General features: G+C 42.7%; 2 protein-coding genes across 4 annotated transcripts; one reads left to right on the top strand and one right to left on the bottom strand.

Moving 5' to 3' along the window:
* The first annotated feature begins 56,344 nt into the window (after window positions 1-56,344).
* LOC141112231 (uncharacterized) lies at window positions 56,345-96,627 on the top strand. Of its 2 annotated transcripts, none has more exons than XM_073604853.1 (5): window positions 56,345-56,855; window positions 69,944-70,293; window positions 82,410-82,512; window positions 84,585-84,756; window positions 94,538-96,627. In XM_073604853.1, the coding sequence occupies exons 1-5, from the start codon at window positions 56,745-56,747 to the stop codon at window positions 94,663-94,665; spliced, it is 864 nt and encodes a 287-aa protein (XP_073460954.1). In that variant the 5' UTR covers window positions 56,345-56,744; the 3' UTR covers window positions 94,666-96,627. The 2 variants fall into 2 exon arrangements, with proteins under 2 accessions (XP_073460954.1, XP_073460953.1); XM_073604852.1 differs by having other exon boundaries at window positions 56,346-56,855; window positions 94,535-96,627.
* A 5,224-nt stretch (window positions 96,628-101,851) lies between these two features.
* GATD1 (glutamine amidotransferase class 1 domain containing 1) lies at window positions 101,852-132,051 on the bottom strand. 2 transcript variants are annotated; one of them, XM_073604851.1, is made up of 9 exons: window positions 131,899-131,928; window positions 124,683-124,759; window positions 123,564-123,717; window positions 113,256-113,361; window positions 111,959-112,066; window positions 107,251-107,345; window positions 106,328-106,421; window positions 104,991-105,102; window positions 101,852-102,714 (listed from the first exon to the last, which is right to left on the bottom strand). In XM_073604851.1, the coding sequence occupies exons 3-9, from the start codon at window positions 123,579-123,581 to the stop codon at window positions 102,708-102,710; spliced, it is 540 nt and encodes a 179-aa protein (XP_073460952.1). In that variant the 5' UTR covers window positions 123,582-123,717; window positions 124,683-124,759; window positions 131,899-131,928; the 3' UTR covers window positions 101,852-102,707. The 2 variants fall into 2 exon arrangements, with proteins under 2 accessions (XP_073460952.1, XP_073460951.1); XM_073604850.1 differs by lacking the exon at window positions 123,564-123,717 and having other exon boundaries at window positions 131,899-132,051.
* Between the last annotated feature and the right edge of the window lie 12,128 nt (window positions 132,052-144,179).

Below are 144,179 nucleotides of genomic sequence, written 5' to 3'. Positions count from 1 at the left end.
CCTCCCTCCTGTTGAGTGCCCCCATAGCAAGCAGCTTCCTATAGGGGCACCTGAGCCAAGCCACAGCTCCCTGTGTCCATTCAGACACGGAGCCGCTGCCCAGCCCCGTCCCTTTTCTCTCCTCATTGGCTGACTGACTTTGACAGCAGGGGGAGCCAATGGCGCAGCGCTGCTGTCACAGCCAATGAGAAGGGGAGTCCCAGGCAGCCGGAGACACTCCTACAACATTGCTGGATCTAGATGGACCTCAGGTAAGTATTAGGGGGGCTGAGGGAGGCTGCTGCACACAGAAGGTTTTATAAAAAACCTTCTGCCTTTACAACCACTTTAAATGTTGTCTATTTTTGTATTTGTATCACTTATATGTAAGTTATACAGAATATGTGGACTAAAAAAGAATTTTAATTTAGTACCACTGTGTAAGGCTCGATTCACACCTATGCATGTTGCTTTTGAGCGTTTTTGGAGGTTTTTTTTTTCATGCTTGCCACGTTTTTGAGCAGCGTTTTTGCGGCATTTTTGCTGCGTTTTTGCCGCGATTTGCGTTTTGCGTTTTTTTTTTTTTTTTTTACAGTTTTTTTTTACAGTCTAAAAAAAAAAATTAAAAAAAAATTTTAAAAAAATTAAAAAAAACCGGCAAAAACGCATCAAAAACGCATCAAAAACGCTGCAAAAACGGTGCACTTGCGTTTTTGATGCTTGTCCATTGAATTCTTTTACATGCAAAACGCTGCATTTTGCATGAAAAAAAGTCCCTGACCCTTTCCAAAAATGCAGAGAAACAAAAAGGCATTGATGTGAACATGTTCCATAGGAACCCATGTTAAAAAATTCCCGTGCATTTCTGCAAAATGCAAAATGCATCAAAAAACGCGCTAGTGTGAATGGAGCCTTAGTCTTTCTCAGGCTCCATTAACACATATGCTGCAGCCACAGTTCACAGCATGGGGTCCGGTGCCTCCCTGTTCACTGATTCAGGTGCAGATCAGGTCCGAATTTTAGCCTGAATTCGCACCTGAATCAGAACCAAAGACGCACAGGACCCATTGAGAGATGGTCACACTCTCCTGTCATGCATATGTGTGAACCTGGCCTCAACCTTTTTACCTTGGAGGAGCCCTTGAAATAAATTTCAGGTCTACCTAATTATCAAGCATAGTGATAAAAATACACCTTACATTGGTGATCAGTGAGAGATCTGCTCCCCATACAGTCATAATCAGAATGTCATCCTTACAGACAGCTGAAAAGATCATTGGTGTCATGCCATTGGCCAGAACCTTTAAATGAGAGGTCAGTGAGCCACAGCTCAAATAACCCCTAGAAACAACTGAAGGAAATCTAGAGGACCATGGAACCCTGGTTGAGAATGGTTGTACTATGTCCATTAGGTTGGCCATACATTATACAGTTTTCCTTTAGGTTTACCAAAAGCATATATTATAAGGTCAAACCTAAACACTTTTAATTTGTATGCAATCTGTCAGGTGCTTGCACTACATACAACCCCTGGCAAAAATTATGGAATCACCAGTCCCTGAGTATGTTCCTTCAGTTGTTTATTGTTGTAGAAAAAAAGCAGATCACAGACATGGCCAAAAACTAAAGGCATTTCAAATGGCAACTTTCTGGCTTTAAGAAACACTAAAAGAAATCAAGAAAAATAATTGTGGTGGCCAGTAACAGTTAGATTTATAGAACAAGCACAGGGAATAAATTATGGAATCACCCAATTCTGAGGAAAAAATTATGGAATCACCCTGTAAATTTTCATTACAAACACTAACACCTGCATCAGATTAAATCTGCTTGTTAGTATGTAGGTAAAAAGGAGTGATCACACTTACCTGACCCCTCGAAAGTCCCGCGCTCCTGACATCCATTTCGCCGCTCAGCCTGGCCGCTGATTGGCTACAGTGGATGGATTGAAAGCAGCGCAGCCATTGGCTCGCGCTGCTGTCAATCGCATCCAATGATGTGGCGCGCCGGGGGCGGGGCCGAGTGATACAGCGAGCGGCTATAGCTGCCGGCTGTATCACGGGAGCGCGCCCACAAGAACTAACCACCATGTGAGGGAGCTCGCATTAAGGTGGTGAGTACTTGCGGGGAGGAGCTAAAACAGCCGCCGAGGGACCCCAGAAGACCAGGTTCGGGGCCACTCTGCAAAACGAGCTGCACAGTGAAGGTAAGTATAACATGTTTGTTATTTAAAAAAAAAAAAAAAAAAAATTACCTTTACAACCCCTTTAAAGAGGGTAAATCATCACGCAGTGTTGCACAAGATGTTGGTTGTTCACAGTCGGCTGTGTCTAAAACATGGACCAAATACAAACAACATGAGAAGGTGGTTAAAGGCAAGCATACTGGTAAACCAAAGAAGACATCAAAGCGTCAAGACAGAAAACTTAAAGCAATATGCCTTGAAAACAGAAAATGTACAACAAAACAAATGAGGAACAAATGGGAGGAAACTGGAGTCAACATCTGTGACCGAACTGTAAGAAACCGCCTAAAGGAAATGGGATTTACATACAGAAAAGCTAAAAGAAAGCCATCTCTAACAGATTGGATTTCTGTCTTGACGCTTTGATGCTTCCTTGGTCTACCAGTATGCTTGCCTTTAACTACCTTCCCATGTTGTTTGTATTTGGTCCATGTTTTAGACACAGCCGACTGTGAACAACCAACATCTTGTGCAACACTGCGTGATGATTTACCCTCTTTAAGGAGTTTGATAATCCTCTCCTTTTTTTCAATTGACATCTCTGGTGTTGGAGCCATGCTTCATGTCAGTCCACTTGTTGCAACAGGTGTGATCACTCCTTTTTACCTACATACTAACAAGCAGATTTAATCTGATGCAGGTGTATAATGCCCCGTACACATGGTCGGATTTTCCGATGGAAAATGTGTGATAGGACCTTGTTGTCGGAAATTCCCACCGTGTGTAGGCTCCATCACACATTTTCCATCGGATTTTCCGACACACAAAGTTTGAGAGCAGGATATAAAATTTTCTGACAACAAAATCCGTTGTCGGAAATTCCGATCGTGTGTACACAAATCCGACGGACAAAGTGCCACGCATGCTCAGAATAAATAAAGAGATGAAAGCTATTGGCCACTGCCCCCGTTTATAGTCCCGACGTACGTGTTTTACGTCACCGCGTTTAGAACGATCGGATTTTCCGAAAACTTTGTGTGACCGTGTGTATGCAAGACAAGTTTGAGCCAACATCAGTCGGAAAAAATCTTAGGATTTTGTTGTCGGAATGTCCGAACAAAGTCCGACCGTGTGTACAGGGCATTAGTGTTTGTAATGAAAATTTACAGGGTGATTCCATACATTTTTCCTCAGAATTGAGTGATTCCATAATTTATTCCCTGTGCTTGTTCTATAAATCTAACTGTTACTGGCCACCACAATTGTTTTTCTTGATTTCTTTTAGTGTTTCTTAAAGCCAGAAAGTTGCCATTTGAAATGCCTCTAGTTTTTGGCCATGTCTGTGATCTGCTTTTTTTCTACAACAATAAACAACTGAAGGAACATCCTCAGGGACTAGTGATTCCATAATTTTTGCCAGGGGTTGTAGTTGAAGGTAAATCTAAAGGAAATTAAATAAGAAAGTTGTATAATGTATGGGCAGCTTTTATACATAAATAATCTGATGTTTCAGTATTTGGTAGATATAGGAGGATTCACCTAGCAGGTGTTTATATGTCTCAAGAATGCTCCATCTGGTATGACCATTATTAGAGTATCTTTCCTTGTTGGATTTATTTCTTTATTTTTTGTTTTTGAAAATTCAAAAGAATGTGCAAAACATTCAAAGATGGAGACTCTAGCTGTAACTAATGCCGCGTACACACGACCGGACTTTACGGCAGACTTTGTCCGGCGGACTTTTCGACGGACTTTGTCCGCTAGGAGTGCCGGACTTCAAAACGGACGGACTTGGACACACATGATTTTTTAGGAAAAAAACACATATTAATAATGTTCGACTGCTGTTGTTCAAGAATGTTTTTGTGTAATCTGATATCAAAGTTATGTTTAAAAGTACTTATCTTATTTTTTTTCTTGTTTCACTCCACAGTTTCCTTCGAGTACACAGGAATGGCAGACTGTGGCCTCCCAGTTCGCTGACCGTTGGGACTTTCCCAACTGTCTTGGGGCGATTGATGGGAAGCATGTTCGCATTCAGGGTCTTATTTCTACAACTATAAGGGGTTCTATAGTGTAGTTTTGATGGCGGTGGTCTCGGCACATTTGGAATTTATGTTCGTGGACGTGGGGAAGAACGGCCGGATGTCTGACGGAGGAGTCTTTGCACAGACCGAGCTGTGCCAGCGTCTCCAGACTGGTGGCCTGGGATTGCCACCTGATGACCAGAATGTGGATGGACTCCTCTCAATTTTTATCGCCGATGAAGCGTTTGCTCTCGGCGAGCACTTGATGAGGCCGTTCCCCCAAAGGACACTCACACCTGAGAGGAGGGTATTTAATTACCGGCTGGCCAGAGTAAGAAGAGTTGTGGAGAATGCCTTTGGAATTCTGGCCAGCCGGTTCTGTTTGTACCTCTCAGCCATAAATCTGGCAGAATATAAAATAAATCATGTAATAATGGCTTGCTGCATTCTCCATAATTATTTGAGAAGACATTCTGCTACATATATGACCTCTGTTGGGCCTGAGGCCGGACTTGTAGTTGAACAACCACTCACAGGCCTGGAAAGTGGCCGTATTGGCTTGGCCCCCCAAACCGCATGACAAGTGCGTGACCGATATGTTAATTATTTTAATGGTCGGGGGCCATTGCAATGCAACAAGAGCTATAATTTTTTCAAAAAATAAAGAAAATACATTTTTGTAAAAATATCTTGTTTTTAGTCTTGTTTGCATTTAGTTTTGTCTGTCTCCTAGTGCACTTGTAGTGGCAAGTCCATTTCCCTTTACTTAATAAGGCCCTTTGTCACTGTAACTACACAAAAATTAACTAAAAATATTATTGATAAATAATCAGCCACACACATTGTAACAGTAAAAACATTTTACTGTGTGCACATTGAAGGGTGCATTTTTTGGAAACGTGTTTTTTTTTTGGTTTTTTATTGTTTTTTTTTATTTTTTTATAAAAAAATATTTTTTTTTTTTGGTATTTTAGGCATATTTCAACAAAAATAGACCTTGTTTACAAAATTTAAATTAACAACAGGGTTTGTAAAAACATACAAAACAAAAAATGAACTTACAAAGTTCAACATGTTAATAACGGTGCTGGTGATGTCACCCTTGTAAAGCCAAAAATTTGCAGATGCTCAAAATTGTGGATTAAAAAAGGTTCTAGTCAACATGTGCTATCTCCCATCATGGGGGAGCAATGTACGTGTGTTGTGTGTGCAATCCCTTTGTTCCTCTCACAAACTAACATTTTGATGATGAAGGGGTTGCAAACACAAAACAAGTACATTGATATCCCCTGATGGAAGATAGCACATGATGACACACTGTGTGCATCTGCAAATTGTTTGAATTATTTTTTTAAAATGTAAAAAATTTAAGAAAAAACTAACTTGACAATGAAATGAAGAACATGATCGATGTTTTTAGTCAAAAAGTTATTAGATTCTGCCCAAAACATCAATCATGTTCTTCATTTCCTGTTGCATGGTGTCCAGCCGATTCCTCATGCTGTCAATTTGGCCATTCCACACCATTATCTGGCCAATGAGTCTTTGTGCACTGTCTGTGCTAAATGGCTCTGCCGCTTGGCCTTCCACAACCAGAACATCACCTAAAAAATGTGTGGATAAAAAAATTGTTTAAAATATGCACACCTAAATAGATTACCTTAAGCTGGGGTGTCAGTCACTCACTTGCTGGGGTTGAAATCTTGCACACTTCCTCCACCTCTCCTTCCTCTAGCTCGTCGGGTGGGCGTGGTCTTGGGCTGGGGCTTGGTGTTTCTTCAGCATCAGTCTGGTGACTTGGGGGGGTCCTGGGATCCTTGGACTGTTGTCTGAGTCTTTTCTCCCCTATGATAATTAAACAAAAGTTATAGTTAAAACACAGTGATATTTCTTTTTGCCAAAAATAATATGAAACGTTGGTTAGGAGTTGGGGACAATTGTCATTTTTTGGCCACAAAAATTTAGAAGACAGGATGAAAATTCCCTCTGAACAAAAATTATAAACAATACACATTTTCATGCAAGTTTCACAGATGCAGACACCTCAGTGATCTCCTATGTGTATTACCCCTCAAAAATTTCTTTAGGGTCACATAGTACACTAGTGCTCGTGAGTCCAGATGTGGAAACAGCTGCTGTGTCCTGTCCTTACATTACACTGAATCATTTTTGAAGAAGCATTATATTTACAAAAACATCTACACAACATCACCCCATTTTTGGAATACGACAAATTCTCAAGACCTAAATGTATGTCCAACCCTGTACCATCGTTTGTTGCGAAAAAAAAACGTCATTTTCTTAGTATCATATGTATTTTACAAAGAACGGTCTTTACGAACGATGCTGTATAAACGAAAAACATATGGATCAGCATGCAAGTTAAGTATCTCAATAGGAACACAAAACAAGTACTTACTTTTTTTAAGCAGCTTCTTTATTCGCCAATATTGTTCAGGCTCCCTACTTTTGAGGTCAGACCACCGCTTCCTCAATTGATCTTTAGCCCGTTTAGTGCCAAATTTTTCTTCTAGAGCAGTGACAACTGAGGCCATTATTTTGTCCTTCCGCATATTGGGTTGGGTGTACGGTCCTTTTTTCCCATCGTAGTCCTCCCTTCTCAATATGGACACCATCTCCACCATCTCTTCAAAAGCCATGTTGGTGGCCTTATATCTCCTCCTGGATGTGGATGGTTGTGGCTCCGGGCTTTCCTCCGCGCTAGTTGCAGAGAATCTCTCCGCCATTTTTCTCTGTATACTCCCACTGCGCAATGAAGAGTGAAGGGGCGGGGACAAATCGCACTAAAGAACGTCAGGGGCGGGCGACTCAGGCGGAGCATGACACATGCGCAGTGTATATAAAGCTATTACAATGGCCTACGTATGTCCGTGCAGAAGTAGCGAGCGTCAGAAACGTGAGATGAAACGTGGGTGTGTGTGTGTGTGTTTGGTGAATGTGTTTTGTGTGTGTATGTGTGTCCCCTAGATTCTGCCAAAAATAATCCTGGGAGTTCTGACTGACATTACAGTTTTTATCTTGTGTCTTGTCTTTCAGCAAAAATGAATCCCTTTAAGGAGGCTGAATTTTTGTCAAGATTCATTGATTTGTATCAGGAAAACAAAAACCTGTGGGAGGTCAAACACCCATTATATTCCAATAGAGATGTAAGGAAGGCAACACTGGGCACACTTTTGGAATTTGTGAAGACATGAGTCCCCCAGGCAGACCTCAAGTTTGTGGACAAGAAAATTGGTATCTTGCGCAATATGTACAAGCGGGAACACAATAAGATTGGAGACAGGAGTTGCTCAGATCCGGAGCAGCAGCAGACCAGGTTTATGTACCCAGGCTGTGGTACTACCAAAAAATGCAATTTCTGGATGACCAGACAGAAGCAAGGCAAACACTTTTGACCCTTCCCCCCACCCTTCCCTCCAGCCTTCCCTCCACCTCCACCCCAGCTGAGGAGTCCCAGGAAGAAGGAGAGGAGGAGGCCTTGCCCAGTGGGAGACAGGAGGAGGCCTTGCCCAGTGGGAGACAGGAGGAGGCCTTGCCCAGTGGGAGAGAGGAGGAGGCTGTGGCTGGGCCCAGTAGAAGCCGCACGGAGTGTCAGGTGCCTCCCCTCCGCATTACCACCAAAAGGCCCAGCAAAATGACCCAAACTGAGGAGGAATCACTAGCCCTCATTCGTGAAGCCAGCCAAATCCTCAGCACACCACCCAATGCAGAAGAGGCGTATGGGACATATATGGCCACCAGATTGCTGGAACTCGAAAAAGGGCAACGCCTCCTCTGTGAGTGTCTGATTTTTCAGGCGTATCAGAAGGGCTTGAAAGGGGAGCTTACTGCTAAAACATATCTAGCAGATGAAGCCACTCCTCCTCCTCCTCCTGCCCCAAGTACACCATCAGAGGCACAGCCTCCAAGGAAGGCTGCAGAGAAGCGTGGAGGGAAGGCTGCAGAGAAGCCTGCAGGGAAGGCTCCACGGAAGAGTCGAAAGTGATTGCCTGGCTTCTGTCTGGTCTGACTGTGCTCCCTAGTCGCAAGATACCAATTTTCTTGTCCTAAAACTTTATGTGTGTCCTGGGGGACGAAAGGCTTCACAGATTCCAAAAGTGTCTCCAGTGTTGCCTTCCTCATTTTGTTTTTTTCAAAAATAAATGGATATTTTCTTGACCTTACATTATTGACTATGTGTTTTGATTCAAAAACAACATTTAGTTTGGGAGTAGGCAGGTACAGGTCAAAAAGACTATGTGGGGTTTTTCCAAAAGGCTAAATCATTTAGAAAATCAAGTGCAAAGTAATAGTGAAAAGTGCACTTTAGAAATTGCACTGCAAGTGCACTTGTTGGAAGTGCAGTCGCTGTAAATCTGAGGGGAAGATCTGAAATGAGGGGAAGCTCTGCTGATTTTATCATACAATCATGTGCAAGAGAAAGGTTGTTTTTTTTTTTTTTTTTTGTGGTTCCTTGCATTTGCCCCTCGGATCCACAGCGAATGCACTTCCAAATGCTCTTTCTGTGCAATTCCAAGTACAATTTGCACTTGTAGTGAAAAATGAATTTGCCTTTGGAAAATAAACCCCCCTGTGTCTAATTAACAAGGGACAACAACCTCATTAAGGCTCATTAAAACAACACAAAATATTAAGGTTATCGTGGTAACTTGAAACTCCAAAACTAAAAAAAAAAAAATATATACATTTTGTATAATTTAGCACACATTGTAAAATAGATAGTGTTTAAATCTAAAAAAAAAGAAAGATGAGTCAAAAATCTAATTTAATACTTTATTTATGGAGATCTGGCTTTTGCAAAATATCAAATTAGTCATGGCATGAAGATAAATCATGAAGAAAGTAGTTTGTGAGAACTCTGTATGACTATAAAGCAGCAAAACAACTTCATTCCTCTCGCATTATAAAGAAAAAAAAAGCGCTGTATTAAAAGATCACAGAAGACGAATGTGCTAGCTTCAATACGAAGGCTAGTTTTACCAGACCGAGCGCTTCCGTCTTGTACTTACTTCAGAGCATGTGTGAGTTTTGGTCCGTCGGACTAGCACACAGACGACCGGTTTGTACGCTAGAAAGCAGAGTCCGTCGGATAGATTTGAAACACGTTTCAAATCTAAGTCTGTCAAACTTTTGGGGAAAAAAAGTCCGCTGAAGCCCACACACGATCGAATTGTCCGCCGGACTCCGGTACGCTGGACCAAGTTTGCCAGAAAGTCCGCTCGTGTGCACGCGGCATAAATATCACTTTTGGGTGGACTGTACACACGGTCGGACATTGATCGGACATTCCGACAACAAAATCCATGGATTTTTTCCGACGGATGTTGGCTCAAACTTGTCTTGCATACAGACGGTCACACAAAGTTGTCGGAAAATCCGATCTTTCTAAACGCGGTGACGTAAAACATGTACGTCGGGACTATAAACAGGGCAGTAGCCAATAGCTTTCGTCTCTTAATTTATTCTGAGCATGCGTGGCACTTTGTGCATCGGATTTGTGCACACGATCGTAATTTCCGACAATGGATTTTGTTGTCGGAAAATTTTATAGCAAGCTCTCAAACTTTGTGTGTCGGAAATTCCAATGGAAAATGTGTGATGGAGCCTACACATGGTCGGAATTTCCGACAACAAGGTCCTATCACACATTTTCCATCGGAAAATCCGACCGTGTGTACAGGGCATAAGAAGAGGGTTAAAAAAACCTATTATTGTGTTTGAATTTTTTTCTGCTGTCCACTACTGATTTCTCTGATAACATTGCCATTAATTGTCTGCAAACTCTTTGCAAAGCACATGCACACTTGGGGGACTCAAACATGTATGTTCATTCCTAATTGGTCTACTGTATGTCCAGCGACCATTTTATAGATTGCTTTCGGCACAGAAAGTTTCTGATTTTACATGGTACATGCAAGTTTGTTTGGTTTTTTAAGAAAACCTGTAGTAATAGTAAATATGATTTGTTAAATTTCATATAAGAATTAGAATACTTTTTTTGTAAACAAAATATAATATATTGCAGCTTACCAGTCCTTATATGTGGTGGCTGCATTAGTTTTCTTTTTTCACCTGGTGATCCTGTCAGTAACCCGTATTCACAGCATTGTTACTGTGAGGTTTATTTACTAAGGCTGGTGGAAAATAAGGCTCACTTCTGCATTAAAACCAATTTGCTTCAAATTTGTATTGCCAAAATTCCCTTGCAACATAAACAGTCTATTTATAAAGAAAAAATCACTGCGCTCAGAATAAATGATTATAAAGAAAAAAATCACTGTGCTCAGAATAAATGATTATAAAGAAAAAAATCACTGTGCTCAGAATACATGAATAAACAGAGCTTCTAGCACTAGGAGTCCAGATACAACAACTCCAATATAAATATACAGAAAAAAGTGCAGCGCTACAAACTCAGTGAATAAAAAAGAGATATAAACTTATATAACTGAAAAACATTAGTAATAACAAGTGATATATAAAAGACTGTAGTCCAAAAATACATTTATGAATTTAAAAAGTCCAACATAAACAGAAAGGATAATCTGCTTCATGCTCATTGGTGTTAAAAATCCTTGATGACTAGTAGTAACAAATAATTTGCAGTGATCCCCCACCAGAAAGTGTATTGCAGCTGCTTATCGTGTTACATAGGGGGTTAACATCTCCCTCCGACCATTCCATCCCCAAGTACCTCCAAAAATGTTCAGTAGCAAAACACAAGAAGCACTTTCCTAGTGTAGTAATATACCTAAAAACTTTAATAGAAGGAATAACATATTGCACTCACACAGTAGCAGAGTAAAAGCGGCTTTACAGTCATGTATAATGCTGAATGGCATACCTATGGGCTCACTCCGGGCACAAATCTGACCATCCAATTAGATCAGACAAGCATGGTGATATCACCGTTTCTAAACCCCACTCTACACGTTTCGTCATAGATGACATCGTCTGGGCGGCGTTAGGGTCTGCATACTCCTTTGAGCAAGAATGCTGATTGTTTTGTCTGACATGAAGTTAAAGTGATTGTAAAGTCTCGTTTTCGTTCTTTTTTCTATAAAAATAACAAACATGTTATATTTCCTCCTCTGTGCAGTTGGTTTTTCACGGGGCAGCCCTGATCCTCTTCTTCTCGGGTCCCTCTTCAGTGCTCCTAGCCTCTCCCTCCTGTTGAGTGCACCCACAGCAAGCAGCTTGCTATGGGGCACCCGAGCCGAGCTGCAGCTCCGTGTGTCCATTCAGACACAGAGCCGCGGTTCGGCCTTGCCCCCTCTCTCCTCATTGGCTAACTGACTTTGATTGGACGCAGCAGGAGCCAATGGCGCCGCTGCTGTGTCTTAGCCATACAGGAGGGAGAGTCCTGGGTGGCCGAGGCACTTGTGGACATCACTGGATCGAGAGGGGGTTCAGGTAAGTATTAGGGGGGCTGCTGCACACAGAAGGCTTTTTATCTTAATGCATAGAATGCATTAAGATAAAAAACCTTCTGCCCAGGGGCGGATTGACCACTCGGGTGCTGCCCGAGGGCCTGGCCAGCAGGGGGCCCCACAGGGAGCTTGGAGCGGGATCAGCACACTGCAGCCACGGTCCATTTTGAAAGTGACTAGGAGAAGCAGGTCTTACAGATTTGGCTGTTATGAAGGAAATCTGAACTAGCATTGGATTGGCACAAGAAGATGAACTCAAAGGATCGGGTGTGGTGAGCTGCAGATGACTCCTTACACAGGCTTGTGTCTAAACAGTCAGTTTATACATCTCCTCCAGACTCTGCTCCTCTTATCTGTGCACTGCTATCTCTGGCCAGCCACAGTTTGCTCCCAGTACACTGATCTATTTAACCCTTGATACACCAACCAGTTTTACAGTACTGTGTTAACTTAAGGCTCCATGCACACACACATTTTTTTAAGCTCCTAGAAACTGTTATTATCAAGCTAAATAGTGCTATTCTATGTGTCCATGCACACTACTTTAGGCTATTAGCATTTTTGAGCTTCAGCGTCTAGGAGCAGAGAAAACATTGTTTTTGTAGAGTTTCTTGGAATGCTTTTCCAGCAGAGATGTTCCTAAACACTTCTACTAGCGATTTTTGAATTTTTTTCCCTTTTTTTAAGGAAACTGCAAAAACGCTAATAACATGCCAACGCTCCTAAATGCTGCTAAAGCTACTAAAATGCTACTACAAAAAGCTATTATCAGCGTTTTTTATCCAGCCTTTTTTTCAGCCTTTTTTTTAGCTTAAAAAAAATGCTAGTGTGCATGGAGCCTGATATAGTTTTGTCTTTTACATTTAGTAAGACTTTTGTACTGTTATGTTTGTGTCTGCTAATAATGATTGTATTATATTTTTAGTGAAAATATCAGTATTTTCTGGGGTGGGAAGGGGCTATCAGGAAGGCTGTACAGGGCCTTGTGATTTCCAACAGCTGCCCTGGGGCTCCCTGAGAGGCTCCTCGTACCTTTGTACTTTTATTTATTATTTTAAGTCCCTGGCTCTCTGGGCACTCGGCCTGCTCATCCCCACCCCTTCCTTCTCAGCCTATCACAAATCACACAGTTTTGGTCCCTCGGATGACCTGCCTGTGCAGTGCATGCTGGGAGAGGGCAATATGGCGGCGCCCATAGACTGTCTATGAGGAGAGGCGGCAGAGTATCTGGGGCAAGATGGAGCACCAGAGCCCGGTCTTAGCAGGACTCCAAGCTCAGTGACTGGAGCCTACTGGCTGCTTTCATGATCAAGAGACACACTGAGAAGATGGAGGGCTGCAAATCCCTTGCCCAGAGCTGGAGGATGAAGGATTGGGTGATAGAGACACCGGGGACACCACTTGTGGGAGGGTGAGAGAAACCAAGGGTAGGGGAAACTAGGGAGACCTGGCGGAGGAGGGGACAAATGCAATATGTAGGTGGGGCTATGTGTGAGTGTGGTTTGAGCATGGACGGAGACACAGGGGCCATGATCTCCTATTGCCCAGGGGCCCCATGAGTTGTCAGTCCGCCCCTGCCTCTGCCTTTATAAGCACTTTAAATTCCCTTCATATCTGTAAATTAAATAATAAGAACATTAACACATAATGAACATGCAAAACAGAATTTATTACTAATGTTTTAAAATAAATGATATTAACAGTACGAATTTAATGTATAACTAAAGGCAAACCTTTCATTAATGTTGAATAGAATGAGTGGAGAGGAGAGGAAGTTACAGCGTCTACAAACTTTTTTTTTTTTAATACTACTTATGGCAGTGAACAGCGACTTATAGTGGGACTGCGATAGTGTGGCGGCCAATCTGATACTAACTAACTAGCGCGTGGGGGAGGGGGGGGGATTGACTGCCTGCTACTGACATCCCCAGTGACTCTTAGGCTGGGTTCACACAGAGCGGATTCATTGGACGGACTCCGCTAGCTCAGCAGGGGATTGTTCTGTTGATCCCCACTGAGCAGGCGGATGACAGGTCTGTCTCCACTCACTGTGCAGGGATGGACCTGTCAGAGCCCCGCTGTTCTCTATGGGGAGATCGGATGAAAACAGACAGCCTGTCCACTTTCACCTGATCCGATCCGCTGGACAGTTGGCGAACATATCGCCATCCATCTGTTTTGAGCGGATCTTGTCGGGTCGGATGACAGGCGGGTGTCAGTGAACACATCCCCGCTGACACCCGCCTGCCCATAGAAGTCAATGGGTGGCCCGCTCGGATCTGCTTTAAATGGACAGGCGGATCAGAGCGGGCCGATTGTGTGAAAGGGGCCTTACAGTGATCAGTGCTAATAGAATACACTGTCACTGCAATAATGACACTGGCTGGGAAGGGGTTAACACCTGGGGCAATTAAGGGGTTAAATGTGTGCCTAACAATGTGTAATGTGTGTAAAATATGCTGCTTTTTACTAAAGATTTTTTTGTTTCTTACCCCTGATTTGCAGGGATAAGAAACAGAGAGATTGTTCCCTCTGTACAGAGTTGACAATTAACACAGGGCTCTGGGCTGTGATTGGACAGAGCCGATAAGCAAGTCCCAGCCCTAAACCCAGAAACGGACAGTGATGTACCAGTACATTGTTTTGCCTGTACGGGCCACCCATCCACAGTATGTTGCGGGGGCGGGAGGGCAGTCATTAAGTGGTTAACATATAGTCATCCAAATATTTTGTTTAGCATAGTGAAGTGAAATGACTTATACAATGGTGGCATTTACTTTGATTAGATGCCATATGAAGTCTTTTTGTTATAAGACGCCTGTATTTTGTCTAAGCACAAGGGGTTGTTTACGATGCGCAGCTTGTGTCTGTTTTATGTCCTCTTCCTTTCAATGAAGTTTCTCATCTCCAAGATTAATTTGTTTTATGTCACGAGCCCAGAAGGTTACATACAAGAGGCTGTTCCTACTAACTCTTCTTGCGTTATAAGATCCGACACTTATTCATAATAAACAGCATGCAGACAATAGTTGGAGCAATGCTTTCTACAATGTTCTACATGATTAAATATATGTTCAACATTTCATTAAATATGCGCTGCACTTTATTTTAATATGAACAGGATGAAGAAGAGTCAGAAAATAAATGGTGAAGCTGATACATTAAAAAAAACACGAAATATTGCAGTTATGTATTTATTAACCTGTTGCCGTCTGCATTACACATGGGTGGCCATTAACACTGACATGCTGTACATGTGTCACTGGTCAGTGGATGTTTCTGTGCTGAGAGTGCCCTCCCAGTACAAAGACTGAGCTGTCAACGACAGGACCAGCTCCCAATCATGTGACCATTGTGACAGCCAATTGCAGCGGTAACATAATCACTGAACCTTCCTGTCCCCTGTTGAAGGGACATCGGAGTTGAGTGGGAAGGGGTTACATTTATTTTAAATGTGACTAATGCAAATACCCAAGTATTACTTGATATCACTCTCCTGTAAACACTGTACTGCAGTAATTTGGGATGGTCAGACTGTATTATACTGAAAAGGAACATGCTGATAGTAGGAGAGAGCAGAGGGATGACTCATCCATCTGCTTCTACTTCTTAGTGGTCCAATCACACACTGGGGTTAGGAGGCTCTCCAAGCTGTATTGCTTGGGCTGGTGTAAGGTTTTTTGACACCCCAGGCGAAGCCTCATTTTGCCTCCCCCCCCGGCTCCACCCCTGACTTTACCCTCTTTGCCCTGCTCATGTATATCCCACCTTTTTAATTAAGGGCCCACCAAATGCAGCCTCACCAGCGCCTATCAAATGCAGCCTCACCAGCACCCATCAAATGCAGCCTACCAGTGCCCAACGATGAATGTTTGCTTGCTTCTATGCATTCTGGAGTCAGGACACAGACACAGTCCTCCACCACCTCTGACACTATGTGCGAATGGAGTGGTGCCTGCCTGCTGATGCTGAGAGTTAGTTGCTTGCTGCAGAGAGAAGAGAGAAGGAACATCAGTGGCTGGGTGCCCTAGGCAGCAGTATGACCTAGGCGGCTGCCTAGTTTGCCTAGTGGTAGTACCGTCCCTGGTCACCAGGCTGGTGGTGCTGTCTGGCAGGACTCTGTTAATCCCTGGACTGGCCGGGCAAAATTACAAATGCTTTGGCAGATAAAACAACAACTCCTATATATGAATTTGATCTAATTATTTAGCTGTTTTTTACATTCAACGTGGTGCTTTATTGAAAAAGGTAATTTACATACAGATAATCTACATCCATGGTACAGTAGACTAATAGTCAAGTTACAACTGAGAATAAGTTGGGCCACATACACAAAGGCAAAGAAAAGAGAATATAAACGTAAAAAAAAAAAAAAAAAAAGATACGGAACAGTCATCAGATAATGGTGCATTACATCACATCTATATGACACGGAAGGTAGGCCATGCATTCCCGTACCCTCCCACATCGAACCACCACACAAGCCATGGTATGAAGAGGTGGTGGCGTTTTCCAGCCAGGCATCCCATACTTTGCCGTACTTGGTAGGGCAACCCCTGTGGGCATAGATTTCCTTTTTGTACGGAAGAACATTGTTAATGTTGGATATCCATTCGTGAAGTGTGGGAGGAGTAATTTGCAACCATTTCCTGGCTATTAGTAGTCTAGCTATGAATAATGACTCTTGGAGAAATATCTTATGATATTTATCTGAGTCAGGGTCCGGGAATATTCCTAGTAAGCATTGTTTGGGGCATAATGAGAGTGGGGATCCCATTTCATCATGGATAAACTTAACTATCTGAGACCAGTAATCCAGTATCACTGGACACAGCCAAAGGAGATGGAAGAAGGTACTAGATGGACTGTCACAGTAGGGGCAGTTAGGATTATGGTCAGGTTTGTATTTGGCTATACGATGAGGGGTCAAATATGACCTATGTAGAATGTACAAGTGTGTGAGGCGGTCTGACAGCTTGGTAGAGACTTTTTTGCAAGTTTCCAGGGCATGTTCCCATTCATCATCCTCCAGCTCCCCCACGTCCCCCGCCCAGACGTCTTTTAATTTATATGCAATTGAGACCACTGCGGGTCTTAGCAGAGAGTTGTAGAATTCTGAAATGAGTTTGCGATGTTCGGAACCTACCATAATGTGTAAGACATCTGCACGTTCTACATCAGGAGGGGTCCCACTGAATTGGGCATAAAGGGCATGACGGAGCTGGATATAACGAAAGAGCATATTATTTGGGAGGTTGAAATTTGTTTTAAGTTGTTGGAATGATTGTGGGATGTTGTCATGGTAGACATCTGACAAAAATCCTACACCATAACGAAGCCATATTTCTGGATTTGGCACCTTGTGGAGTTCTCCTAATTCAGGATTATCCCACAGGGGCATATGAGAGTGCGTGGGTGGCAATTTAAGTTTGTGTTTTACCACCTCCCAAACCCTACAGTAATTGTATAACATTCCTTTCCTATTATCTATTTTATTGGGGCCTAAAAAAAGAATCTGGAAAGGGTGTGAAACTCAACGTCCCCGTGAAGCACAGAGCAGGGATAAACAACAATTTTTGTCATGTTTATCTAGGTGGAAAAAGTGAGACAGTTGCGCTGCCAGGTAGTAGAGATTAAAATCCGGCAGGGCCGCACCTCCCAATTCTGTCGGGTTTTTCGACGTCTGCCAGGATAGTTTGTGACGACCCGATCCCCAAACAAATGAATTAAGAATGGCCTCAATGGATTTAAATATACGCAAAGGTAAGTAGATCGGAGCATGCCACAACACATATAAAAATTTAGGAAGGAGAACCATTTTAATTAGGTTAACTCGACCCATCACCCCCAGGGGTAGTTTGGCCCAGGTCTGTGTTTTGCGTTTCAATATTGCTATTAGGGGTTCTAAGTTAAGGCGGACATAGTCTTCTGGTGATCGGGTTATCACTATCCCTAGGTATGTCATCTCACTGACCCTGAGAAGTGAGGAGTTAGATTGTTCTCTGGTAGGCACACTGACGTCTATTGGGAGGATCTGGGATTTATCCCAATTCATTTTCAATCCTGAATATCTGCCGAAATTTTGAATTACTTCTAGGGCCAACTGTAAAGACGTGCCTGAGTCTGCAAGGTATAATAGCATGTCATCAGCATATAAGCTTATCTTTTCCAGCAGGTTTCCGCGAGCAAGTCCTATAACGCCTGGGTGTGTTCTAAGGGATGCGGCGAGAGGCTCCACCGCTAGTGCATACAACAGGGGAGAGAGTGGACACCCCTGCCGAGTGCCCCTTGAGAGAGGAAACGATTCAGAGACCCTTCCGTTGACCAAGATCCTGGCGCATGGACACTGATATAGTAGTCGAATCCATTTGATAAAGCGGGGTCCGAAGCCAAATTTAGTGAGGCACTCCCACAAGTACGTCCACACAACAGAGTCGAACGCTTTTGCGGCGTCTAATGACACCACCACCCTAGAGCCCATGATGTCATGTTCAGCTTGGACGTTCATGTACAGCCTACGTAGATTATATGCCGTGTTTTTTGCTGGCATAAAACCGGTTTGGTCCAGATGGATTAGTGAAAGGATCACCGCATTTAAGCGGAGCGCCAGGATCTTGGCCAGTATCTTTACATCTAGTTGGAGAAGGAATATCGGGCGATAAGACTCCGGGAGTTCTGGGTTTTTCCCTGGTTTGGGTATCAGCACTATGTTGGCTTCGTGCATAGATGGGGGGAGAGTCTCGGATTTGAATATGTGAGAAAATAGTTCACATAGTTTGGGAGTCAACACCTCTCTATACGTTTTATAAAACTCCAGAGGCAATCCGTCAGACCCAGGCGCCTTTGAAGTATTAAGCAAAGAGATTGCCTTAGATATTTCACTTTCAATAATGGGGGCCTCTAGTTGATCTATCTGGAGTTGAGTAAGATGGGGGAGCTCTATGTTGGATAGCAGTAGCGTTATTTCCTCTACAGAAGTGTCCGCAGTAGATGAGTATAAGGATGTGTAGAATGTGCGGAACTCCCCGGCTACTTCATCAGGATCAGTCAACATCCCACCGGCCGCAGCCCAAAGTGCTACCACCGTGGGAGGTCTGTGGTCCAGATGTGCTAAATATGCCAGGAGTCGACCCGCCCTCTCTCCACATTCATAGTGCCTTTGATTACTATAAAAGATTTTTCTGTCAGCTTTTTCAAAAAATAAATTGTTCACTATTCTGGCTTGTAGTTTTAATTGGTCTGCTGTTAGTGCAGAAGGGTCGTCTGTGAAGTTGTTTTCTGCCTCCACCAGGGATTGTTCTGCCTGTTTAAGAATCTGGGAGGAAGTCTTGCGGTACCGGGAGATATGTTGCGATAAAATCATTCGGGCATGTGCTTTGAAAGTATCCCATATGATCTCAGGGGATGCTGTGCCCTTGTTTGCGTGAAAGAAAAATTCCCATTCATCGGCCGCCTCCCCCAGGTCAGGGACAACCGTCAGCCAAAACGGATTTAGCTTCCAGCTGTATGTTCGGGGAGGAGCGTCAATTCTAAGCATGATCCAATATGGAGCATGATCTGACAGGATGCGTGGGTTAAATCCTACCTTTTTAAGTAAGGGGGCGAGGGTGCCAGAGATAAAAATGAGGTCAATACGTGACATGGTGTTATGGGATGCGGAGAAGCAGGAATATGCCCTTTCCGATGGATTATAGTGTCGCCACGTGTCTATAAGGGCCAGATCTGTTATTATCTTACTAAACCTAGTATGTGGCTGGGCGATACCATCTTGGGGTGCCATTGATATGCGGTCTAAGTCTCTATTCATTATGTTGTTGAAATTACCCAGCCACAATACAGGAACCGTAGGGTACTGAGACATGTACCCTATCCCCTCGTGTATAACACTTAGTTGAAATGGAGGTGGTACATAAAATGCCATGATTAACATTTCTAGCCCATTCACCTTAGCGTGTAGAAATAAGAACCTACCCTGCGGGTCAGATCTGAGAGCAAGAAGCACAAATTGTACCGTTTTGGCCACAAGTATGGCTACACCTCTGGAGTTGGCGGAATATGGGGCCTGGTATAGCCATCCCACCCAGGGTTTCTTGAGTGTCGTTTGAAGTTGTCCCGTGAGATGAGTCTCAACGAGCACCGCAATATCCACATGTTGGGACTTGAGATATGCCAATACTGCGTTGCGCTTGGGTTTGGCCCTGAGACCTCTCACGTTCCAGGTCAAACATTTAATATCCAACATGGTCTCATTGTTGTATATTTACATGCCAGATAATCATTAACTATGACTTTAACAACTTTCCCATATGTAAAGATATCCCCATTCTCCCTCCCCCCTCTCAGTTCTAAACATATAGGGCCAAGTAGTTGGGAGATACCGACTTTGTGCACATGAAAACCTTTGATGTATTGCTTAGGTTGCATGGACGTTATAGCAGGAAGTGGACACCACAATCTATTACTTTTCAATATGAAACAGTTAAACCGAACATTAGCCCAAACAGAGCAACCTGATATACATGCAGTTTGCTGATGCCGGGCATGCCAGGGAAACTTCACTTGTGCCCTAAGGCAACCGTTGCTAAGAAAAAACCAAAAAAAAGAACACGCGGGGTCCAAACGGATACCCGCGGCTAGGGGAGCGATAATTCGCTGTAAGGCAAGCAAGAGCGCCAGGAGCCAGTGCACCAGGCTGGGGGACAATTCTATATTCCCCAATGCGAGTGTCTTACCAGATAACCGCTTGCCACTGGTAGTAAAGCTTGTGAGGTATACTACATGTGTCTCTGGTGAATTCCTGACCAGGCCCTTACGTATAAAAACTCACACAAGTCCTGTGGGCCTATTCAATGGCAGAATTGCCCATATGGCACAAAAGGTTCGTCTTGGCAGTATCCACAGGTTCCAGAAAACAGATAGTCCCCATGTTGGGAGAGTGTGAGTGTAACTGGGCCAAATACAGGGGCGGTATTGTAGCTTTCATGTGTGTTTATAATAGTACCTGTATGATGATAGAGATGCAGGGTTCAGGGAGATATGCAGTTGTTGCAGATCCTATTCCTTCCTCTGATGGAAATCAAGCAGGAGTGTCAGGCAGGTTCACGACGCGGGGCTTCCTTATTTTCAAGCCATGTAAAAACAGCTTCAGGCGTGTCAAAGAAGTGTGCCCTGTCTTCGCCAACAACTCGCAGCCGCGCCGGAAAAAGCATTGCATAGGAGTAGTGCCGAATCCGTAGCTGGCGTTTCACTTCTGTGAACGTGGCCCTCTTCTTCTGGACCTCCGCCGAGAAGTCCGGGAATACTTTAATCTCCACATTTTTGAAGGGTATATTACCCTTTGTTCTGGTCAGCCGAAGTACAGCGTCCCAGTCACGAAAGTTGAGCAGTTTATCAATAAATGTCCTTGGCGGAGCGCCCTGAGGGGGAGGTTTAGCCGCAAGCCTGTGTGCCCTCTCAACTACAAAGGAAGTGGAGAACTCAGCTCTCCCGAATGTGTCGATCAGCAATTTCTCTAGAAATGAGGGGGGATCAGAACCTTCTGACCCCTCAGGCAGGCCTACAAATCGCAAGTTACACCTTCTAAGGCGGTTTTCCATGTCGTCCTGTTTGACCAGCACCATGTTAAGTTGGTGCTGCAGGCGTTCAGTATGAACTTGCAATGGCGGTACTTCGTCCTCCACGCGGCTGATGCGGGTTTCAGTCTCTGTGACTCTTTCTCTCAATTTTTGCAGATCTTGGCATATTAGCTATACATCCACCTTAACCTCCTCAATCTTACTGGTTAGGGTGCTCTTACAATCTGATATTGCTTCCAGCACTCGCGCCGTGTCTTCCGCCGCTGAATCTGCATGAGGAGAGGAGCCAGCGCCATTTTCTCCCCCAGCTTCCCTGTCCGTGTTCCTGTATTTGGCTAGCTTTGCGGCCGGATCTGTTTTCTGTTTCGGCGGCGACATGTTCCCCGGGAGACAGGAGAGTCAGGGTGTCCACTCGTGGGTAGTAGTGTGGCAGTATTACCTCCAGGATCTTAAAACACGGATAGTGGGCAAGCGGAGCTCTCGTTTCTAGCTCCCTACGCCATGCCGGTCCAGGCCACGCCCCCAATTATTTAGCTGTTTAATTCAGATTCAACTTTAAAGTAGTAATCTGGACAGCAGTGTGAAAAAAAGGGAGAGAAGTGGGCAGAAAAGGAACGGCCTCCATTTTTTTTTTTACACAGCAGTACATGGGTGTGACAGTAGGTGCTGGTACATATGCTTTGAATATGGAGTCAAACGGTAACTTGGATAACAAGAGGGTGGTGATATGTGTGAATTGAGTGGGACTGCAGGGTACGTGTATTGCCATGCATTGCCGTAATGCAATATATAGGTGTGAATGAACCTTAAAGTAAACCTTTACTGAGAGAACAAAGGGCATCATTTTTCTGGCCTCTCCCCCTAAAATGCTAGCTGTCTGGCTTTTATGCTGATCCAATGGCTTTAATATTTGTAAGTCCCTGACTCAAACCCAATATACAGAGGGACTTCACTTGCTGTTTGCTTGTACCAGGGTAGTGATCAGGGGCAGACTGACCATTCGGGCTCTCGGCCAGTGCCCGAGGGCCCCTGTGGTGGGGCCCGGCTCAGTTTGCCCCTGGAGGTGCCCGCAGCTTATCATGCAGAAATAAGAAGACTATACCCCTGAGGAAGCAGTGAATCAATAAATCACGGTTGATGCGGGCATGCGGCTATATGAGAGGCTCAGAGGAGCAAGCTGGCCGGGATGAATCATCAGAGAGCAATCAGAGCTGTCAGCCATGCGGGGATGATTTCAGAGACAGGCGTTCGGCCACCTCTCCCCCTGGGGAATTCAGCTGAGAGGTGGGGCCATACGTCACTGCTGCGGGGAACAGTCGGTAAAGGAGCTGGAGGCTGTAGAGTGCACACAGAGCGGACAGCGGAGCGGAGTCATCTTAGAATTTTCACAGGCACCCACATTGACCTGTCAGCAGCAGCAGGTCAGTGTGATAATGACAGCACAGCAGTTAGTGTGTGTCTCTGTTGTTATAAGAACGAGCCATGCTGAGTGATCCTTCCTTCTTGCCCTGTGCTGTGCCTATTTACCAGGTGGCAGGTGCTATTCACTAGTGCACACTGATATCTGGTACATCGAATGCCACTCAGTGCACTCAGCGTATAGATATCAGTGTTATATATAGGGAATAGCACTTAGCCCTGGTTCACATTGGAGCAATTTGGCATGTGATTTGACATGTCAAATCGCATGGCAAATCAACGGCAACTGCCGGCAGTGGCACTACCCGAATTGGTGCAATGCCGCATTTGTAGCACCACACTGATTCCCAAAAGTAGTTTCTGTACAACTTTTGGTGACTTCTGGGTGCGATTTCTATAGACATCTGTGCAGCAACCTGCACAGATGTCTCTGAAATCGCTGCCGAACTCGCACTGACATGCGGGTATGAAATCGGGCGAGTTTAGCTGAACTCGCACAATTTCATTTCCGCTGCCAGTGTGAACCTGGGCTAAGTGAGTGTTATTCACTAATATATATATATATATATATATATATATATATATATATATATATATACAGTGGGGGAAAAAAGTATTTAGTCAGCCAACAATTGTGCAAGTTCTCCCACTTAAAAAGATGAGAGAGGCCTGTAATTGTCATCATAGGTATACCTCAACTATGAGAGACAAAATGTGGAGACAAATCCGGACAATCACATTGTCTGATTTTTGAAAGAATTTATTTGCAAATTATGGTGGAAAATAAGTATTTGGTCAATATCAAAAGTTCATTTCAATACTTTGTTATATATCCTTTGTTGGCAATGACAGAGGTCAAACGTTTTCTGTAAGTCTTCACAAGGTTGTGACACACTGTTGCTGGTATGTTGGCCCATTCCTCCATGCAGATCTCCTCTAGAGCAGTGATGTTTTGGGGCTGTCGCTGGGCAACACGGACTTTCAACTCCCTCCAAAGGTTTTCTATGGGGTTGGGATCTGGAGACTGGCTAGGCCACTCCAGGACCTTGAAATGCTTCTTACAAAGCCACTTCTTTGTTGCCCGGACATTGTGTTTGGGATCATTGTCATGCTGAAAGACCCAGCCACATTTCATCTTCAGTGCCCTTGCTGATGGGAGGAGGTTTGCACTCAAAATCTCACGATACATGGCCCCATTCGATCAGTCGTCCTGTTCCCTTTGCAGAGAAACAGCCCCAAAGCATGATGTTGCCACCCCCATGCTTCACAGTAAGTATGGTGTTCTTTGGTTGCAACTCAGCATTCTTTCTCCTCCAAACACGATGAGTTGTTTTTCTACCAAACAGTTCTACTTTAGTTTCATCTGACCATATGACATTCTCCCAGTCCTCTTCTGGATCATCCAAATGCTGTCTAGCAAACCTCAGATGGGCCTGGACATGTACTGGCTTAAGCAGGGGGACACATCTGGCACTGCAGGATCTGAGTCCCTGGTGGCGTAGTGTTTTACTGATGGTAGCCTTTGTTATGTTGGTCCCAGCTCTCAGCAGGTCATTCACTAGGTCCCTCCGTGTGGTTCTGGGATCATTTTGACCCCACGGTGTGAGATCGTGTGTGGAGCCCCAGATCGAGGGAGATTATCAGTGGTCTTGTATGTCTTCCATTTTCTAATTATTGCTCCCACCATTGATTTCTTCACACCAAGCTGCTTGTCTATTGCAGATTCAGTCTTCCCAGCCTGGTGCAGGTCTACAATTTTGTTTCTGGTGTCCTTCGACAGCTCTTTGGTCTTCACCATAGTGGAGTTTGGAGTGTGACTGTTTGAGGTTGTGGACAGGTGTCTTTTATACTGATAACAAGTTCAAATGGGTGCCATTAATACAGGTAATGAGTGGAGGACAGAGGTGCCTCTTAAAGAAGAAGATACAGGTCTGTAAAAGCCAGAAATCTTGCTTGTTTGTAGGTGACCAAATACTTATTTTCCACCATAATGTGCAAATAAATTCTTTCAAAAATCAGACAATGTGATTGTCTGGATTTGTTTCCACATTTTGTCTCTCATAGTTGAGGTATACCTATGATGACAATTACAGGCCTCTCTCATCTTTTTAAGTGGGAGAACTTGCACAATTGATGGCTGACTAAATACTTTTTTGCCCCACTGTATATATGAAATGTATACACTGAGTGCTTTTACCTAACACTGTCATCTGTACACTAAGAATGTTCCTTACATTGGTGGTCAGTAAGAAGAATGTCCCTTACATTGGTGGTCAGTGGGAAGAATGATCCTTACATTGGTGGTCAGCAGAAAGAATGTTCCTTACATTGGTGGTCAGTAAGAAGAATGTTCCTTACATTGGTGGTCAGCATAAAGAATGTTCCTTACATTGGTGGTCAGTAAGAAGAATGTTCCTTACATTGGTGGTCAGTAAGAAGAATGTTCTTTACATTGGTCAGCAGAAAGAATGTTCCCTACATTGGTGGTCAGCGGGAAGAATGTTCCTTACATTGGTGGTCAGCAGAATGAATGTTCCTTACATTGGTGGTCAGCAGAATGAATGTTCCTTACATTGGTGGTCAGCAGAAAGAATGTTCTTTACATTGGTGGTCAGCAGAAAGATTGTTCCTTATATTGGTGGTCAGTGAGAATAATGTTCCTTACATTGGTGTTCACCAGAAAGAATGTTACTTACATTAGTGGTCAGCGGAAAGAATTCCTTACATTGGTGGTCAGCAGAAAGAATTTTCCTTACATTGGTGGTCAGTGAGAAGAATGTTCCTTACATTGGTGATCAGTGGGAAGAATGTCCCTTACATTGGCGATCAGTGGGAAGAATGTTCCTTACATTGGTGATCAGTGAGAAGAATGTTCCTTACATTGGTGGTCAGTGAGAAGAATGCTCCTTACATTGGTGATCAGTGAGAAGAATGGAAGAATGTCCTTACATTGGTGGTCAGTGAGAAGAATGTTCCTTACATTGGTGGTCAGTGAGAAGAATGCTCCTTACATTGGTGATCAGTGGGAAGAATGTCCCTTACATTGGTGATCAGTGGGAAGAATGTTCCTTACATTGGTGATCAGTGAGAAGAATGTCCCTTACATTGGTGATCAGCGGAAAGAATATTCCTTACATTGGTGATCAGTGAAAATTATATAAAGTAAATAAAAATAATAAAAAAAAATGTAAAGCACACCCATGACCCCCGCACATGTTCTATATGAAAAGCTTTATGTAGGACGAGCATATTTATGTAAACATGTGTCTATAGATGCAAATGCTGGACTCGGGAGCCTGGGGGGTTATCTGATGAGCCGCGAGAGCCACCGGGGGACCCCAGAAGAGGATGATCGGGGCCACTCTGTGCAAAACTAGCTGCACAGTGGAGGTAAGTATGACAAGTTTGTTATTTAAAAAAAAACGAGCCTTTACAATCACTTTAATTTTGGAAATGTACCATTTTTGCACTTTCTTTAATGTAAGTTTATTATTCTTTGTATTCTATAATAAACATTTATTTTGAACATAGTGCAGGGAAATTCTGTGACGAACGCATGTAGTGTGGGCAGTGCAATATGTAGGTGGGGATTTGTGTGGCTGTGGCATGATTGTGGGTGGGAACACATGGGTGGGGACAGGGGGCCCCAGGATCTCCTATTGCCCGGGAGCCCCATGAGTTGTCAGTCCGCCCCTGGTAGTGATCAAACTATTGAAGTCAGATACAACCAGGCAATTAGTCATAAAAACTGAGAATTTTCACTGTCTTGATTGCCAAACCAATCTATTAACCTTCTATGAGGAGGTGAGCTGCCATCTAGATAAAGGAAGGGCTGTAGACGTGGTGTATGTGGATTTTGCAAAGGCATTCCATACAGTTCCACATAAACGATTACTGTACAAACTAAGGTCTGTCGGCATATACCAAAGGGTGAGTACATGGATTGAAAACTGGCTACAGGGGTGAGTCCAGGGGGTGGTGATAAATGGGGAGTACTCAGAATGGTCTGGTGTGAAAAGAGGGGTTCCCCAGGGTTCTGTCCTGGGACCAATCCTATTTAATTTCTTCATAAACAATCGGGAGGATGGGATAGACAGCTCAATCTCAGTATTTACGAACGATACAAGCCTAAGCAGAGCAATAACTTCTCCGCAGGATGTGGAAATCTTGCAAGAAGATCTGAACAAATTAATGGGGTGGGCAACTACAGTACATGCCAAATGAGACTTAAAATGTAAAAGAATGCATTTGGGTACCAAAAATAACGGTAATTCTCCCACTATACAAGACTCTGGTCCGGCTGCACCTGGAGTATGCCATCCAGGTCTGGGCACCAGTCCTCAGGAGGGATGTGCTGGAACTGGAGAGGGTCCAGAGAAGGGCAACAAAGCTAATAAAGGGACTGGAGGATCTCAGCTATGAGGAAAGACTGCAAGCATTGCACTTATTCTCCCTGGAGTAGAGACACTTGAGAGGGGATATGATTTCAGTGTACTAATACCGTACTGGTGACCCCACAATAGGGATAATACTTTTCCGCGCAAGGGAATTTAAAAAGACACGTGGTCATTCACTAACATTAGAAGAGAAGCAGTTTAACCTTAAACTGCGTAGAGGGTTCTTTACTGTAAGAGCGGTAAGGATGTGGAATTTTCTTTCACAAGCAGTGGTTTCAGCGGGGAGCATCGATAATTTCAAAAAACTATTAGATAAGCACCTAAACGACCACAACATACAGGGATATACAATGTACTATTAACATAAAAGCACACACACAGGTTGGACTTGATGGACGTGTGTCTTTTTTCAACCTTACCAACTATGTATGTAACTATGTGTTGAATAGGGCTGCCTTAATGAAATGCATGTTATCATGAAACATGATGCACAATGAAGTGACCCTGTCACCACAGGGTCACTTTTATCCAATAGTCCACCTGTAAAAACCTGGATGTGGTCAAACAGGAGATGGCAAGATTGAACATTGATATCTTCAGAATTAGTGAACTAAAATGGACTGGAATGGGCAAATTCAACTCAGATGACTACTATATCTACAACTGTGGACAAGGATCTCTCAGAAGAAATGGTGTAGCCCTCATAGTCAACAAAAGAGTGAGAACAGCAGTACTGGGGTACAATCCCAAAAAGGACAGGATGATCTCAGTCCGTATCCAAGGCAAACCACTCAACATCACAATAATCTAAGTTTATGCCGCAACCTCTGATGCTGAAGAAGCTGACGTTGACCGCTTTTATGAAGATCTACAACACCTTTTAGAACTAACTCCAAAAAAAAGATATCCTTCTCATAATGGGAGATTGGAATGCTAAAGTAGGAAGTCAAAGCATATCTGGAATAATAGGTAAATATGGCCTTGGAGTGCAAAATGAAGCAGGACAAGGGCTAATAGAGTTTTGTCAAGAGAACACACTAGTAATAACAAACATACTTTTCCAATACAGAAATGATATTGATTATATTCTCTGCAGCCAAAGATGGAGAAGCTATATACAGTCCGTCAAAACAAGACTGTGGCTCAGTTCATGAGCTTCTTATGGCAAAATTCAGGCTTAAATTGAAGAAAGTGGGAAAAATCAGATCAGATCAGATATGATCAAAATCTGATCTCTTGTGAGTACTCAGTGGAGGTGACAAACAGATTTAAAGGATTAGATCTGATAGACAGAGAAGCTATGGAAGTAAGTATGTAACATCGTACAAAACGCAGCAATGAAAATGATCCCAACAAAGAAAAAATGCAAGAAAGCAAAGTGGCTATCTGATGAGGCCATACAAATAGCTGAACAAGGAAGGAAGGCAAAGGGCAATCGAAAAAAGGGAAAATAAACCCAACTGAAGGCAGACTTCTAGAGGATAGCAAGAAGAGACAAAAGACCTTCTTAAACAATGAATGCAAAGAATTAGAGGAAAACAACAGAATGGGAAAGACTAGAGAGCTTTTCAAGAAAATTGGAGATATCAAGGGAAAGTTTTGTGCAAAGATGGGCACGATAATAGACAAAAATGGCAAGGACCTGACAGAAGCAGAAGAGATAAAGAAGAAATGGCAAGAATACACAAAAGAACTATACAAGAATGATCTGAATGTCCCATATAGCCACAATGATGCACTCACTGTGGGCCTAAGAAAGCATTGCTAATAACAAAGCTAGCGGAAGTGATGGTATCCCAGCTGAGTTATTTAAAATCCTAAAAGATGATGCTGTTAAAGTGCTGCACTTAACATGCCAACAAATTTGGAAAGCTCAACAATGGCCACAGGACTGGAAGAGGTCTGTTTACATTCTGATACCAAAGAAAGGCAGCACCAAAGAATGTTCAAACTACCGTAAAATCGCACTCATCTCACACACTAGCAAGGTTATTCTGAAAATCCTACAAGCTAGGCTTCAGCAGCATGTGAACAAGAGCTACCACAAGTACAAGTTGGATTTCGACTAGGCAGAGGAACCAGAGATCAAATTGCCAACGTTTGCTGGATCATGGAGAAAGCAAGGGAGTTCCAGAAGAATGTCTACTTCTGCTTTATTGACTACAGTAAAGCCTTTGATCGTGTGGATCACAACAAGATGTGGCAAATACTGAAAGAAATGGGAATACCAGACCACCTCACCTGTCTTCTGAAAAACATGTATGCAAGTCAAGAAGCAACAGTTAGAACAGGACATGGAACAACTGACCGGTTCAAAATTGAGAAAGAAGTTCGGCAAGGATGTATCACCCTACTTATTTAACTTATATGCAGAGTACATCATTCGAAATGCCAGGATCGACTAATCACAAGCCGAAATTAAGATTGCAGGAAGAAATATCAACAACCTGAGAGTTGTGGACAATACCACACTAATGGCAGGAAGTGAAGAAGAACTAAAGAGCCTCTTAATGGAGGTGAAAGAGGAGAGCACAAAAGCTGGCCTGAAATTGAACATTAAGAAAACTAAGATCATGGAAAACGGTCCTATCACTCTTTGGCAAATAGAAGAAGAAATGGAAACAGCGACAGATTTTAACTTCCTAGGCTCCAAGATCACAGCAGACAAAAAACACATAAAACTGGCGCTCAGAATTGCTGATAAGACAACAAACAGGCAATTTAGACTGTACAAAAATCAAGGATTATGTAAAGGAAAAAATAAAGTCCATTAATATAAGTCCAATAAGTACTGGTGATGAATGATTTGCTAGTTGGGAAAGTAAATGTAACACTGTCAACGAAGGGCAGCTCTTCTCGGGAGTGAAGCCGACTCAGGATCATCAAGAAAAAAACAAAAGGAAGATAGGAGCACCTCTAAGTAAAAATGCTTTATTCCATGTAGTAAAAGAAAATATAGTAATGTATCCAAACTTACACGTTCTGACCGCTATACCCTTTGTGGTAAATTCAAGAAATTAGAAAGGCTCATACACTCCGCCAATACTCAATGGTGGGATGAATTCTTTCTCAAGAAATATCTAAAAGAAAAAATTTCCCCCAGAGGCCTGAGATTCCTCAAGACCTGTTCATTTTTAGACACCTTCCACAACACCCAATGGGAAGGGATAGCTGAATTTTGTACCGCCAAGTGGTTAGAGGTCCTTGTCAATCAGAGAAATATCAAATACAATGAATTAGTTCATCACATACAGATGCTTTTGTTAGAAATTATTGCTCATCAACAGAAAATTCCACCCACCTGGCTAGACACACTTAAAAAGAATACGAAAGCTAAAGAGATTACTCTCATTGAAACCAAACTTAACAAGTTTCATAGGGACCTAGATGACTACTCCAAAGGAAATATCTTTTCTTGGAAGAAAAATAATTCCATACCGGCCCTCATGAATGTTTTACCTTTTTCCAGGGTACCCAAAAAAATGCTCTCTACCAAACGCAAGGTATCCCCTCCCGTAAGCACACATAATACTGGTTCTTTCTCCTCTTCTAAAAAACCTACTGTGGATATCAATCCACAGAGAGCTAGTCCTCTGCCCCAAAGAGCTTTGCCCACACATGGACCCAAGATTAGACGTAGACCCCAAGGTCCCTTGAATAAAGATTTATCTATCACGAACCAAGCCACTATTTCTGTCTAATCCAACAGTATCTTACCCCCAGCCAGTGAACTTTTGGACATATCTTCCACTACATCTTCTACACACCCCATATCTCACACACCCCTCAATTTTGCTCCATCCCGCTCCATTACTTCCTCATCCATTACTTCTCCCCCTATTCGCTGCACTATCCCCCTACCCAATACCTCTGATATTGCACCGTCTATTGGTTGCAATAATGACACCAATAACTCACCTCCCCTTCCTTCCTTTGATCTCCTGCTGGGTGACTTTCAGAATGGTGAAATACCTCTACATTCTGCTTCCTTGTCCTTTTCTCCTTTTTTTAGACAGGGGCTTCCATTCCAAACGTCGACAAAAAAGAAAATACATAGACAAGGATGCAGGGGAGGATGTAGAAAACAAAAACAGAAACAGAAACACCAGCGCCAAACTACAAAAACTATAAAATTGTTTAATTTATCATCTTACATATTAACAAATGATGATATTTCCCTGTTAAGTAGAGACCTTACTTTTTCTCCCACCACACAACCCAATTCCTTTCAGTTGTTTAAAGATCTTAATAGATTTATAAGAAACCTTACACTTGAAAGATTCTTTCATATACAATCACAAAAAGACCAAACAGTTTTGTTAGATGCCTCTGCCTTACCCAGCTCAGCTCCAACAGAAGCAGATCCTGAAAATTCTAGTGATATTAGTATTCATGATTCTGACATTTATTTGGAAGACCCTGCCACTATGGATTTCAACTATGAACTATTTACCCAACATTTTCGAATTTTTCGCCCCCAGTCGTTCATACCCAATTACAACCCAGATCATCTTTTTACCCTAGCAAGACAAAGGGGCCATATCTGGAGACCTTTTATAGAATGGTATTTTGCTGACTTTCAAAAACTATGCCAGCAATCAGCTAACAATAAAAAGTACAGTCATCATAATCTCACCCCTGGAGAAAAAAACCTCCCTTAAACTCTTTTTAGACAACCCAGATCTTGTTATCAGGCAAGCGGATAAAGGGGGTGGGATCGTCATTCAGGACAGAACCTCTTATGTTACTGAGGCAATGAGGCTACTCTCTGACACCAAGACTTATCAAAGATTGCCCAGTGACCCCCTGCCCTCTTTTTGCATGGAAACTGAGACCCTAATTGAAAATGCTGTCAATGACCATATCATTGACAAGAAGGAGGCAGCTTTCATGCGCAAGGAGTTCTACAGTACACCTTACTTTTACCACTTGCCTAAAGTGCACAAAGACGCACTACACCCGCCTGGTAGGCCGATTGTGGCATCTATGAATAGTGTCACCAGTGGTTTTTCACTATATGTAGACTCCTTCTTGCAACCTCTGGCCCAGGGCCTCTAGTCCTATATACGTGATTCCACGCACCTTATGGAACTCTTGTCACCTTATGCTTGGACCGATGGGTATTCTTGGCTATCTCTTGACGTGAACTCCTTATATACGTCAATCCCACACAACATAGGGTTACTAGCAGTACAACATTTTTTGCTATTGGATCCTATGCTTGATACAAGACAGGCCTCCTTTATTTTGGACGCTACTACTTTTTGTTTAACCCATAATTATTTTCTTTTTGAAGGACAGTTCTACCTGCAGACCCATGGTACAGCCATGGGAGTTAATTTTGCTCCCTCCTATGCTAATTTGACCATGGGCCTGTGGGAGAACCAGTTCATTTGGAACAATAATCCCTTTGCCCAACATGTTATATTCTTTGGTTGTTACATCGATGACATTGTCATCATCTGGGACAGTTCTCCGTCCCAGGTTGATTACTTTGTCGCTTATTGCAATAACAATGATTTAGGTCTCTCTTTCACTTCTGTTTGGAGCAAGGACAGTCTATCCTTCCTCAACCTTGAGCTTAATCATGAAGACGATAGAATTTTCTCCTGTAATTTTACTACGGCAACTGCAGGCAACTCCTACCTGCATTATGACAGCTGCCATCACCCTCTATGGGTGAACAACATCTCGAAAGGACAGTTTTGCAGGCTCAGGCAGAACTGCACTAGAGACTGCGATTACATTTCTCAAAGTTCACATCTTAAGGATAAGTTTGCCGATAAGGGCTACCCCCCTAAACTGATAAAAGAAGATTATAACTCCTTCCTTCCAGGAAAGAAACCCAGGGCCATTAAACCTCCAGAAGGCCGGTGGTACGTTTCATTACAGGGTTCCATGATCAATACAAGAAAATGGAACGTATTCTCAGTAAACACTGGAACATCCTAAAGCAGGATCCTCACTTGAACAATACTTTACCTCATAAACCTAAGGTCACCTACAAGAGGGCCCCTACACTTAAAAATAAAATATCTCCCAGTAAGCTAAGATCTATAAAGAAAGATGATCCTTTTTGCTTTATTCTCCTCAAAGGGATGTATAGATGCAATAAGACCCAATGTAAGACCTGTCAGTTTGTCAATCATTGACAAAAGAGCTTCACTCACAAGGGTAGGCTCTTTTTGTTTGATCATTTTCATAACTGTTCCAGTAGTTTATTTCCTCATATGTCCCTGCAAGATGTTATATGTCGGTCGCACCATTCTTCCGTTAAGGCGGCAGTTCGGTAGGCACCGCCGCCTGGTGGAATTGGGATGTGACAAACATAGCATGCCACGCCATTTTTCGGAACACCATGTTCGGTCCACGGTGGGCCTTCGGGTTTGGGTTATTAAGTCCATACCCAGGGGCTCATCTGAAGCGGTCATTCACTTGTGGAGAGCTTCATTTTTTACTGATATGTAAGTGGCTACATTTTCTTTTACTACATGGAATAAAGCATTTTTACTTAGAGGCGCTCCTCTCTTCCTTTTGTTTTTCTCTTGAAGTTCACAGCAGACGGTGACTGTAGCCATGAAATTAAGAGACGCTTGCTTCTTGTGAGGAAAGCAATGGCAAACCTAGACAACATTATAAAAAGCAGAGACATCACCCTACCGAAAAAGTCCAGTATAGTCAAAGCTATTATGTTGGACCATAAGGAAGGCTGAACGCCAAAGTATTGATGCTTTTGAAATATGGTGTTGGATAAGACTCTTGAAAGTCTCTTGGACGGCAAGAAGATCAATCCAGTCAATCCCGAAGGAAATCAACCCTGAATATTCACTGGAAGGACAGATCCTGAAGTTCAAACTCAAATACTTTAGCCACCTAATGCGAAGAGAGGACTCATTGGAAAATACCCTGATGCTGGGAAACATTGAAGGAAAAAAAGAGAAGAGGACGACAGAAAACAAGATGAATAGATAGCATCATCGAAACAATGAACATGAAAATAAGCAAGCTTTGGGAGGCAGTGGAGGACAGAAAAACCTGGCGCGCTATGATCCATGAGGTTATGAAGAGTCGGACACACCTAAATGACTAAACAACAACAGATATTCATGAAAATTTACTATTCAACTACTAAAAGAACTATTCTGCACTAAACCTTTAGCGGGGAACTGGTTAACGAGCATTCATTCATACAGAGAAGGGGAAAAGTGTGAATGAGGCTTAATATTTTATGTTGTGCCAATAAATGTCAAAGAACTATACAATGTAACAACATAACAATCATAGTAGTTTGTAAAGTATAACAATATGTTTATTTAGTTTACATATAATAAAGCAACATATTACGATATATTTTGTTGTTTTGAAACATAAATCCCCCAATACTGAGCTGACCTTGTACACACAATTATTAGTAATGTCTTTCCACAATACTTTGTCCCTGCCCCCACTCTCATTGCCTGACCTATCTGTATCTGTCATCATTCTCCAAACAGTTTGCATTATAAGATACAGACTAGATTTAACACTTTCTTTCGATCTTGTTGAGTCTGTGTTCTAAGAATATATTTTTTAGATGTCTAGATAAATATCAAATGATTTATAAATGATCTTCAAACACTTTGTGCATTTTCTTGGACCAGAAGGCCTACAGACGTCCCCCAACTTTGAGAAGTGGTGACACCCCACGACTGTGAGTAGGCCTTGGTGCCAGAATTAGCTGACCTGGAGGGCCGTCTAAAAAGACAGAGTGGTGATTATGAGAGCAGGACAGCCTGCCAGGAGCCACTCTGTCTCCTTCAGAGAAGAAGGGGGCGGTAGGAAGAGACTGCCTGACCCGCATTTCTATGCGTGAGGGACTGTTGGAGTATGCAGCTCAACACTGAAATTGCAACATGGACTGCTTTGAGGATTGCAGACTGTGTTTCTTCTGGAGCGATACTCAGAAGAGAGGAAGTGATGTGCAGGAGGAGCATGGAGCGATACTCAGAAGATAGGAAGCGATGTGCAGCAAGAGTATGGAGCGATGCTCAGAAGAGAAGAAGCGATGTGGGAGCAGTATGGAGCGATACTCAGAAGAGATGAAGCGATGTGCAGTAGGAGTATGGAGTGATACTCAGAAGATAGGAACGATGTGCAGGCGGGGTATGGAGCAATACTCAGAAGACAGGAAGCGATGTACAGGAGAAGTATGGAGTGATACTCAGAAGATAGGAAGTGATGTGCAGGAGTATGGAGCGATACTCAGAAAAGAAGAAGCAATGTGCAGGAGGAGTATGGAGCAATACCCAGAAGAGAGGAAGCGATGTACATGAGTATGGAGCGATACTGAGAAGAAACTAAGTGATGTGCAGGAGGAGAAATGGAGTGATGTATATACAGGATGTATATAGAGTCCCAAGGTCCAATGTTTGATCACCTGGGCATCTCATGAGTCCCCATCCCTATCCAAGTTCCCCTCAATAAAACAAACAATAACAAAATGCAAGGACTGCTTTATTGTCTCTGAGGAATGAAAAAAGTGTGTGGCTGGCTGGGCAGGGTGACAGATGGACCATCATACTTAGCAGCCTGTACAAGGGTACTGCTATACAATTTAAGCCACGCCCACATTTGGCAGCGGCTGTATCATGTCCGAACACTCTCTGACCAACTCCTGTATCATGTCCGCACACTCTCTGCCCAACTCCTGTATCATGTCCGCACACTCTCTGACCAAGTCTTGTATCATGTCCGCACACTCTCTGACCAAGTTTTATATCATGTCCGCACACTCTCTGACCAACTCCTGTATCATATCCGCACACTCTCTGATCAACTCCTGTATCATGTTGGTGGATATGGGATATGACAGGGTGGAGATGTTTGGGTCATGATTAGACAGCTATGATTTGGGTAAAAGGTGGGGATGGGAAGAGACATTGTGGTGTAGGCTGGAGACTGGAGAGGATTTACTTCTTTATTATTGTACAAGAAAATATAGATTTGGTGTGAGCAGTCAGGTGACACGAGTAGGGAATTGGTGGGAGCAGTCAGGTGACATGTGTAGGGACTTGGTAGGAGCAGTCAGGTGACACGAGTAGGGACTTTGTAGGAGCAGTCAGGTGACACAGGTATGGATTTGGTGGGAGCAGTCAGGTGACAGGAGTAGGGACTTGGTGGGAGCAGTCAGGTGACACGGGTAGGAATTTGGAAGGAGCAGTCAGGTGATGTGTAGGGACTTGGTAGGAGCAGTCAGGTGACACGAGTAGGGACTTGGTGGGAGCAGTCAGGTGACACGAGTAGGGACTTGGTGGGAGCAGTCAGGTGACATGGGTAGGGACTTGGTAGGAGCAGTCAGGTGACACAATTAGGGACTTGGTAGGAGCAGTCAGGTGACATGGGTAGTGACTTGGTAGGAGCAGTCAGGTGACATGAGTAGGGACTTGGCAGGAGCAGTCAGGTGACACGAGAAGGGACTTGGTAGAAGCAGTCAGGTGACACGAGTAGGGACTTGGTAGGCGCAGTCAGGTGACATGGGTAGGGACTGGGTAGGAGCAGTCAGGTGACACGGGTAGGGACTTGGTGGGAGCAGTCAGGTGACATGGGTAGGCTGTAAGCTTTGAGCTCATTCAGCCTTACTGGGTGTAATTATGAAAAGTGAGACATCCACCCCTCCCCCACATAAAACATCCTGGTAATCAAAAGGAATGTTGCAACTGTGATAAGGTGACCTCACACACACACACACACTGCACCATAACAATCATCAGATCACTGGAGCTTCTCCTCTGCCAAGCTCTGACTAGATACATATACCCTAAATCAGATCACTTGTCTGTGTATCTTCTGCTGGCCGTCCTGTGAGTTCACTAAACTTCCTCCTCTCACGCGGATCTGTGGATCACACCCCATTATGAGAAACATCCAGTCAAAACCCAGAAAAGGCAGACAATCCTGGGAGAGCTGGAGAAGAAAGAGGGGAGGGGAGAAGGAGGGGGATGTGAATTGTGAACTTAGTATACAAAATGCCTGTCTCGGGCTCCTGCATGAGATATGTAAATCATCTGTCACTCACAGCTCCAGAAAAGGACTTTCTCTGTCCAGTTTATCTCACTGAAAAAAGATAAGAGGACTGCTCAGAGCAGGGGCGGATCCAGGGGGGGGCAACGGGGCAATTGCTCCCCCCGAGAAAATACGAGCGGGTGAGCAAACGGATGGGCAGGCTGGTGAGCAGGCCGGTGAGTGAGTAATCATGCCCGCCGGCCCTGGCGGGCGGCTGGCGTGTGACTGAGGCTTTGCGAGCAGGCAGGTGTTGAAGCCGCTGCCTTTCAGAATATGTGACTGAAGGGATGTTGCGTCGCGGCCATCTTGGTACTCCCGCACTCGTCCACAGTAAGCCTAGTTTTATAAGTCGGCAAGTGGACATCTTTATACACCCACCAGAGTCTTGCTTTTCACAGTTATTTTTAACAGTAAACTCACTCAACTTATATTTCACTAAATAAGCTGAGTTTACTGTTAAAGATAACTGTGAAAAGCAAGATTACGGTGGGTGTATAAAGATGTCTGCTTGCCGACTTCTAACTCTAGTCTTACTGCTGACAAGTGAAGGTGTACCAAGATGGCCGCAATGCAACATCACTTTGCTTGCATATTCTGATGTGTTACATGAGGTAATGAGTTACATTATCTCTCACTGCCCGCCCTCACTCTGGGACACAGCCACTGGCAAGTGACAATCCGCATCTTGTGGCAGGCGACATTGGCAAGTGACAATCCGCATCTTGTGGCAGGTGACATTGGCAAGTGACAATCCGCATCTTGTGGCAGGTGACAATGGCAAGTGACAATCCACATCTTGAGGCAGGCGACATTGGCAAGTGACAATCCACATCTGGTGGGAGAGGATGTGGCAAGTGACAATCCGCATTTGGTGGCAGCCGACAGTGGCAAGTGACACGCTGTATCTGGTGGCAGGCGACGGTAGCAAGTGACACGCTCGGGGCTCCCACTGATTCTGCATTATGGTGAGTTGAACGATTTCATTTTACATTACAATGTAATAATAGAAATAATGCGCTTCAATCCTCCTGACACCATATCAACCGTGGCGCTGTAATTATTAAAGCGCCAACAACAGCCATTTCCCCGACAAATTGCCTGTAAAATTTTCTGGCAGTGCCCCTCCCGAGACTAGGCTCTGGATCCGCCCCTGGCTCAGAGCTGAATTAACTCTTTGTGGCAATACTGGGCACAGATGACATGAAATCCTATACTGTATAAGATTCAAGTCTTAATTAAAAACAAAAATTGGATTTACATCCACTTTAACTCTTTAAGGAGCCTTATAGTCCAGGGAGGAGCCCCTCCCACCAGGAACTCCAAAAAGATCATTTCTTGTGCTTTGTTTTTTTCCTGTTTGTTTCTGTCAGCAGGATAATGCCCCCCTCCTGACAGAACAAAATTTTAAAAAATGTTTTGAAATGATGCATGTGGTTTTGACGTTATTACATAGTTACATAGTTAGTCAGGTTGAAAAAAGTCCATCTAGTTCAACCAAATAAATAAATAAAAAATAATATCATACAATCCCATATACACAATCCTTCACCCACAGTTGATCCAGAGGAAGGTGAAAAATCCCAGCAAAGCATGATCTAATTTGCTACAGAAGGGGAAAAAATTCCTTCCTGATCCCTGAGATTTTCCATGGATCAACTTTACCTATAAATGTTAGTACCCAGTTATATTATGTACAATTAAGAAAGAATTCAGGCCAGAACCACCTCTGGAGGGAGTCTATTCTACATCATCTAGACGTAAAGAATGCCCCTTGTCCTCTGTGTTGACCGTAAAGTGAATAACTCAACATTAAGTTCACTATATGGACCCCTTAAATATTTGTACATGTTGATCATATCGCCCCTTAATCTCCTCCTCTCAGAGAGAATAAATTTAGTTCCTCTAATCTTTTATCAAAGCTGCGCTCCTCCATGCCTCTTATCAGTTTGGTTGCCCTTCTCTGCACTTTCTCCAGTTCCCTGATATCCTTTTTGTGAATTGGTGCGGTCTTTTAGCCAGTTTTCTATCCATTTACAAACTGATATTTCCAAGCCTGTAGACTTTACCTTACACATTAGCCGTGTGTGGGGAACTGTATCGACTGTATTTTGCAAAATCCAAGTATACCACGTCCACAGCCACCCCTCTGTCCAAGGTTTCACTTACCTCTTCATAAAAAGAAATCAGATTTGTTTGACAACTTCTGTCTTTCATGAATCCATGCTGTCTGTTGATTAAAATATTTTTTTCCAGCAAGAACTCATCTATGTGGTCTTTTATTAAACTCTCCAGTATCTTCCCAACTATAGATGTTAAACTAACAGGTCTATAGTTACTTGGTAAAGACTTTGTTCCCTTTTTAAATATAGGCACCACATTGGCCCTACGCTCATCCAGTGGTACTATTCCCGTCAATAATTAGTCCCCAAAAATGAGATACAATAGTTTTGAAATGACAGAGCTCAATTCTTTTAGGATCCGTGGGTGGATGCCATCTGGTCCAGGTGCTTTATCCACCTTTATTCTGTCTAAATATTTCTGGACCATATCACTTTTGAGCCATTGTGGATCATTTTGGGCTGTGTCACTACCGCCCCAATTATGGACATGAGCTCCCCCATACTCCTTTGTATACACAGAACAGAAGAATGTATTTAATAAACTTGCCTTCTCTTTGTCCCCAGTCACCCACTCTAGATTATTTTGTAGAGGGCCTACATGCTCAGACCTGACCTTTTTACTATTAATATATTTATATATATATATATATATATATATATATATATATATTGGGGGTTTGTCCTACTATCTTTTGCAATCTGTCGTTTGTTTTGAATTTTTGCTTCCTTGATTTCCTTTTTATATGTTCTGTTATGTTCTTTGTAACAGTGTTCTTTCAATTTTATATTTTTATTGTTATTGTTTCTGTCAGCAGGAAAATGACCCCCTCCTGACAGAAATTATGTACAGATGAATGTGATATAGTATCCAGTGCTCCAAAACGAAATCCACAGTGACTTGTGACAGTATTTACAGATGGTTTGAATAAGTTTGAAACCTATATAGGTATCCAAAAATCCATACGTAATTTAAATGTTAAAAAAAAAATGTGCAAAATCCAGTGGAACGAGTGGCAACAGAAGGTTATCACACTGGATTAACCGCTTGGCATCCGCGCTATAGCCGAATGACGGCTACAGCGCGGACCTGAATTCCCGGGAGGCCGTCATATGACGGCCTCCCCTGTGCACATGCCCTGCGCGCGCCCTGCAGGGCGCGCGTGGAGCGCGCTGTGATCACCGAGTCACTGAGACTCGGGTGATCACCGATCTGTGTAAGGGGCCGGTCCCGGCCCCTTACCATGTGATCAGCTGTCAGCCAATGACAGCTGATCACATGATCAAAACAAAAGCTCTGTGATCGTTTTTTTTTTCTCCTCGCGCTGACAGTGCGAGGAGAAAAAAAAGCTATCACCGGCTCAGCAGCAAGGGACATCGGTCCCGAAGAGGAGGAGGCAATAATGCCTCATATGTGCCTCAATTGTGCCAACAGTACCCACTGACAGTGCAACCTGACATTGCCACATCACAGTGCCCACAGTGCCCACCAGTGCCACGTATCAATGCCCATAAGTGCCACCTATCAATGCCAACAAGTGCCACCTATCAATGCCTACAAGTGCCACCTAACAATGCCCACCAGTGGTGCCAATCAGTGCCACCTAGCAGTGTACAAGATCAGTGCCCATTATTGCCACCAATCAGTGCCCATCACTGCCACCCATCAGTGCCCATCACTGCCACCTATCAGTGCCCATTGGTGCCGCCTCATCAGTGTACATAAATGAAGGAGAAAAATTACCCTTTTAAAAAATTTTATAACAAAATATAAAAAAAAATAATTTTTTTTTTTTTTAAATTCGGTCTTTTTAAATTTTTTTAACAAAAAATAAAAACCGCAGAGGTGATCAAATGCCACCAAAAGAAAGCTATATTTGTGGGGAAAAAATGATAAAAATTTCATTTGGGTACAGTGTTGCATGACCGCGCAATTGTCATTCAAAGTGCGACAGCGCTGAAAGCTGAAAATTGGTCTGGATAGGAGGGGGGGTTTAAGTGCCCGGTAAGCAAGTGGTTAAAAAACAACTCAGAATTCAACCCCAAAATAGTTACCAACAAATATGCGGACATGTTTAAAAGATTAGTCACAGCTGATTTGGAAAAACTACCGATAAAAAAAGTGTTTGAGCACAAGGATATCAAAAAGGGTATTGAATTATTAGAAAAAAGAAAATATATTGTTATTCGGCCAAAGGGATTGTCATATTATCTACAGAACAGTACAAGCATGAAATGAACAATATTCTTGATGATAGGGAGACATATAAATGAATAAACTCAAACCCCATTAAACAATATAAGCAGGAATTAGAGTCAGTAATACAGTATGGGGTAAGAAAGGGTATTCTTAATAAACATTAGGAATAGTATCTAGTTCCCACATCCTGTAGAACCCCTGTCATATACCATATTCCAAAGAACCACAAGGATAAAATCAATCCCTCAGGCAGGCCCATAGTTAGTGGGATTGAATTTCTAACGGCCAGATTGGGGGAGTATATAGATCTCCAGTTGCAACCTCTAGTACGTGATACGGCAGCATTCCTCAAGGACACAAAACACATTTTACAACGTTGAGCACCTGTGAATTGGGTGCCAATACGGTGTTAGCTACAGCAGATGTCTCTTCGCTTTACACCAACATTGACCACCGGAGGGCTATCAAGGCAGTTAGATGGGCTAATAAAAAGAGCCACAATTTTGAACGTATGCACCGTAGATTTGTTTTAAAACGTTTGGATTTTTGTTTACATCACAATTATTTTTGGTACAATAATAAATATTATTTACAGATAAAAGGCGTTGCGATGGGTGCAAAATTCGCCAACCTATACATGGCTAAATGGGAGGAGGAGGGTGTTTTGTCGTGTCCAGATCCAAGAATTGTGCTGTACAAATGATTTATAAATGATTTGTTAATCGTCTGGAATGGAGCCATAAGCTATGTGGAAAATGTATTCCTGTCGTTGAATCATGATGACCGGAATATTCGTCTCACATGGGAAGCCAATGAAAATCGAATACATTTCTTGATTTGGAGATAAATAACACTATACATGGTTTGGAAACAAAAACCTATTTTAAAGATACGGATCGTAACTCGTACATTCCCACAACGAATTGCCATCACAAACCATGGATAGTTAACATCTCGAGAGGGCAGTATATGAGGATTAAAAGAAATTGTGCTAGGGTTGCTGATCTTGACAAACAAATGGATAAATTAACAAATATGTTTAAGGATAAGGGTTATCAGGATGAGTTTTTGGAAAAAGAAAGAACAAAGATTCGGGATATGGACAGAGAAAGTTTATTAGATAATACTAGGAATCGAGCGAATAATGTGGATACAGGTACATGCATAGTATTGGATTATAATTTACAGACCAGAGATGTGTAAAAAATTATTTCCAAATACTGGCAGATACTTAAACAAGACATAACCTCACGGATAAACCACAAATAATTTACAAAAGAGCTCCCAATTGAAGGGATAAGCTAGTACATAATGTGGTAGAACCACCGGAACCCAGACCACGGATGTTTTGGGACATCAAAGGTTTACTTGGATGTGGGCGATGTTACAGTTGTGTAAAAATTCCAAAAAACACCAGGAAGTTAAAATCTTTCAGCAATCCCAGAAATGACCACGTATACATGATTAGAGATTTCATCTCTTGTGACACTATAGGGGTTGTTCATGCCATTAAATGTCCATGTAATTAAATTTATATAGGAAGAACAAAGATAGCGCATAATTTTTCCATCCATTTTAGGGTCGAACATTTATTATGTTTACAAGGTTTACAATTCTGGGGAATAGAGGCACCTAAGCATCACTGGAGAGGATGTAATTAAATCAGGGAGATTAGCAAAAGGGAATCATGGTGAATTCATCAGATGGGGTCACTTGTCCCGGGAGGGTTGAATAAGGAGTTTGACCTCAAATGTTTTTTAAGTAACTGCTAAGGGATTTATGTCACTCCTCATTGGGGTATTAATTTATTGTTCTCTTGGTTATGTAGGGGTCAGTGTCGGCTGGTGCTCAAAATTTTTTTGGGGGGGCGCAAACAAACTGAAAAATTCTGAAGAAAAACCCCATCAATTGCAGCCTCACTGTACCATCAATCACAGCCACTGTGCCATCAAACACAGCCACTGTGCCATCAAACGCAGCCACTGTGCCCATCAAATGCTGCCACTGTGCCATCAAACACAGCCACTGTGCCATCAAACGCAGCCACTGTGCCCATCAAATGCTGCCACTGTACCATCAAACACAGCCACTGTGCCATCAAACGCAGCCACTGTGCCCATCAATTGCTGCCACTGTGCCATCAAATGCAGCCAGTGTGCCATCAAACGCAGGCACTGTGCCCATCAATTGATGCCACTGTACCATAAAACACAGCCACTGTGTCATCAAACACAGCCACTGTGCTCGTCAAATTCTGCCACTGCCTTTAAATGCAGCCACTGTGTCCATAAAACGCAGACACTGTGCCCATCAAACACAGCCACTGTGCCCATCAAACACAGCCACTGTGCCATATGAAATGCTCCCACTGTGCCATCAAATGCTGTCACTGTGCCCCATCAAATACAGCTACTGTGCCCATCTTATGCAACCTCACTGTGCCCAAAAAATGCAGCCTCACTGTGCCCCATCAAATGCATCCTCACTGTGCCCATCAAATGCATCCTCACTGTGCCCATCAAATGCAGCCAATCACAGCGCCTATCGTTTCAGCCAATCAGGTGACGGGTAACAGATCCGAGCACCTGATTGGCGGAGAGGCGGTTTAGTGTTAGGAAAGCATATATTCATTCGCTTTTCTAACACAGCTAAGTGACCTGCGAGTGCCCAGCATGGCGCTCGCAGGTCACCTTTTATGACGCCTATTAGAGCCTATGGCTCTAATCAGGTGCTTGAAAATCCCTTTCCACTGTAATTCAGGCGCCCAGTGCCCGAAAAGGGGCCAGGCGCCTGAATAGGGGGTGGCAGCAGCGGCCATAGATAGATTCATGCAGTGCATGAATCTATCCATTGGCGCTAGAGGGGTGGCTGGAGAGAAGAGGCAGTGCCCGTGCGCCCTTATGGACGCACTGGTAGGGGTGCAGTATGCATACTGATGTTACAAATTGATTAGTTATTTGCATTCAATACACCCTGGCATGTACAATTTATTATTTAGGTTGGACTATATATTTCAGCTAGTAGAATTTATTCAGGAGGTTGCCAACATATGTATACTGTGGTGTCATATACCTCCAGTGGGTGTATATCCATGTATATGAATGACTAATAGGAGGCAGCAATAGGAACCTCTCCGATACATAAATATGCAGCATACCCACTATACGTGAGGGTTGGATATATATATATGCTGTTCGTCCGGAATCATCGTCACATCTGCCCCTATGTAACATTCACATATTGCTTGATTTACATGTAGCTTTAAATACTGTTTTCTTTGTATGTGATTAATTACATTGTTATTGATCATGTGCTAATCAAATTACAGATATCTTCCTGATGAAACGGCTCAGTCTGGGAAACAAGTTGAGATGTTATCCGTGATCAACTATCCCACTGTGATCTTCCCCATTTGGGAAGTATTATCTTGGTGATATACATGGACTGTTACCCATGTTTATAATTTGCAACAGATTTTTTTTGTCTTGTGTCATGTATTAATAAACTTTTGTGCTATTTTACATAATTGTCTACACAATTGAGTCTACCCTCATTGTACTGTACAAAGATAGTCCATTTGCCTCCTCTCTTCTGGTGAAACCTGGCTGGAGACCAGGCTCCTAACCCCTTTATTTACCGGCAGCATGTATATAGCTATGATAGAGGGATGTATGAGGCCAGTATAGTGTCTATTTAAAGAGGGGGTTCAGATATATAGGGGTTGGTTATATATGACTTTAGATCTACCGTATTTAATTTATTGAAATGAAAGCTGTGTACTCTGTGTTTATCACAACTTTAGTTTATATGATTTAATGTTTTTACCAGTTTATCCCTCATTAAAGATTGGTATATAGGATTACAGATGGTTAATTAGGTTTATGGTGTAGCACTAGCTCACGGTGGAGCTGCTGATTTTTAGCGGGCTGTTACCTTCACCTTTTTACCTGTAATTTCACCAGTACCGGATCTAGGGTCCTGTTGAGCTTATCCTCAGACAATGTAGGCACCAGTCACTTGAGTACTTTTCCAGTGCTTTAATGGGAGATAACTGGAAGCAGTAGCAGGAAAGAGGTAAAAGAAGAGTTGCAGGGAAATTCAAATACCTTTTCTTGGCGTAGCACTAAGGAATTTAAATCTTTGGGATGAATATATCCTCAGCTCAGGATTAAATTTTTGCCGGCCCGGATAGGTCTCTATCACCAACCTAGCAGCCGGTACGCAGCACGAACAAAAAGTCTCTGCCACAGACTTGAGTGAAATAAAACCCGTACGATCCTCTGCCACAGGATGTATTAGTTTTGGATGAACGGCAAACACAGTACCAGAACCTTTAAGCCGACCCGGCAGTACTTGTGCGGTAAGGTAGTTTAGGATACGTCCTCCAATCGAGTCACCAGGCCCTTCTTAAGACCAGGCTTGCATGGTCCCTTCCAAGATGGGTCCTCCCCTGGATCTTCCCGATTGTCTGGCTTCTTCCCGCAGGACAGACAGCACAGGGCCATCCCAGCGACATCAGGCCCCAGACAGACCTCTGGGTTCACCCACTCGGCTGCCGCAATGCAGCCCTCCAGGCTGGAGGGCCACGAAGTAGAACTCACTGACACATGCCTCTAGGCCAGGAGAGCCACAAGGCGAAAAGCTCTCTAAAACATGGCGTCTGTCCCATAAATACCCTCTCCCAGAATGCAACTCGGAGGACCACCTCTTCCCGCAGGACAGACAGCACAGGGCTATCCCAGCGACATCAGGCCCCAGACAGACCTCTGGGTTCACCCGCTCGGCTGCCGCAATGCAGCCCTCCAGGCCGGAGGGCCACGAAGTAGAACTCACTGACACATGCCTCTAGGCCAGGAGGGCCACAAGGCGAAAAGCTCTCTAAAACATGGCGTCTGTCCCATAAATACCCTCTCCCAGAATGCAACTCGGAGGACCACCTCCGCCGAGTTATCTCCGGGACAGAAGAGCACTCATACACTTCAGCTTGTTGCTTTTCCAACACCAACCCATGGTGACAATGACACCCACAGGCACAGTGTGAAACTACACGCAACACAGCCAAACTGGAACGGAGGCTAAATCTGACAATAAACTAAATCTGAACTATGTACAGAACAGATGACCCACTAAATTTACCTAGAAGCGGTAGATTGAAAATCTACCAGCGCTACAATGGTATTAATTTATATCTATTTTTTAATTTTTGTGGCTCCAATCCCATATTTATTATGGTCCTATTTTTTGGTTGGGATGCCATACGCATGTGGGATGAGAACATTTTTAAAATTAATATTTGTATGTAAATTGCTTGTATTAAATTGTTTAAGTAGTGTCCTTTAGATAGATTAATTAAGATGTGCAAAACCATGACCCCATACCCAATGGGTATCATTTGTGTCTCTCTCCCCATCCTAGAAATAATATCTACTTATATTACAACAGTACAGCATAATTGCTGGTGGAGAGGAAGTATAGGTGAATTACAGGCCCACAACAAAATTGCGCGTATCGGCGCATATTGAACTACAGGAAAATGGCCGCCGGGCCACTATATATTCTAGTCATTTCAGCTGTCCAATAGAATCCCGCTGATGAAGACATGTGACAAGCCCTGTGTCGAATACGTGTTGGGAAGGAGCTAGGACGGAGGAGAAGCCAGCTGAGATACAGACCTCTCGGCGAGGCAGCTAGAGGGATAATAAACATACCTATCGGATTGGGATCGTTCGGTTTTTCCATGATATGTATAGAGTGGTGCGCTGGTAGCACCTCTAAGATATGAGTACGATATATATATATATTATTTTAGTAAACTGTAACATTATCACACTATTGATCCTTTCTTTGCATATACTCACGGAGGACAACCACAGTGAAGGGATTGACGTTCCACAGAGTCCACTGCCCTGAACCCAGTGTAGGTTCTACTGCATATTTTGACCAAACTTAGGTGTGCGGTCATAATCTTTGAGGTCGGAGGGGGTGGGATGGGTAGGGGGGGCCACATGTGTGGAATCAGTGAAAGTCACTGAACATTTCCATCTCTGAAGTACTGTCATTTCGTTTTGGAGCACTGGATACTATATCAAATTAATTTGGACTGCATTATTATCTATGATATTTGCACCAATTGTGTTTTTTAGCACAGGACATTATATTGGATTATTTGAAGTGAATTAATATTTGAAATATTTGCATAATATTTAATCATGTATTTATCAGTACTTAGGTACCTTTTTGATTCAGCATTTGCACTTTGGTATCACATTGGCTGTTTAAGATCTCCAATAGAGATACTTATACATAGTGGTCCCACACTATTCAGTACATAACATTGTCACTTTATTTTCTATCACTGGCATTAGTAGTACGTATATATTGTCACGTTATTATTTATTATTTATCATTAGCATTTGCACTTTACATATCGGCACATCTGTGAATAGTATTTACACAGAGGTAGACACAGCGCGGCACAAGTTTATTTATTTTTATTTAGTTTAACATAGTTTATGGGAGTGTATCTGGTGCTAACAGCTGAAAACAATTAAGATATCTCCTTAGGCCCCTTTCACACGACTGTCCGCACGTGTGAAAGGGGGCTTACACATGAGGGCTGTCTGTTTGGATTCTTTTTTTTTTTTTTTTTTTTAACAACAAGGTTGGTCTTTATTGAAAGAAGAAGTGGTTTACATTGCATTTATAAGGCATGAAATATTGCAGTGGATACAGTCATGAGAGAACAGTAATACATTGGCAGTGCATAGTATTTAACATACATAATGGAAGATCTCAGATCTAACCCCAACTAAATCATAGGCAGTGTTCTTTTCACCCGTATTCAATAGTGCAAAAGGAAGGGGGGAGGGGGCCGCCAGCGGCCCCACCAGGATAAGTCTAATCATCTGCAACATATATGGAATAGATACGTAGATGTGCCTACATGATAGTGTGATTTACATAGGATCACACCATGGCCTCCACACCTTCTCAAATTTTTGGGGACATCCTCTATTCATATATGTTAACTTGTACATTGGTAAAACGGCATTAACCGAGGCCATCCAAGATCCCGTTGTGGGTGGGAGGGGGGAGGTCCACTTCAGCAATATCTCTTTTTTGGCATAGAAGAGTAATAAGGAAAGCAGGAGCTTAGTATACCTAGGTCTTTGGTCATCATCCTGTATGCCCAGTAGGGCCAACTCTGCCGTTCTAGGTAACTGCAGCTGAAGACGTATGTCCAGAAAATCAAAGATATCAGACCAATATCGAGAGAGTCTAGGACATGTCCAAAACATATGTATATAGGTGCTGTCTGTGGATTGGCATCTTGGGCAATTTGGGGATCTCTGCGGGTAAATTCTGTGCAGTCTCTGAGGGGTAAAGTAAATTCTATGTATGAACTTGGTCTGAGTCAATTTGTCTCTGGAAGATATCACTAGTTGGTAATTATCCTCAAAACATTCCTCCCAAGTCTCCCTGTCCAGAGATGGGATATCAACCTTCCATTTATCCCACAATACGTCTATTTTCTTAGAGTCCGCTCGCAACAGCGTCAAGTATAGTGCTGAGAGAGGTTTCTGAAGAGTTTCCTGAGCTAGGAGTCCTTCCACCGCATCCACCACAAGGGTAGGCGGTGTCTGGAATTGAGCCCGGAAAGCGTGTCTCATTTGATAGTAGCGAAACAGCATCCCCATAGGAAGTCCATGCCTCCCTCTCAGGTCCTTGAAAGAAATCAGGACCCCGGAGGAGACAATATCCCCCAGCACCTTAACCCCATAACGGGTCCATAATTGTGGGTCAGGAATTGTCCTAAAATGTGGGAGGCCCGGATTTCCCCATAACGGGCAGTAGGGAGACCATTTATCCGGAGCTAAAAAACGTTTCCTAGCCACCCCCCATACTCGTAAAGTGGCCTTAGTGGGACCTAGAAGGGCAGGGCTAGATGAGGCTCCCCGATACACCAAATTTCCAAGCTCCTTTAAGGAACCCACTACCGCCGCCTCCAGGCAGACTGCAGCATTGGCCTTAGATTGTTCAAACCACCATCTGACTGTTACCAACATGGCCGCCCAATAGTACACCAACCAATTAGGTAACTGACAGGGAGTTGAAGGGTCGATCTAGCTATCCGAGGGGAGGATCCTCTCCACAGGAAGGATCCAATGCAGGCATCTATCTCCCTGAAGAAGGACTGGGGTAACCATACAGGGCAGTTTAGAAAGAAATAGTTGAGCTTAGGTAAATAAATCATCTTTAAAACGTTTATGCGTCCTAGCAAGTTAAGAGGGAGATTAGTCCATTTGGTACAGTGGTCTCTTAAGCGTGAGAGTATAGGTTGAAGATTAAGCCTTCGATAAGACCGTGGGTCGCGCAATATTTTAATGCCTAAGTATGTAAATTCCTCCACCCACCTCAAAACAGGCTGTTCCTTCAAGTCCCTGGCCTGCACATCCAGGGAGAAAAGCACAGACTTCGACCAATTGATACGGATCCCCGAAAAACGTCCAAACTCATCGAAAATTTCAAGGGCCGCCTGCAGTGAAGAGTCCGCATCTTGCAAATATAGGAGGGCATCGTCCGCGTAAAGGGATATCTTCTCCTCCAGAGGGCCAACACGGAGTCCCCCAATACGATGAGAGTCACGAACCAGTGTTGCCAGTGGCTCAAGAGCCAGGGCAAACAGACTGGGGAACAATGGGCAACCTTGCCTGGTTCCCCTCCGGAGGAGAAAAGCATCCGAAAGGGAATCATTTACCCTGATTCTAGCTCTAGGAGCCCTATACAACAAACCCAGCCAGTGAAGAAGTTTGGGGCCCATCCCAAACCTTCGCAGCACCTCCCATAGATACTCCCACTCAACGGAGTCAAAAGCCTTCTCCGCATCGAGAGAGGCTATGACTCTTGTGCCTGCATTATCATGAGTGGCAGCCAGGTTTAGGAAAAGACGGCGTATGTTAATGTCGGTACCCTTCCCCGGCATAAACCCAGTTTGATCTATATGAACAAGGTCTTCTATCACTTTGCCAATCCTCCTGGCCAGGATTTTAGCCAGAAGTTTGGCATCCGCGTTAATAAGAGAAATAGGCCGGTAAGAGGCACATTCTTCAGGGTCCTTGCCGGGTTTGGGCACCAACACCACAATCGCCTCAGAGAAAGAGTCCGGTAGTGCATCCAAAGTGACAGACTGCTGCATCAGTGACCTAAACCTGGGCGCCAGGAACTCCTGATATACAGAATAGAATTCAATAGGAATTCCATCTGGCCCTGGGGCCTTCCCTTGCTGCATGGATCCAAGGGCTTCTTGTACCTCCTCCAAGGAAATATCCTGGTCTAACTCAGCACTTTTTTCTGGTGTCAGAGAAGGAAGGGGCACCTGGTCTAAATATTGGGTCAATTGTGAGTAATCAAAGGCTGCTCTAGAGGAATACAGAGTCTGGTAGAATTCCAGAAACCTCGCACTGATATCTGCCGGGGCTGTTAGAAGTCTGCCACTTAAGTCTTTCAGTCTGCCAATGCGAGCAATGGTATGCTGTCCCCTGGCGAGCCAGGCCAACAGCCTACCATTTTTATCTCCGTATTCAAATACACGCTGTGCACTATCTAACATAGATTTCTTGGTAAGTTCAACCCTACAGAGAGACAACTCCCTCAAGACATCCTGCAAGTGAACATAATGAGTCTGAACAGGATAACGCACAAATTCCGCCTCCTTCTCCCTAGATCATTCCTCCAGCAACCTCAGAGACTGCATAGACTGTCTTTTTTTAGCAGATATACGAGTCATGTATTCACCCCTCAACCAAGCCTTAAAAGCATCCCATTGTACCATGGGCCCAGCGGATTCAGCGTTGTTTATCCAAAATCCACATAATGCCTCCTGAAGTTCTTCCTGGATCTCTGGGTCCGCAATCCAGAACTTAGATAGTCTCCATATCCGCTCACCCACCACTGGAGCAAGACGGATAGTTACTGATACAGGGGCATGATCTGAGATACCTCGTGAGAGGATCTCTGCAGAGACCACCCTCCGTAGAAGTTCGGGGGAGGCAAAGGCCAGGTCTATGCGGGACATAGTTCGGTGCGTAGTGGAGAGGCAGGTGAACACCCTATCAGAGGGATGAAAATGTCTCCAGAGGTCTGTCATGTGGAAGGTAGATGCCCAACGGGCAAGGTCCTGTTGCTGGGAGCCAGTAGTCTGCATCCTATCCAATCCCCCATCTATAGTCATATTAAAGTCTCCTATAAATAGGACATTGTTAACGCTGAACAGTGTGACTTGTTGCATCAGAGTATGGAGTAGGCCTACGTCTGCCTGGGGGGGGAGATAAACTCCTACGATGACAATGGGGGTCTCTTCAATCAGAGAGTGTAGGATAATATATCTACCTCCGGGGTCAAGGTGAACGTTTAGCAATTGGAATTGTAGGGTTCTGTGAACTAGCACACTAATTCCCCTGGCATAGTTTGAATATGACGCATGATAGTGGGAGCCAACCCATGCCCTCTTTAAACCAAGAGTGCGGGAACCAACAAGATACGTCTCCTGTAAGATCACCACCTGTGGGTGGAGTTTACATAGGTAATTAAGTACAAGGGATCTTTTCACCGCCGAGTTTAATCCCCGCACATTCCATGATACCACTAAGCAACCCGGCATAACACAGATGCAAGTAAAATAAAAGGAACAAAAATAATACTAAAGCACACTCCCTCTAGTAAGGAAGCACGGCTCCAGCTCCCCGGAGGGGATAAAAAAAAACCCCATCCGAGGTCACCGGAGACGCGCTCCCCAACATCATGCAATACACCCTTGCATAAGGAATGTGCGTGAGGTGGACACTTATCATAGCACATTAGACCAACCGCAACCTGAAAATAAAGGAAGATTAAAGCCACTAAACAGCTCTTGTTTCCCAAAAACAACCCACCCCCCCACCCCCCACCCCGCACCCCCCGGAACTTTGAGGAGCACATAAGTCCCATAACCCCAGAACAGGTTACTGGTAACTTAAGTTGAGGTCGTGCAACCAGGGCAAACCATCACAACACCCCTAAAAACAGTGGAGTAGGTGTGTGAAATCTTGTCCCAGAGCTAGTGGAGTGATTTTTAAGGAGAACAATAGTAGAGTCGTTTCGTTCTTCTCCTGACTAAGCAGGGGCACCTTCTTCATAGTCCATTACATTAGCATAAAATAAAAGAAAGTGGAGCTCAGAAAAATGGAAACCAGTGAAAATAAATGAAAAAGAAAGATAAAGAAACACCAAGCAGTCCAGCATAGGCATAGGAGAGTGGCTGCAACATTAGGCAGGGCTCCCGCAGCACAGCATTAAGGCAGACAGTAACGAAGCTGGTTCTACTAGGCCCCAATCTGAATGTAAGTATGCATTCCACCCGGCGTCACTTCTCTGTATAGGAACTCCTTCACAGTACATATATGCAAATAATCCAGGAAAGACTACACGAGGAGGGTCAGTTCATCAATTCCAAGATAACGAAAGTTAGTAGGACAGTACAGGCTTGTAAAGTAGTAAACTGCAAGTTATCACAGGGAGACTTACGGTGGAAGGGTCTCCAGCCACACCGATGCATCCTTAGGAGAGGTGAAGAAGCGGACCGTCTCACCGTCAACCACCCGCAGCTTAGCAGGGAATAGTATACTGTATTTCATCCCCCTCCTTCTCATCTCCGCCTTGACTGCGTCGAAGGAACGACGCTGTCTCTGAGTTTCGATGGTATAGTCCGGGAACAGCAGAAGTCGCACATTTTTATAAGGGAGGTCACCTGCGGCTCTGGAGGCCCTGAGTAGTTCATCCCTGTCCCGAAAATTTAGCAGGCGGAGAATGAAAGTACGTGGGGGTGAGCCCTCAGGTCCCGGTCGGGGCGGCACCCGGTGGGCTCTTTCCACCACAAAGTATGGGGAGAGCTGAGCTGCTGGTAACAAGGATCGCAAAAGTTCCTCCGCAAACAGGGCCGGGGAGCGCCCCTCCGCTCCTTCTGGGAGCCCCACAATTCTAAGATTGTTCCTCCTGCTGCGGTTTTCCGCATCTCCCGCACGATACTCCAGGGCTCTAACCTTCGTCTGAAGAGTGCGGATGGAGCCACCATGATCCGTGATCGTGTCTTCCGCTTCCCCTATCCGCCTCTCGGTCTCCGAGACCCGCGACCTGATCTTATCCAAGTCCTGTCTTATGATACCCACATTTAGCTGAACTTTCTCTATCTTAGAGGCTAGGGTAGTCTGGCAGGAGGCGACAGCCGATTGGCAGGAGTTTATAGCCTCCATAAGGTCTACCAGTCCCGGTGGAGTATCAGCAGGGCCTGCCTCGTGTTAAGTCTGAGACGCCATGTTGCTATGGCGCGCAGGGGATCTTATGGAGCGGGATGTCGGGCTCTCCTCCTCCGGAATATTCGGGGGGGAACTTCAATTTCTTACCCCTCTTTTGGTAGCCCGGAGTCCTGGAAGGCATCCAGATGACTCAGGGATGTTCTAGACCACGTAACAAAGCAGTGCGGATCAGATTAGCAGATCACACTCCAGGAGAGCTCAGAATAGACGTCCGCTCAGTCCGCCATCTTGGCCACGCCCCTCTGTTTGGATTCTTAGTTGATTGGATTGGTAGCTCGCAAGATTTTATTTATTAATTATGTACAGTTAGTTGTTAGTGGTAGGATTGTTTTTTGTCTTTTATCACAGGTTTCTTCGGCATGAACGGCTGTTCATTCCATTCCGGCTGGATCAAGAATTCCTGCGGGCAGAGGACCTCCCTTTAGGGGGGGATGGATGCTCTGGCCTAATGTACAGTGTTAATTTGATTGTTGTTAGCTACAGGAACCTGTAGTTAGGTGTACAATGTGATGTATATTGTGTAAATACAAACAAAATCTGCTATATTTTTGTACGTATTTATTTGTGAATAGCCCTGTCCCAGTTTGTTCCCTTTCCCTCTTCCAAAACTGTATTTTTATGGGATGCCCTTGCTCCTGGGCCCAGGAGCCAATGTTTGTACATTTCCCAGCTAAGGGACTGGCTGGATATTAGGGGGAGGGGTGAGTGTAGCACTCTTTATTGGTACTAGGATGTGTGTGTTGTTCTTCTGGGTCAGGGTTTTTTTTTCAAATATTTTATTTCAACCACAAAAGGCGAGTCCAGGTTATCACAGTAACCATATGTACCCAATAATATTATAGATACATTGCAGTGATAGAGTGGTGATCCAATTGTTAAGTCAGAACATATATAATACTCTCAATGTATGTTCAGAAAGAATATAATTCCTGTGATATAACCATCAAGGACCTTCAACAACAATATCTGGAGTTGCCTTCTAAATAATGCGATAGAAATCAGTAGAGAAGGGTTACTTGGGAATAAACGTGGGAAAAAGAAAACAAACGGGGGGGGGGGGGATGAGGAGGGGGCCCTGTATGAACAATGGTTAGTTCGTTATTGGGTATCCGATCATATCGTCTACTCTCTGCAATCATGAGTTGAGGAGGGCAAACCTTCTTCAGAGAGGAGAAACATATTCCATAATCTCCATAACTCTGTGTATGTTTCCTGTTTGTTCTGTGCTGTAAGTGTGAGATCTTCCATCTTATAGATCTCTTCTACTTTATGGAGCCAGTGTCCGATAGTAGGGGGTGATGTGTTTTTCCACTTAAGGGGAATGCATGCTTTAGCTGCATTCACCAGGTGTCGTAGGATAGATTTCTTATATTTTTTTGGTGGGATGGTTGTAACGTGTAATAGGAAGAAAGCTGGATCCTCGGGTATTTTGTAGCCAGTGGAGCAGACTGTGGTGGCACAGGCAGTGGAAAGATGCAGCTGCAGCTAGGAGGGCTGGCAGGGCCTGAAGACGTGGTGCTGGGATCAGTAGCCACATGGGCAACTATCACTAGGACTACCTACATTTTTGCTACACCTGGCTGTGCAGGGTGAAAGACGGACCACAGGAACCAGCAGCCCCTATAGGGGTACCACTACGTATGCTTTCACATGTGACTGCTGCAGATTATACACTAAATGTGATTAGTTATATACTGTCAAGTGACACCAAAATGTATGTCGATGTGTTGTGACTGTTTTGTGCCATTTTCCCAGTACCACCAGTAAAGTGCAGCAACCGTGTTTGTGTGTGGACATGCCTTCCTGTAGCCTCAGCAGGAGGGTTAGTGTTCTAGAAAGAACAGGAACAGGGCAGGGACTTGTGCCTTGGCACCGACATCAAGCTGATCACAGATCCCCTCTTACAAGCATCCATATCCCTTTGTTTTGCACGCCTGCAGCTCATTAAGCCGGCAGCCTGCTATCATGAAACAGTTTACCACAGGTTCAGGCCAAACTGAGTTTGGCCCAAACCTTAGCTCAACCCTAGTTTAGATGCTTTATTAAGTAGTAGTAAAGTGCATCCAGCACAAAGAGTTGGGTACAAATTTGCCTGAATATTTGCAGCACAGAGTACACCCTTTCATTTTGAGGGTCTTTGGGTGCCATACAGCAGATCCACAGCAGCATGTATGCACGTGGAGGTGTCTTCTCTCTGGTGTGGGTGGTGTTTCTTTTTCCTTATGAAGAGGGCTATTGTACTAAGTTGCTAAAGCCTGCTGAAAAACTAGGTACTGCTGAAGATATCAAGTAATTAATAGGCCATCTGGGGCTATTAATAATCCCTAATGCCAGTGGCTTGAAGAGACTGAATTACACTCTTCCTGCACCTTGGAGAAAATAAATTAAAACTTTAAGAAGTAATAAAGTAAAAAAAAAAACTAGTGTACATTTTGATCAGTTTAATTGTAAAGAAAATAATGGGAGCCCTTAAGAAGTAACAAATTTCCCTACTAGTTTGTATTACGCCTTGCTCTATTTCCTTAGAACAGCCCGTACTTCTGTCTTGTCTATCCCAGCACACACAAAAGGAAAAAAAAAGCTTTTGCACAGGATGAGCCTGGAAGACATCTTCTGGTATAATTATCTGACATCTGCTTACATACTGCCCTCTTCTTATTACTGCAAACCACTAACACCTTTCTAGATACATCACTGATTGTTTGTGGTTGGGAAGCATTTTCCATTATGTGCTAGCTAGCACCCTAAATTTACCTGGAAGAAGATGTGTTGGTGTATCTAAAATTTAATGAGTAATCACATCAGGGTTCCTAATTTGGCAGCTGAAAGGTTAAGAGCCTCCTCCCTCCGTTGTACAGACAGACCATTATTAGACGTGTTTTATCTAGACCAGGAGTAAAGGTATCTTAGACTGTAACCTTCATAGAAGAATCTTAACTAATATACATAAGATTGTACAGCAGATCACACTGCACAAGACTTCCATGGACCTCTGGCTTTGAAATGGATCTGCACAACTTTACTAGAGCATGGATTTTACATTTGCTGTCACTGTTTTATGATTTGGCCATTGCTGAGAATACAGAGAGGACACAGCCCAGAAATCACACCCAGGTAAGAACCAGCCTTCCTATCTTGTACTTACAAAATTTGAGGTGGATGATTTAACTTAACAACAGCTGATTAGTAGCATTAATATCTACTTCTATAGCGATAACAAATGAAATGCATTTTAATTACGGCTAGTATAAGTACATAAATATGTATTTTTATGAGCTCCCTCTAACACCTGCACAGCAACAATTTTAGGATTATTGTACACGGGGTGTTTGTGTGTTGTCTGTTTGACATTTGTGAAGGTTTTCTGAAAGATGTGGAATGCAATGTTTGAATGTGATTGTGTGGAGCAGTATTCGTCTAATTTTATTCATTTTACCATACTATACTTTTATTCTTATTGTACAAATCAATGGACATATAACATGAAAGCCGGGTAAATGCATCTTAAACATGTTTTAATGCAAGCTATTTTTTCCTTAAAGTATGCAAAGGGGAGATACCATGGTATTCTTTTGTCATAACTGCAATGTGCTGGGGTGCACTGCTTTGCCAAAGCTGCAGGTCTGTTTCTTTGTGCATTTCCAGATTACTCAAATTAATGGACTGCTTTAAAGTGGTTCTAAAAAGCAGGAGGTTTTTTTTTTTTTACCTTAATGCATTGTCTGCATTAAGGTAAAAAACCTTCAGTAAGCAGTTCCCCCCTTATACCTTACCTGAGCCAGATCTAAATCCAGCAATGTGCACAAGAGGGCAGGCTTTCTTTCCTCATTGGCTCCTGCTGCTGCCAGTGAGAAGTGGTCGGGGGCCAAGCTGCACTCTGTGTGTCTTATGGAATTGGGAGTGAGCACGCACGAGTGTCCCCATTGCAAGCAGCTTGCTATGGGGGCACTTGGCAGGGAGGCGGAGCCAGGAGCACCGTCAGAGGATCCCAGAAAAAGAGAATCAGGGCTGCACAGAGCTGGTAAGTATAACCTGTTTGTTATTTTTTTTTAAAAGTATCCTCTACAAGCACTTTAATGCAATGCACATTATCGCACAGTGTAACACTCATTATCATGTTTGTTAATATTTGTTTTTCCTTATTTTCATCTGATTTTTTCAATAACACACTTTCTGTTCTAGGATGACAATGCTCATGACCTGCATTGTATTTATGGAGGGGCAGCATTGTCACTGCCCTCCTGGTTTGGACTACAAACACCTTGCCTTCCACGTATTTCCATTAAAAGGGGTGGTATCACTTTGTAGCTCACAGAAGACAGCTGAGAAAGCTAATAACATTGTTTGAGATTTCAATTTGGTCCACAGGAAGGTTCCTGAAAAGGTCAACAGATATTTTTCTGTAAAATAACATAACATAAGAGAGTTCAGTTTGAACACTGTATCAGTCCCATGTCATAAATGTGCTTATGTCAGTCCACCAAATTCCATCTGACATAAATATGTTTTCTAAACATATAACACGATGTGATGACAGTTAGTGTATTCAGCTTCTGAAGATAGTAGGTAATTCTAAGTAGTAGTCAAGGCGTGCACCAAACATCCAAATCTTCACCACATGAGGCACACTCCTCTAAGGGGTTACACTCACCAGAGCTCAGAATATCTAAAGCCTTTAAAGTAAATCCTTGTGCTTCTTTAAAGGAAAGTCATCAGCATTGCAGGCGGGTTATAGAGTGTGAATCACTTCAATCAGATGCAACCATATAAAAACAAAGAATTCCAACATAGCATAATCCTGTGTCATTCATTTATTATAACACAAAACCCATCCCTCATACAGAGTACGTACAAGATATTTTAAAAAATGAAGCATGTAAAAACTAGAGCGTAGTCACCAGTCTGCCGTATAGGAGAACATCAGAGCATCAGTAAGGGTTGCATAAGACGCGTTTCGTCATATTCGACTTCAACTGAGGCGCCCTCAGTTGAAGTCGGATATGATGAAACAGGTCAGGGCAGGACCTCCACGACGACCGGAAGTAACGTATGCGGGTCACAGTCAGCTGGAGACTTTCAGGAAGTACACAGCGCGGTTATACAACCCTTACTGATGCTCTGATGTTCTCCTACACGGTAGACTGGTGACTACGCAGACTACGCCTGCAATGCTGATGACTTTCCTTTAAAGAAGCACAAGGATTTACTTTAAGGGCTTGAGATATTCTGAGCTCTGGTGAGTGTAACCCCTTAGGGGAGTGTGCCTCAGGTGGTGAAGATTTTGATGTTTGGTGCACGGTTTGACTACTACTTAGAATCACCTACTATCTTCAGAAGCTGCATGCACTAACTGTCATAACATCGTGTTATATGTTTAGAAAACATATTTATGTCAGATGGAATTTGGTGGACTGACATAAGCGCTGTTATAACATGGGACTGATACAGTGATCAAACTGAACTCTCTTATGTTATGTTATTTTATTATACTATATTTGTTTTCATAACAGCAGCTTTCATTTTTATATTCGTTTGACCAATAGTAGTGGTTATAGGGATTAGTAACGTTTTTATGTACTAACATTTTCTATCTGTTTATAACCTACAAGTAACTTGGCGCAGAGCAGTGCAGGAAGGCCATTTTTTTACACAGTTTTTATAGGTTTTTTTCTGTACCTATAAATAAACCAAAAAATAATTGTTTGCATAGTGAAATAAGAACTGCTGCACCCAATTCTCAGTCTAGATACAAGATGTATATATACAATAGATATACTGTCCTTAAAAATTCATAAATCTTAATGAATAACGGTGAGTCTCCCTCCACAAGAAGACACATGTACAGTCATACCAATGAACATCTAAGTGATTCAGAGAAGGATTGGGAGAAAGTGCTCTGGTCATATGAGACCAAAATGTAACTCTTTGGCATTAACTCGATTCGCTGTGTTTGGAGGAAGAAAAATGCTGACTATGACCATAAGGATACCATCCCTACAGTCAAGCACAGTGGTAAAAACATGATGCTTTGGGGCTGTTTCTCTGCTAAAGGTCCAGGCTGACTTTGCCACATTGTGGGGCCAATGGACAGGGCCATGTATGGTAAAATCTTGGATTAGAACCTTCTTACTTCAGCCAGAACACTGAAGGTGGGTCGTGGATGTATAATATGTAAAAAACATGTATATACTTACCTGCTTTGTGCACTGGTTTTGCACAGGGCAGCCCCAATCCTCATCTTCCTGAGTCCCTCTTCGGCTCTCCTGGCCCCTCCCTCCTGTCGAGTGCCCCCACAGCAAATAGCTTGCTATGGGGGCACCTGATCCAAGCCACAGCTCCCTGTTTCCATTCAGACAAGGAGCTGTGGTTCGGCACCGCCCCCTCTCCTGATTGGCTAACTGACTTTGATTGCCATTGGCTCCCACTGCTGTGTCTCAGCCAATCAGGAGGGAGAGCCCCGGACAGCCAAGTCACTCGTGGACATCGTTGGATAGAGAGGGGGCTCAGGTAAGTATTAGGGGGGCTGAGGGGGGGTTTCTGCACACAGAAGGCTTTTTATTTTAATGCATAGAATGCATTAGGATAAAAAACCTTCTTTGTGAAAAAAAAAAAAAAAAAACCTTCTGACTTTACAATCACTGTAATATCATGCAGCGGCCTAGCCAGTCTCCATGCCTTAATTCCATAGAAAATGTATGGAGGGAGCTGAAACTTCGAGTTGCCAATCAACAGCCAAGAATCCTTAAGGATTTAGAGAAGATCTGTAAAGAAGAGTAGACCAAAATCCCTCTTGAGATGTTTGCAAACCTGGTAACCAACTGTGCTTGCCAACAAGGGTTTCTCCACCAAGTACTAGGTCATGTGTTGCTTTTGGATCAAATACTTATTTTACTCACTGAACTGCAACTTAATTTATAGCATTTATTTTATGTGTTTTTTTCTGGATTTTTGGTTGACATTCTGTCTCTATCATTTATAATACACCTATGATAAAAATTATAGACCCTTTATTTCTTTGTGTGGGTAAACTTACAAAATCTGCAAGGAAGCCAATAATTATTTTGGCTTTGGCTTTGTTTAAGAAGTAAGATAGATTAAGTGTTAGGAATAATTTATGAGCTAAAGGTTAATTTAAGGTAAGGGACAGGTTTAGTTTAGGTTGATGATATGCATTTGGGATGAGTAATAACTGGGAAGGCATGGGTAAATATACCTAAATCAAACCTTGCTTTGCCCATGCTGGGAAGAGCAAAAGGCCACTTTCATGCTGACCCCACCATCTGCTTATATTTACCCTCCCTTTGCTTCCCAGTCTTGTCCTGGGGCAAAGAGAAGATTTCTTGGAGATTCTACAGCACTGAGAAATCTCTCAGTGAACATGTAATTGCGCTCTTTGCATGAATGTAAGCACCAAGCAGCATCACTAATGCCGTGTACACACGGGCGGACTTTTCGGCATCAAAGGTCCGACGGTCTTTCCGACGGAATTTCGATGGACTTTTGATGGACTTCCGATGGACTTTCGAATGAAAGGACTTGCCTACACACGATCAAACCGACGGATTCGTACGTGATGACATACGACCGGACTAAAATAAGGAAATTGATAGCCAATAGCTACCCTAGCGTCGGTTTTCGTCCATTGGACTAGCATACAGATGAGCGGCTTTTTCGACCGGACTCGAGTCCGTTGGAAAGATTTGAAAACATGTTCCAAATCTAAAGTCCGCCTGATTTTCAGCCGATAAAGTCCGCTGCAGGTCCGATGAAGCCCACACATGGTCTGATTGTCCAACGGATTCGTCCCGTTGGACCAGTTCGGTCGAATAGTCCGCCCGTGTGTACACGGCATAACACATCAGAGGAAGGGGAATATGGCACGCTCCCCTTTCTGGAAGTAAGTAATTTTACTTCCTCGGGTGAGGGGAGTGGTGGGGGATCGAAGGTTGTTATCTGCAACTGTGTGGGCCAGCAATAAAGTAATGCCGTGTACACACAGCATTAGACCGCCGTTTTGCCCTACATAAGGGAAAAGACAGGTCCACTATAATGTCACATTTCCTTATACAGAAATGTCCTGTGTTCGGCTGCCAAAGCTGTAAAATTAAATTCCTGAGTGGAAACTATGCACTGAATCAATCTAATTGATAATGAGAAACATTCCCTCTTTCTTTACTCCACTTTTAATAAATCAACCCAAAAGCAAACAAACTTAAACCTGGATAATCCATTGCTGGCAACTTCTAACTCAGCAACATCAACCATTATTCCTACTTAGCTAATAAACAAAGATTCTGCACCACCATAATTAACAGTGCTTGTAGTGAATCCCGTGTTTATTAACTACTATTAAATGCTTGAAAGTATGTCAGAATAATTCTACTCTGACAATAGGTATTCTCAGGGTATTTACATACTACAATAGATGCATTTTGCAATGTAGAACGGATGTTTGCAAGTTAGCGTGTATGGGAACTGCATACTGAGCAAAAATTCATGCAGTCAAAAGCACAGCCAGCACCGAAAATAGGTCTGTGCAGCCATATTTTATGAGCACAGGAACATGTAATAATAAATATTAGACAATTGGATGATAGGGACAATTATGTGATTCCATTATGTACCTTAATTGAAGACCATATGCATGGAATAAAGTGACAAGTGCAAAAAAAGCGCAAAGATAATACTAATGAATACCTGAAATAATGCTAAATAACGTGAACTGAACCGTTATACCATAAAGTGCACCAATAATTGAGCAATGGTGATATACAGTATCTGACAAAAGTGAGTACACCCCTAAAATTTTTGTAAATATTTTATTATATCTTTTCATGTGACAACATTGAAGAAATGACACTTTGCTACAATGTAAAATAGTGAGTGTACAGCTTGTATAACAGTGTAACTTTGCTGTCCCCTCAAAATAACTTAACACACAGCCATTAATGTCTAAACCGCTGGCAACAAAAGTGAGTACACCCCTAAGTGAAAATGTCCAAATTGGGCCCAAAGTGTCAATATTTTGTGTGGCCACCATTATTTTCTAGCACTGCCTTAATCCTCTTGGGCATGGAGTTCACCAGAGCTTCACAAGTTGCCATTGGAGTCCTCTTCCACACCTCCATGACGATATCACGGAGCTGGTGGATGTTAGAGACCTTGTGCTCCTCCACCTTCCATTTGAAGATGCCCCACAGATGCTCAATAGGGTTTAGGTCTGGAGACATGCTTGGCCAGTCCATCACCTTTACCCTCATCTTCTTTAGCAAGGCAGTGGTCGTCTTGGTGGTGTGTTTGGGGTCATTATCATGTTGGAATACTGCCCTGCGGCCCAGTCTCTGAAGGGAGGGGATCATGCTCTGCTTCAGTATGTCACAGTACATGTTGGCTTTCATGGTTCCCTCAATGAACTGTAGCTCCCCAGTGCCGGCAGCACTCATGCAGACCCAGACCATGACTCTCCCACCACCATGCTTGACTGTAGGCAAGACACACTTGCCTACACATGCCACTCACACTTGACACCATCTGAACTAAATCAGTTTATCTTGGTCTCATCAGACCACAGGACATGGTTCCAGTAATCCCTGTCCTTAGTCTGCTTGTCTTCAGCAAACTGTTTGCGGGCTTTCTTGTGCATCATCTTTAGAAGAGGATTCCATCTGGGACAACAGCCATGCAGACCAATTTGATGCAGTGTGCGGCGAATGGTCTGAGCACTGACAGGCTGACCCCCCCCCACCCCTTCAACCTCTGCAACAATGCTGGCAGCACTTATACGTCTATTCCTCAAAGACAACCTCTGGATATGATGCTGAGCACCTGCACTCAGCTTCTTTGGTCGACCATGGTGAGGCCTGTTCTGAGTGGAACCTGTCCTGTTAAACCACTGTATGGTCTTGGCCACCGTGCTGCAGCTGAGTTTCAGGGTCTCGGCAATCTTCCTATAGCCTAGGCCATCTTTTATGTAGAGCAACAATTATTTTTTTCAGATCCTCAGAGAGTTCTTTGCCATGAGGTGCCATGTTGAACTTCCAGTGACCAGTATGAGAGAGTGAAAGCGATAACACCAAATTTAACACATCTGCTCCCCATTCACACCTGAGACCTTGTAACACTAACGAGTCACATGACACCGGGTAGGGAAAATGGCTATTTGGACCCAATTTGGACATTTTCACTTAGGGTTGTACTCACTTTTGTTGCCAGTGGTTTAGACATTAATGGCTGTGTGTTGAGTTATTTTGAGGGGACAGCAAATTTACACTGTTATACAAGCTGTACACTCACTACTTGTGAAAAGAAATGTGTCAATTCTTCAGTGTTGTCACATAAAAAGATATAATAAAATATTGACAAAAATGTGAGGGGTGTACTCACTTTTGTGAAATACTGTACATATGATGTGATTAATAATTGGTTGATAAAAAAATGATAAAGTCCATAACATATATTGTTAATTCTTGATAGCAGAGAAGAATTCCTTCACTGTTTACATAAGAAAAAACACCCAAAGTGTTCCAATATAAAAACTGCTCACCAAATGGATATGACCTCTTTACTTAAAAAGAAGGTCTAATGCGCTGTAGAGAAATCTTGATTGGATACCCTTGGTTAATGGATATATCCTCTGTGCTGTGTCCTCCTCTCCTCCAAGTTATATCATAAGGAAACTAAGTACAATCCATAGCACAATACTGTATTTTTATTAAAATAATACAAACAAAGAAGGAGTGTCTGCTTACATTAGTAGGTGCCTTACCCTGGCACGGAGGATTCCTGATGGTGTATTAACTATGAAACGTATGTCAAGGCGCTTCCGGTCACGTCACTTCCGGATCCCAGCTTCCGTTTTTTTTCCCATGCACGAGTGGAACGCACACCAGCTTCAGACGTGAGCCCAGCGGCAAGCAGCGTTCACATTGTAATTTCTGCAGGCTATCCTCAGTGCCAGCTAAGGCACCTACTAATGTAAGCAGGCACCCCTCCTTTGTTTGTATTATTTTAATAAAAATACAGTATTGCGCTATGGATTGTCCCTTTGTTTCCTTATGAGATAACGTGGAGGAGAGGAGGACACAGCACAGAGGATATATATTAATCTGCATTAGAACTTTTTCCTTTCTTTGATGCACATACCCTTATAGAGACTATTTGCTTAGCATCTGAAGTACATCAGTCATCTCTGTGAACTATTTTTTTGATGTCATTATTATTGCATCATTTTGCACATTGAGAATTTGTATTGTTACAAGCACTTTATTATTAGCACTTTATATTGTAATAATATTAGCACTTTATACTGTAAGATTGGTTCAGAGTTACCTGGGAACAGCATTAGCACTTTATTATCAGCTATTCCTATTTAGTATTTCTGAAGAGATATTTAGCGCTGCTCCATCACATATCACTCAACAAACATGTAATCCCTGCTCTATGGATTAGTTTTGCACAGATTATCCCCAATTCTCCTCCTCTGGGGTCCCCTGTTGGTGCTCCTGGCTCCTCCCTCCACCACTTGCTATGGGGGCACTCGTGTGGGTTTGCTCCTGAGCCTAGCTGTCTGTCTATTAACACAGACAGCAGGACTCGGTTCCGCCCCCTGCTCCCTTGTCACTGGCTGTGATTGACAGCAGCAGGAACAAATGGCTGCTGTCTCTGAGCCAATGAGGAAGGAGAGAGCAGACAGAGCGTTTGCTCTCATGCACATTGCTGGTAGGTATAAGGGGCAGATGGGGAAGAGGGTGGACTGCATGCAGAAGGTTTTTTTTACCTTAGGGGCATAGAATACATTAACCACTTTAATACTGGGCCAAGTCTGGCACTCCTCTACTACATGTAAAAAGCATCATTTTTTTGCTAGCAAATTACTCAGAACCCCCAAACATTATATATATATTTTTAGCAGAGACCCTAGCGAATAAAATGGCAATCGTTACCATTTGTTATCTCACACGTTATTTGCGCAGCACTTTTTCAAACAAAATTTTTTGGGAAAAAAAAACACTTTAATGAATTAAAAAAACAAAACACAATATTTATCCCACTTTTTTGTATAATGTGAAAGATGAAGTTATGCTGAGTAAATAGATACCTAGTACCCAGTACTTAAAAATCTCCATAGGCTACGCTTTCAAAATTTTTTACAGGTTACCATTTTAAAGTTACAGAGGAGGTCTTGTGCTAGAATTACGTATGCGTTCACTTCTGCATGAGAGCACGAAGGGGTCGCTTTAAAAAAAAATCTATATATTATTATTTATTTTATTTTATTTATTTTTATATTTAGACTGTCCCTTTTTATTTTTTTTTCAATCACTTTTATTCCTATTACAAGAAATGTAAACATCTCTTGTAATAGGAAAAAGGGATGACAGGTCCTTTTTATGGAGATATCTGGGGTCAATGAGATAGCATGAAAGCCCTGGAAAGCATGAGATAAAAAAAACACAAAAAAACATTGATCTCTACTTTCCAGGTAAAAAAAACTTGCAGTGTTTACATCATGATGTCGCTTACAGTTTCCCAGGGTCATAGAGATGGCCGGGGACCATCCGTCCATGGGCAGCTCTATTGTAATCCAGCACCGAATCGCATGGGAGAGCCCAGAAAGACACCGGGGGGTAAATGGCCTGCCATCTTCTGGGACCTGTAAACTGCCCCAGAAGGCTGCAGGGGAAGGAGGGAGGGCAGAACTTCTAGGAGGGGGGGCAGAACTTCTGGCTCAGTTCACTGCAGCGAACTGAACCAGAAGTGGGAGTGGGTACTTGTCAAATCCAGGTACCTGCCCCCCCCAAAGGGTGCCAAATGTAGCAGCGGAGGAGGGAGGAGGCAGACAAGCGGAGATTCCCCTTTTGGGTGGAGCTCCTCTTTAAGGTTATCATCTTATCGGTATTAATATGTTAAAGTATTGACATTGATGTAAGTAATTTGGTTCCCGGGCACTATATGTCACACACCACATGGTAGCAAAATAGAGTCCCTAAAAAATTCTAATGTAACTGTGTGCCTTGGAAACCATGATTCACGGACAGTATCCCTGTTTTTAAAACCCCCATGTTTCTGTGCAGTAGAGCAGAGGTCCCCAACCTCTGGGCTGTGGACTGGTACCGGTTCGTGGCCTGTTGATGACCAGACCACCCAGCAGGAGGTGAGCGGCTACCACGGTCCGCACAGGCCTGTCGCAGACTGTGGTCGCCACTTCCCCCTTGCTGTGTGGTCATGCCTGTGTGTCTTCTCCCGTCTCTTCTGCCCACCCACCCAACTATGTATTCTTATCAGCATGGCAGGGAGTGGGAGGAGCTGCAGATCGAAATGGAGATCTCCTCTCGCCCCTTGCCCTGCTGATAGGATGACATCATCGGCCAGGCGGGTGGAGGAGCCGGGAGAGGACACACAGACTGATAACAGCCTCTGCCCTGCCAAAGGTTGGAGTCCTGTGCAGGGGAGGCAGAGCTTGGAATGGGGAAGTGTGATGTTACAGAGGAAAGAAAAGGGGCAGACTGCAGGGCACTGTGATAGAGGAGGCTGTAATTGCTAGGGGCACTGTAATATAAAGGGGACTGCACTGTAATCATTACAGTGCCTCTTTGCAGCGCAGTCCCCTTTATATCACACCCCCCCTTTACATTACAGTGCCCCCTTTACAGTGCGGTTTCCTTTAAAATGGCAGTGTCCCCTTTACATCACAGCTCCCCTTTACATTACAGTGCCCCTTTACAGAGCAGTCCTCGCTACAATAATATACCAGGTACTGCACTCTAAAGGGGCACTGTAATGTAAAGGGGGGCTGTGATGTGAAGGAGAACTGAGGATATTGTGGGGCTGCTTTAAAGGGGGAACTGTAATGTAAGGGGGGACTGTGCTGTAAAGAGGGTTGTGGTATGAAGGGGGCTGAGGACAGACTCCGTGAATATCTGATCCCCTGACCACCCCTCCCCCAGTCCCTGGGAAAATTAGCTGCAATAAGCCAGTCCCTGGTTCGGACTGCTGCAGTAGAGTACCTTTTCTTCATTGGCTATAGATGTAGGATAATGAGGTCATAAGCTGTCATTATTAATCGACCTTAACATTTGTTTTAGAAGATGCTTTTAGTACCCTCCAGCCTTTGTCACCATTTCTGACTTCATCCAACCTTATTGGTTTGAGATTAGGTCACACATTCTAGTTACTATGTAGTTTCTGATTGATGTCTGTAAACAACCATGCAGGTTGATATTCATTCATCAATTTTGCTTTTAAAAGGACTCAACAAAGAGTTGAGTTTACATTCTGAATAGGAAATACACTGTTCTTTTCAGCAGCACATACAGCATTTGACATAGAAGGGTGAACCCAGCATTTTACAGAAAACACTGAAATATACGCCTTCACCATTGCCCAAAAGGAACATACCAAAACAAGGTCCTATCACTGTCATACCAGCTCAAATTTTGGGATCAATATTAGTGGAAGCCAGTTAAACTACCAGTATGTTATGGGGCAATGGGAACAAGCCAACCAGAGTACTCAGGGGAAACTTTGCCAAACATTGGGTGTACTTTCAATCTCCATGCAGATAGCACCCCTGTTAAAAACTGAGCCCCTAGCCCTAGCTCTGGAAGGAGACTGCCTTCTTCTTGCCTTCAACAATCTACTAAAATCTCTAGTTGACCTTTTCCCATATAATGTGAATATATTTATTTTTTTGCTGGATTCAGCCATGGAATACTTGGCGTCAGAATATTTATGTCTTAGAATGCAGAGTCCGGATGCACCTAGATCATCAAATTTATCTATAATTTATGTTAGATGTAAACATGGAGTGCGGCTGCTGCGCTTCATTTTCATAGTAGAAGATTTAGAGTTTGTTATCATGGATAAGTCATTTCTAGCTGTCATCGCTATGTGAAGGCAGTGAACACTAATGTGGTGCAACATTGCTCACATTTACACATATGATTGCATTCCTCACTGACAGGGGAGGTCAAGACAAGTCAATGGCTAATGACAAAGTAGCACGACCAACTCATTATTAGAATAACAGGCTATTATGGGAAGGTATGGAAGGGTACCAAGTCCTGCTGGTTGTTGAGGGCAAACTTATTCTAGGATGAGTTTTATGAACTGAGGCATGTGACATTTACTAACTGGATACAATTTACAGATTGGCAAAGTATATGTGCTTTACTGTATGTAGTCACTACTCAGCTGATTGCACATTATGTACATGATTTAATTCACTGTAAAAATTAAGCTTAAAGTTTACTGACACTTTGGAAGAAGAGATTCAAGAATGAATGCACTATATTTGTAAAGTGCACCCTGCATAACCCCCCCCCCCCAACAAACTACTATTTATTAACCCCTCCCCCCATGTTAAACCAATAGGGAAACACACACAAAAAAATACCATTACAATTTAAAATAAATAAACCTCATATTAAGGCTATTGACTAGATCTTTAACCTCCCCAGAAGGCCGCAGTAAAGCTAATTATTTCTGCCAGTGTCTAAGTCAGTCTTTCTCAACATTTCTACCCCAGAGGAACCCTTAAAATAATTCTCAGATCACGGGAAACCCTTGCTAAAACCAATTCTCTGGGGATTAGTGGAAAAAATGCCCCTAGCATCGGTGGCCAGTTTAAAAAAATGATCCCAGTGGTGGTCAGATTGCCACCTTTGCAAACAGCTAAAAATATCATTGATGTCATGCAGCTGGATCTGTCAAGAGGCATTGCCCTATAACTATTCAGGCACCATCAAATGGAAGGTAAACTAGCCACAGTTCAAGGAACCCCTAGCAACTGCTATAAAAACTTTAGCTGAGAATGGCTTGTCTGGGTGAAGCAGCGGGAAGCAAGGGTCTAAGTTAGGTATTTTTTACTATTCACTGGTAATGTCTGTGTTTTTTACTAGTTGATTTACATGTGGAGGCAGAGGGGCTACTGAATAGAGGAGCCTTGTTTTTTGATACTAAGTCCATTTTAAAGGCTAATGCTAGCCAAACATGGGACAATCATTCAAAGTTAGTTAAAAGTGGTTGGAGCAGTTAATTATAAAAATAGTCAAATGCATCATGAGAACCTACCAACAACCATTTATATTCAGGTTAACTTTATCGTTGTTATTTTTTATTTCTTATTATTTTATTAATATTCTCTATAACATTGACTATGTAAAATGTAGACCATCAGTAATGTATTCTGTTTGCCTTTGCAGGATAAATTGGACCACAGCACAGCATTTGCAAACAACACTAATCACACCGTTGCATTGTTGGTACAGCCTTTGTGTCACGGTCTTCAGCAGACTAATTTTGTGTGGACAGACTCAATGACGGATGGTCAGTTCGAGAACTTCCGATTTGGCATTGGCCTCAGCATAGATAGCACATCCAACAACAAGATTGCTAAAGAGACTTTAGCATCCCTCCTGAAGGTGCGGGGCACAGACCAAGTATATGTTACACTAACTGCAGAGACCAATCAGAGTGGTGTTGCTCTGGTCATCACCTCATGCAAAGTTGTGAGCAAGAGGAATACTACTAGGTTATATTTTATTCAAGATGGGTAAGAGCCTTAAATTCCATATTGAGGACCTTGTCACAAATCAAAGATATATCAAATATTTAATAATTTATTTGGTTGAAATTATGGATTTACCCAAAATAAAAGTAAAATGAATAGTGTATAGCCACAATCATATCTGGCTTATTTGCAATAATTGAACTACAGTATATGGTATCTATTTCTAATGACTGAATGTGAAAGTTTTGTTTCATTAGTAGTAACAAGTTGAATATTGTAGTTTAGTTAATAACAAGTAAGGCTTCATGCACATGGGATTGCACAATGTAAAATGTAAGCATATACAGACATAAACACATGTGTATGGATGTACTGTATGCCCCTGGAAGCAGTTACATTCCAGGGTCTTATATCCGTAAGTATGCACGTGATTACACATGTATGAGCATATACCCATAAACAACCATTGATTTCCATGAACAGCAGCACCTGTGGCTCCCAGGAGGCAAACTACACCCACATTTTACGTTGTATGGTCCCAGGTGCCATTGTACATCAGGCCTAAATGCGGGATAAACTGTTACATTAAAATAACCTCAGGTCACCAAAATGATACTGAATATTTATTAGGTGGTTTACAAACAGCAACGTGATGTGACTGTGGGCTGACCTCGGTAGTCCTGCCACCTCATGCCATGGCCTTTGTTGGGTAAGCAGAAATCCAGCCCTGTGTAGGAGTGATAATTTAATTTTTTGAGCCATATCAGTTTTCATTTTTAGGCTGAAATTACCAAATCTGCACAGCGTCAGACATTGCTGAATCTGAGTTACGTTTCCAGGTTGCACTAAAGTCTATTTGATGGGCACAGTGGCAGCATTTGATGGGGCACAGTGGCAGCGTTTGATGGGCTCAGTGGCAGAGTTTGATGGTACAGTGGCTGTGTTTGATGGCACAGTGGCTGCGTTGGATGGGCAGAGTGGCTGCATTTGATGGGCAGAGTGGCTGCAATTGATGGGCACAGTGGCTGCTTTTGATGGCACAGTGGCTGCGTTTGATGGGCACAGTGAGGCTGCAATTCATGTTTTTTTTTCACAATTTTTCAGTTTGTTTGCGCCCCCCCAAAAATTTGAGCACCATCCGCCACTGTTGGCGAGATTCTGGAAAAGTCCTGGAGGCGAGCATGGTAGGTGGTGACGAGCAAGCTAGAGAGCAGTAGGTCTTGAGAGGAACGAGGAGAACAATTAGGTTGGTATTTTGAGACTAGGCTAGTGATTTATCTGGGGGCTAAATTGTGGATGGCTTTGTAAGTTGTTAGTATTTTGAATATAAATTATTGGGTAAGTGGAAGCTAGTGGAGGGATTGACAGAAAGGAGTAGCAGACACAGAGCGATTGGTAAGGTGGATGAGTCTGGTAGCAGCATTAATGATGGATTGAAGGGGGATAGCCTATGTAGAGGTAAGCCAATGAGAAGAAAGTTGCAGTAGTTGAGGCGGGAGATGACCAGGGAATGAATTAAGAGCTTTGTTGTGTCATTGGTTACAAAGCGGCATATTTTGGAGATGTTGCGGAGGTTGAGGCGGCAAGATTTGGACAGTGATTGGAGGTAGGGCTTAAAGGAGAGTCCAGGACTACACTTAGAACCTTGGCGTGTGGGGATGGGCTGATAGTTGTGTCATCGATTTTGACAGAGAGATCAGAGCAAGAGGCATGTGATGGAGGAAAAATTATAAGTTTGGTTTTGGATAGATTGAGTTTGAGGAAGTGGTATGACATCCAGACTGTTAGTAAATTAGTAATATGGGAGGAGACTGAAGGAGTAAGCTGAGGGGTAGAGAAATAGATTTTGGTTCGCCAGCGTAAAGATGGTTTTTGAAGCCATGGGAGGCTATCAGCTGACCCAGGGAAGAGTTGTAGATTAAAATTAGGAGAGGCCCAAAAACAGAACATTGGGGGACCCCAACAGAAAAAGGAAGAGGAGAAGAGGAATTTGAATTGTAAGTAACGCTAAAGGTGCAGTTGGATAAGTAGGAAGAGAACCAGCGAAGAGCACAGTCACAGAGACCAACGGTGTGGAGTTTTTGGAGGAGGAGGGGGTGGTCAACCGTATCAAAGGCAGCAGAAAGGTCCAAGTGTAGGAGTACAGAATAGTGTCCATTGTTTTGGCCGTTAGTAGATCGTTTGTTAGATTTAGGAGAGCAGTTTCTGTGGAGTGTTGAGGACGAAATCCAGACTTATGGGATCAAGAAGGCTATTCTTGACAAGGCGGTCACTTAGTCGGTTGTATACCAGACGTTCAAGGAGTTTTCATAAAAAGGGGAGCAAGGAGATGGGGCATAGGTTGTTAAGATTGGTTGGGTCCAGTGAAGGATTTTTAAGTACGTGGCTGACTAGTGCATGTTTTAGAGAGTTGGGGAAGATGCCAGAAGGGAGGGAGAGATTGAAAATGTGGGTTAGAGAGTGTAGAATAGAGTCAGAGAGTGAACATAGCATTTGCAAGGGAACAGGATCCAGAGAGCAGGTGGTTAGCTGGGATTGAATGAGGGAAGTAATGATTGTACCCGTGGGCATGAAGTGTAAAACGTGGAAGGTATCTGAACAGCAGAGATCTCCTCACAAATTGTTTCACTCTTTTGTTTGAAGTGATTGGCAATCTCCTGTGCAGTGAGTGAGTTAGTAGGTGGAGGCAGTGGAGGAAGAAGTAGAGAGTTGAAGGTAGAGAAGAGTTGACGGGGAGGGGATGATAAGTTGTTAATGAGAGTGATAAAATAGGTCTGATTGGCAGTTAGAAGGCAGGAATTGTATTTTTGGAGGGCACTAACAGATGAACTGATACATGACAGGATTATATGTGGTATCTACAATGATGCAGTTCATGCTCAGTTGTTAAGGGAGAAAGATTTGACACTGGAATCAGCCATCAGAATATGTATGTTGTTTTAACATTCCGAAAAGGGCCACTAAAGAACTAAAAAGAGAGGCAAAAGTGATTGCAGTGCAACAGAACAAAAGACAATGTAGCAACTGTGGTAGTGCAACAAGTGTCTGACTTTTAACAAAAGGTGTAACAAATGGAATAATTTTTCAAAATGTTGTAGGTCCAAGCCTCAAAATAGAGGTGCGTGGATGATACAATCTAGTCATGCTAAACAGCAAAATGTGCACAGAATTAATGGCTTTTGCATCAAGAGCCCTCACTGAGACTGAAGAACGCAATGCACAAATTGAGAAGGAATTATTGGGACTGGTATTTTCCTGTGTAAAATTCCACGATTATATCTATGGCCGTCCTGAGACTGTGGAGACGGATCATCAGCCACTCATAACCATACTGAGAAAACCCCTGCACACAGCATCTGCGCGCATCCAGTGAATGATGCTAAAGCTTCAATGCTACCACCTGAATGTTATTTGTAAACGAGGCCGTGTACTATTTGTTGCTCTTTCACGTGCATATCTCCCCACTTCTGATAACTCTGGAGCTATTGAGGATTATGATGTGTTGGCTCTGGATGGGGTGTTGTCATCCAGAAAGATTCAAGAACTTAAGCAAGAAACACAGGCAGCGCCTCATCTACATCATTCTCATAAATCATCATGGCTCCTTTAAGGAAATCCCACATGACATCCTACCATTCTACTCTATGAGGGATGAGTTGACAGTGGATGATGGATTAATCCTGCGTGGTCAGAGATATGTAATCCCTCACTCTCTCCAGAAATACTACTTGTCACAGCTCCATCAAGGTCATACTGGCATTCATTCCACTAAGCGAAGGGCACGTGAAACCATGTTTTGGCCCACTACATACACTGACATTGAAAGAGAAGTTTCCAGATGTGCCCCGTGTCATGCTCTATGACAGCACCAAATGAGAGAACCTTTAACTCTCCACTAAATACCTGACAAACCATGGTCTATCACAGCAGCTGATATATACCTGGTCTTGGTAGTCTGGCTGGTGGGAATTTGATGTCCTCCCAAACACTTCCAGTAACACAGTAATAAGGACATTAAAGCGGATATTCTTTACACATGGAATTCCCTATCAATTGATGACTGACAATGCAAAATAATTTTTCAGTAGAGAATTCAAGAACTTTGCTCACCAATGGGATTTTCAGCACTTCACTAGCAGTCCCAATTACCCTAGATCCAATGGTCTTACAGAGCGTAGTGTAAGGTCGGCCAAGCATCTCCTAGAACAGTCATGTCCAAAGTCCGGCCCGCGGGCCATTTGCGGCCCGCGACCCGGTGTTATGCGGACCCCCACTTGCTAATTGCTTCTATTACTATTGTGGCCCCCACAGGCTATGGATGAGCCCGGTTTTTTAATATGTTCTTACCCCCTGAGTGCCGCTGATAAGCTGGTGTGTTGTTGGCCGTTGAGAAGATGACAGCGCGCCACAGCCAATAACAGACACTAAGTCATTTCAACCGCTGCAGAGCTCTCAGTGACTCAGTGCCTGTGATTGGCGGCGGTAATTGGCTGCGGCGCTGCGCGCTGTCAGCATCCTAGCGGGCTCGGGCACACTGACTGAACACGCCCGACGTCATCCCTGTGAGTGTCAGTGAGAGGCGCTCAGGGATTTCTCAGGGGATTTTCAGATTAGATAAGTACAGAAGATATATATTTATCATATATTTTATAAAAACGAGCTCATCCTTGTGGGGGCCACAGAAAAAAATTTAAAAAAGCTCATCCTTGTGGGGGTCTATAGAAAAATATAAAAAAACAGCTCATCCTTGTGGGGGCCTGAGAAAAATTTAAAAAAACAGCTCATCCAAGTGGCGGCCTGAGAAAAATTTAAAAAAACAGCTCATACAAGTGGCGGCCTGAGAAAAATTTAAAAAAACAGCTCATCCTTGCACGGGGCCACAGAAGAGATAAGGGCCCAGAGAGACCAAAAAAAAAAAAAATTGCTCATCCTTGCCCTGATCGGAGCCTAGGGGCCACAAAAGTGATAAAGGCCAGATTTCTCAGAGGATAAAGTACAGGAAATATATATATCCAAATAACTCATCCTCAGACTCTTCACCACACACAGCCACAAAAGGTAGGAAAATACTTGTTGGGCAGTGTATTAGTGTATCGGACGAACACACTTAGACCAAAACCTCTGGAAATTTCTAAAATGGCGACTGTAAATAATAGAAGGAAAGTTGACAGTGAGGGCCGCCGCTTCCAGGACAGGTGGAAAGTGGAATATTTCTTCACTGAAATAAGGAATCACTGTGTTTGTCTGATATGCCAAGAGACTGTGGCTGTTTATAAGGAATTTAATGTCAAGAGACACTACCAGTCGTGACATAGCACATACGACAAGCTAACAGGGCACGACCGCAGTGAAAAGTTGAAGCAACTTGAAGCTGTTTTAATGTCGCAACAGCGATTTTTTACAAGAGCCGTGAGTCAAATGAAAATGCCACAAAGGCAAGCTATGAGGTGGCAACGTTAATTGCTAAAAATTGCAAATCTTTTGCTGAGGGTGACTTTATCAAAGAATGCGTTATGAAAATGGTTGAGAATATCTGTCCCGAGAAAAAGCAAGAGTTTGCCAACATTTGCCTGGCTCGTAACACTGTAGCACAGAGAATTGAAGAGATTTCATCAGATATTAAGAGACAGTTGACATCCAAAGGAGTGGATTTTGACTTCTTTTCAATAGCCTGTGATGAAAGCACAGACCTATCTGACACGGCTCAGTTGCTGATTTTTATGAGAGGGGTGGACAATGAAATGAATGTGACTGAAGAGCTACTTGACCTCCAGAGCCTTACGGACCAAACAAGAGGAAAAGATTTATTTGTTTCTGTTAGTTCTGCCATAGACGACATGAAACTGCCTTGGAACAAAGTTCTTGGGATTATTACTGATGGGGCACCTGCCATGGCTGGTGAACGAAGTGGATTAGCAACCCTAATCTGTAACAAGGTGATCGAAGAAGGAGGCAAAGCTATTAAACTCCATTGTATCATTCATCAACAAGTTCTCTGTGCTAAACATCTCAAATATGACCATGTTATGAAACCGGTGGTAAAGACTATTCATTTTATTCTCTCTAAAGCCCTGTGCCACCACCAGTTTAAACAGTTTCTTCTGGACATCCAGGCTGAATATGAAGATGTTGTATATCACAACGATGTAAGATGGCTCAGTCGGGGGTCTGCACTGCAGCGTTTCTACACTCTCAGAAAGGAAATCGGAGAATTCTTGGAAACAAAGGGACAATCGATGCAAGAACTATCTGATCCTATTTGGCTGGCTGATTTGGGGTTTCTAGTTGACATAACAAAGCATCTGAATGTACTGAACACAAGTCTTCAGGGGAAAGATGCAGCAGTGAACCAGCTTTATTCACACCTCAAAGCCTTTGGAACAAAGCTGCAACTTTTCATAAGGCAGTTGTCACAAACACAGCCCAACACTATCCATTTTTCAGCGTTGCAGGAAATAATGAACAGTTTTCCACAGGACAATATCTGTGCACAAATGAGCAAGTATACAGCAGACATCACATCTCTGGCTGGGGAGTTTAAACGGCGCTTTCAGGATTTTGCAGCTATTGAAAATGAGATAAGCCTTTTCTCCTCTCCATTCTCTGTTGACCCCGATAATGCTCCAGATCAGCTGCAGCTCGAGCTCATTGAGCTGCATTGTGACAGTGAGTTACGCAGTCGTCACCAACAGCTCTCTCTTGTAAACTTTTACCGCCAACTGGATAAGAGCAGGTTTCAAGAGATTCGAACATTGGCTAAGAAAATGCTGAGCTTGTTTGGCTCAACATATATGTGTGAGAAGATATGAACTTTAGCTATGAACTTTAACAAGAACCGCGTGAGGACAAGACTAAATGACTCTCACCTGCGGGACATTTTGCGCATTAGAAACACAGCCTTTGACCCAGACCTAGCCTATGTTCTGCAGTCCAGATCCCAGTTTCACCCTTCACATTAGTGCAGGCAATTTTTTTTTTTCAATTGAGATGAATATATTGTAAAATCTCAGTTAATGTCAGTTGGTCTAAATCAGTTATGAATATTATATTTGGACACAAGATGTATACTTGGTGTTATGTTCCTGTTCAAATTTTTTTTAACTTAAAAGTTAACAACCTTTATTATAATATGTAATGTACTTTACAATGTTCCTGACATATATTTCAGCTTCCTGGATTTGTTTTCATCTGGCCTTCAGATATGAAAGGCAGAGTGATTTAACACCTGTTTAGATTTGTTATCTTTGTGACGAAATGAAAAGTATGCAGTTTGCAATAAAGTTTGCATAAAATATTTAATTTGCATTTCATTTTAATGGTTCGACGAACGTCAGGCAAAATGGTCGTCCCTCAGCCATGTTCACTTCATGAAATCTGGCCCTCTTTGAAAAAAGTTTGGACACCCCTGTCCTAGAGCATTTGTTCTAAACTCCTGTCCTCAGGGCCCACTAACAGGCTAGGTTTGCAAGATAACTGAAATACATCACAGGTGATATCATTTGCTGCTCAGTGATTGGAGTATTCTAGTCTGCATCTACCTAAGGTAATACATAAATCGTGGCCTGTTAGTGGGTCCTGAGGACAGGAATTGAGAATCACTGTCCTAGAGGAATGTGCATGTGTTGGTTCTGACATTTATTCAACCTTACTCAACCTCTACAACACACCTAGGGATGGCATGCTTTCTCCGGCACAATGTTTACTATCACGATGAACCTGGACTTCGATTCCCATGGTCCCATCCTGGCTCCTGCTAAGAGTTGAGACTGATGTTCAGGCTGCTTTATTTACACTCAGGCAAAAAGGAAAGATAAGCCATGACAAATCGGCCAGACATCTTTCTCCTCTGGAGCCTGGGCAGGTGGTAAGGATGGAGACAACCCGTGGGTTTGACAAACTGGCCACGGTTCATGGAAAGGCCTGCCAACCAAACAGCTATGTTGTCCATTCTGATGGTTAGACCTATGTAAGGAACCGCCGTCACCTCCTACAGTTACCTGAATCATACTGTACTGCCGCTGCCCATGTGCTTATGATCACTTCAGGACCCCAAGCACAGCCATCTGCTGCTTTGCGAATTGACGCTTCCATAAAACGGATGTAACACACAACCACAACAAAATTATGATGGCAACAGGCAAGAGGTTTCAGACTCGCAAGCCCCACGAGTCGTTACTCGATCTGGAAAAGTGTGTAAACCCAATCCTAAGTTCCAAGACTTTATCACACACTGACTTTTACTGAGCATTTTTTTGTTTTATATTTCAGTTTGTTATTGTTCTGTGCCATTCTGCACTCCTTGTTGGTACTTTATTACAATTTAGTTATATATGCATATATTTTCTTTAAAAGGGGAAAGATGTACAATATGTAAGTGCTGCAGATTTACATAGAGGTCTGAGGACCTGGGGGTGGGAACAAGAAGTAGGAAGTTATGAAGTGAAACTAAAAAAGGCTTAGATGCAGCTCAATGTTGGCTGGAAATAAAGGTTCATCTGACGATTCATCATTGCTTCCACAAAATCTACAATGGGTATATGTGAGGGTTTACAACCACTTTAATAGATCTACTGCCAGAAATCTGTCATTTTACAGATGATATTTTTATGATTTTTATACATGTAAATGAGACCAATTATATAAATAATAGTAATAACGAATGTTCTTTTACACACCATTATACATGATGACAGCCACACAATACACAATGGTTCTATTTTCTGCTCCTTGTCACAATGGCATGCCAGTCTACACTATGAGTTGGATGACTCATTAAAACAATGCAGCATAGTGATATCCCATCTCAAAAGTATATACAGTGCCTTGAAAAAGTATTCATACCCCTTGAAATTTTCCACATTTTGTCATGTTACAACCAAAAACGTAAGTGTATTTTATTGGGATTTTATGTGATAGACCAACACAAAGTTGCACATCATTTTGAAGTGGAAGGAAAATGATAAATGAGTTTCCAATTTTTTAACAAATAAATATGTGAAAAATATGGCCTGAGTCAATACTTTGTAGAACCACCTTTCGCTGCAAGTCTTTTTGAGTATGTCTCTACCAGCTTTGCACATCTGATATTTTTGCCCATTCTTTTTTGCAAAATAGCTCAAGCTCTGTCAGATTGGATGAAATTACCATGGGCCTCTTGGCTGCTTCTCTGATTAATGCTCTGCTTGCCCGGCATGTCAGTTTAGGTGGCCAAGTCTTGGTAGGTTTGCAGTTGTGCCATAGATCTTTCCATTTTCGGGTGATGGATTGAACAGTGCTCCGTGAAATGTTCAAAGTTTGGGATATTTTTTTATAACCTAACCCTGCTTTATACTTCTCCACAGCTTTATCTCTGACCTGTCTGGTGTGTTCCTTGGCCTTCATGATGCTGTTTGTTCACTAAGGTTCTCTAAAAAAAACCTCTGAGGGCTTCACAGAACAGCTGTATTTATACTGAGATTAAATTACACACAGGTGGACTCTATTTACTAATTAGATGACTTCTGAAGGCAATTGGTTCCACTAGATTTTACTTAGGGGTATCAGAGTAAAGGGGGCTGAATATAAATGCACGCCACAGTTTTCGGATATTTATTTGTAAAATATTTGGAAAACCATTTATCATTTTCCTTCCACTTCACAACTATGTGCCACTTTGTGTTGGTCTATCACATAAAATCCCGACCCCTTACCACCTGATCAGCTGCCAGCCAATGACAGCTGATCATGTGATGTAAACAGAGCGGGTAATCGCCTATTTTTTCTCCTCATGCTGACAGCGTAAGGAGAAAAAAAAAAGCCGATCACCGCCGGCCATGAGATGGACATTAGTCTCGATCATGGAGAGCTACTGCCAGCTCCTCAGTGCCCACCTGTGCCACCTAACAGTGCCACCTAACAGTAGACAACGGTGCCGCCTACCAGTGCCCACAGTGCCACCTATCAGTGCCCACAGTGCCACCTATCAGTGCCCACAATCAGTGCCTCATCAACAGTGCCACCTATCAGTGCCCATCAGTGTCACCTACCAGTGCCTATCAGTGCACCCATCAGTGCCAACTATCAGTGCCCATCAGTGCCATCTATCAGTGGTACCTATCAGTGTCCATCAGTGCCACCCATCAGGGCCAATCAGTGCCATCTTATCAGTGGCCATCAGTGCCACCTTATCTGTGCCCAGCAGTACCGCCTTATCTGTCCCCATCAGTGCCTCCTTATCTGTGCCTATCAGTGCCACCTTAACTGTGCCTATCAGTGCAGCCTATCAGTGCCCACCAGTGCAGCCTATCAGTGCCCACCAGTGCCGCCTCATCAGCGCATATCAATGAAGGAGAAAAATTACCTGTTTGCAAAATTTTATAACAAACTATGAAACTTTTTTTTTTTTTTTCAAAATTTTCTTTTTTTGTTTGTTTAGCAAAAAATAAAAACCCCAGCTGTGATTAAATACCACCAAAAGAAAGCTACATTTGTGTGAAAGAAATGATAAAAATTTCATTTGGGTACAGTGTTGTATGACCGCGCAATTGTCATTCAAAGTGTGACAGCGCTGAAAGCTGAAAATTGGTCTGGGCAGGAGGGGGGTTTAGGTGCTCAGTAAGCAAGTGGTTAAGTTGGAATTTATATTTTGGAAAATCACCAACATTGATCAATTGTTTGCTTTAGGATCATTATTGTAATTGTACAAAGGTCACTGTAAGAATTTGCAAATGGAGAATGCCTGAAATTCTTTTACAAATTTTGCTTATTTACGGATTCCTTTTGGGCTTCTTCTGTTCCCTCGCCATAAGCTTACTGCTTATCAGTGGCGTCGCTAGGGGGTGGCTTTTGGGGCTATAGCCCCGAATCTGGGGCCCATAGCCCCGAGTCTCGGCAGTGGTCACCAAGGGGAGGGGAGGCTCTCTGGGGACCCTAATGTAAGGGGGGGGGGGGCTCTCTGGGGACCATGATGCAAGGGGGAGGCTCTCTGGGAAACTCTGATGTAAGGGGGGCTTTCTGGGGAGATAGATAGGATAGATATACACACACATACACACATACATATTACTGTATATACATGTGTATGCCCGCCCAAGCGTATGACTTTCTTTACTACGCTGCTATGGGCTCTAGCCCCAGATCTTTTGTAGACCTAGCAACGCCCCTGCTGCTTATTATGTCTTGTTGCTCTTAAAGTCCTACTCCATAGCAGCAGAGGTTTCCACAGCTTGTACTAGTGATGGAGAACAGGCAAAAGACGTGGAACAATTGGCTCAATCATTTTTGTATCTTTGTTATAAATCAGAGGCTCTGGATGTTCTAAATATGCGTGGACTGATGCAAAGCAGACACCCAAAATCAGAGCTTGTAATTAGTTATAAGCAAGAAAGAATGAGAGGTGCTGAATATGCAACCTTTTGTAAAAAAGACATCTTAAGTGTTCTTGCACACTATACTGATGTATGAATGCCAGATCTTTCTGAGAGAAAGATCCTGCCCCAAAAAAATCATGTATGGTGTGTATATGAACTTATATGCACTTACCTGCATACAAATTCTTCTGGCATCCACAATGCTAAATATAGGAGTTGTGATTAATGCGCGAAAAATAGTGACCAGTATTTGTATTTTTTTTTTTTACTTATGTGGTGCTGTTTTACTAATATTTATGCACATGTGTTTATAGGCTCATTAAAAGCAATAGGCTGCATTAAGAGCAATAGAAAAAAAATGCCTAAAAAAACGCTAAAACAAGGAAATACGAGCATAGCATTATCCTTTCTTCTGACAATTTATATCTTGTCTGGTAAACGTGTGCTGGTGTAAAAATACACAGACAGATCAGAAAATCAAAAATTAGGGTGACTGCCCTGAAACAGATTTTCTTTATGAACTTAGATGTTTAAGTACTTCTAAGCACTAGTTATTTCTAAAATGCCCAATGACGCCATGAAAGCTTTTGACTATATTTGGTCTACTATATGATGCAGTAGGAAGTTGTGCTGTCACATAGCCCAATGTTGTGGAGAGGCAAGCAGATACAATTGGTGACCAGCCTGGGTACTGGGTTTGTATGTTAGCTGCCCTCCCACTGCAAAAAATAAAAATGATTTTGAACTGACAGTTGGTGGTATTTTGTGGTTCCAAACGCTTACAATGCCTGTTTGTTGCTCTGATTCCAGGTGCTTAGATAAGAAAACAGCGGAGAAAATAACTATGGAAGACAATAAGATGGTGTTTACATTGAAACTCTCAGGAGTAACCCATGTTCCTGGCTCCTCCATGGTAAGTGGGACCACTTGTATTGGTCACCTAAACCACAACATTTTTATTTTATAATTCTAATGTGAGAAAGGGTTAGAGCCTCTGTCATATGTTATTGCCTATGCCCTCTTTTGGGAGATTTCCTCTTATGTTTCTGTTCTGGTGACCACAAAGAAAGGGAGGTGAATCTCTCCATTGGGGACCCAGAACAATTAAAGCCCTGAATAGGTTCTAACCTCTCCCTAACTGTTTTTTCCTAATCCCTATGACCACACAAGCAGTGAGAGGATATCCCCTGAAGTTTACAGAATATATTGTAGACTGTTTTGATGCAATTTTATCACAGTTTGACACTGCACCAATTTTGCCCTCGATTCCAAATCTCTAAGTGTGAACAGGGCCTCACTTCTACCTATGGGTCCCCTTTGAATACAATGTAACTACAGGGCTTCAGTAACAGAGAATAAAACAAATTCTACTATTTACATACCGTAAGTAAATTAGCCCTCTCACTAGTATACTATTACTTTTCCCCTCTACAGCAGTTTCTTTTTTTAAGTGGGAGGAGGGCCGCAGAAAAATTACATTTTATGTGTAAGTTCAGCTTCAAGCATTTCCTTGACAAAATATCATCCATTTGGTATATTATAGTAGGGTATCAATTATATTCCTAAATGGGAATATACTGCTGTCCCCATAAGTATATAAAACTGTTTACACATACACACTGTATATTCCTTTTTTAAAAACGTGTGGGGTTTTTTAAAATTATTTTTTATTTATTTCTTCCAAATAATGAATGCTAAACAAAAAAAAGGTATTTACTATGTACAGTATAATACAGTTTGGTATTTTATATTAAATATTATTAGTATTATTTATTAGAGGTCGACCGATATATCGGCCGATTTTTGGCATTTTTTAATTTTTAATCGCCATTGGTCGATTGTGCTGCAAATTAGGCCGATTCATTTATGCACTAGCCGGTTCACACAGGGGCAATCCAACTTGCGGGGCATCTCAGCATGACCCTGCACAGCGCGACTTGCAAATGACTTCTGTAATAGAAGTCAATGCAAGTCGCCTGAAGTCTCCCCGTCAGAGCGACTTGAGTCTCTCCTATCTGTGCAGCCTGCCAAGTCTGAGAACATCGCTGATAAAAGAAGCAAGGACATCCAATGGGGTTGATTTACTAAAGGCAAATCCACTGTGCACTACAAGTGCACTTGGAAGTGCAGTTGCTTTCAATTTAAGGGGAAGATCTGAAATGAGGGGAAGCTCTGCTGATTTCATAATCAAATCATGTACAACCAAAAATGCTGTAGTGCAAAGTGGATTTGCCTTTAGTAAATGAACCCCCATGTTTCTACTTATCAAAGGAATGAACTCCGGTTTGTAGAACATCTAGGTTTAACCATTTAAAGACAAAATCTTTTCTGACATGTGTTGCTTACAAGTAAAAATCCAGTATTTTCTGCTAGAAAATCACTTAGAACCCCCAAACATTATATAATTTTTTTAGCAGAGACCCTAGAGAATAAAATGGCGGTTGTGGCAATATTTTATGTCACACGATATTTGTGCAGCGGTCTTTCAAACACATTTTTTTGGAAAAAATACACTTTAATTTAAAAAAAAAAATAAACAGTAAAGTTAGCCCATTTTTTTTTTCATCCAAAAGTTTTGATTACCTGTTTTTCTGTATTTAATATTAAAGATACAGTTTTTTTAAAACTAAATTATACATACAAGTGCACTGATTTGAGGCTTGTTGTGTTTAATAAATGTTTAATTTAAGACATTTTCTGTATCACTTATTACTTAACTGTTTTTATGAGATGAAGGGAAAAAAAAAGAAAAAACGGCCTACCATATCGGCCCAAAAAATCGGCATCATATATCAGCCATCGGCGACCGCGATTTCTAAATATCGACATCGGCCAGAGAAAAACCCATGTCGACCTCTATTATTTATATTCATATGAAATCGTTTTAATTAATAATAATTTACTACTTTAATGATTACAGAAATGTAACCATTATTTTTTTCCTTTGAATTGACCTTCAGACACATTTATTTCTTTCCAATACAGGTATTTATAAGCTGTGAAGTAAAGTTGTGTCTGAGCTCCAACTACTCAAACTCCTGTGGGTCTAACTGTTCATCAACATTAATTTCCAAACAACCAATAGAATCTCAGCTAGAGACCAGGACGTACCATGTGACTGCAGAGCCTATTTATGTGATCTGGGAGAAAAGAAAGGGTCAGTATGCACTGAGATAAAACTGCAAAACAGAATACTGCATTGAAAAAGGCATGCTATATTGTTACTGAAAAAGGGGGCAGCTGTCACAATTTGTTTTTATCTGCTGGTCTTAAAATTAAAATACATTCTAAAGTGTTTATAAAGGCTTATTTTTTTTTCTTAAATAATTTAAATTGTATTGCACAGAGCAGACCCGAACCTCCTCTTCTAGAGTCCCCTGGTAGTGCTCTAGGCTCCTCCTCCTCTACATGCACCACCATAGCAAGCTGCTTGTTATAGGGACATGCATTCAGGCTCGCTCCTGAGCCAGGCTGTGTGCATTCATAGACACACACAGGGCAGCTCAGCCCCCTGCCCAGTCCCTCCTCACAGGATTTGATTGACAACGGCAGGAGCCAATTGCTCCCACTGCTGCCTCAGTCCCTGTGAGTAGAAGGAGAGGGAAGCTCTGGGTTGATTGAGGACACAGGTACGTATTTGAGGAGGTGCGGAGAGCATAGCAAGTTGTAAAACATTTTTTACCTTAAGGCCCCTTTCACACTGGGGCGGGGCGGCGTCGGCGGTAAAGCGCCGCTATTGTTAGCGGTGCTTTACTGTCAGTATTTGGCCGCTAGCGGAGCGGGTTTACCCCCCGCTAGCGGCCGAGAAAGGGTCAAAAACCACCGCAAATGCTTTGCTGGCGGTATAGCCGCGCTGCCCATTGTTTTCAGTGGGCAGGAGCGGGGAAGGAGCGGGGAAGGAGCGGTGTATACACCGCTCCGAAGATGCTGCTAGCAGGACTTTTTTTCCCATCCTGCTAGAGCACCGCTCCAGTGTAAAAGCCCTTGGGGCATTCACACTGGAGAGACATCAGCGGCTGTTTGGGGTCGGTTTGCAGGCGCTGTTATTAGCGCAATAGCACCTGCAAACCGCCCCAGTGTGAAAGGGCCCTAATGCAGGGAATGCATTAAAGGTAAAAAAAAACTTTAACTCCAGATTCCATGTTTTATTTAGTTTTGAATAGAGCAGGGAAGGGTTGGGGCCTCTGTCTGACTTTAGATGCTGTGTCCCTTTCAGGGAAATCCGCCTCATTTCCAATCTGATTGTTTGGTAAAAGTTAAACCGTAAATGTGCAAAACATTTTGCAGAAATATATCATACTTACAGTAAAATGGTCATAGGAGAAACATGGAGGCTTCCACTGCTAACCACTCTCCTGAAAATGCTAGTTGCTTGGCTCTCTGTTCTGGTACAGTGGCTGAGAATGTCCTGAAGACAGTGAATGGGTCACCATAGCAGCAAGATAACCAGCATTAACAGACAGAGGTTAGCAGTGGCAGCCACTAAATTTCTTTTTATGACAAGTTTACTACAATTTTTTCCGGGCAGAGTTTTCGTTAGCTGTTATCTTGGCATTTCAACGAAACATATAAGCCAATGGATGCACATTAACTTTTATACAGTGAGGACGGAAAGTATTCAGACCCCCTTAAATTTTCCACTCTTTGTTATATTGCAGCCATTTACTAAAATCATTTAAATTTTTTTCCTCATTAATGTACATACAGCACCCCATATTGACAAAAAAAAACACAGAATTGTTGACATTTTTACAGATTTATTAAAAAAGAAAAACTGAAATATCACATGGTCCTAAGTATTCAGACCCTTTGCTGTGACACTCATATATTTAACTCAGGTGCTGTCCATTTCTTCTGATTATCCTTGCGATGGTTCTACACCTTCCTTTGAGTCCAGCTGTGTTTGATTATACTGATTGGACTGCCACACACCTGTCTATATAAGACCTTACAGCTCACAGTGCATGTCAGAGCAAATGAGAATCATGAGGTCAAAGGAACTGCTTGAAGAGCTCAGAGATAGAATTGTGGCAAGGCACAGATCTGGCCAAGGTTACCAAAAAAATCTGCTGCACTTAAGGTTCCTAAGAGCACAGTGGCCTCCATAATCCTTAAATGGAAGATGTTTCGGACTACCAGAACCCTTCCTAGAGCTGGCCGTCCGGCCAAACTGAGCTATCGGCAGAGAAAGCCTTGGTGAGAGAGGTAAAGAAGAAACCAAATATCACTGTGGTTGAGCTCCAGAGATGCAGTCGGGAGATGGGAGAAAGTTGTAGAAAGTCAACCATCACTACAGCCCTCCACCAGTCGGGGTCTTATGGCAGAGTGGCCCGACGGAAGCCGATCCTCAGTGCAAGACACATGAAAGCCCGCATGGAGTTTGCTAAAAAAACACCTGAAGGACTCCAAGATGGTGAGAAATAAGATTCTCTGGTCTGATGAGACCAAGATAGAAATTTTTGGCCTTAATTCTAAGCGGTATGTGTGGAGGAAACCGGGCACTGCTCATCACCTGTCCAATACAGTCCCAACAATGAAGCATGGTGGTAGCAGCATCATGCTGTGGGGGTGTTTCTCAGCTGTAGGGACAGGACGACCGTTTGCAATAGAGGGAAAGATCAATGCGGCCAAGTACAGGGATATCCTGGACAAAAACCTTCTCCAGAGTGCTCAGGACCTCAGACTGAGCCGAAGGTTTACCTTCCAACAAGACAATGACCCTAAGCACACAGCTAAAATAACAAAGGAGTGGCTTCACAACAACTCCGTGACTGTTCTTGAATGGCCCAACCAGAGCCCTGACTTAAACCCAATTGAGCATCTCTGGAGAGACCTAAAAATGGCTGTCCACCAACGTTTACCATCCAACCTGACAGAACCCGGAGAGGATCTGCAAAGAGGAATGGCAGAGGATCCCAAAATCCAGGTGTGAAAAACTTGTTGCATCTTTCCCAAAAAGACTCATGGCTGTATTAGATTAAAAATGTGCTTCTACTAAATACTGAGCAAAGGGTCTGAATACTTAAGACCATGTGATATTTCAGTTTTTCTTTGTTAATAAATCTGCAAAAATGTCAACAATTCTGTGTTTTTCTGTCAAAATGATTTTAGCAAATGGTTACAATATAACAAAGAGTGAAAAATTTAAAGGGGTCTGAATACTTTCCGTCCCCACTGTATATGATTAGATAAGATTGTTCAGTAATGCGAGGCACAAAGTGCAGTAACAATCACAAACCCATCAGAAGTCTTTCTGTGCTAAACAGACTTTGGTAAACCTGAGATGGTATCTGATCTTTTATGTATTAGTCATCATTGTATGTTAAAGCAACCTTATCGCGATTGAAAGAGTATGGCCTCTTTCACACGGGCATTCCGTTTGTCATCCATCCATTGATGCCTTGCGGCTTCACTTCTTGGTTCCCTACTGAGCATGCGCGAGTCGCGCTGCGCAATCCGAATGGTCCCTGCTGTCTCTGGGAATTGTGTGTCTCCCAGCAGACAGCGCGGGGGGGACGGGAAGAGGCGTAGACTCCCGAGGGAGTCTATGCCCGGAAGTGGGTGCAGATACCTGTCTTAGACAGGTATCTGCACCCCCCTCCCCCCTGAAAGGTGCCAAATGTGACACCAGAGGGGGGGGAGGGTTCCGAAAAGCGGTAGTTCCATTTTTGTGTGGAACTCCGCTTTAAAAAAAACTGAACGGATGAAAAACCGATGTAAACATACAAACGGTCAATTTTGCATCCATTTTTGCATTGATAGTGGATGTAAAAAAAAAAAAACTGATGTAAAACTGATGAAAAACTGATCTAAACTGATCTGTTTTTTCTTTGAAAAAAACGTGACTGAACTGATGAAACAAACGGAACGCACGTGTGAAAGGACCATAAGATAGGAAAACTGTTCTGTGAAATCAATTTAAGACTAACCTGTCTGATGGGCAGTGTGTTGAAGCTTTTCTTTATTGAAGAGCTCTGGGCATTGCTGCTATCTGACACTTCTGCGTGTGCCAAATCACTCGATAGCATTTCTTCCACCAGTCGCTGTGTTTTCTCCTGCCAACCCCTACATCACAATTCAAAAGAACCCTCTAGTTTAAAGATGCACCACCCTCATATATAGAAATCATGTATGTATAAGGCAGGTTTCACACCTTTCTGTGTGCATTACTATGCACTTTTGTATGCTTTTTAACACACTTTTCTATTCATGAGGATGTGTGTTTTCATGTTTTGAGCTACTTTAATGGGTTTTGTCATGCAGTGAAATTTTGAATAAAGTTGGAGTTCCTATGGGAGGAGCTGGGCACTGCTGAAATGCATCGAAATGCATGTTAATGTGCCGTCAATAGGTCTGTAATGCGTGTTGACATTGGTGTTCAAAGAACACAGATGTAAACTAGCCATGGCAAAACTGCACATGCATTCACATCCATTCTGGCATATCCATTAAATCACAAAGGTGATAACAGGGCCTTAAAGGATAAGTTCACCTTTGCTAAAAAAATAATACATGCACATCTTTTTTGCATGAAAAAAAAGTACATTTATCATTTTTTTGTTAGGAGCCTGTAAAGCATTGCATTGAATCTCATATGATCCTGACCATGATGTTCCAGAAGTACATCTGCTAGAAAGATGAGTCTATGTAAAACAATTGTCATAAAATGCTCAAAACACAGAGTGTTGATACGATAAGTTAGAGGGACTTTTAAACTAGGCGAGGGTCCAGATGTAGGGTTAGCAAGCGTGGACCAATTTCTAGAGTGTAGTATTGGGGGCATTAGTGATAGGTTGACTAAAGCACCCATGCCCGAGGTGAGTGTAGTAACAAGTCCTATTTGCAACCTCAGAACACCCAATAAGGAGATAGTATGCGACTGTTCAAAACTGTGTGGCTTGTTCACTAATGCCAGGAGTCTAGCAGACAAGATAGGAGAACTAGAGCTGCTATTGTACAAGGAGAATTTAGATTTTGTGGGAATTTCAGAGACTTGGTTCAACAGCTCTCATGATTGGCTGGCAACCATCCAATGGTATTCCCTATATTACAGAGATAGGGAGTGTAAAAAAAAGGGGGAGGGGTATGCCTGTATATCAGAAATGATGTACAAGTGAATGTGAGGGACGACATTTCTAATGAAGCAAGGGAGGAGGTGGAATCCTTATGGGTAGAGCTACAATGGGAGGAAACCAAGGGGAAAGTAATACTGGAGTATGTTATAGGCCTCCTAACCAGAGGGAGGAGGGGGAGGCGGACCTCTTTTCACAGTTTGGAATGACGGCAGGATGGGAAGCATCATTCTAATGGGGGATTTTAATAACCCAGACATAGCCGGGGCGGAAGGAACCGCGCATTCGGCTAAGCCTTGCCATTTCCTAAATGTCTTACAGGACAATTTCATGGGTCACATGATAATTGCACCAACAAGGAACAATGCGTTACTAGACCTATTGATTACTAACAACACAGACCTGATCGCGGATGTAGAAATACAAGGCAAATTAGGAAACAGCGACCACAGGTCAATTAGTTTCAGTATAAATCACACAAATAAGAAACATAAGGGGAATACAAAGACACTGAATTTCAAAAGAGCCAACTTCCATAAACTATGCTCCTTGCTAGAAGATATTAAATGGGATAAAATCGTAGGAGCAAAGAACACTGGAGAAAAAATGGGTGTGCTTTAACAGCATATTAAATAAGGGTATTAGCCAGTGCATCCCAATGGGAAATAAATTTAAAAGAGCTAATAAATGTCCTGAGTGGCTTAACTCCATCGTAAAAATGCAGATAAATGCAAAGGAGAAGGCCTTCAAAAAAATACGAGGCTGAGGGATCATCATCAGCATTCCAACTTTACAATGAATACAACAAGAATTGTAAGGGTGCAATCAGGGCAGCTAAGATAGAACACGAAAGGCACATAGCGGAGGAGAGTAAAAAAAATCCCAAGAAATTCTTTAAGTATATAAATAGTAAAAGAGGGAGGTCAGATCATATTGGCCCCATAAAGAATGATGAAGGGAATCTAGTTACTAAGGATGGAGAGATGGCGAAGGTATTGAATTTATTCTTCTCCTCAGTCTTCACTAGGGAAACGGGAGGCTTCCGTAACCAAAGCTGCAATGTTTATCCTCATGACACATCACAGGAAGCATCCTCATGGCTAACAGAGGATAGAATTAGGAATAGGCTTGAAAAACTTAACATTAATAAGTCACTGGGACCAGATAGCTTGCACCCGAGGGTCCTTAAGGAACTCAGTCAAGTAATTGCCATACCATTGTTCCTTATTTTTAAGAACAATCTACTGACTGGTATGGTACCAGAAGATTGGAGAAAAGCCTATGTAGCACCAATATAAAAAAGGACCCAGATATAGCCCTGGGAATTACAGACCAGTTAGCCTAACGTCAATGGTTTGTAAGCTCTTGGAGGGGATGATAAGGGACTATATACAAGATTTTTGTAATGAGAATGGTATCATTAGCAGTAATCAGCATGGATTCATGAAAAAACGTTCTTGCCAAACCAATCTATTAACCGTCTATGAGGAGGTGAGCTGTCATCTAGATAAAGGAAGGCCCGTAGACGTGGTGTTACTGGATTTTGCAAAGGCATTTGATACAGTTCCCCATAAACTTTTACTGTACAAACTAAGGTCTGTCAGCATGCATCAAAAGGTGAGTACATGAATTGAAAACTGGCTACAGGGGTGAGTTCAGAGGGTAGAGATAAATGGGGAGTACTCAGATTGGTGCGGTGTGGAAAGTGGGGTCCCCCGGGTTTCTGTCCTGGGACCAATCCTATTTAATTTATTCAGGATTAAATAAGGGATGGGAGGATGGGATAAGCAGCTCAATCTCCGTATTTGCAGAGGATACTAAGCTAAGCAGAGCAATCATTTTTCCGCAGGATGTGGAAACCTTGCAAGAAGATCTGAACAAATTAATGGGGTGGGCAACTACATGGCAAATGAGGTTCAATGTAGAAAAGTTTTAAAAATGGGTGGCAAAAAAATGAATGCAATCTACTCACTAGTGGGCGAACCTCTGGGGAATCTAGGATGGAAAAGGATCTGGGGGTCCTAGTAGATGAGAGGCTCAGCAATGGCATGCAATGCCAAGCAGCTGCAAGCAAAGCCAACAGAATTTTAGCATGCATTAAAAATAGGATTAACTCCAGAGATAAAACAATAATTCTCCCACCCTACAAGACTCTGGTCCGGCCGCTCCTGGAGTATGCCGTCCAGTTCTGGGCACCAGTCCTCAGGAAGGATGTACTGAAACTGGAGAGGGTTCAGAGAAGGGCAACAAAGCTAATTAAGGGACTGTAGGATCTCAGCTACGGGGAAAGACTGCAAGCACTGAACTTATTCTCTCTGGAGATTAGACGCTTGAGAGGGGATATGATTTCAATGTACAAATACTGTACTGGTGACCCTACAATAGGAATAAAACTTTTCCGCGAAAGGGAATTTAAAAAGACACGTGGCCATTCACTAAAAATAGAAGAGAAGCGTAGAGGGTTCTTTATTGTAAGAGCGGTAAGGATGTGGAATTCTCTTCCACAGGCAGAGGTTTCAGTGGGGAGTATAGATAATTTAAAAAACTATTAGATAGGCACCTGAACGACCATAACATACAGGGATATACAATGTAATACTGACATAAAAACACACAGGATGGACTTGTGTCTTTTTTCAAACTCACCAACTATGTAACTATGTTACTGGAATCTTTCCAGATAAAAACATGTACAATTTTCACAAGAAAATTTCCACCCATATAAAGCTACAGTGCCTTGAAAAGTATTCATACCCCTTGAAATTTTCCACATGTTGTCATATTACAACCAAAAACCTAATTGTATGTTATTGGGATTTTATGTGCTAGACCAACGCAAACTGGCACATAATTGTGAAGTGGAAGGAAAATATGGCGTGCATTTATATTCAACCCCCCTGAGTCAATACTTTGTAGAACCACCTTTCACTGCAATTACAGCTGCAAGTCTTTTTGGGGATGTCTCTACCAGCTTTGCACATCTAGAGAGTGACATTTTTGCCCATGCTTTTTTGCAAAATAGCTCAAGGTCTGTCAGATTGGATGGAGAGCGTCTGTGAACAGCAATTTTCTTGCCACAGATTCTCAATTGGATTTAGGTCTGGACTTTGACTGGGCCATTCTAATACATGAATATGCTTTGATCTAAACCAGTATATTGTATTTCTGGCTGTATGTTTAGGGTAGTTGTCCTGCTGGAAGCCTCAAGTCTTTTCCAGACTCTAACATGTTTTCTTCTAAGATTACATGTATTTGGCTCCATCCATCTTCCCATCAACTCTGACCAGATTCCCTGTCCCTGCTGAAGAAAAAGATCCCCACATGATGCTGCCACCACGTTTCACGGTGGGGATGGTTTGTTCAGAGTGATATGCAGTGTTAGTTTTCTGCCACACATAACGTTTTGCTTTTAGGTCAAAAAGTTCAATTTTGGTCTCATCTGACCAAAGCACCTTCTTCCATGTTTGCTGTGTCCCCCACATGGCTTCCTGCAAATTGCAAACCAGACTTTTTATGGTTTTCTTTCAACAATGGCTTTCTTCTTGCCATTCTTCCATAAAGGCCAGATTTGTGGAGTGCATGACTATTAGTTGTCCTGTGGACAGATTCTCCCAAATGAGCTGTGGATCTCTGCAGCTGCTCCAGAGTTACCATGGGCCTCTTGGCTGCTTCTCTGATTAATGCTCTCCTTGCCCAGCCTGTCAGTTTAGGTGGACAGCCATGTCTTGGTAGGTTTGCAGTTGTGCCATACTCTTTTCGTTTTCAGATGATGGATTGAACAGTCCTCCATGAGATGTTCAAAGCTTGGGATATTTTTTATAACCTAACCATGCTTTATACTTCTCCACAACTTTATCCCTGACCTGTCTGGTGTGCTCCTTGGCCTTCATGATGTGGTTTGTTCACTAAGGTTCTCTAACAAACTTCTGAGGGCTTCACAGAACAGCTATATTTATATTGAGATTAAATTACACACAGGTGGACTCTATTTACTAATTAGATGACTTCTGAAGCCAATTGGTTCCACTAGATTTTAGTTAGGGGTAGCAGAGTAAAGGGAGCTGAATATACAGTAAATACAAGCCACGCTTTTCAGATTTTTATTTGTAATAAATTTGGAAAACCATGTATCATTTTCCTTCCACTTCACAACTATGTGCCACTTTGTGTTGGTATATCACATAAACTCCCAATAAAATACATTTAAATTTTTGGTTGTAACATGACAAAATGTAGAAAATTTCAAGGGGTATGAATAATTTTTCAAGGTGCTGTAAATCATGACAATAGTAGAACTATCAAACCCACTAAGGCTACATTCACACCAGCGATTAGGGCCGGTGCAAATAGTAATGGCCGGAATCAGATTCCTGCTGCAGCTCTCAGCAGATAGCTTCGGCCACTAGCCCCATTTACGATAAGGTTGGGTCCCACCTCAGCAAAAACAGTGCTCAAACTATAGAACAAATCCATGGGAGAACCTACAGTGCCCGGCGGAGATATGTTATTTGACACACAAGGACATTTCAGACAGCAACAGAAGAAGAGATAATTTTCTAAAAGATAGGACTCTTCTATGGGAACAGTAGTTATACTGAACAGATGTATTAGTATGCTGGCTCTATGCACACCTGTATTTCCCCAAGAACGATCAGTGGGGAGACATCTGCTGAGCATCTCTAATGTACTGTATCTCTGGTAGTTTTGGATAAAATGTGGAAGCGTTAAAAGAGAAAAAAAAAAAAAAACTTGAATTAACCATTCCTTACTTTGTCCAAAACAAAAATTATATAAAATGACCAGTAATCTAAAACAGTAGTTTTAAATGAGATCTGTATCTAACTGTAGACTCTTCCTTTGCAGTAGCTGTCACAAATTATCCTGCGCTGGTGATCGGAATGGTCCTGGGTGGCACTGTTGTGGCCGTGGTGGTACTACTGGTGAGGAAATCATTCTCTGGAGTGCGCCGCAGGAATATTCTAGTAGATCTATGACCAGAATACCGTATCCATATGGACATTGCATAAATAAGCACAAACTGGATGGATGGGAAAAATCCTTTTTTTTTTTTCCCCCAAACAAATTCTTTGGTGTCACATACAGAAATTGACATTAGCAGTGTTACGGAAATGGTTTACAGGCAGTGTATTTTCCATTTTATTTATAAAAGCTAACACTATGGATTGAGTCTTCATATAGACAATAAATGAGGGTTTTTTAGATGGTTCATTTAAGAAGTGAAAAATGTATTGGGTATTAAGAATGGCTGGATTATTTCATCTGACCGTTCCTTTTTCCTTTAGCATAGGAGGATATACACCCTGCTCCATTGTACAGGACTATGCAACAAGCATGAAAAGTATAAAGCATCTTTTTACAGTTAGCTTGCTGATAAACTCTCATTCTATTGCAATGGGTGTTATAAAAGGAACCTTTCTGTATGAATGTTGACACAACAGGGCTAGGAGAGTAGGGTGTAGGAGAGTTAGGAGTGTCTGACACTGGCTTTCCCTTCACAAGCAGGCCAATATAAAGTGGGAAGTCAAAGTGTTTCTAAAAGTACAAAGTTAAGCATTAAGGTAAAAAGAACCTTCTCTGTGCAGCTCCCCCCAGCTTTATACTTACCTAAGCCCAATCCTGATCCAGCATTGTGCACAAGAGCAGCGTCACTCTCTGCTCTCTCTTTCCTCACTGGACAGAGGCGCAGCAGTGGGAGCCATTGGTCATTGCTGTCAATCACAGCCAGTGAGTAGAGGGAGGGTGGACACACAACGCAGCTTGGAGGCACGAGTGCCCAATAGCAAGCAGCTTGCTATGGTGGGCACTCAGCAGGGGCAGTAGCAGAGAGTGCCTGCGGGAGACCCCAAAAGAGGAAGATCAGGGCTGCTCTGTGCACAAAGCAGGCAAGTATAATATGTTTGCTATTTTCAAAAATATCTTTTAGAATCAGGCAATGTCACCTAGAAACAACATCTTAAATCGGTTTTCACACCAAGGTTTTCTCTGTAGATCTCGTTCAGGTTGATTTACTAAAGGCAAATAGCTTAGTGAATGAGATGCTCTGCTGACTTTTATTAATTATATACAATCAAAAGTATTTTATTTTAAATTTCCTTGCATGTGATTGGGTATGCTTTGCAAAGTTAATTTTCACCATATTCGTTAATCTAAGGCAAACTTCTCTTACAAAGTGAACAGCCTATATGCCTTTATCAGTCAAGCCCTTTGTCTCATACCAGCTAGTCAGAGCATCTGTGTCTGTTACATCTAAAACTCCTGCATGCCAAATGTGCAATCACATCTAACAGCAATGTGCCAGGATAATGGGCCAACCTTAAACAAAAACTGCAATATTCTGAAATGCTTTCCCAAGTTTTAATTCCTGGGTCAAATTTTCATGATTGCAATCCATATGTACAAGAGTGCTATTTAACAGCTTTTCCATGTGCGTTAGTGCAATTAGCCTCTTTGCAGAGGTTCAGCTCTTAGGCTACTTTCATACTGTGGCGAGAAGGCATGGGTGGTAAAGTGACGCTATTTTTAGCACCACTTTACCGTCATTTTAGTGGCGCTATTCGGCCACTAGCGGGGCGGTTTTAAAGATGCTGCTTGCAGGACTTTTTTTACTGTCCTGTAAGCGCACCGCCCCAGTGTGAAAGCACTCGGGAGACAGGAGAGGCTCTTTACGGGCGCTATTTTTAGCGCTGTAGCGCCTGTAAAGCACCTCAGTGTGAAAGTAGCCTTAGACAAGCTGCATAGAAAGCATATTTCCTGGGAAAAGTCTTTCTCCAGAGCTCTGCCCCTTATGGTGGCCATGCACATAACAAATGATTGACTCATCATAGGTTTGGTAATTTTAAATCTTTTACTCAAAAAGACTGATTTGATTGAATTTGATCAACCTTTCCACTAAGACTAATCATCCCAAACAATAAAACCTATTCATTTGTTGATCATACTGCCCATTTTTGAAAATGATTGTTATAAGGAACAGCTGTATTGTTATGCTGGATTATGCAGACTAATATTTACTCATGAATGATGGGTGGATATGGAGAGGATCTCTAATGTATCTCTAGTAGTTTTGAATACAATGTGTAAATGTTAGATAAACCTGGTGGGGGGCCTTAACCATTCCCTCCAAACAACAAAAAAGTTGTGGCTAAAGATACTATAATTTTGTGACTAATTACAGGGTTGTTTTACCAGACAGGAGGTGAGGGAAAATCTGTAATGGTAAACAGACAATACAATAAAAAGCTGATGGGGTTCTAGCATCCCTCTACTTAACATAAGAAAAAGCATTTTTACTTCTGTCCATATTGCGATTGGAGAGTTTCTGGTCCAGAAAAAAAAAAGTTGTCCTTGGGACAGGAATTCAAGAAAATGATTCTGATGGAGCACCAAATAGAAGAAAAATCTATCAGGGGTTCTATACCTTCCTCACTTTATACAAAAAAAAAAGTTTTGGCTTTAACTAACCCATCTATGCCCATAGCTGAATATTTACTGAGATCTTAAAGCTGTGGCTCACTGCAGTGTATACACCCTGCTGGCTGGCTTTCCTGCAGTTCGGGATGTGCTATAGAACCCTAGAGGGTTTTCTTCTGCTGCAGGAGACACTTGGGAGCCAGCCCCAAACCCCTTGAAGTCTATGGCGTTCTACTGTACTTGCGAGCAATGGGAGACGGATCTGGCCTGCAGGATGTACACAATTAATGTAGGAGAACGGTTGTTTACACTTAAAAGAGAAGTATGGGTTTTATTAATTACTCACCAATGCTGCGTCTGTCCCCCGCCAGCTCTAAGGCTGAGAACTAAGCAGTCAAACACTGATGACCACTCAGTTCTGTCTTCAGGCTACTGAGAGCTGGAGACTGTCAATCACTGGCTTTCTGCCCCTCCAGCGCTCACTGGAATACTGGGCTGTGGAGGGGGCGGAAGCCAACTAGCTCAGGATCTCAGCAAATCACTGAGAAGCTGCGCCAGCTGCCGGTCATATGATCTGGATCTACTTCAAGTGATTATACAATTGGCAAAAAAGAAAAACTAGTGGAGTGTTCTATTATACTAATTTTAGCATTATATTTACTAAAAACCACCAAGTCCACTACAGAACAACATACTGTACTTATGATAAATGTCAGCGCATTTTCTGTGTGATAAATTAACAATGTCATTACACAAGTTCTATTTGTTGTTGTGCCAGCTGTGCCAAAATTACTTTAGAAGTGACATGCAACAGTTTTATTAATGTAATATATTGTACCCAAAACATCAAGTACTTGTGCAATGGATCTAAGTTCTAAAATGTACATTAATACCATAGTGATGTAAATACTGTACTGAGGTGGGGTGGACAGCAAGGAGCAGCATTGCAAGAAGGAGAGGTAGATGTGTATAAACGAACAACACTCCACTATTTGTCAAGAAATTAAAGTAAAAAACTTTATTCAGAAAATTAAGTCCTACTAGAACACTTCAGGCTGGCCGCTTTTGCAGGTATAGCTATATAAAACATAAAAAATAAGTGCCCATCATATTTAAAATCCAGTAATACACTGTTTCACCCTGCTCTGCACATGCTCAGTTGCTCTCTATTTTTCCGCACTGTGCCAGTATGCTGACAGCCTAAAGATGTAATGCTGCTCAGGGGCAGGAGCAATGCTGGAGGCAATTTACATCGCACACTAATTTTGGTAGCGTAATTATTAATGTGGAATGAATATTCCTTGCTAAAGAACATTTTATTTTTTTATCAAGTTGTTACAGATAAAGTTCCGCTTTAACAAACTGATGTGTGAGACTTATTTGGCGTATAAACTAAAATAAGTGTGCTCATTTCTCTCCATGCACTAATATTTGTAAAATATACACACATTCAAAGGGATTAACAATCTGAGTCAGATAATACATTGAGCCAAGATATACACTATATTATTAAAAGTATTGGGACGCCTGCCTTTACACGCACATGAACTTTAATGGAATCCCAGACTTACTCTGTAGGGTTCAATATTAAGTTGGCCCACCCTTTGCAGCTATAACAGCTTCAACTTTTCTGGAAAGGCTGTCCACAAGGTTTAGGTTGTGTCTATGGGAATGTATGACCATGTGGACGAGAAGGCCTGGCACTCAGTCTCCGCTCTAATTTGTCGCAAAGGTGTTCTATTGAGTTAAGGTCAGGACTCGCTAATCCATGTCTTTATGGACCTTGCTTTGTGCACTTCTCCAAATCATTTGGTGGAGGGGGGATTATGGTTTTGAGGTTGTTTTTCAGGGGTTGGGCTTGGCCCCTTAGTTTCAGTGAAGGGAACTCTTAAGGCATCAGCATACCAAGACATTTTGGACAATTTCATGCTCCCAACTTTGTGGTAACAGTTTGGGGATGGCCCCTTCCTGTTCCAACATGACTGCGCACCAGTGCACAAATCGAGGTCCATTAAGACATTGATGAGCGAGTTTGGGGTGGAGGAACTTGGCTGGCCTGCACAGTGTCCTGACCTCAACCCAATAGAACACCTTTGGGATGAATTCGAGCAGAGACTGCAAGCCAGGCCTTCTCATCCAACATCAGTGCCTGACCTCACAACTGCTCTTTTGAAAGAATCGTCAAACATAGACACACTCCTAAACCTTGTGGACAGCCTTCCCAGAAGAGTTGAAGCTGTTATAGCTGCAAAGGGTGGGACAACTCAATATTGAACCCTACAGACTAAGACTGGGATGTCATTAAAGTTCATGTGCGTGTAAGGGCAGGCGTCCCAAAATTTTGGGTAATATAATGTATATAGCAAATGCGTCGGATAGCAAAAACGTCGGTTAAGCTAGGGAGTTATATTGCTTTGTCTTTTCTAGACTACTGAATAAATAATGAAAGGCTAAAATGGATGACAAGTCCAGTAAATTGTAACTCTCTAATGAACATGATCAAAGGGAGACATCTGGTTATGTGTGAAGCATTTTTCAGTTTCTGTAATCTAATTTAAAAATTAAAAACAGAACATCAAAAAAAAAGGATAACAGACATATGTGCTTAAAAGCACTGTTTACCAAAACTGTCATCTGCTACATCAAGTCTATGTGTAACCAGTAATACGGCAATTTACAATGCAGAATGGACTTCTGCACACTGCAAGTATCGGCTATCTACACAGTGCCAGCTTTGTGCGACAACTTTACCTACTAACACTGGGGGGAGGCAGAATCTGCTGCAGCTGTGCATGGTAGCCAATCAGCTTCCAGGTTTTATTGCCAAAGCTTAATTGAACAAGCTGAAGCTAGAAACTAATTGGTTACTATGAACAGCTGCGACAGACTCTGTGCACCAGTTTTCTGTTTCAATCGTTTTTATTAGTATTTTGAAAAAAGGCAAAAAATAAATGAGTACTGTACAGAGCAGCAAACAATTCTCGCATGCTCTCAATCATCAAGAATTGGTAGAAAATGGGGGGGGTCGGAGGTCATCAGGAGAAGATCTTGGTAAACGGGTTAGGTCTTCAATAAGGCCACAGATGAACATATGGACATCAACAGAAATAAACAAAGAAAATAACCTTTTGGTTATGAGCAGAATATAAGAATATAATACAAAAACATTGTTAACACTGGGAGGTAGCGGTCAGGACTATTGCCCTGTAAGTCAGAAAGGTAAGTAAGACATAAAGATCCTGAAGTCGAGACCTCACTAAAATGTAATCACTGTGAGTAGGCCTCCAAAAAAATAATAAAAAGGCCTTAAGTCCAGTGACTATAGCTCCCTAAATATTTTCCTGTCTCCCCCAACTATAACAAAAATTAATCAAGTAGGGAGAGAGAGAGAGAGAGAGAGAGAGAGAGAGAGAAGAAAAAAAAAGGGGGGGGAAGGAGCAGTTTGAACATGATACCTAGATTGGCTGGAATCGGATGAACAATAGAAGAGGTGAAGAGAGAAAGAGGAAAGAAGAAGTGAGTCCGTCCGGGGATCCTCCAGTCATTTTCCACTTTGTTCTCCTGGGACCTGCAAATAAGCCAGCCAAGGGGACCATATTTCATCAAAGGTTGGTTGCTCATCTCCTAAGACACTCACTACCTTTTCATTTAACATGACCCACGTAAGTTTCCATTTCATTAGGGCAATATCTATGACAGAGCTTTTCCGTGCTATTGCTATAGCCGCTAAGAGCATAAAGTAAATTAGGGTCTGGGTATGTCGGGGGACATTTTCAACAGGTTTATTTAATAAGGCGATACTCGCATTTTCAGTGATATTGACCATCGTGACAGAAAAAATAAGTGAGTGGACCCTTATCCAAAAGCGGCGAACCTTAGGACACGTCCACCACACATGTAATGGTGTACCTATTTGGTCACAACCCCTGAAGCATGCGGCTGAGGTTGTGTGCACCAGTTTTAGTAAATCTCCCCTAGTACTGTCACTTAAATCTATGCTTAGTATCTACCCCATACCCCACTCTATAAAAAAAGGTGTTTATGTCGCGGTTCGGTCCAATTTGGAAAATGTACCATAACCATCACCACTGAAAGCGAGGGAAAATCTCTTCAATATACACTGATAGGATAATAAAAACACAGTCTGCTTTTCTATGGCTCTGCAGTCCTGTTCTGGATACTAAGCAGCAATCCTCAACCTCAACCCAGAGGAACACTTGAAAAAAAAACTTTCAGGTCCTAGGAAACCTCTAATAATTACTATATCTACATCTCACAGCACATTATCATTAACAGTAGGTTGAAATATAAGAATAAATAAACAAAAATAAGGAATGTGGCATACCTAGCATATTTGACACCCAGGACTGCTCAATATAACAAAAATCTTTTATTAATAATGAGGTAAAAAAAAAAAAAGAGGAATGTCCAGAAAGGGAGGCAGACAGTGACAACCCGTTTACATTGGTAGTCCCGGAGAAGATCCTACTTAATCTGGTGGTCTTGTGTACTGCCCTGCTTACACTGAATGCCAACAGGAGAAGAAACCCCTTATATTGGTAGTCAGCGGTAGAAGGGATCCCTTCCATTGGTAATTGGAAAGAATGCATCTTGCATTGCTGGTCAGTAGATAAAAAGACAATGGGTGTGAGTGGTTACTTATCTGAGGAACCCCTAGGAACCTCTGGAGGAACCCTTTTTCAGAAATTAGGACAAATGCTACATCTTCCACTCTTTTGGGAGACACAATTTTATAAGGAGTGTATTTATTGAAATGTTTTAAATATACAGTACAATAGCTGCATTGAACTAAGAAGAGGGAAAATGGGAAGAAGTGTTTAAAAAGAGTCAATGGGGATTTAATAAAGGCAAACTGACTATGCATGTTTCAAGTGCTGTTGTATTAATTTTCTCCAGAGCTTAGTAAATGAGGTGAATCTTCACTTTGTGAAGAATACCACAAAGTGCAAGAATAAAAAAACAAAAAAACCCAGCATTTTGCTTGCACATGATTGGATGAGGCAAATCAGCAGAGCTTTACCACATTTACTAAGCTCTGGGGGAAATGATGGCACTTCCAAAGTACACAGTCTATTTGCCTTTAGTAAATCCACCCCAGTGTGTTGTTGTCAATTTAAGGGTAGTGAAATGAGGACTTTTTGCCACTTTTGGCGATGCCAATGAAATGTTAAAGACAAGAGTCGCTGGCTCATAAAAAAAAAAAAAAAAAAAAAAGGAGTGCAGACCAAAAAAGTAAAGGTGTGTGCCCATAGCAGACAATCAATCAATCTTCAGCACTCCGATAATGAAACATAAAGATTATTGATTGCTACAGGCCTTCATTGCAGTAAATTGGTGCTGTACATTAGAACAGTAGTCTGAACACTTCTCTGCGATCACAGTATGAGGCTGAATAGATTCACAGTCCACAGTACAGTTCATTCTTGCTGTGATCCAGATGCCTCCATTCTGTAGGTCCATGAGCACAATGCTGCAAGGATGGAATGGTTTTTCTCTCTATGATGCTGCTGGTCACATCAGACTTCAGTTCTTCCCACTGATTGTTCACTTGTGTTCAAATAATTATGAATTCTCTGCTGCAACCTCATTTCCTAAACACAAAGAAATGTAAAAAGCATTCATTTATTTTAGATAAACATTTAATGTAGTGTTACTATGTTCCATTTAGCAGTAGACTTTCTAGTCATACAGGAGACTGTGGTTCCTAAATATGATATTATAGTTGTGGTCTTCAACATTACAAATATTATTAATTCCTTCCTTTTCCTGTAATACTGTGTCCACAAAATACATTTGTTATGAGCACCCAATCAGTGCTACTTCCCTCCATCTTAAAAGGTTTTACCTCACCTTAGATTATTGTTGCTGTCATGTTGCCCCTTGAAAACAAGTGCTATTTGTCAATTTTTTTATTCAGTTTCTATGCTAAAGACAGAATACCTCTCCACCTGTTTTTTATTATTATTTTTTTGCCTCAGAAAAACAGAAACTGCAAAAAGACCTCATTTTAAATAAAGAAAATGGAGCTTTGTCTGTTTAATAATTGAATATTATGAGTAATGTAAGCTTATAGATGGATCCAAGCTACCTAAAACAAATACTGGTATGTTGATTCTGCTTAGTTATTGGCACTGGTTGTTTTTGAAAGTGCATCTTTAGGGACTGTCATCCTTATCTGTATTTAACTCCTTTCTGAGCCACTGGGCTTGATTTATTAAAGTAGTAGAGCATGCAATCTTTGCAAAGGGAACCTTCACTTCGCTTTGCAAACAATACTCAACCATGTGCAAGAAATATAATAAAAACAGGATTTTGCTTGCACATTATCTGGTGATGGAAGTCAGAAAAGCTTTATACCTCATTCACTCTGCTAAAACCTACCCATACACGGCTAGATTTCTCTAATTCAGTCCACCAGCTGAAAAAGAGATAATCAATGGATTCCTCCATTCACATCAAACAGCATGTATAGAAGAACCTACACTGTCGGCTATTGTATTCAAGAAGCCACAGCTGCTTGAATTCCAAAATAGTGACTGCATCAGGTTGGATGCATTCGGTTTTCATCCAACAATTTTACATCCTACTCCTTTTCTGTTGAGTATTGTCAAGCAAGGTGATGTCGGCAGGGCTACCCACAGCTGGAATTCTACCTAATTCAGCAGGGATCTAGCTTATACTCTTTTAGTAAATCAACCCCACTTGGACAAGAGTCTGCAGATCAGGTATGCCAACACTTATTGGGTCAGAGACACACTTTACTAAAATTGGAGAGTGCAAAATCTAGTGCAGCTCTGCATAGAAACTAAACAGTTCATAACTTCAGGTTGTTCAATTAAGCTTTGACACAAACCCCGCTACAACAAAAAAAACCTAGAAGCGGATTGGTTTCTATGCAGCTGCACCAGATTTTGCACTTTCCAGTTTTAGTAAATCAACCTCACTGTGTAGTAAAAAAAGGATCAGGCCAATAGCCTCATGTGATTGCAATTTTAAAAAACAAAAATTGACAATGGAAGCTTCCACGTGTGTGTGTGTATGCATGCATGCAGGTTGTTCATTTATAATGGTGATTTTTATTAAAAAAAAAAATCATATTTCCCATGAATAAACATATAAATATCAGTATTACTGAATCACATTATTCACAGTCTTTCCTTGGTGAATATCAGATGGTTTCTGGCAATCATGTCATTAGAGACTGCTGAAAGACATTTGTTCTCAGACAGAACCCATCTATAATGCCGTGTACACACGGGCGGACTTTTCGGCCGGACTGGTCCGACGGGATGAATCCGTCTGACAATCCAACCATGTGTGGGCTTCCTCGAACCTTCAGCTGACTTTTTCGGTCAAAAATCAGACGGGCTTTATATTTGGAACATGTTTCAAATCTTTCCAACGGACTCGACTCCGGTCGAAAAATCTGCTCGTTTGTATGCTAGTCCGATGGACGAAAACCGACGCTAGGGCAGCTATTGGCTACTGGCTATCAACTTCCTTATTTTAGTCCGGTCGTACGTCATCATGTACAAATCCGTCGGACTTTGGTGTGATCGTGTGTAGGCAAGTCCGTTTGTTCAAAAGTCCGTCGGAAGAACCTTTGCCGAAAAGTCCGCCCCGTGTGTACACGGCATTTGACTTACCAATAAGAAGATCAGCGGCCGTCATTTCTGCCCCATGTGCATATAGAACACATTATACATAAATATTTTAAACATCAGACACACAATGATTAAATGTATGATTAAATTACATGCATTTCTAAAGGACATTAAAAAGACTTTACTTATCTCAGCTTGATTACACAGAAAATATCAGCATATTGACATGAGCACAAAGACAAAGACAAAACGCTGGCACCCACCTTCCATTGCAGAGCAAGATCAAATTCTGAACAGCAGCCATTGTGGAATTATCATTTTGTCCCGTTATCAGATGTCTGTCCAGAACAACGTGAACAGCATCTGGCTCGCTTGCTGAATGCAGATAATCAGTCAGTTAAGATACTCAACAGAGATAATTTAAAGCAAACATCTAATTTGAACTATTCATTTATAGGCTTAGCACTTTAATGTCTAAGTATACTGGTAAAAGGTAATAGATCTTACTAAGATATAATCAAAAAATGTATGTACAGAGCTACGCTGATCCAATGATAAAGCATGCTCGGAAGCTGAATCAAATGCCAAATTGCACCCAATTACACATTCTAATGCTAGTCAATCCCAACGTTTTGGCTCAGCAGTAAAAGATTATCATGCAAATTACAGACCCAGCTTGCACTTAGAATAGGATACACTAAATTTTGCCAATGTGATCATACACCCATACTGCTAAATGTTTTCCAGCTACATGATCACATACATGCACCCATGCAGTCAATGTACAGCTCATCCAATCACACAATATTAATTGGTGTTGCATGTGTAAAAAGCATGTGTAAATGTGTATGTGTAAAGCAAAAGTTTCACTGTACTGTCTTCAACCCAAGCTGTGCATAAATTACTTTGTTATGCACCCCCAACACGCCATTTGGGTGATGGGAGCAAAGTGCAAAAGCTGAAGATTCTCTCCCTGCCCCAATGTGATGCTACTGGGTACCTAATTAACCAAGCACATGTCATGTGGAAGGAAAATGAGTGAGTCACATGTGCCCCATACCCAGAAGTACCAGGTATTTCTCTTTGGTAGCCAAATGTATCAGCAAGGGAGCAAACAAAAGCAGAGTATTTGTAGCTGGGGATGTATCAGTTAAGTGAACCTTCTGCTTTGCCATACATAAACAAAGAGTATGATCACTTTAAGCAGATCTTTTAGACCTCTGTCAATACCTGACCTGTGTAAGGGAGCACAGCTTTCAAGGGTGACATGCCATTATTAGAGACATACATCTGTATCATACAAACACTTACAACAGCTTGCATGTTCAATCCTGGGATTGTCTCATCTCCAGCCCATCATCCATTGGCCACTGGGACTACCATTTATATTTGGTGGCCATAAGAAATGTGCAAGGGCAGAAGAAAGTGAGCCAAGCATCAACCATGAAAACTGTTGTAGATATCTGCATAACAGGGCACCCACATTTTGATACCCCAATGATCTGAAGATAGCACAAGGTGCTTGTTCTATAGTTCTAAGAATATAAGGTGAGCCCACAGGTATACTATAATAAGCTTCAATGTGTGTTTCTATTCTTACCACTAAATGTTGCTCCAGCTTCTTTAGCAAAGTCTTCTAGGATAAGAGGCAGGCTGCCATAGTCAGGCTGACGGACCAGCTCGTATACAGAAGGCTGACGTCACAATATTAATAGACCGGGAGAGGAGAATAGGAGTAACATGCATAAAATTATATAGAATATTTAACAATATACATAAAAAGTTGTGAAAAACATGATGATGGGTGTCATGATCAAAGGTGTCTGAAGGTAATAGTGTTTCTAACAGATTGTGGGGCCGATTTACTAAAAATGGAGAGTGCAAAATCTGGTGCAGCTGTACATGGTAGCCAATCCGGTTCTTCACTTCAGCTTGTTCTATTAAGCTTTGATTAAAAAAAAAATGGAAGCTGATTGGTTTCTGTGCAGCGCTGCACCAGATTTTGCACTTTCCAGTTTTAGTAAATCAACCACTGTCTCTCATGAGGATTTACAGTGTTACTCAACTGCAATGTAGTGTGTGGAGGCTCTGCATTCGTATCCATGCACCTGTTCCTGCCTGCATGTCAAAATTTGACATGCGATCGTCTCTGTGCCGCCACTGCGTGTGCATCCACTTCAATGGGCTCTGCCTCCATGCAGCTCAGAGATGCTGCAAGCCAGCGGTTCTTCATAGCGGATGGGCTTAATCGCCCATCTGAATGAGCCCTTAGGATGTGCAGGACCCCAGATGTGCTGTTGAGCAAAGGTGTGTGAATCAAAAAACCTGCAGAAAAGAATTACAAATCCTTTGGCAGGTAAAACAGCACACATTTAGGAATTTCCTTTGCGTATTTAGCGGTGTGTTTGGAGACAAGCTATAACCCTTTTTTGTAAAATGTCATGAAGAAGACAATTAAGATAATTCAGAAAATGTTTGTTAAACTCAGCTTTTAAACATCATATAAAACATGTTTCAGGTTACCCCAGTAAGACTGTAGTCTTGAAATATCCAAGATTTATCCTCAGCGTTAGCACAACACAAGGCAGTCACACCATGACCCACGGCACAGACAGGTTCTATGGAAGAAAACCATAAATTAGCACTTACTGAAAAGCAGTTCTCTTTTAGCAGACAAGTATACCAACTGACATAAATTGTTTTCCCAACTCGGGCGCAGGATTTTCAAGCCCAGGAATTGCAGCACATGAATTTAAGGTATAATAAACTGTTTTCGCGTGTTAAAAAATTATCAGAGCTGAACAAATTATTTTATTAAATCCAAATAATGAATTTAGCACACAACAAGGTAATGCTTACTACCCCCTTAAACTAAACCCTTAAAGTGAACCATGCTATTTCTCTTGCTATGCATGCTAACAATGCCAGTTATCCTGTTGTAAGCTCTTTTCTCGCTCTCTCGTCACAGTTCTCTAGCAATACTTGGGCAGCAGCTGCAAAAAATCTGTGTAAACACTGAGTATACTTCAAAAGTCTAATTTGCAGTCTGCGTTCAATCTACGTAATCCCTCTTTTCTTGATTGGTTGCAAGTTGGGTTAAATTATATTAAAGCTTGTTTTTTTAAATAACAAACATGTCATACTTACCTGCTCTGTGCAGTGGTTTTGCACAGAGCAGCCCCGATCCTCTTCTGTTCACTCGCCGGTGCTCCTAGCTCCTCCTCCTCGAGCAGTGCCCCCCCCCAGAAAGACACTTTCACTGGGGGCACCGCTGCATGCTCGCTCCCAAGCCACTGCTCTATGCACCCATAAGACACAGAGACGAGACTTGGCCCTGCCCCCCCCTCCGCTCTCTCCTTATTGGCTCACTGGCTGTGATTGACTGGTCTCAGCCAATGAGGAGAGGGAGTCCAGGGACAGCTAAGTCTCATATGAACATAGCTGGATTGAAAGGGGGCTCAGGTGAGTATTAGAGGGGGAGGGGGCAGCACACAGAAGGTTCTTTACCTTCATGCACAGAATGCATGAAGGTTAAAAACCTTCAGCCTTTACAACCACTTTTAGCAAATAGAGGAAAGGAAGGATGAAGGAATACAAGTGAAAGTAGGTTTTCACAGTTGCTATCTAGGATTTCAAGAGAGCTGTGCAATGAGAAAGGGAGCAGTAAAAAGCTTACAAAAGCATCAATGCAAGGGTACTGTTAGATGGGATAACAAATGTAACTGCATAAGTCACTTTATCCTCACAGCTAAACATAACCTTTAAAATATAACAAAAGTCTACGGTCTCAGGACTCCCTGATGTTCAACTCTGGAACCTGACTTCTCAAGGTGTTAGATGGTACATGCTTGGATGAAAGGGGAGATTTGGGACTTTATATGAGGCATAGGACTCGTAGGTACAATGCCTCCATCCCTGTTTGACAATTCATTGAAGAGAGAGGTTTGGGACTTTATATGAAGCAGGCAGCTGGGGGGGGGGGGCATGATGCGAATTGTGTCTGACCAGTTCATTACATAACTGTAATTACAAAATTTCAATACAATGCACATAAAGAGTATAATGTATTCCATATATGATGTGTACAACCAAAACTTCATAATAATATAGCATAATAATATAGCATAATAATCCATAATAATAATGTCAGACACATAACCCATGCATCACACAATACATATATAAAAGTGCATGATTGTTACAACATATTTCAATAAAACAGTATTAATTATTATTAATTATAGATATATATCAAGCACCTGCTCCTGATGAGTGGCGGTCATCCATGAAACGCGTCAAGCTCTGTTGATGCCACTATCATGTTTACAGTCAGGATCATTCCATCAATTTTATTCTGTTTTATTGCAAAATATTGTAACAATCATGCATTTTTATATATGTAATGTTTGATACATGGGTTATTATTATTATGGATTATTATGCAATATTATTATGATGTTTTGGTTGTACACATCATATATGGAATACATTTTTATTCTATTGTACTCTTTATGTGCATTGTATTGAAATGTAGTAATTACAGTTATATAACGAACTGGTCAGACACAATTTGCATCATGGTCGCCCTCCCAGCTGCATGCTTCATACAAAGTCCCAAACCTCTCTCATCAAAGAAGGTACATGCGAAGACCTTGTTTTGTATTTTATATTTTTATGCTACAAAGTTGATCCTGCTCACTTGGAAGAGCCCTCAATCTCCTACAGTGGAAAAAAGTTGTCCCTTTACAAACTCAATTATGAGATAAGAAAGAATCCAGTCAAATTCAGATTAAATTTGGGCAAACTCAGTATGATGTGAAATCATGCTCTCATTATTCTGTTAGACTATAGTAAAATGTGGCATTTCAATATCCTATTGTGCCTTGTATAGGAAAAAAAGATGACATGGTAGGTAAGATTTGTTTGTTGTAGTATATTGTGTTGTATTTCTAAAGCATAAATAAAGGGGGCTAATGCCCTGTGCACAGGGTCAGACATTGATCCGACATTCCGACAACAAAATCCTAGGATTTTTTCCGACGGATGTTGGCTCAAACTTGTCTTGCATACACAAGGTCACACAAAGTTGTCGGAAAATCCAATCATTCTGAACGCGGTGACTTAAAACACGTACATCGGGACTATAAACGGGGCAATAGCCAATAGCTTTCATCTCTTTATTTATTCTGAGCATGCGTGGCACTTTGTGCGTTGGATTTGTGTACACACGATCAGAATTTCCGACAACGGATTTTTTTGTCGGAAAAGTTTATAGCCTGCTCTCAAACTTTGTGTGTCGGAAAATCCAATGGAAAATGTGTGATGGAGCCTACACACGGTCGGAATTTCCGACAACAAGGTCCTATCACACATTTTCCGTTGGAAAATCTGACCGTGTGTACAGGGCATTAGAGTTAAAATGTTATGGAATTTTATTTTATCGTGGTTAGTGGTTTATCGTCTACTCACTCTGACCATCCATTATACCGATACCGTTTTGCAGAGCAATGAAATGTCTAATGAACATAGAGTGAGAAGCTTTGCTTCTTCTCACACATATCAAACTATGTAATCCTTGTGGTTCTTCAAGTCTCAGTTTTGGATACGCAAGATGCTGCAACTTACGATGCATATGATTGTTACTGGAAATCTTATATTTATCTTTTTATACTGGTATAATTACCACTTATTGACTTTATGACACTACCTCTATACCTGTGCAGACAAAGACCGCTGTTTTTGTATTTTTCCTGAACTGCTCAGTAAAAAGTGATTATACAAACAAATTCATTTTGTTCATTTTCCAAAAAAATTTGGACAAAAAAATGACTACTTCAAAAAAACTCACCATACTTCTTACTAAATACTTTGGATTGTCTACTTTCCAAAAACGGGTCATTTGGGGGATATCTGTACTGTCCTGACATTTAGGGTCTCAAGAAATGATAGGCCATCAGTACATCAAGACTAATCGATTTTCAAATACGTTTATATATCATAGACTGAAGACTCTATAACTTTCACACAGTCAAAATAATAAAATGGTGGATTTGGGTTATTTTTACCAAATAAATGTAGCAGAAAACATTTTGGCCTAAATTTATTAAATAAAGATTTGCACAATTTTATAAAAGAAACAACAATTTTTCTCAAAAATTTCTGACTTTTTTTGTTTATATAGCAAAAAAATCCCAGTGATGATTAAATGCCACCAAAAGAAAGCTCTATCCGTCTCATAAAAATGATAACAATTTTATTCGGGTACAGTGTTGCATGCCTGAGTAATTATCATTCAATGTGTGACATTGCTGAAAACTGGCCTGGCCTGGAAGGGGGTGAAAGTGTCTGGACTTGAAGTGGTTAAATCTCTTGAACAGGACAAGTAATTAAAAAAAGTAAAAAAAAAATAAATAAATAGAAGGACAGGAGTTTTGACCCTTTCCTATTTTATCTATAGTGAATAAAAGGTTTGGCTTTAGTTGTATACTTTAACACAGTGTTTCTCCACCTTTTTTTTAGTCAATGCACAATCTGAAGGCATACCATTCTAAAAACTAGACTAATGCCGTGTACACAAAAGCAGAATTTCCGACAGAAAGAGTCCGATGGGAGCTTTTCATCGTATATTTCGACCGTGTGTATGCCCTATCGGACTTTTTCTGTCGAAAATTCAGACGGATTTAGATAGAGAACATGTTCTATATTTTTCCGACGGAACAAATTACTATCGGAAAAAATGCTTGTCTGTATGCTGTTCCGACGCACCAAAAACGATGCATGCTCTGAAGCAAGTACGAGACGGAAGCTATTGGCTACTGAACTTCCGTTTTCTAGTCCCGTTTATGTCACGGCGTTCTGGACGGTCGGAATTTGGTGTGACCGTGTGTATGCAAGACAGCTTGAGCGGAATTCCGTCGTAAAAACCTTCAGAGTTTATTCCGACTGCAAAACCGGTAGTGTGTACAGGGCATAATAGTTTTACAAATTGCAGCAGCATCCACACATGTAGGACACCGAACGTTAAAGGCGAGTTATTCTTCCTAAGCAAATACACCTTTGCACACAAAATATTGCCTGAACCAGGTACTATAACCCCCACCCCTTTTCTCTCAACTGTGTGCCAGTACAAAGATAGATAGACAGACAGACAGACAGACAGAGTAAAGACAAATCAACAATTGATTTGTTATACTTTTCTATATGCAATGTTATACCTTCCCTCCCAACTTACTCTTCTCTGCTTTGAAGTGCTGCAAAATTCTAGCCAGATAGCCACTGTTTGCCAAGTCAGTCATAGCCCCGGGGCAATGTGGGATTAACAGTGCATGATAACGAGAACCTAATAAGGAAACAAAATGAATTTGGATCAAAATGATTTCTTTTTCAAAAGATGAGCATTAAGCAGTCCATACACAGAGCAAATTTCTTTCCTGTAACCACCGTGTTGACAGGGGAATCCCTCCTACCGAGCCATTGTATTCTCCCAGCGGGGGAAGCTGTCCCCACTGAGTGAAGACAGTGATTATTGCTAGCGGCTATACTAGCTGCTAGTGATAATCGCATACAAAATCCTGCAGGCTTGTTGTACCCAAGTTGATCGATCAACTTGGTACATTCAACCTGCCCATACATTTTTTGAATCTCGGCCAGTTTCTGTTGAACTGGCCGAGATTCTACCAATATGGCCACCCTTAGGTTTCACCCATACTGGTCAGAAAGCATTGGTTGTTAAAGTGCAGTGATAAGGTGTCCTAGGAGGAAGTTAGGAAGGAGGTATTCATAAACTTCTGTATGCAGGAGCCAATGTGTGCTCAGCCACAGTGCACCACATGTTACATATGGTGCGTGGATGCGGCAAACTGCACTCCAGTGTGGGTGGATAAAGGGGCCTTGTAATAGTATATCTATGCATGTTTGGAGGGAGGGCATTTTAGCACTCTTCTGGTAACCGCATCAGTTCATCCCTTACCTGAATCATTTCTTATTTTTAGCGGCTGCTGATTTAGATGCTCTGAGTGGGTAGAGTACATTTATACAGTTTACAAAGTAGGAAAGCCTGTGACTGGGGGAAAATGTTGGCCTTTTAGTGGCTCATTTCAATATTTCTGGCCAATGTTCAAGTGCTACATTACGGTCCCTGCTGAAGCCAATTAAAAATTAACAGTGCAATATCAAAATTAAAAAGTAAATGGCCAAGCTTGCCATGTTCTTTTATCCATTATTGTATTGATTCAAGCCAATGCTCTTAAAATAATGACAAGTGATGTCTTACATCTCAGAGCCATTTCCTTTGCATAACCACTTTACCAGTGAAATGTTACTGGCTGTGTATGGTTTGTACAACATCTGCTAAAGATTGGGGGACTTATAAAATCTGTTTCAGTAACAATACAGTTGAGCTTCTTTTCTCTTTATTTTTTCAAAGATTCCAATGTAATAAAGTGCTATATTTTACTTGGTTCAGTTTTCAGAAACTGTTCTGTGTATATTCATTGTATAGAGTTATCTCAGCCCATTATACTTCTAACCATCTATAGATTCCAGTTTTGCTGGGTTGGCATACGGCTTCAACTGAAACTCCTGGAACCATCTTGTGTCCGATTCATTGATTCCCAAAAAGTCCAGTGCCTTTCCCTGTAAAGGAAATCACAATTATGGATGATTGTAATCGCATCCTCATTTTAGAAAAAACGTTTTAATTATAATAAATAATCATAACAAGAATAAATCAAAGTATTTTATAGATTTCTTCTGCTGTATCCTACCATACTTTATAGCCTGAAAAAAAAAAAAAAAAACACATAGATAAAATTAAAAAAAAAAGACCCCCACACACCCCTCCCCACCTCTGTAACAAAAGCACTCATCTTTTAGCTGTGTGACCTGCTCAGAGCCTTCATATCAGGTGCACAATGCCAGCAAAATTCCAACCAACAGCATTGGTATATACACATTGTGGTAATGGGAAAGTGTCACAGAGAATAATGACAGTCAAAACGGACAAAATCTGGTGATATATATTTTGTGTGAAGTTTAAAGCGGGGGTCTCCAACCTGTCAGACACTGGGCCGTACAGCCACCGGGAATAGAGAGGCTTACAGTGGGGACGGAAAGTATTCAGACCCCCTTAAATTTTTCACTCTTTGTTATATTGCAGCCATTTGCTAAAATCATTTAAGTTCATTTTTTTCCTCATTAATGTACACACAGCACCCCATATTGACAGAAAAACACAGAATTGTTGACATTTTTGGAGATTTATTAAAAAAGAAAAACGGAAATATCACATGGTCCTAAGTATTCAGACCCTTTGCTGTGACACTCATATAGTTAACTCATTTGCTATCCATTTCTTCTAATCATCCTTGAGATGGTTCTACACCTTCATTTGAGTCCAGCTGTGTTTGATTATACTGATTGGACTTGATTAGGAAAGCCACACACCTGTCTATATAAGACCTTACAGCTCACAGTGCATGTCAGAGCAAATGAGAATCATGAGGTCAAACTGCCTGAAGAGCTCAGAGACAGAATTGTGGCAAGGCACAGATCTGGCCAAGGTTACAAAAAAAAATTCTGCTGCACTTAAGGTTCCTAAGAGCACAGTGGCCTCCATAATCCTTAAATGGAAGATGTTTGGGACGACCAGAACCCTTCCTAGAGCTAGCCGTCCGGCCAAACTGAGCTATTGGGGGAGAAGAGCCTTGGTGAGAGAGGTAAAGAAGAACCCAAAGATCACTGTGGCTGAGCTCCAGAGATGCAGTTGGGAGATGGGAGAAAGTTGTAGAAAGTCAACCATCACTGCAGCCCTCCACCAGTTGGGGCTTTATGGCAGAGTGGCCCAATGGAAGCCTCTCCTCAGTGCAAGACACATGAAAGCCCGCATGGAGTTTGCTAAAAAACACCTGAAGGTCTCCAAGATGGTGAGAAATAAGATTCTCTGGTCTGATGAGACCAAGATAGAACTTTTTGGCCTTAATTCTAAACGGTATGTGTGGAGAAAACCAGGCACTGCTCATCACCTGTCCAATACAGTCCCAACAGTGAAGCATGGTGGTGGCAGCATCATGCTGTGGGGGTGTTTTTCAGCTGCAGGGACAGAACGACTGCTTGCAATCGAGGGAAAGATGAATGTGGCCAAGTACAGGGATATCCTGGATGAAAACCTTCTCCAGAGTGCTCAGGACCTCAGGCTGGGCCGAAGGTTTACCTTCCAACAAGGCAATGACCCTGTCTTAAACCCAATTGAGCATCTCTGGAGAGGCCTAAAAATGGCTGTCCACCAACGTTTACCTGACAGAACTTGAGAGGATCTGCAAGGAGGAATAGCAGAGGATCCCCAAATCCAAGTGTGAAAAACTTGTTGCATCTTTCTCAAAAAGACTAATGGCTGTATTAGATCAAAAGGGTGCTACTAAATACTGAGCAAAGGGTCTGAATACTTAGGACCATGTGATATTTCAGTTTTTCTTTTTTAATAAATCTGCAAAAATGTCAACAATTCTGTGTTTTTCTGTCAATATGGGGTGCTGTGTGTATATTAATGAGGAAAAAATGAACTTAAATGATTTTAGCAAATGGCTGCAATATAACAAAGAGTGAAAAATTTAAGGGGGTCTGAATACTTTCCGTCCCCACTGTACCTAGCAGCTCTCGCATGCCAGATTCTGTGAGCCAGGTTGCCTCCTGTGAGGTCAGTGGTGCATTAGATTCTCATAGGAAGGGAACCCTACTGTCAACTGCTCATGCACCAATTGTAGGTTTCCTACTCTTTGAAAATCGAATGCCGGACCCTGCTGATCTGGCTGACGCAGTAGCACTGGGGAGAGGCTGCATAGTCATATGTAGACATAGAGAAGTGTCACTCACTGCACAGAGAAAACCCTGACAAGCTGCATCTGGTGGCAGGCTACAGTGGCAAGTGACATGCTGCATCTAGTGGCAGGCTACAGTGGCAAGTGACATGCTGCATCTGGTGGCAGGCTACAGTGACAAGCTGCATCTCTTGGAAGGCTTTATAATGGCAAGCGACAAGTAAGCTGTATTTAGTGGCAGGCTTTACAGTGGTAGGTGACAAGCTGCATCTGGTGGCAGGCTTTTTTTTTAAATCCATGCATCTTTATTTCCATTGTACAACTAAAACATTAAACGTGTTTTAAGTGACTATACAGAAGTCTTACAATTTTAGCAATTACAAGTGATTTAAATTTTGTAGCCTCCACTTTAAAATTTAATGGAAAGTATTTTTTTTCTGGTTGCAAAAATGTGCTATATATCTGGAAAGAGACAAAAAAGGGTGATTTTCATCAAGTCTTCAAGATAATATCGCCCCTTACTTAAAAAGAGTCCCAAGGCAGACCTAGATAAAGTCAGACAGCTATACAAAAACCCTTGTCAAACAGTCAACACTGGAGGATAGGCATTATACAAAACAGGAGCCTGCAATAAGGCAAGGTGTTTTAACCCTTAAGGGTAACAAGAACTTTGGCATATTCAGCCTCTTTTGCGAAAACACTACATTTTAATAGACAGGTGCCCTTGAGAAGACCATGGTGGAGTTGGTGATATCGCTAGATTTCCCAGGATGGATATGCTGTTGGCAGTTCGGCAGAAAAAATGGTCATCTCTGCTGTGCAGGCAATACTATAGGATATAAATAGGCTGAACACATGCCACTTAGTCCAACATGTAAAAAAACAGAACAAAAACATAGATAATGAATAGTCAATGCTTCAAGCCAGGCATGTCCAAAGTCCGGCCCGCGGGCCGCAATTTGTTTAATGTGGGCCCCCCCTGTAATTTGGATATAGATTATACCTTATTTAACCGTATTTATTGGCACTGCCCCTGAGGGGACAGGGAGGGGGCGGGACCAGCGCTGTCAGATTACATACAGGAGAATCTCCTGTTTACCTGGCGGCGTCTGTAATAGGAAGTCCCATCTCCTGGGCTGCCACTGGACAACTGTTCTGTCTATTATAGGAGGCAGGACTTTGTATTAAAGAGGCCGCCGAGTAAACAAGGAGATTCTCCTGTATGTAATCTGTTGGCGCTCGTCCCGCCCCCCTCCCTGTCTCCTCCAGAGCTGCAGATGGGCATCGACCAGGCTGCACTGATAGCAATGGTAAGGCTGCATTCCTGGCAATGGTAAGGCTGCATTCAAGGCAATGGTAAGGCTGCATTCAAGGCAATGGTAAGGCTGCATTCAAGACAATGGTAAGGCTGCATTCAAGACAATGGTAAGGCTGCATTCAAGACAATGGTAAGGTTGCATTCATGGCAATGGTAAGGTTGCATTGATTGCAATGGTGAGGCTGCATTAATGGCAAAGGTGAGGCTGCACATGGGCACTGACTCTTATTTTGCTTCACAGTTCTTTATTTAAAATTTTATTTTTTTTCTGAAACTTCCCTCTTAAAGTGAAGGTGTGTGTTATATGCCTGTGCGCGTTAAACGCTGATAAATACAGTATATCCAAATAACACGCCTGAGCTCATCCTTAGTCCTGAGCAGCGCTCTGGGATTCATTGGGGCCACAAAAGATATATGTAGTTGTGCTTATAAGTTTACATACCCTGGCAGAATTTATGATTTCTTGGCCAATTTTTTAGAGAATATGAATGATAATACAAAAATTTTTTTCACTCATGGTTAGTGTTTGGCTTAAGCCATTTATTATCAATCAACTGTGTTTACTCTTTTTAAATCATAATCACAACAGAAACTACCCAAATTACCCTGATCAAAAGTTTAAAAACCCCAGTTCTTAATACCATGTATTGCCCCCTTTAACATTAATGACAGCTTGAAGTCGTTTGTGGTATTTGTGGATGAGGCTCCTTATCTTCTCACATGGTAAAGCTGCCCGTTCCTCTTGGCAAAAAGCCTCCAGTTCCTGTAAATTCTTGGGCTGTCTTGTATGAACTGCACGTTTGAGATCTCCCCAGAGTGGCTCAATGATACTGAGGTCAGGAGACTGAGATGGCCACTCCAGAATCTTCTCTTTACTCTGCTGTAGCCAATGACAGGTCGACTTGGCCTTGTGTTTTGGTTTATTGTCATGTTGGAATATCCAAGCACTTCCCATGCGCAGCTTCCTGGCTGATGAATGCAAATGTTCCTCCAGTATTTTTTGATAACATACTGCATTCATATTGCCATAAATTTTGACCAAATTTCCTGTGCTTTTGTAGCTCACACATTCCCAAAACACAGTAGGAATGGTGTACCTTTCATCATAGGCCTTGTTGACTCCTCTCCAAATGTAGCGTTTATGGTTGTGGCCAAAAAGCTAAATTTTGGTCTCATCACTCCAAATTACTTTGTGCCAGAAGGTTTGAGGCTTGTCTCTGTGCTGTTTGGCGTATTGTAAGTCCGATACTTTGTGGCATTTGTGTAGCAATGGCTTTCTTCTGGCGACTCGACCATGAAGCCCATCTTTCTTCAACTGCCACCTCTTTGTGCATCTTGAAACAGTCACACCACATGTTTTCAGAGTCCTGTATTTCACCTGAAATTATTTGTGCGTTTTTCTTTGCATCCTGAACAATTTTTCTGGCAGGTGTGGCTGAAAGTTTAGTTGGTCTACCTGACCGTGGTTTGGTTTCAACAGAACCCCTCATTTTCCACTTCTTGATTAGAGCTTGAACACTGCTGATTGGCATTCTCAATTCCTTGGATATCTTGGTAAAGGGGGCTTCCAGATCCCGATAGGCCCCCCGACAACCAATGGCCAGGGTTGTCGGGAAGAGGCCCTTGTCCTCATCAACATGGGAACAAGGTGCTTTGGGGTGGGGGGGTGCAGGGCCTCCCCGCCCCAAAGCACCCACCCCTTCCATGTTGAGGGCATGCGGCTTGGTTTTTTTTTTTACATTGTGCGTGGAGTTCCCCCTAAAAATTCATACCAGACACAGTGTCTGGTATTGTCGGGGATCAAAGTCGGATCCCTGTTCATTGAAGTCGAACCCATGTCGGACTTCAAGGTCCAGGGCAAAGTCGGATCCAAAGTGGTACAACTGTCATGTCGTACCAGTGTGAACCCTGCCATAAGAAGAAATAAAGGATTGTGTTGCATATATATTCACCTTTTGTTTTCTGCAACAAGAAAACCTTTACCAATCCTGCGACTATAACCATAAATAATGATTAAATGCTCATGAAGTCTAGGGGTAGATGAATAAACTGTAATCCTTATAGTATTTTTTATTTTATCCTTAAAGTATTTTTTAGCATTCCTTGCACTGGCAGGCTTCAGTGTTCACCTCTTCTCCCTGACGCTTCAGGTTGTGGGCAGTCCCTGGCCATTCTCACTTACAATGTGGGGCTATTGGTCCTGCATTGTATGTGACGACATCACCAAGCGACCGCCAGCTGGAGGCTTTGGAGATTGTTTGCACAGAATTGGGGAAGCCTACCGAAAGGAAAAATAAGGCCCAATGCAAAGGGAGATTTTGTGTCATTCCTCCAGTTCAGCTGGCCTGGCCACAATGATTTGAACACCAACAGGTCGCTTTAATGGGCAGACCAAGACAAATTCCCATGTGAAAATCCAAGGAATGATAAGCCCAATGCAACACTGTAGCAAAAACAAAAAAAGTAAAAAATAAACAAAATTTCTTAACAATTACTATTCCAGTGTACAAACCATCTGATAGAGAGTGCAATGCAAAATTGGGTTGAAAAAATACTCAAAATGATGTTTGAAATTACACTTGTAAAAGATATCTTAAAGGAGAAGTACAGCCAAAGCTCGTTTGGCTGTACTTCTCCCGTGGATCACAGGAGTGCAGTCCGTTCTGCACTCCTGTGACCCGTTTTCAACAGAGAGCGGGCTGAAGTCTGCTCTCTGCTGACTGGAACAGGTGCATCCAAGCTACTACCTCCTGTGCAATGCCTGGTGAGCCTCAAGAACACAGCACTCAGCCTATGAAGTCTCTATAAACCTCCATGTAGTCCAGGCAAAAAAGGAGAAAGGCTGGTGCTATGAAAGTCAGCTACAACATAGTTTTATTATTGCATGTGAACAGCAGTTAAAAAGAAAGCCAACTCGTTTCGGCCGTCAGACCTTAATCATGGCTCTCTGCTGACGTCACAGAGTTTGGCCAGGCTTGGGCGTCAACACGACCATAGAGTCGGGATCTGCCCAGATCCCTGTTCAGCCTCTCAGTGAGCCGCCGAGAGCCTAAGCTGGCTACTCCTGCCTCCTCTACAGCCCAGCGCTCCAGTGAGCGTGTGTGTGTGTGTGGGGGGGGGGGAGCAGAGAGCTCTGCTCGGGGAGCTGTGAGAACTGAGCGATCGGTGGTGTTCGATCGCTCGGCTCTCAGCGAAAAGGCGCCGGGGGATAGAATCGGATCCAAAAGAAAAAACATACATCTTTTATAAAGATCAACGCCAGGCAATGTTATTTCCCCATGCAGTGCAGGCACTGCTGGATTTTGTCTAGAGGTTCAGAGAGCTGAGATATACTCACCTAATCCTTAAATCCTCCCAGCGCAAGATTGGTGCTTTCGGCTCCCGCCCCCTGTGGTCCAGCGGTCTTATGCACTGAACTGTTCCTGACATCATCATACCCATAGACCGGCTCTGGACATGAAGACGTCAGGAACAGTCCACCGCTGGACGTGAGGGAGCACCGTTTCCGGAGGATCAAAGGATTGGGTGAGTATACAGCCCTGGCCAAAAGTTTTGAGCATGACACAAATATTAATTTTTACAAAGTCTGCTGTCTCAGTTTTTATAATGGCAATTTGCATATACCCCAGAATGTTATGAAGAGTAATCAGATAAATTGCAAAGTCCCTCTCTGCCATAAAAATGAACTTAGTTCCAACAAAAACATTTCCACTGCATTTCAGCCCTTCCACAAAAGGACCAACTGACATCATGTCAGTGATTCTCTCGTTAACACAGGTGTCAGTGTTGATGAGGACAAGGCTAGAAATCAATCTGTAATGCTGATTGAGTTAAAATAACAGACTGGAAGCTTTAAAAGGAGGGTGGTGCTTGAAACTTATGTTCTTTCTCTGCTAACCATGGTTACCTGCAAGGACCATCTCCTACAGTTGATTCAGCTGCGCGATCGGGGAACCAGCAGTGCAGAGCTTGCTCAGTAATGGCAGGTGTGAGTGCATATGTACGCACAGTGAGGCGAAGACTTTTGGAGGATGGTCTGGTTTCAAGAAGGGCAACAAAGAAGCCACTTCTCTCCAGGAAAAATATCAGGGACATACTGATATTTTGTAAAAGGTACAGGGATTGGACTGCTGAGGACTGAGGCAAGTTCATTTTCTCTGATGAATCCCCTTTCCGATTGTTTGGGGCATCTGGAAAATACCTTGTCTGGCGAAGAAAAGGTGAGCGCCACCATGAGTCCTGTGTCATGCCAACAGTAAAGCATTCTGAGACCATTCATGTGTGGGGTTGTTTCTCAGCCAAGGGAGTGGGTTCACTCACAATTTTGCCTAAGAACACAGCCACAAATAAAGAACATCCTAATTAATATAACCATAACCATTGTCTCAAGTAAAATCCCTCTGTATACTTTTTACTTGCCCTCCATAATCAGTATCTCTCTTTCCCTGGGGCAATCATAAGACAATGGTTATATTAATTATATGTCTTATTATAGTTACATGCAGCAACCGCCCCTGAAGAGTGGGCATACATCCCACGAAACGCATCGGGAATACACTGATGCTACATGCCCTACAATTTGGCTCTACATGTTTCATAATTAATAATAATAATTTTTTAACTGCGGTAGACTGTAAAATATTTTGCTACATGCTGTTCCAGGTGATTTTACTGATGTGAATGACTTTTTTATTTACTATGATATGTAATTAATTTTGATACTGTTGACATGCTTTATGATTGCCTGCCTGGTCTTGCTACACATATGCTTGTCCATGAAATTATGTATGATATTACTACTAATACATTGTGTTGTTTACGGCTGTTAAAACAAAACCTATTGTTTTACAATTACTGCTTGCTAGCCTTGAATTCATGCCTCATGTAAAGTTCCAAAATCGTCCTATTCTATATAAGTAGAGATGGAGTTGCATGTTGCCGTGCATCTCATATAAAGTCCCACCCCCTGTTCCTGTTGTATGCATAGCATACTAGCTCATTATGAACTGCGCGGGAGCCGCCGGTAGCGGCACACTAACTGAAGCAATGGCACGTACGTGCGCATGTGCTGATGACGTCGGCACATGCAGATACAGGGGATATCTCCTAAACCATGCAGGTTTAGGAGATATCCAGGGTAGCTACAGGTAAGCCTTATTATAGGCTTACCTCTAGTAAAAAGAGTTTGTAAAGGGTTTACCACCACTTTAAAGCGTTTGTTAACCCCTAAAAAAAAAATGGATCCTGCTCCTTCAAAGCATGTTATATGACACAGTGCTTGTCCTGTGTCATTTGGCCCCCTGTAACACCTAAAAAACCTGGTTTCTCCCCACCACTCTGTAAACTGACCACGGTGTATCATAGCTGCTGAGATCAGACACCGTGGTCAGTTTACGCGCCTCTGTCATCAGCAGCCTGTTATCTGCTCTCCTCTCTGCTCCTGTGTCCTCTTCCCCGATCCCCTCTGTGTGTGAGCTGCCCCCCCTCCCCCCCTCCTGCTGCCCTCATAACACTAACCTGCATACACCATTAGCAATGCCGTCTATTGCAGTGTCCCCCTCTGTAAATGATTTATAAATATAAATGCTGAAAATACCTAATTTAAGACCCGAGATTGCAATCACATGACCAGCCAGCTCTCTCCTCCTCCCCTCCAGACTGACATCAGCAAGGGAATCTCAGCCCCGCCCGCTGTATCTCTCAGAAGAGGAAAGGAGAAAGCTGGCCAGTCATGTGATTGCAATCTCGGCTGTGAAATTAGGTATTTACAGCATTTATTTTCATGAATCACACACAGAGATACTACAATAGGAGGCAGTGCTGATGGTGTATATAGGTTAGAGTGGTTTAACAACCACTTTAATGTCATTGTCAATAAAAGCACTTTGACACTTATGAAATGCTTGTAATTATACTTCAGTATACCATAGTGACATCTGACAAAAAGATCTTAAAACACTGAAGCAGCAGACATTGTGAAATTATTTGTGTTATTCTCAAAACGTTTGGCCAGGGATGTAAGCTCTGTGTTTCACACCTAGACAAAACAAGCAGATAACCCATCCAGTATGGGCACAGCCCCACTGCATGGGAAAAAATGTTTTGCTCAGAGTTGGGTTTTAAGGTATCTTCACACTGGTGAACTCTTGCCGTCACGATAAATCTACCTTTCCGAAAAAAAGGGGGGGAAATGTATGGGACTTTGAATGAGACGTAAGGGAAGGTTCACGCCTCCATCCCTGTGCTATAAGCAACATAAAAGGGGGAAGGTTTGGGACATTAAATGAGGTATGTGGTAAGACTCAACATATCATATGAGTAATAACAATACATTTATTTGTTCATTACTGAATCATTAATTGACATATCATAATTAAACAAAAAAAGCATGGTGCAATTGTCGCAATACATCAAGCAAAATGTAAATTGCATGGCACATAACAATAAAAGGTATGCATACTAAACATTGGATAGGACATAGTCCAATGGAAACATGACTGGATAAAACCATAAAAAGTATCAGTATACACTGCTTGCGTCAAAATAGGCTTGACGCGTTTTGTGGGCTGTTTCCACTCATCAAGAGCCATGCATCCATGTTCTAAAAAAGAAAGAAATAAGTGACCATTGTAGTCTACTATGTCAACTAACATAAAAAATTTGAAAATATGGAAAGTTGGCTGGCTGTGCCTAAAGATACTCACGTATGGGCTGGACCACATGGTGGCGTGCACCAAGAGGACCGGTCAAAAATGTCTCGCCCGGGAGCTGAGGAGAAGGATCCAGAAGGAGAAGCCAGGCACAGGGCCGCAATACCCCATAAGATGTGAGTATGTGGTGTTATAGTAATTGGGTATTCTAAAAAATGTGACATGAAATAAGAATTAAAAATGCTATATGACCATGTAAGTGTATCTAGGTATAGGTGAATAGGACCCATAGCCGTGCTAGAAGGATAAGAGTATAGAAAGTGTAACCAGCCAATGGTGGTCCCAAAAAGACCAAAATAAAAAAGGTGAGAAAAAGAAAAACCATGGAGGAAATATGTGAATAGAAGCAAAAGTGAGCATGAGATCTCCAAGAATCAGGCTGGAGTGAATCAAGGTCCATATGTGAATAAAGGTGAGTTACCTGGTAGGGAAATGGAGTGAGACAGAAGGGGAAACTGCAAGACATCAATATGGAGGCTAAACAAGTTGGGCTGGAACATGGGCTGTGGACAGATGAAGACTGCTGATCCGAGCCCAGCACGTCCCCCAGATCCCCTCCAGCGTCACGCTGTCATGGCACCTATGGTGAGCCAGCCCGACGGCCGCCGGAGTGACTCCCCTCGTGTCAGCCAAGCTGAAATACCAGACGGTGCTACAAAAGTGCATGAAAATTATTCATGCTGTACACAATGTTCACATTGCTGTGCTGCATTTTGAAAAGTCCTGCATGCTCCCTCTTTGGTGTGCTGTTCAAAAGCACATCATAGACGCACCTTCCATCATAAGTCAATGGGAATGCCTCAAAACGTTTCTGCAGTGCTTTCCACAGGTATTTTTTTGCAATGATTTGCATTTTACGTTTTTTATCTTTTTTTTCCTTGAAAATTTGTTGTTGAGCAGATTTAAAAATGCAAAATGCAAATTGCAGCTAAATAGCGGTAAAAAAAAAAAAAAAAAAACACTACATGCTTTTCTGCAGCTTCTCAATTGAACCACAAAAATTGATTAATGGGAACGTGTTCCATAGGAACCCATGTTAAAAAAATGTCCTGCATTTCTGCAAAAAGCATGAAAAAACGCATGTGGTGTCATCCATTATAGCTGTCCACTCACCCCAGGAGAGGCCACTTGAAGATTGAATGCTGAGCTTGCTAGAGTGAATGTCTGAAGAAAGGACTGCGCTGAAACACCTTCAAGAAAATAATTAAAAGAAACATTTTCATTAAAAATGAGACACTACACAACTTTCACTGTTATGTTTATTAATCACATTCAGCCTTCAGAAAGCAATTATTCACTGATGTAAAAGCCCAAGACATTTACCCTGCTGCAGTGTAGATGTTATGGAACTATAAGTATCAGTAATGCCCTGTACACACAACTGGTTTTCCCGTTGGAATAAACTCTGAAGGTTTTTCCGACGGAGTTCCACTGAAACTGTCTTGCATACACACGATCACACCGTCAAGAACACGGTGACGTACAACACGTACGACGGGACTAGAAAAAGGAAGTTCAATAGCCAATAGCTTCTGTCTCGTACTTGGTTCAGAGCATGCGTCGTTCTTGGTACGTCGGAACAATATACAGACAAGCGGGTTTCCCGAATTGGTTCCGTCGGAAACATTTAGAACATGTTCTCTTTCTAGGTCCGTCATAATTTTCGATGTAAAAAGTCCGATGAGGCACACACACGATCGGAATATACGATGAAAAGCTCCCGAATGACTTTTTCTGTCGTGCATTCCGCTCGTGTGTACGTGGCATAAGACTTTGGGGCACATCACCCAACACCCATGACCTACAGTAGTACAGTAATTATACACATTTTAGGAGATATAAAGAATTAACACTCCGGTTCTACCTGTATGTTACATGGAAGAACAGAAAACCAAAACCAAGCTAAGCAGCTCTAAAATAAATGTTTTGACCATGTCCACAAAAGCAGAATCCATCCACCAAACTAATACTAAGGTTTTAGGAGGGGGGGGGGGGGATGTTTTTTAACCACTTGACCTCCAGGCCCTTTTCTGACACTTTTGTTCAAATCAGTATTTGTTTACTAAAAAATTAGTTATAACCCCTGAAACATTATCATTTTTTTTTTTAAAGCAGAGGCCCTAGAGAATAAAATGGTGAGTTTTGCAATATTTTATGTCATACGGTATTTGAAAAGCAGTTTTTCAAACACAATTTTTTGGGCAAAAATACACTTTTTTGGAATTTGAATGCACAAAATAAACAATACATAACCCAATTTTTGATAAAATATATAAGACAATGTTTTGCCCAGTAAATAGATAAAATTGTGCATGCCCGTGCAACAGAAACAAGCAGCGTAAATTTTACTATCCATAGGCGGAGCCTTTACAGGTTACCACTTTAGATTTACACAAGAGGTCTAGTGCTAGAATTACTGCCCATGATCTGACATTCTCGGTGATACCTCCCATGTGTAGGACGATCGATGTTTGTGTGCGTGCAAGACTGACATGTACGTTTGCCTTTGCATGGGGGGATGAGGGTCCTATTTATTATTTATTTTTACTTTTAAACTGTCGCCTTAAGGCTCCATACACACTTGTGTGACTTGTCATGCAACTCTGGACATAAAGTCGTTCCCCATGTTTTCTTATGATAACCATTTATATATGTGCGACTTCAAAGTAGTTCATACACTGGAGAGAGGGGGTGATGCCGGTGAATCCTTAATGGACGCACCACCACTGCTGGCGTCATAGGGACATATTCTGCCCCATTTGGGTCCTTGTGAACGCACGCTTCTCTGCACACTGCGCCCCACTACATGTCGGTCAGGGGTACCATCGCACAGCCAATCTAAGGATACAATCTGATTTTTTGTACACTGTTGTTGATGTTATGATATAGTTTTGTAAGTATAACAGCAGTTCCTACTAATATATACTCAGAATTTTGGTCATGCATATGGAAAACAAAGTAATGATATATTCCTATGTAATTAATGATTAATATATGTCTATATTTTAGAAGTCTCAATTACCCTCAACTACTCCTGAGGAAGGACTACAGGTCCGAAACATGTTGGGTCTTCATCTTTTCTATATGACTGCAATGTCATATATGAGGACCATGTTTCCTCCTTTTTATCTGATGTTTTTTATATCTGATTTTTCCTAAATAAAATATATTTTTTAATGATACTACTTTACATGTGGTTCTGCCTTCAATGTCCCTAAGGGGACTATGCACAGTGTGCATGTCGGTTTGTGTGCAGCTATATTTAGGATGCTGGCAGACTGCAAAATATTGCTTATCACATCATATCCCTAAACCATTATTCCAATTTCTTACAAAGAAAAACATCCAAGCCCGGCTAAATTTTGCAAAAACACATCTGAAGTCTCCCAAAAGCACGCGGGGAAAATGTGTTATGGTCTAATGAAACCAAGGTTGAACTTTTTTGGCCATAATTCCAAAAGATATGCTGGGAGCAAAAACACTGCACATCACCAAAATAACACCATACCTACAGTGAAGCATGGTGGTGGCAGCATCATGCTTTGGGGCTATTTTTCTTCAGCTGGAACAGGGGCCTTAGTCAAGGTAGAGGGGATTATGAACAGTTCTCAATACCAGTCAATATTGGCACAAAACCTTCAGGCTTCTGCTAGAATGCTGAACCTGAAGAGGAACTTCATTTTTCAGCATAACAACGACCCAAAGAATACATCCAAATCAACAAAGGAATGGCTTCACCAGAAGAAGATTCAAGTTTTGGAATGGCCCAGCCAGAGCCCAGACCTGAATCCGACTGAAAATCTGTGGGGTGATCTGAAGAGGGCTGTGCGGAGGCGCCCTCGCAATCTGACGGATTTGGAGTGTTTTTTCAAAGAAGAGTGGGCAAATATTGCAAAGTCATGTGCCATGCTGATAGACTCATACCCAAAAAGTAGACTGATTGCTGTAATAAAATCAAAAGGTGCTTCAATAAAATATTCGTTTAAGGGTGTGCACACTTATGCAACCATATTATTTTATTTTTACTTTCCTCCAACTAAAAGATTTCAGTTTGTTGTTGAACTGAGTTGTACAGTTTATAAGTCACATTAAAGGTGAAAAAAGTTTTGAAATGATTTATCTTTGTCTCATTTTTTTACATCACAGAAACCTGACATTTTAACAGGGGTGTGTAGACTTTTTATATCCACTGTATGTACATTGCAAGGATTTTAACAAACATTGTTGAAGATTCCTTCCCCTACAGCATCAACTCTTCTGGGAAGGCTGTCCACAAGGTTTAGGAGTGTGTCTATGGGAATGTTTGGCCATTCTTCTAAAAGCACTTTTGTGAGATCAGGCACCAGTGTGGACGAGAAGGCCTGGCTCGCAGTCTCTGCTCTAATTCATCTCAAAGGTGTTCTATTGGGGTGAGGTCAGGACTCTGTGCAGGCCAGTCAATTTCCTCCACCCCAAACTCGCTGATCCATGTTTTTATGGACCTTGCTTTGTACACTGGTGCGCAGTCATGTTGGAAAAGGAAGGGGCCATCCCCAAATTGTTCCCACAAAGTTTGGAGCATTAAATTGCCCAAAATGTCTTGGTATGCTGATGCCTTAAGAGCTCCCTTCACTGGAACTAAGTGGTCAAGCCCAACCCCTGAAAAACAACCCCACACCATAATCCCCCCTCCACCAAATGATTTGGACCAGTGCAAAAAGCAAGGTCCATAAAGACATGGATGAGCAAGTTTGGGGTGGAGGAACTTGACTGGCCTGACCTCAACCAGATAGAACACCTTTGGAATTAATTAGAGTGGAGACTGCAAACCAGGCCATCTCGTCCAACATCAGTGCCTAACCTCACAAATGCGCTTCTGGAAGAATGGTCAAACATTCCCATAGACACACTCCTAAACCTTGTAGACAGCCTTCCCAGAAGAGCTGAAGCTGTTATAGCTGCAAAGGGTCTGTACTAGTCCATATACTTTAGTGACAACTCCTCAGTGAGACTGAAGTAATCTCTGTAGTGAAAATAAAGAAACAACAGGGGCCTGAAAATGGGATTGCATTGAGAGGGAGGACAGTAAAACCCGTGGGCCGTTTTTTTTTTTGAACCGGCCGATGTCTTCCATGTGTACTGGGCATAGGAGTTTGTTCAGACCATACATACGTGGTGATGTGCAGAAAAATGCAACTCAATGGATATGGTGTGAACAAGCCCTAGAGCACAAGAGCTACTCAGCAAAAAGCGCAGCTTTTTGCTGAGTAGCTAATGCGTCCAATATGGCTTCCTCTTTGTAGCTGATCAGTGGTCTTTGGCACTAAGATCTCAGTGTGGTCAGATATCACATTAGGATTGCTATGTTTTGAGGTCTGAAAGTTTAACCCCTTCAGATCCAAGCTATAGCCGAATGGCGGCTATAGCATGGATTTGCTTTGCCGAGAGGCCGTCAATAGACGTCCTCCCCTTTGCACGCTCCCCGTGCACCTCCTGCAGAGCGTGCACCACTCGCTGTGATCACCGAGTCAATGAGACTCAGATGATCACAGATTGGAGTAAGGGGCCGATCCCGGCCGCTTACCATGTGATCAGCTGTCAGCCAATCACAGCTGATCACGTGATGTAAACAGAATAAAAGTAATCTTTTTTTTTTTTTACTTCTCACGCTGTCAGCGCGAGGAGAAAAAAAAGCCGATCACCGGCTTCTGTTGAAGGGACATCGGTCCCGAAGAGGAGGAGGCGAAGCCACCTCATATGTGCCCACCAGTACCACCTGCCAGTGCCACGAATCAGTGCCCACCAGTACATATGTGCCAGCAATCAGTGCCACCTATCAATGCCCACCAGTGGTGCCAATCAGTGCCACCTACCAGTGACGATCAGTACCCATCACTGCCACCCATCAGTGCCTATCAGTGCCAGCTATAAGTGCCACCTATCAGTGCCACCTTTCAATGCCCTTCAGTGCCAACCATCAGTACCCACCAATGCCACCTATTAGTGCCCATCAGTGCCGCTTTATCAGTGCCCATCAATGCAGCCTATCGGTGCCCATCAGTGCAGCCTCATCAGCGTACATCAATGAAGGAGAAAATTTACCTGTTTGCAAAATGTATTAACAAAATATAAAACGGTTTTGTATTTTTTTTTTTAAATGTTGTTTTTTTAAATTTTTTTAACAAAAAGTAAAAAAAAAACATCAAATACCAAATACCACCAAAAGAAAGCTCTATTTGTGGGAAACGTATACAAGACAGACCACTCTTCTGTGAGAGAAGATGGAGATCTTGTGTTTCTGAGTAGAAACACGAATCTCTGTCTTCCTCCAATCAAAGCATCTCCCCACACAGTTAGAAAGCACTCCCTAGGAGCACAATTAACCCTTTGATCGTCAATGATGTTAACTCCTTCCCAGCCAGTGTCATTAGTACAGTGACAGTGCATTTTTTTTAGCACTGATCACTGTATTAGTGTCACTGGTGCCAAAAAAAGTGTCAAAAGTGTCAGTTAGGTGTTCGATTTGTCCGCCGCAATCCCACAAAAAAAATTTCTGATCACCGCCATTAGTAGTAAAAAACAAAAAATTTAATTCCATAAAACGATGCCATAGTTTGTAGACGCTATAACTTTTGCGCAAACCAATCAATATGTGCTTTTTGGGATTTTTTTTTTTACCAAAATATGTAGCAGAATACATATTGGCCTAAATTGATGAAGAAATTTGATTTTTTACATTTTTTTTTATTGGATATGTTTTACAGCACAAAGTAAAAGATATAAAATTGGCAGTCTTTTTTTGTTTATATCGAAAAAAATAAACCATAGAGGTGATCAAATACCACCGAAAGAAAGCTCTATTTCTGGGGAAAAAAGGGCATACTTTTTATTTGGGTACAGAATCGCACGACCGCGCAATTGTCAGTTAAAGTAACGCAGTGTCGTATTGAAAAAAATGGCCTGGTCATGAAGGGGAGTAAACCTTCCAGGGCTGAAGTGGTTAAACACCACCAAAAGAAAGTTCTAATTATCAAAAAAACGAGAAAAATAAGAAATACAGTAATACATAACCAATTGTCATTCAAACTATCACAGTGCTGAAATCTAAACAATGTCCTGGTAATGAGGGGAAATTACAGACTGGCTATTAAGGGGTTAAATACTATATGGCCAAAATTTAGAATTTTTATCACTAGGATAGGATCACATGGCCCATAATTTCAGTTGGGATCCAGCAGATCAGAACATGACTATTAGGACTCATTTACTTGCTTCCGCTTCAACATTACATCCCTGGGAATTACCAACCAGTTAGCCTAACATCAATAGTATGCAAGCTCTTGGAGGGGATGATTATATACAGGATTTTAGTAATGAGAACGGTATCATTAGCAGTAATCAGGATGGATTCATGAAGAATCGTTCTTGCCAAACCAATCTACCAGCCTTCTATGAGGAGGTGAGTTGTCATCTAGATAAGGGGAGGCCCGTAGACGTGGTGTATCTGGATTTTGCAAAAACATTTGAAACAGTTCCCCATAAACATTTACTGTACAAAGTAAGGACCATTGGCATGGACCATAGGGTGAGTACATGGATTGAAAACTGGCTACAAGGGCGAGTTCAGAGGGTGGTGATAAATGGGGAGTACTCGGAATGGTCAGGGGTGGTTAGTGGGGTCCCCCAGGGTTCTGTGCTGGGACCAATCCTATTTAATTTCATAAATGACAGCCACTGCAAAAATGGAAACTGAGCTGTGCATGGCAGGTGTACACGGAAGACAGGTAGGTGTACACGGAAGACAGGTAGGTGTACACGGAAGACAGGTAGGTGTACACGGAAGACAGGTAGGTGTACACAGAAGACAGGTAGGTGTACACAGAAGACAGGTAGGTGTACACGGAAGACAGGTAGGTGTACACGGAAGACAGGTAGGTGTACACGGAAGACAGGTAGGGTGATGGATAGCAGAAGAGGCAGTGCATGTCTATTCTGCATTGAAGATCCTGCTGAGTCCTGTGTTTGACTCTCAGACTTTACACCTGGCTCACTGGCCCTTCCATTCTAGTACAGGAGAGACTCCAACCTGTTGCTTTTCCCTTCATTGAGCCCTATAAGCACACTTCTAGGATGGAGGTGTTACCAATGAGCACTTTGTGTGGACGTTTATAATGCATTGATAAGGTGTGATGATGATGATGATGATGATGACATTCCCTGAACGCAGGCCACACCCCCCACCGCCTCCTATACACAGGCCAGGTGAGACCGTACAGACCATCAGTCACATGACACAGCCCTCTCTATATACACACACACGGTCACATGACCACCGCCCCTCCCTCCTCACCTCCGCTCACAGCGCTGCACACGATCAGACAGCTGGGTTTAGTGAGCCGGTCAGTGGGCGCCCCGGAGCCCGGCATCCCCTGCTTCTTCATGTGTGGAAGTCTCAACACCGCTCCTCTGCACGCATGCGTGTTGGAACCCCCCACCCCCCCTACAATGTATTGTCAATAAAGATTGTTGCATTGAAGAGGCGGTACAGTGATTTCCTTAGGAGGGAGATTTAAAGAGGAACTGCAGTCTGCTCACACAGTTTGTAATAAAAACATCTTTGCTATTCTAAAGCTTCCCTCCAACCACTTTGCATATTATTTTATATATACTGTGATTCTGTACTTGCCATATATGCTGCAGAAATCTCCCTCCACTGAGTCTGGCTGCAGCCATTTTAACTGTGGGAAGCTGAAGCTGCTGCCTGTTCACTTCCTGTATTTACACAGAGACACACCTACAGCTCTCACACTGCATTAGATTTGTCCCTGGTTAAACAGGCTGGGGAAACTGCCGCAGGGACCCAGAAGTGACATGGCGTTTGTGGGTCAGCATAAAGGGGAGGAAAGTGGATGCATATCCACTGAGCTCCCTCCCCTCTACCTGGTGGCACCAGCTATGCCAGTCCCGGGTGCAGTCGTGGGTGCACAGAGCCCGGGATGTATGGCAGGGGTGCACACACGGGGTGTGTTTGGAAGTGATTGGGTGGCTGCCCAGTTGCCTGATTGCCTCTAGTTGAGAGCCAGTTGCAGCCACCAGGAGTGTGTGTAAAATCTCCCGTTGTCTGTCACAACTTATGAACCTGGCACTAATAGGGTTAGTACAGACGCGGTTGGTGCTCAATATTTTGAGGGGGGGGGGGCAAACCAACTCCAACCCCCCCTCATGGGAGATGGACAAGAAGGTGATGATCTCCCCCCCCCACGGGAGATGAATGGGAAGGTGGCAATCCCCCCCACAGAAGACGGAAGGGAAGGTGGCGATCCCCCCCCCCACAGAAGACGGACGGGAAAGTGGCGATCCCCCCCCCACGGGAGACAGACGGGTAGGCGGCGATCAGAGTACTCCTTACCTTAGGAGGCAGATGACAAGGATTCGAGGAGGGCTGCTGCTCCTCGCTCCAGCTACTCCTAGCTCTGGGGTCATTGCTTCTCCTCCCGTCCAATCGGGTCTCAGGACACGCTTCCTGATTGACCAGGAGGAGAATCATGAAGACAATAGCAAATATTAATTTGCTTTTGTCACACAACTGGGTCGTGCTCTGCGCCCCAAGACCGCCTTTTTTTTAAGACAATTAGAGCCTCGGGCTCGAATCATGTGCTTAAAAAAAGAAATAAGAAATGCCATTGAAAGCTATGTGTCTGACACCCTGCATGTAAATTAGGGGAGCAGGGATTAGGAGGGCGGCGCCCCTGCACCCCTTATGGACGGGCCGCCACTGCGTTAGTACCTGTCCAACGGACCCTCACCAGTGCTGGCATCTTCTTCTGGTTGCCAGTCTTCAGGCCTCTTCATTGGCGCCTGCACAGGCGCCAGTCATCTAGGCACTCAGAGACTGGCAAAGCACTGTAAGCTGCACATGCGTTGCTCAGCTTACAGTGCCAGAGAAAACAGTGACCAGGCAGGTAGGAGCATTTTATTACATGTCTCTTCTGCAATAAAAGCGTGCCTGCTCGCTGCTTTTTACAGCTGAGCTTTAGTTCCACTTTAAGATTACTGACAGGTCACCCAGCTCTGCCCAACACATTGCGGTACTCGTCATGGGACTTCATCAGGGTATTCATTGATGAAGTCACGTGACAAGTGATGCAATGCATTGGGCAGAGCCTAGTGACGTCAGCGCAACTACCCGAAGAGTGGCGGGAGTAAGCATTCCTTAACCACTTCTACTGGGTATCTTTTTTTCAGCCAGAAATTCTCTGCAATTTAAAAACTATCATAGCGACTGTTTAGCCACTTGATTGCTTTTACAGGAGGCGGGAACCCCCCCCCCCCCCCCCCGGCAGCCACCCTCCAGTGCTTATCTAGTCTCTCCCGTGCGATTGGGAACCCGGAGAATGAATCTGCCGGCTGCAGCGGTTTACCATAGAGCGGGCCAGGGACCAGATGGTCCCCGGCCAGCTCTATGACCCTCGGAGGCTGGAAGCGACATGATGTCACTCCGGCGCTGGCAGATGAAAACACTGCCTTTTTTTTTACTGGAAAGCCTGAGATTGATTTTTTATTTTTTTATTTCAGGCTTTCCAGCATAGAGAAGAGATCTGGGGACTTATAGAGGACCTGTCATGCCCTATTCCTATTACAAGGAATGTGTACAATAAAAGTGATCAAAAAATAAATGAAAGGGAAAGTGTAAAATAAAAATAAACAATAAAAAACAAAATGTTAACTGCTTGCCGACCAGCCACTGCAGTTATACTGTGGCAGAATGGCACGGGCAGGCGAATTGCCATCATGTTACGTCGCTCCTTAAGGCGGCCACTAGGGTGCCCGCAGCTCGCCCCTGGAGCCGATGCGAGTGCCCGGCAGTCTCGATGACACGTAACACGGTGAGAACCGGGATCTCTGTGTGTAAACACAGAGATCCCAGTTCTCTGAGGGGAGAAGTGACAGGTCGTCTGTTCATACAAAGTATGAACAGCGATCTGTCATCTCCCCTAGTCAGTCCCCTCCCCCCTTCAGTTAGTACACACACTAAGGAACACAATTAACCCCTTGATCGCCCCCTAGTGTTAACCCCTTCACTGCCAGTGACATTTTTACAGTAATCAATGCATTTTTATAGCATTGATCTCTGTATTAATGCCAATGGTCCCAAAAATGTGTCATAATTGTCCGATGTGTCCACCATAATGTCGCAGTCCCGATAAAAATCGCAGATCACCGCCATTACTAGTAAAAAAAATTCAAATGCTATAAATCTATCTCCTATTTTGTAGATGCTATAACTTTTGCGCAAACCAATCAATATACGCTTATTCCAATTTTTAATACCAAAAATATGTAGAAGAATACATATCGGCCTAAACTGAGAAAAAATTTGCTTTAAAAAAAAAAAAAAAAAAAATGGGGATATTTATTATAGCAAAAAGTACAAAATATTGTGTTTTTTTTCAAAATTGTCGCTCTGTTTTTGTTTATAGCGCAAAAAATAAAAACCTCAGCGATGATCAAATACCACCAAAAGAAAGCTCTATTTGTGGGAAAAAATTAAGTTACGCTTACCGGTAACGTCTTTTCCAGTAGTCTTTCAGGACAGCCACTATGAGAGATAGTCTCCTCCTCTTCCTCTAGGAAACACTGCGCCAGCCCATAAATTCTTACTTCCCCCTGCCAGACCTCAGTTTATTACAAGATCACCTCCGGCTAGCTGGAGAGACACAAGAACACATTAATAACATACTATCACATATCATTATCATGCTGCATTCTGGTCTTTTATAAGACCCCCCAAATTTTCGGGTGGGTAACTAGGGCTGTCCTGAAAGACTACTGGAAAAGACGTTACCGGTAAGCGTAACTTTAATTTTCCCCTTTTGTCTTTCAGGACAGCCACTATGAGAGGATGAACGAGCACTTAGCAGTTAGGGTGGGACTACAGCTTGCAACACCTTTTGCCCAAAGGCTTGCTCACCTGCCGACACCAGGTCCACTCTGTAATGCTTTACGAAAGTGGAACAGCTGGACCATGTTGCTGCCCTGCATATTTGTTCTGGCGTTGCTCCAGCTCTTTCTGCCTGAGAAGCTGCCATGGCTCTGGTAGAGTGTGCCTTTATACCCTTTGGAATTTCTTTCCCTACTACTGCATAGGCCTGACCAATGGTTGCTCTGAGCCATCTGGCAATAGTGCGTCGAGACGCTCTGTATCCCTTTCTGGCCCCATAAAATAAAACATATAAAGAGTCTGACTTTCTTAATGTTTTGGCCAGATATAGGTACTGTAGGATGCATCTCATTACGTCCAAAAAATGAAATTTTAATTCCCTTTCCCCTGAGGGGTTGGGACAAAATGAGGGTAAAACTACCTCCTGACTTCTGTGGAATCCAGAAGCCACTTTAGGCAAAAATGCCGGATAGGTTTTGAAAACGATACGATCTGGGAAAATAACACAAAAAGGAGGTCTGACAGATAAGGATCAATCTCACTGACTCCCCTGGCAGTTGTCACTGCTACTAAAAAAAACTGTTTTTAACCTAAGATCCTTTAGTAAACATCCTTCTAAAGGTTCAAAGGGGGTTCCCGTTAGACTCTGTAAGACTAAGGATAGGTCCCACTTGGGAAAAGAAGGGCCTTGAACTGGTCTCTGCCTAGAAAGAGCCCTAAAGAATCTGACCACCCACGGGTTGGTGGCCAGATGCTTTTCTAAATAAGCACTGAGTGCTGACACCTGCCCTTTGAGGGTACTTATGGATAAACCCTTGTCTGCCCCGCACTGTAGAAATTCCAACACAGCTGTGGGACTGTGTACCAAAAAGGAGCCTTCTACGCACCATTCATTGAAACGTAACCAGACCCTTTTATAGATCTGGCGTGTTTCCTTTTTCCTGCTGTTGAGGGTGGAGATTAATTTTTCAGAAAATCCCTTAGATCTTCCTGTACCCTCCTCAGTAGCCAGGCCGCTAACTTCCATTGGTGTACTTGCGGACAGAGGACTGGGCTCTGTGAGAGGAGATCCTCCCAAGGTGGTAGGAATAAGGGAGGTTCGACTGCAAGTTGCTTGAGTACTGAGAACCATGCCCTCTTTGGCCAATGTGGTGCCACAAGAATCAGGCACCTGCTTTCCATCTGAAACTTCCTCAGGTTCCGCAGGTTTTGAAATGCCAGTTTTGGGTCAATGCATCTACCCCCCGAGGTCCTTCCTCTCTGTTTAGGGAGAAAAAACAGGGGGCTTTCGCATTGTTTTTTGACGCAAACAGATCCACTTCTGGAGGGCCCCACTGTAATGAGCCCCTTGCTCGCTCAGTTCCACTCTCCCGACACTCCTCTGCTGCTATAAAATCAGACTGCAGATCACAACATCTGATTGTTCGGTCATACAATGTTCCGGGATTAGAACTACAGCTCTGTGCCGTTCTAACCCAGTTGTGATAGCTCAGAACAAACACCAGGCAGGCTGTATGTAAGTTCAAACAGGAATCTCACTTTATTGCAAAATACAGGCTTTTATACACTAAAAGTGGAGGTGCAGACCTCCTGCTCATATTACTCTAACAATACAGCTGTAACCTAATTAACCTAATTAACATGAGCTAATTAACTAATCCCTTTAGACAGCCTAGATGACTCAGACATGACTTTTAGGCCAGACTGGCCGTCTTGTAGTTCAGAAAATCCAATCAACATTATCACAATCAACATAGACTCTTCTTCACACAATAGCAGAGTTAATTAACACAAACAACAATGGGGATCTAATGACTCTTAGATCCCATACTATAGACTTATTTACAATACACATTTTATCAGACAACAGACAGACAGGTGCTGGAATTTACATCTTATTTACAATACACATTTTATCAGACAACAGACAGACAGGTGCTGGAATTTACATCAGCATCTCCTAAAAGTATCTGTCCCAGCATTATGAATCAGCCACTATTCCAATATGGCAAATCCAGGGTCCCCAGAGTCTGTGTGTCCTGGGGGACCAGGACCTGAATCCACAGTAATACCACCTCAAGGGTCCCCCAGGCATACAGCTCACAAAGAGCACCGTTACCCCAAATGCAAGGGCCCACGATCGATCGGCAAGAGGCTAGCATACAGTCCCCTCCAAAAGTCTCTCTCCCGGCTAGGTCTGTCACACCCACTTCTCTGAGATGAGATTGAAAACCTCCTGGTTGAGGATCCAGTCGCCCTCTCTCAGCTTCGTTCGGCTGAGAAAGTCCGCTATCACATTTTTTTTCTCTCCTCTCAGGAAGACTGCTGAGAGTAAGAGAGTGTTGATCTCGGCCCAGTTCAGAATGTCTGATACTAAGACCAATAGGACTCCGCTTCTCGTGCCACCCTGTTTGTGTACATAGGCCACAGCAGATGAGTTGTCCGACCGCACCTGAGTGTGGTGGCCCTGGAGCTCTTTTTTGAAAAATCTGAGTGCTAGCCCAAATGCCCTCAGCTCCTTGCAATTGGACGACCTTTTTAGTTCGTCTTCCCCCCAGGTGCCCTGTGCTAGAAGGGAACCCAGATGTGCCCCCCATCCTTTGCCGCTTGCGTCTGTGGTTACCACCCGAGAAACTGGGATGAACCACAGACGACCCTGCGACAGGTTTGCAACCTTCCTCCACCACCAAAGAGATCTCTTTACTTGGTGTGGAACATGCACTAGGGTGTCTAGATCTTTCTGACTGTGATCCCACACCTTTAGGACGAAGGACTGCAAGGGACTAAAGTGCAGACCTGCCCACTGCACGGCTAGGAGGGTAGAGGTTAGCAGACCCAGTGCTGACATCAGAAATGTTATGGAGACCTGTTTGTTGCACTTTAGATAGGCTACTGCTCTGTCCAGCTTTAGTACCTTCTCTGTCAAAAGAAACACTCTCAATAGTGTTGAGTCCAGCAGAAACCCTAGGTACGTGAGTGGGAAGGATTTCTTCCTGTCTGCTGTGCGGTCCAAAATGGTCTCTATACCTGGGCCGAAGAGAAGGTCTCCCGTCAAAGGTATCCCACACAACTTGACCTTAGAGGCGCTATCGCCTGGCCAAGTTTTTAGCCAGAGGACTCTCCTGGCAGAATTGGCTAGAGCCGCTGATCTAGCCGACATGCGGACTGACTCTGCCGAGGCATCCGCTATGTAAGCGATACCTCGCATAATCATAGGAAAAGAAGATAGAATGGTTTCTTTAGCCGTTCCCGCTTCAATATGCTCCTGGATCTGGGAGAGACAGTGCTCTAAATTGCGAGCCACAACTGTGACAGCCAATTCAGGCTTTAGATTGCCTATTGTTGAGTCCCAAGTTTTTTTAAGGAGAGAGTCTATTCTTTTATCCATGACATCTGTCAAAGCCCCCATGTCCTCAAACGCCAGATCCGTGTGTCTGGAGACCTGGGAGAAGGCGGCATCTAACTTGGGACTTTTATTCCAGATGGATGCTGGATCCTCTGAGAATCTTCTCTTTAGGGATCTAGAAAAAAAGAGCTTCCTTTCGGGATCCTGACACTCCTTTTTTATCGTTTCCACCAGTACCTCATGTACTGGGAAAACCTTCTTCTTTTGCTCCCCCAAGCCCTTGTACATTTGGTCATGGAAGGTCAGGGGTTTCTTTTCCGCCTGAATACCAAGGGTTGTATATATAGCCCCTAAGAGGTCCTCTACCTCATCCAGGGATAATTTATATCTGGAGGACTTCCTGGATTCCCCATCCTGGTCCTCACCCTCTGAACCTTCCTGGGAATCGGAGAACTGTCTGGCTTTCTCTGTTCACTTCCGGAAGGACCTGGAGCTTCCTCTGCCCTAACTGAAGTTGCAGGTTGGGCAGGAGCAGAGTCCTGAGCCTGAGGCGGGGTTGTATCCTGGGGAGCTGGATTAATGGGAAGCTGAAACCTCTCAAATAAGTTTTTAAATGAAGAAAAGGTGGACAAGAGCTCTTTTACTGAGGCTGCTAGTCCAGACTCCTGTTCAGAGTCCATCTCTTTAACAAGGGAGTCTATGCAGTCCCTACACAAGACCTTTGTCCATGACTCCCCTAATGTGTCCCTACACGAGGCACACTTCTTTTTAGAGCTATGTGTTGATTTAGATGTAGCTTTCTGAAATACATGAAAAAAATGCAAAAAATTCTGTCACATTAAGTTCTAGGATACAACCCTGGGAGTGCACTAGACCCTCCTTAACAAGTGGGGATCTGAGCCACCCCCCCGACCACCCAGGGGGTCTGCCCCCCCATAGACAGAAACTATACATGGAGGGGCAAAGATAGAGAGTACCCTTACCCAGGGTGCTCTTACCTTAGGAAGGCAAGGCTGGAGATAGTGTCCGTTGGCTGAGAATCTTCTTCCGACATGACTGCAGGTGCTTGCTTCTACCGAGTTTCACGCTGCCTGTGCGCGTTCCCGACTCATATCCAGCTTGTGCCCGGCTCCCTATCAGCTCCGCGACCCGGAACCGGAATCACGGGTCAAAAGGCAAGAACTCGCCCTTCCGCCTGAAATTACGTCACTCTTCGTCCGGCCCACCTAGTTCCAAAAAAATGCGGCCTGTACAGTGTACAGGGGAAGCCAAACGCCTGCTTGCTGCGGCCCTGTGGACACGATAGGGGCCCCCCTCAATCTATAGCTGCGCTCAACTAGGATGGGGTGGCAACTAAATGGTGGGCAAGTACCACCCTTGCTCCTAGGAAGCCCCTGCTCCCTTTTACAGGATTAAACAAAAAAACAATTGGCCACAGTCTCCCTGACTGACCGGCCTGGCTCCATGCACAGTGTCTCCCCGCCGGAGGAAACACTAATACTGAGGTCCGGCAGGGGGAAATAAGAATTTATGGGCTGGCGCAGTGTTTCCTAGAGGAAGAGGAGGGGACTATCTCTCATAGTGGCTTTCCTGAAAGACGAAAGGGGAAAAAGGACGTCAATTTTGTTTGGGTACAACATCGCACGGCCGCGCAATTGTCAGTTAAAGCGACACAGTGCCAAATCGCAAAAAGTGCTCTGGTCAGGAAGGGGGTAAAATCTTCCGGGGCTGAAGCGGTTAAAGCGCCACAGTCCCTACGTGCTTCCATGCAGAAGTGAACGCATACGTAGGTCGCGCCCACATATGTAAACGGCATGCAAACCACACATGTGGTGTATCGCTGCGATCATTAAAGTGAGAGCAATATTTCTAGCACTAGACCTCCTCTGTAACTCCAAACTGGTAACCTGTAAAAAATTCTTTTAAAGCTTCACCTATGGAGATTTTTAAGTACTATTTGGCACCATTCCATGAGTGTGCGCAATTTTAAAGCATTACAAAAAATATTACAGCGCACACATTCAAGAATGACATTTCCTGCAGGCTAGTTAAAAACACCTGAACATATTAAAAAAAAAATATGGGGGTTTGGTCACACTATATGGTCATATAGTGCTAAGCCCACTTACTGCGACAAAGTACCCCGAATTAGTGGGTCTTACCCTAGTAATAGAATGGAAGATCCTGTGTCTCAACCATGGGAGCTGAACTCCTCTATGTGGGAGAACTGAAGGGGATTCTTCCTATGCACTGGTGGCCACTAAATAAGAGGTAATGAAGAGGGGGAGGGGTGCTCCAGCCCAAAAAACCTGGTCAGGTTCTATTACAACATACAAAAACATATTTGGGGGGCACACCCTAAAATGCGTTTAGATTCAAGATGGTGCTGCTATAAGACCAACAAACAGTACAAAACATAATACAGCGTACACATTCAAGAATAACATTTCCTGCAAGGCTAGTTAAAAACACCTGAACATATTCAAAAAAATACGGGGGTTTGGTCACACTATATGGTCATATAGTGCTAAGCCCACTTACTGTGACAAAGTACCCCGAATTAGCACTATATGACCATATAGTGTAACCAAACCCCTGTATTTTTTTGAATATGTTCAGGTGTTTATAACTTTCCTTGCAGGAAATGTCATTCTTAATATGTTTTGTACTGTTTGTTGGCCTTATAGCAGCACCATCTTGAATCTAAACTCATTTTAGGGTGTGCCCCCCAAATATGTTTTTGTACAATTTTAAAGCATGACATGTTTGGTATCTATTTACTGTTCATAACATCATCTTTCATATTATAGAAAAATGGGGTAAATTTTGTGTTTTGTTTCTTTTAATTCATGAAAGTGTTTTTTTTTTCCAAAAAATCACATTTGAAAAATTGCTGCACAAATTCCGTGTGACATAGCAAATTCCATAGGTCCTTTGCTAAAAAAATATGTATAATGTTTGGGGGCTCTCAGTAATTTTTTAACAAAAAAAAATGAAGATTTTTACATGTAGGAGAGAAATGCCACAATTGGCTTGGGTGGCAAGTGGTTAATCCCGAATCTGTTATACATACGCAAACCTGCTTATGTTCATTGAGAGTGCATTTATTAAATGAATTTAACCTATTTTAAAATATTACACTCTGGCAGTATCTCTGTGGTTTTGAGCAATTTTCTAGTGAGACAAATGAAGGGCCACCCCTTTAACTGACAGTCCCCCTTGGAATGTGAAAGTAGAACAACTATGTTTTGGAGAAATCCTTGATCCAATCCCTCTGTTAGGGGAAGGGGCTGTTTGACGTATATTTATCTATAGGTCCATGACTGAAGGTGAGGGCACACCTATCACCCTGAGGTGGTTCAACATTGTGCGGATTCACTCAAGAATTTACAGCACTGGGATTCTGGTTTCACTATTCCTATGTACTGGAAATGTACATGTTAGTGAAGATATTACTATAGATGGGACTTGTATCACTAACTGATGAACTGTTTGCATGATTTATTATATGCACATACATGACTACATTATGTGTTTTTTTTTTTTGTATTGTTTTTTTTTTTGGACAATTTTAGAATAGGCAAAATGTTGTTGCCTGTGTCTGTATATTGCTTCTCATTCCTGAAGTGTCAGTGCTAATTAATTTTTTCATTTACCTGCAGACCAGGACCTTCGGCAGGACCTTCAGGAGCAGCATCAGGACCATCATGTGGGTCCATTGAGGATGGAGGAATTGAGGTACTGTGTGGTCAAGATGTCTATCGCTCTCCATGTGGCCACCAGGTAGATAGAAAAGATCAATGATATATTTATACCATGCGCTGTGCAGTAACTGCCCCGAGCCCGTACTTGTTACCAGAATATATCCTGGTGATACTAGATGCTAAAAGTCAATAATGTGGGTGCAGCACTACTTGTGCTTACAAATATACCTATACAAACAATAAACCTTACAATTACAGCACAATCAATAAATTGTGCAAATCAATTAGTCAGAGCAAACCAATACAAAGTGTTATGTGCCAGGGAAGATCCTAATTATATATTTATTATTCTCTCTTTTATTATATAAACAAAAATACTCAAATACAAGTAATAAAACTCACATTCCAATGTCATCGTTCCTCATTACATAAATTTATTACAATATACAATTATTCTCCCTATTTCCCCACCCCCAAACCAACCACCCCCCTTTCCTCCCCCTCCCCCTAAACCCCTAGACCTCCATCAAATTCCTCCAACCCTCAGATTTTGTAAACTCCATCAATTTTCCCTATATGTTCCAATATGTCTCTAATGAATCCTTTACTGTGTGAATTGTTTCCTCTATGGCTCTCACCATTTCCACTCTTGCTACCCACTCCTTCATATTCAGCGCTTCTTGGGTTCTCCATAGGCTCTGGATCAAACCTTTAGCTGCATTTAAGAGGTAATGGACTAAGGTATTCCTGTATTGGGGCACCGTCTTTCTCGTATCATGAAATAGACATTCCCAGGGATCATTCTGAATACGTTCTCCCGTTATTTGATGGATCGCTACTATAATTCCACCCCAGTAGGGTTGTATCTTTGTACATTCCCACCACAGATGTGCAAAGGTCCCCGGAACATCACATCTCCTCCAGCAAGTTGGGGGGCATTCTGCCCCGAGCCTGTGTGCCCTCTGAGGGGTCACATACAGGAGGTCCCCGAGTTACGAACCTCTGACTTGCGAATGACTCCTACTTACGAACGGGAGGCAGCGTTGGCGGGCACATCGGAAAACATTGGAAAACATCGGAAAAAGACGTCGGAAACAGCGGAAAACATCAGAAAACGACGTCAGAAAACATCGGAAAACATCGGAAAACTACGTCTCTGCCATTCTGCGCATGTGCTTCCAACTTACGAACAAATCCGACTTAAGAACAAACAGGCAGTCCCTAACTCGGGGACTGCCTGTACCATCTCGACAGATTTCCACTTTCCTTATGTCGCTTGAGGAGAAACAGGCTGTTCTAAAGATTTTCCTTTTATGTTCCTCATCCCTAAGAAAACATATCTCCTCTTCCCATTTTCCCAAATAGGGGGGGGAATTCAGGTTCTACTTCTTTCATCAAAGATCCTAATTATATACGACCATAAAACTGAGTAAAGTGCTCTATAAAATTATCATAAAGTGTCTGTGCGCTTCTTGGTTTTAAATAATTTCTCAAGTGCCAAAATAATAATTTTCAGAAAGTGTCCGAGTGTTTATTCTCTCTGGTGCTAGAATAAAGTGTAATGCCGCGTACACACGGTCAGACTTTCCGGCATACTTGGTCCGACGGACCAGAGTCCGCCGCACAATCCGACTGTGTGT

This window comes from Aquarana catesbeiana, linkage group LG11 (genome assembly GCF_042186555.1).
Source record: "Aquarana catesbeiana isolate 2022-GZ linkage group LG11, ASM4218655v1, whole genome shotgun sequence".
NCBI lineage: Eukaryota > Metazoa > Chordata > Amphibia > Anura > Ranidae > Aquarana > Aquarana catesbeiana.
This window is presented reverse-complemented; position numbering and strand designations above follow the sequence as displayed.

Coding starts and splice junctions, on each gene's coding strand:
- GATD1 (XM_073604850.1), bottom strand. CDS start 131,989: ATGAAGAAGCAGGGGATGCCGGGCTCCGGGGCGCCCACTGACCGGCTC. Junction 113,362..124,682: donor TTCAAGTGGCCTCTCCTGGG/GTGAGTGGACAG, acceptor TTTCCTTTACAG/GGAAAGGCACTGGACTTTTT. Junction 105,103..106,327: donor AGCTGGAGCAACATTTAGTG/GTAAGAATAGAA, acceptor ATCTGCATTCAG/CAAGCGAGCCAGATGCTGTT.
- LOC141112231 (XM_073604852.1), top strand. CDS start 56,745: ATGGATCTGCACAACTTTACTAGAGCATGGATTTTACATTTGCTGTCA. Junction 82,513..84,584: donor ATGTTCCTGGCTCCTCCATG/GTAAGTGGGACC, acceptor TTTCCAATACAG/GTATTTATAAGCTGTGAAGT. Junction 84,757..94,534: donor GATCTGGGAGAAAAGAAAGG/GTCAGTATGCAC, acceptor CTTCCTTTGCAG/TAGCTGTCACAAATTATCCT.